At 40.8% G+C, this 144,179-nt stretch overlaps 1 protein-coding gene across 8 annotated transcripts; it reads left to right on the top strand.

Moving 5' to 3' along the window:
* The first annotated feature begins 41,546 nt into the window (after positions 1-41,546).
* On the top strand, positions 41,547-141,511 carry LOC126272060 (transmembrane protein 268). 8 transcript variants are annotated; one of them, XR_007549166.1, is made up of 8 exons: positions 41,547-42,429; positions 65,412-65,527; positions 66,493-66,726; positions 67,276-67,422; positions 67,533-67,703; positions 94,024-94,210; positions 138,968-139,226; positions 140,305-140,390. XR_007549166.1 is itself a non-coding variant. In XM_049974587.1 (8 exons), exons 1-7 carry the CDS (start codon positions 41,898-41,900, stop codon positions 102,501-102,503), a joined length of 1,431 nt encoding a protein of 476 aa, XP_049830544.1. In that variant the 5' UTR covers positions 41,596-41,897; the 3' UTR covers positions 102,504-102,509; positions 140,305-140,391. The 8 variants fall into 8 exon arrangements, 6 of the variants coding, with proteins under 6 accessions (XP_049830542.1, XP_049830547.1, XP_049830544.1 ...); XM_049974587.1 differs by lacking the exon at positions 138,968-139,226 and adding an exon at positions 102,460-102,509 and having other exon boundaries at positions 41,596-42,429; positions 140,305-140,391; XM_049974588.1 differs by lacking the exon at positions 140,305-140,390 and adding an exon at positions 102,460-102,509 and having other exon boundaries at positions 41,596-42,429; positions 138,968-138,985.
* Positions 141,512-144,179: the final 2,668 nt, after the last annotated feature.

Here is a 144,179-nt window from a genome sequence, read left to right as displayed (position 1 = left end):
TGAACACAATTTTAAAGAACAGAACATCCAATATAATTATTCTTCAGCTGTCGATCTCAAGGTGAAGGTGACGCCCACGTAACGTCAGCGAGGGAGTCAGAGGATATGGAAGTTATGTATGCAGGGTGGTGGACAATGTAGCCTTCCTATGTCCTTGTCCAGGATTATGCGATCGGGGATGCAGCCAGGACGGTCAGGAAGGTGGAAGGAAGGTCTCGGCGAGCGCTTTCCGGGAATCGATGGTAAGAGGATAGTAGCATTCGCACAACAAGCATAAGTAATGAATTTAAACAAAAAACAGCACATGGAGAACCTCAATACTCGGATATAGTAGCAGAGATAGAAAACTACACTCCTGGAAATGGAAAAAAGAACACATTGACACCGGTGTGTCAGACCCACCATACTTGCTTCGGAAACTGTGAGAGGGCTGTACAAGCAATGATCACACGCACGGCACAGCGGACACACCAGGAACTGCAGTGTTGGCCGTCGAATGGCGCTAGCTGCGCAGCATTTGTGCACCGCCGCCGTCAGTGTCAGCCAGTTTGCCGTGGCATACGGAGGTCCATCGCAGTCTTTAACACTCGTAGCATGCCGCGACAGCGTGGACGTGAACCGTATGTGCAGTTGACGGACTTTGAGCGAGGGTGTATAGTGGGCATGCGGGAGGCCGGGTAGACGTACCGCCGAATTGCTCAACACGTGGGGCGTGAGGTCTCCACAGTACATCGATGTTGTCGCCAGTGGTCGGCGGAAGGTGCACGTGCCCGTCGACCTGGGACCGGACCGCAGCGACGCACGGATGCACGCCAAGACCCTAGGATCCTACGCAGTGCCGTACGGGGCCGCACCGCCACTTCCCAGCAAATTATGGACACTGTTGCTCCTGGGGTATCGGCGAGGACCATTCGCAACCGTCTCCATGAAGCTGGGCTACGGTCCCGCACACCGTTAGGCCGTCTTCCGCTCACGCCCCAACATCGTGCAGCCCGCCTCCAGTGGTGTCGCGACAGGCATGAATGGAGGGACGAATGGAGACGTGTCGTCTTCAGCGATGAGAGTCGCTTCTGCCTTGGTGCCAATGATGGTCGTATGCGTGTTTGGCGCCGTGCAGGTGAGCGCCACAATCAGGACTGCATACGACCGAGGCACACAGGGCCAACACCCGGCATTATGGTGTGGGGAGCGATCTCCTACACTGGCCGTACACCTCTGGTGATCGTCGAGGGGACACTGAATAGTGCACGGTACATCCAAACCGTCATCGAACCCATCGTTCTACCATTCCTAGACCGGCAAGGGAACTTGCTGTTCCAACAGGACAATGCACGTCCGCATATATCCCGTGCCACCAAACGTGCTCTAGAAGGTGTAAGTCAACTACCCTGGCCAGCAAGATCTCCGGATCTGTCCCCCATTGAGCATGTTTGGGACTGGATGAAGCGTCGTCTCACGCGGTCTGCACGTCCAGCACGAACGCTGGTCCAACTGAGGCGCCAGGTGGAAATGGCATGGCAAGCCGTTCCACACTACTACATCCAGCATCTCTACGATCGTCTCCATGGGAGAATAGCAGCCTGCATTGCTGCGAAAGGTGGATATACACTTTAATAGTGCCGACATTGTGCATGCTCTGTTGCCTGTGTCTATGTGCCTGTTGTTCTGTCAGTGTGATCATGTTATGTATCTGACCCCAGGAATGTGTCAATAAAGTTTCCCCTTCCTGGGACAATGAATTCACGGTGTTCTTATTTCAATTTCCAGGAGTGTAATTCCACTGAAATCGTAAATGATCTGGGGGTATATATCTGATTCTAAGCATCCGATGGTGACATGACGGCTTTCTATGAACCCTCCACCTTAATCGAGATAACATCAGAATGCAATCACAGTCTCTCCAAGTTTCGCAACAAAACCTGTTCAGAGGCTCGCAAGTACAGTTCCAGAGCGCTGGGCAGAGCGGACGATGTCCCCTACGGCCATTTCATTCAACAGAAATATAACGAGGCCAGAATGCGTAATTGTTAGGCCTGGCTTATTTTTAACTTTGACAATAACAGGCCTACCTTCAACAATTCTCTTTAATATACCTGCATAAGGCTTCCACCTAATCCACTCGAATTCCTTAAAAAAAAATAACAGACTGAATAGATGAATTGTATCCACCAAATCCAAACTCAGAACAAAATGGCATATACACCTCTTGTTTATGGCCTAATATCTTCTCAATCAAAGTAGATTTTCCTATATTTGTGTCACCTAACAAATACAAATGCGGGTTCCTTACATTCGAAGACTAAAAGGACGCATTGTACCAGGCTACGACTTCTTTAGCCCACCTGGCATACAACAAATCACAATGCGACTTTCCTTGCGATTCTGTTGAAACGCTTCCCAATATATTTCAATAAACTTTGCACGCGACATGAGCTGCAACAATACACCTTTATTTAAAATGTTATATTACCCTTCCTCTTACAAAATGTTAATGTTACAAGATTTTAAACATCATAGAAACATATTTAACTTCTGATTGAACATTATCATCAGCTTTTGGTTCGCTACCACTTACAGGAACACCAATCTAAGATGGATTAGTCTGAAAAGCAGTATTTCGTGTACCACATTCCTTCTCAATACTTGTCCAATCACTCAAAGTGCTATCAGGAACGGATTTCTGTGGACGGCTATATGTCACAAAACGATATGAATTGTTGCCGGTATACCTTCTCCAACGTACACTTGTGGAATCAAAGCCTTGTATACTAAACTTTCCTAACTTGTTACTAACACATAACTAGACCTTCTCCATATTACCCTGTTCTTCAAAGAACTTCTGATTAGCTCTATTATCCAATGTTAATCGATCAACCCTGACATTAATGCGATATATGTACGTTTTCAACGTGTTAATAATTGCGTTCTGATACTTGTTAACAAAATATTTATTTCAACCTTAATATTATAATGTCTAAAAGCAGGAAATTGAACAGCATACGAATCGAATTTCCCATCTACGCTGGTGGTTTTACCGCCGTAATTCTATTCAACATTAACAGTTTCCACAAATTGCGTTCATCAACGACACATCTTCCGAAGTGTAATAGAAGATGTTACACGCGGCCTCCTACGATTCCGTCGTCTCTTCCTGCGGATAATACAACGCTTAGTAACAAGCTAGGGAAGTTTAGTATACAAGGCATTGATTCCACAGGTGTACCTTGGAGAAGGTATACTGGGAACAATTCATATCGTTTTGTGACATATAGCCGTCCACAGAAATCCGTTCCTGATAGCACTTTGAGTGATTGGACAAGTATTGAGAAGGAATGTGATGCACTAAATACTGTTTTTCAGGCTAATCCATTTTATATTAGTGTTCTTGTAAGTGGTAGCGAACCAAAAGCTGATGACAATGTTCAGTCAGAATTTAAATATGTTTCTATGCTGGTTAAAAATATTGTAACATTAACATTTTCTTAGAGGAAGGGTAATATAACATTTTAAATAAAGGCCTATTTTTGCATCTCATGTCGGGGTTATTATTTTTTTACGAAAATTGGGACCATATCAGACACTATCCTGACAATCTCCGGCTGGCTTTCTTGGTGCCTGATACTCATTCTGCAATTGCATCAACATGCTGTCCAGAATGTAAAAGTGATCGAGCAAGAATTCACCAACGGTAGAAGCTAACGCGTCCGCAATACGCGCCCATTGAACTGTTTACCTTCTCGTGACACATACTCAAACGAGTATTCTTGAATCACTTCCTACAACTCAAAGTGAAGTGTCACAGACGCGTACAAATAACTCAAGAATTATCAACAGTTGTAGTATTATTTGCAATGAATCATAATATTCTCCACTTTAGTTCATAGGACTTGGAGCATCTGGATCAGCACTTCAAACAATGATAACAGAGGTGATGATAATTACTGAAATACAAGGTGCCGTTACTAACAATTATACAGGGTGGTCCACTGATCGTTACCGGACCAAATATCTCACGAAAGAAGCGTCAAACGAAAAAACTACAAAGAACGAACTTGTCTAGCTTGAAAGGGGAAACCAGATGACGCTATGGTCGGCCCGCTAGATGGCGCTGCCATAGGTCAAACGGATATCAACTGCGTTTTTCTAAAATAGGAATCCCCATTTTTTTGTTACATATTGGTGTAGTACGTAAAGAAATATGAATGTTTTAGTTGGACCACTCTTTTCGCTTTTTGATAGATGCCGTTGTAATACTCACAAACATATGGCTCACAATTTTAGAGTATCAGTTGCTAACAGGTAGGTTTTTTAAATTAAAATACAGAACGTAGTTACGTTTGAACACTTTATTTCGGTTGTTCCACTGTGATACATGTACATTTGTGAACTTATCATTTCTGAGAACGCATCCTGTTACAGCGTGATTACCTGTAAATACCACATTAATGCAATAAATGCTCAAAATGATGTCCGTCAACCTCAATGCATTTGGCAATACATGTAACGACGTTACTCTCAATAGTGAGTAGTTCGCCTGCCGTAATGTTCGCACATGCATTCACAATGCGCTGACGCATGTTGTCAGTGGACCACGATAGCAAATATCCTTCAATTTTACCCACAGAATTCAATACCGCTTCAACCGCACGCGAGCGATGTGCCGGACATCCATCATGTTGGAAGTACATCGCCAGTCTGTCGTGCAGTGAAAAATCTTGTAGTAACATCGGCAAAAAATTAAGTAGGAAATCAACAAACATTGCACCATTTAGATTGCCATCGATAAAATGGGGGCCAATTATTCTTCCTCCTGTAATGCTGCACCACATATTAACCCTCCAAGGAAGCTGATTTTCCACTTGTCGCAGCCATCGTGGATTTTCCGTTGCCCAATAGTGCATATTATGCCGGTTTACGTTACCGCTGTTGGTGAATGACGCTTCGTCGCTAAATAGAACGTGTGCAAAAAATCTGCCATCGTCCCATAATTTCTCTTGTGCCCAGTAGCAGAACTGTACACGCCGTTCAAAGTCGTCGCCATGCAATTCTTGGTGCATAGAAATATGATACGGGTGCAACCGATGTTGAAGTAGCATTCTCAACACCGACTTTTTTGAGATTCTCGATTCTCGCGCAATTTGTCTGCTACTGATGTGCGGATTAGCCGCGACAGCAGCTAAAACACCTACTTGGGCATCATCATTTGTTGCAGGTCGTGGTTGACGTGGGTGAACACTTCCTGTCTCCTTAAATAACGTAACTATCCGGCGAACGGTCCGGACACTTGGATGATGTCGTCCAGGATACCGAGCAGCATACATAGCACACGCCCGTGGGCATTTTGATCACAATAGCCATACATCAACACGATATCGACCTTTTCCGCAATTGGTAAATTGTCCATTTTAACACGGGTAATGTATCACGAAGCAAATGCCGTCCGCACTGGCGGAATGTTACGTGATACCACGTACTTATACGTTTGTGACTATTACAGCGTCATCTATCACAAAGCGAAAAAAGTGGTCGAACTAAAACATTCATATTTGTTTACGTACTACATGAATATGTAATAAAAAAAATGGGGGCCCTATTTAATAAAAACGCATTTGGTACCCGTTTGACCTATGGCAGCGCCATCTAGAGAGGCCACCCATAGCGCCATCTGGCTCCCCCTTCAAGCTAGACGAGTTTCGTTCTTTGTAGTTTTTTCGTTGGATGCTTATTTCGTGAGATATTTGACCCGGTCACTATCAATGGACCACCCTGTATACATCAACACAAGTTCCCAAAATATCGCATTAATTGGGAAAACAAATCCACAAATCAAATTCAATGTAACACACATATGTCAATATTCTGATTTCACCAAATATTTTCAGCATACCTGAATTTTATTATTATTGCTTCCACTAGAATTATTGTTGGTCTTTCTTTATTAGACTTGAAATGCGTCACAAATGTATGCACAGTTTTTCATTTTTTTAAATTTAAAACTACCTTTTGAGTCCCTTACAGGGCATTAAATCGAGAGGTTATGCAAATTTGTTGTGTTACTACTATAAGTGTTCAATGATTGTGCATACGTTTTCTCCTTCTTACTCTCTTCTATCCTTTAACTCAATAACCTTCTGTTTTCTTCTTATGGCAATTGTTGTTCAGTTTTTAACTGCAATGAGATGGCTCGTGGCAGAGTAGACTGTGCTAGATCTGAGAGGGAAGGTGGGTTTCAGATGAGAGGGCCACCAGCGGCAAGCCCTCCTTCAACACCGGCCAGGGCTTTATATTATATTGTTCGTGCAGATGGGAGCTGTAGGTTAGCCTCTGTAGTAACGTTATTTTCGGTTCGTTAGGCAAAGTTGATATTCTGTAAGCTTTTGAGACCTGTGACCGATCGGCCCACCCGTCGATTTTCCGACAGCTATACCGTGAGTGGTTAGGATTCGGTATGGCCAGTCATTTGGTTCGGTGAGATTTCTTTGCAGTTTGAATTTGTTTTTGTTATTTTAGAAATATTGAGTGGTCTTAGTTTCGGATTTAGGGATTATGTTTTACTGAACAATCACCAGGACGCATCCGAGTGGAGAGCGAGCTACAAATAAGGCTTGCGTTATTGTTACTGTGAATGATTATAATATCGAAAAAACATTTTCGGTCAATACCTGTCATTTTTATATAATTAAGAGTTTAAGAAATCACTAAATTTCAAGATTTTGGCTTAGCTGAAATTACTATACACTTTGCAAACCTTTTACCGGAAATGGTTTAGTTATTAACTATCGAAATGCGTTTACAACTCGTAAGTAACAATGGGAAGGAATGTTGTGAAGCCTGATAGTGGAAACCTTCCAAAATTTCATGTATTGACGGCTTATTCCAGTATAGTTTGGCGACGAAGTCAGACTGCATCCCTCTACTTTAAAATCAGCAGGAACCGAGATTTGACTATACCAGTTGTTGTAGCCATGTGGTTCACAGTCGCCTCTTAGCTGTGTTGCGAAGCTCTGTGGGCGGCGCTCCGCTAGCGGGCCGTTGTTTACTCGCGCGCGTCGTGGCATTGCAGTGTAAACAGACCACCTCGAACAACGATGGCGCTTTCGTGTAGAAAGGCCACGATAAAATTAACGTTCCACGACCAGTACGCACGACCTAACGCATACGAAGTGGAGCGTTTCCTGCGTGTAGTAATGCACATCGATCCGCAGGAACATCACGGTATACAGCTTTCGATCGTCTTAAGCACAGTTTACCCGAAATTTGTCGATGATGCAGCGTGCGAACGGCTTATCCGACGTTCCACTGATGGACATCGCTTTTACCACTCGGACGGCAACAAGGGTGTTGTGACTGTCGACGAGGCAGCACTCAGCGTTCGGAATATAAATACACTCCTGGAAATTGAAATAAGAACACCGTGAATTCATTGTCCCAGGAAGGGGAAACTTTATTGACACATTCCTGGGGTCAGATACATCACATTATCACACTGACAGAACCACAGGCACATAGACACGGGCAACAGAGCATGCACAATGTCGGCACTAGTACAGTGTATATCCACCTTTCGCAGCAATGCAGGCTGCTATTCTCCCATGGAGACGATCGTAGAGATGCTGGATGTAGTCCTGTGGAACGGCTTGCCATGCCATTTCCACCTGGCGCCTCAGTTGGACCAGCGTTCGTGCTGGACGTGCAGACCGCGTGAGACGACGCTTCATCCAGTCCCAAACATGCTCAATGGGGGACAGATCCGGAGAGCTTACTGGCCAGGGTAGTTGACTTACACCTTTTAGAGCACGTTGGGTGGCACGGGATACATGTGGACGTGCATTGTCCTGTTGGAACAGCAAGTTTCCTTGCCGGTCTAGGAATGGTAGCACGATGGGTTCGATGACGGTTTGGATGTACCGTGCACTATTCAGTGTCCCCTCGACGATCACTAGATGTGTACGGCCAGTGTAGGAGATCGCTCCCCACACCATGATACCGGGTGTTGGCCCTGTGTGCCTCGGTCGTATGCTGTCCTGATTGTGGCGCTCACCTGCACGGCGCCAAACACGCATACGACCATCATTGGCACCAAGGCAGAAGCGACTCTCATCGCTGAAGACGACACGTCTCCATTCGTCCCTCCATTCACGCCTGTCGCGACACCACTAGAGGCGGGCTGCACGATGTTGGGGCGTGAACGGAAGACGGCCTAACGGTGTGCGGGACCGTAGCCCAGCTTCATGGAGACGGTTGCGAATGGTCCTCGCCGATACCCCAGGAGCAACAGTGTCCCAAATTGCTGGGAAGTGGCGGTGCGGTCCCCTACGGCACTGCGTAGGATCCTACGGTCTTGGCGTGCATCCGTGCGTCGCTGCGTCCGGTCCCAGGTCGACGGGCACGTGCACCTTCCGCCGACCACTGGCGACAACATCGATGTACTGTGGAGACCTCACGCCCCACGTGTTGAGCAATTCGGCGGTACGTTCACCCGGCCTCCCCCCTGCCCACTATACGCCCTCGCTCAAAGTCCGTCAACTGCACATACGGTTCACGTCCACACAGTCGTTGCATGCTACCAGTGTTAAAGACTGCGATGGAGCTCCGTATGCCAGGGCAAACTGGCTGACACTGACGGCGGCGGTGCACAAATGCTGTGCAGCTAGCGCCATTCGACGGCCAACACCGCGGTTCCTGGTGTGTCCGCTGTGCCGTGTGTGTGATCATTGCTTGTACAGCCCTCTCGCAGTGTCCGGAGCAAGTATGGTGGGTCTGACACACCGGTGTCAATGTGTTCTTTTTTCCATTTCCAGGAGTGTATCTTCGAGCTGCCGTTTGAAGTTCCAGCCACGCTTCTCGTGAACGCGCTGTGGCCTTACAGGGAAGTACTAAGTCATGTGGAAGAAAAGTGGCATACGTTCGATACGTATCCTGTTCTGAATGGAGTGCGAACTGCTCAAACACATCCCGTCGTACGTGACCGTTGGTGGCTGTCGAGCGATCGGCATTTATGACGACCAGCCGCGGACATGTTAGGGATGGGGGCAGGAAGTGCATGTGCGTTCTAAATGCCTGCAGAGACGTCTCTTCCAAATACCACTTGCAGACACGACGCCTACATCGCAACCGACGGCCCTGCCTATTACATACGTTGAGGCAGCGAGGAACAGACGGATGCAGACGTTGTTCTGTTCCAGTTACCGACCCCCGCGGGCCCGGTTTCTGAGCCCGTGACGACGGGACCTGTATCTGAATCGTCGACGTGCTAGACAGCAGCGACCACCTCTGAACTTCAGACTTGTGAGGAAGGAGAGCACCAGAAGATCGGTTCGAGTTCGAATACAGAGATGCAGGAGGTGCCTACTGTTTGTAGTGGTCCACAGGACGCGGACTCGCGTTCCTGCAAGCAGAAGTCGCCCAAACGATGGAAGAAGACAAGGCTGCCCGCAGAAAATGCTGCGCAAGATGGTGACACATTACAGGAGGATGAGGAAAATTCCTATGCAGTCCGTTCTGTGGACCTCGCTCCAACTCCAATGATTCTTGATTTGCTGCTGGCAAGCCGGCCGGGGTGGCCGAGCGCTTCGAGGCGCTACGGTCGCAGGTTCGAATCCTTCCTTGGGCATCGATGTGTGTGATGTCCTTAGGTTAGTTAGGTTTAAGTAGTTCTAAGTTCTAGGGGACTGATGACGTCAGAATTTAAGTTCCATAGTGCTCAAGCCATATGAACTTTTTTTTTTTTTTTTTCAACGTCTGCCCAAGGGCAGAGACAAGTTGACAATGCTCAACCACCGTCGAGTCCCCTGGCGATTTTGCGGCGAAGACGCCAGATGAATAACATCTGTCGCCTAATGTACCACACCTCCAGCTTGGAGACTAGGCTTCCGAGATAGAGTTGGAAAGAATGATGTCAAACTCGAGCGACAACCTGCTGACCGCGGCCGCCGGATCGTCCATCGGGCGGATACCTTGTCTCTGCCGATCAGTAATATATATGGTGCGGGTGACAGGAACGGCCAGACGGGCGACGTCGCGCTTACTGGCTTAAACAAATGTACGAGGGTCACTCCAAAAGAAATGCACACTATTTTTTTTAAATCCATCTTTTATTCTACATGTTTGAAAATTTTACAGTGTGTAGATACATCATTTAGGAACAATATTTTCATTTCTCCACATAATTTCCATCCCTCTCAACTGCCTTACGCCATCTTCGAACCAGCGTCGGTATACCCACACGGTAAAATTCTGGACCAACCTGTTGGAGCCACTGTTTGGCAGCGTGCATAAGAGAGTCATCATCTTCAAACCTTGTTCCACGGAGACAGGCCAGAACTGTAAGGCGGGTGTTTCAGTGTTGTCCATCCGAGATTTGTGATCGCTTCCATGGGTTTTTGAGTGACATGTGGCCGTGTATTGTCGTGCAACAGTAAAACATCCTGCTTTTGCTGATGTGGTCGAACACGACTCTGTCGAGCTTGTTCTTCAGTGTCGTCACATATGCATCAGAATTTATGGTGGTTCCACTTGGCATGATGTCCACAAGCAAGAGTCCTTCGGAATCGAAAAACACTGTAGCCATAACTTTTCCAGCAGATGGTGTGGTTTTGAATTTCTTTTTCTTGGATGAATTATCATGATGCCACTCCATTGATTGCCTCTTCGTCACTGGTGAAAAATGATAGAGCCATGTTTCATCACCTGCAACAATTCTTCCAAGAAATTCATCTCCGCTATTCTCGTACTGTTCCAAACGTTCGCTGCATACAGTTTTTCTTGTTTCTTTGTGATCCACTGTCAAGATCCTGAGAACACACCTGGCACAAACCTTTTTTAACGAAAACACTTTCAGTATTCTGCAGGCACTTCCTTCTCCTATACCAACGTAGCGTGACAATTCGTTCACTGTGATGCGTCTGTCAGCAGTCACCAATTCGTTAACTCTCTGCACATTGTCTGGAGTGTGTGCAGTACAAGGCCTGCCACTCCGAGGACAATTCTCAATATTGCCGTGCCTGCTTTCATCACGTAAACTGCTTGCCCACCGAGTAACCCTACTGCGATCGACAGCAGCATCTCCATACACCTTTTTTCAACCTCTTGTGGATGTCTCTCATTGTCTCGTTTTCACAGCACAGGAATTTTATGACAGCACGTTGTTTCTGACGAACGTCAAGTGTAGCAGCCATCTTGAAGACATGCTGTGATGACGCCACTCACGGGAACAGATTGAACTAAGTTTGAAAACAAGCGGGAAGGACGTATCTACACACTGTAAAACGCATGCTGAATGAAAACTGTATTTTTACAAAAATAGTGTACATTTCTTTTGGAGTGACCCTCGGAGGATACGTCATCATACTATCCAATAACCCAGGTGTATCGGATAGGTAGGGTCAATATCAATGGCATTAGTCGCACCATCAAAACCCAGCTGTTAACAGATACGATACGGACGGCGGACATTGATATCGCGTTTCTTCAAGGGGTATGGCCTGCTCTGCACCTGGTTGTTCATGTATACGAGTCTTACAACAACCCAACTTCCGACAGTGGTGGTGGTATAGCCATACTACTACACAATGGCATAGAACTAATGGATATTCAATATTTGCCATCAACGGGGCCGGCCGCGGTGGTCTCGCGGTTCTAGGCGCTCATTCCAGAGCCGCGCGACTGCTACGGTCGCAGGTTCGAATCCTGCCTCAGGCATGGATGTGTGTGATGTCCTTAGGTTAGTTAGGTTTAAGTAGTTCTAAGTTCTAGGGGACTGATGACCACAGATGTTAAGCCACATAGTGCTCAGAGCCATTTGAACCACTTGAACCATCAACGGGAGGCGTTGTGTTCACCATTGGTGCAGTCTGCCTTGTGTATCTGTGTGCCCTGTCTGGTACTGCGAAGCATCTTGAGCGAATGCTCTATCTCTCTACCGAAGTAGCTCATTATTTCGAGGCGCTACAGAGCATTTTGTGGTGGGTGGGGACTTTAAAAGCGCCTTACGTCCTGAGGATCAGGTCCCTCACCACGTCCCATGCCCAGCCCTTCATGCTATGGTCAGAGATCTCGCTTTGCATGATACACAGACACTAATTCACAGTGACCGATGCGGATATACATAAAACCAGCCACTCGGCCAGTAGGTTGGACAGGATTTATGTTTCCTGAGGTTTCGGTCAGCAACTGCCGGTGCCGAGCTGTGGGCCACTGCATTCACCGGCCATCAGTTTTTCATCTGCGCCGTTACTCTGCCATGAGAACAGACGAGCCATAGTAGAGGACCTTGGACTCTTAACGTCAACATTCTCCGGGAAGAGGCTTGCCATGTAGACATCACTAATACATGGCACAAATATGAGCGACAGCGTCATATCTGTAATTCCGCGCACTATCCTGGATACACTGCGCCAAACAGGCTATTCGCTGCATGCGCACGGCATATGGACGAGACAGGACTCTTCTGCTCTGATCGACCTCTGTGTTTTACAGCCCGGTCTTGTGAGAAATAGCATCACTAAAGCCTTCGTCAGAGCAGCAAACAGCCGTCCACCGGACACAGGCATAACTTCTGCAGATTACAGCTGGCAGACTGGACGACATGCAGGTTCGAGCGAGACTGCAAGATTCCATCCCAAAGGAACTGGCTCCTCTTTATCACATCGTCAGAGAACGGAGACATCATAAGAGACGACTCATCACGGTCGTTATTTCGGAGGATGGCCAACGTGCAGAGACACATACCACCATATCCCGTGTCATCACAAATCATTACCATACTTTCTATCTAGCAAGTCAACGGCCAGACAATGACGTTGACGATGTCCTACACGATCCGCCACTTTCGGGTAGGGCGCAAGGCGACGCCGTATCCTTGGAGGCCATCACGCGGGAACAAATGCGCATGGCCCTGCCGCAGACCACGAAAAACAAATTCCCTGGACCTAATGGTCCTCCGCTTGAATTTTTTAGCACCTTTGCTGACCTGATATGGGAAGTTTGGCAGTAGATGTCTTGCGAGCTCCTGGATCCAGACTTTCACGTCCTCCCGAATGTTTGGAGTACACGGTTATCCATGTGCCAAAACCAAACTGGGAGAGCAGGCCACAAGACTTCCGGCCGTTGATATTAGTCAACATAGATTACAAACTGTTCGCCCACATACTTCGTACTCGCCTCCTCACTACTGTCAAAGAAGCCATTCTTGACGATCAAACATGTGTGGGAAGTGGCTGTGATATACACACTGCGTTAACTTCCTATAGAGATGTGGTGGCACTCAAGTTGGCATGCCACTTAGAACCTACACCACGCATTTGGCTGAGTTCAGCACCATTTCTTGCAGGTTGTCTTAAAGAAGATGAGACTGTCCCCAATATCGGCACGTGTGGTTCTCAGTCTCATCCACGGAACCTCTTCCACAGTCCTACTCGATAGCTACCGCTCGCCACTGTTCACTACTGAGCGCTGACTGCGACAAGGACGCCCTCTGTCAGCCTTTCTCTTTGCTATCGCCCTCGAGCCTGCACTTCATGGTCTACGACAGCGTTTGGAGGGCATTTGCCTCTGCAACATTCATTTTAAATGTTGTGCTTACGTGGACAATGTAGTTTTCTTGGTAAGGTTGGCAACGATGTATGTACGGCTATCGTGTGCCTTCAGCGATACGGCGACGCCAGAGCCCATTACCAAGGTCCCGGCAGTGAAATGTTACGGAGTGATCTTCTGTGGGAACGTGCAGCGTACAGCAGCAGATACACATCACAGACTTCTTAATGTGATCCGCGCACAAGTTCTGCAGATGATGCATCGCCTACATACTTCAGACAAGGACACCCTCTCTGCTACACGGACTGAGGAGGTGCGTCTCAATCCCTCCAGCCAACGATTCCTGTTGAACATATCGCGCCAGCATTGTGTCACATTCGCACCTATCTGGTCGACATGAGTTATCTGTTGGATGTCTTACCAAACACGTGAGCTCCTAGAACCAGGGACATCTACCGCTACTTTCAATGTACAGTGCCTACTAAAGTGATTGAACGCCAACATCCGGTGGTTGGCTGAAGGCGGGTGTGGAGTAACATACACTCGCCTTTGCTTCCCACCACGGTCAAGGCACTGTGGTATGCGATAACGACTGACGAATCCCCTACACGACAACGTTTATACACTATACATGTTGCCGAGAACCCTTTCCGCCCCAGAGGCGCCGCTGTCGACACCAACATGCATCATAAGTTTTTGAAACGGGTGCTGACTGCTGGCACCTCACAAGGTGCATGTTAGCATTGTTGCTGCTACGGACGCCTCAGTCCGTAGAGCCCGCCGAACTGATCCGTTCCGACGTCACTTACTACCCTGCTACTCGTAGTAACGCCACAGTATGGGTTAAGGCTGTGGTACTGTCATACTTTTTTAGTGAGGGCGTTACAGGGTTGTCAGATTTTTGGGTACTATACACTGAGCAACTACACAGTTTTAGGGCGCAAGGCGTCTTATGCTTCGCTCTTGGCGAATTACTTGGAGTCGTTTACGCGTCCTCCAAACCACTGGGGTGTACCGGGTGTGAGAAGAGACTGACGATTTAGAACATGATGGACTGATGAGAGACATCAACGGTAATTACAGGGTGTTTCACCCTTGTCGAACGAGAAGACCAGGACATCCCACTGTCTGGCTGCTGTGGACACACCCGGAAACAGATTAAAAAAAACAACAACAAAATTACAAATAATAACATAACGACAAAAAGTGAAACAGTTAAAATAGAAAAAAGTATTGTATCCTTTCCCTTATACTTTTCTTTTTTTAACAACACGATCAGAGGTGTATTTAATTTTTGTTCATGGGCACAGCCTGAAGTGGTGACAAACAACTGTCCCGTTAGCTTTTAGGGTGAAATTGGCGGTGGCACTAGCTTGTTTTTGTTTATAGTTAGATACGTTTCTGAGGTAGTATGGGTGACAGGGGCCAACGACTTAAGTGGAAAGAGGGCAATGGAAAAAAAAATGATTTAAAAAAGTTAAGCAGAAGGGAAAAAAAACAAAAACAAAAAAATTCGTTAAGGCCAGATACTGTGCTGAAGGTCATAGGTTCGCATCCTGCTGGGTACAATTTTTTTTCCTCTTCCTGTTTGTGACATTCTGAGACTTCGTTATTCATGAAATTTAAGTAATTTTCCTGCAATATTCGTTATTATTTATTTGCAAGAGCGCGCTTTCTCAGTAATGAGTGTCTTTGTTTTCATGGCTTCCGCATGTTCAAAGAATGAAACTGCTGTGCATGAAACAACTGACATGAACATTTATATTTTTTCTTGTCACAAATAATTCACCATTTTTTTCAATACACAACGATGTCCGAGTATGTGGTTAGACAGAAATCTTAGAACACAATTTAAATTAGTGTGAATGAAACAAGCAACAATCATCTTCACATTCTTGCTTGTCGCCAATATTTATCTGCGCTCAAATCCTTAACAACAGTAGACAGAGTCGAAAGATGTCCGCCATAATATTTTCAGACTATACCACCATATATGAAACCTTTTTGATTCATAATATGCATGTTATAAACTACGACGAACTTCAGTATCTTCTCTCACAACATGCTCTTGAAAAAGCGTTTTTTTTAAAATTTTGTTTTTTAAGACCCAAATCGTTGATGTATTATATCGGAAAGTAGGCTACTTCATCATTTGGACCCCTAAGAGGAAGTTAAAACTACATTTATGCATCTGCTTATTCTTCAACGATCTCTTAAATAAGTTTTTGGGCGTTTTTATAGATATATTCCTAATTCAAATTCCGAATCGTAAATTCCAAAACAAGATGTCAATGTGAATGAGAATAAAGTGACATAGTATGGCAGTTATTACAATTTCTGGAACACAGTCAAATACACTGTCGTTATTATGTATGCATGGAAACATGTGGTCAGCGAGATTTGAGCAGTGCTACATACTCTAAACACAGTTTTTGGTACTGCGAAGAACAGCGTGCCTGTGTCGGCTGCTAGCCACTTCGGGTTTGCAGCGATGTACTCACTGTGGTGCATTTATGTGGAACTATGGCCACTTGCTTTTGATTAGTGGCCCAAGAACTGACAACAGCGTTTCGGTTCGCTAGAACCATGTGGCATCACTTCCGAAATTCTTGCAGAATAGCGCGAGGGCTCTCCTACGAAAACAAGAGCGCTCGGTGCACTCAGCTGCCGAACCGATCGGCAGAGCAGCCGAAAGATATAGAATAGAGCCCCAGGCGAAGGCACTGTGAGGGTGGGATCACCTGCACACTCAGCGGATAGTTTTTGCTCCTGGAGCATACAACAGCCTTCAGTTTCAGTGAAAACACTGAATGAGCTTTCTTGTCAGGGTTTCACTGCACTGCGGGGGGAAAGTGCATTGCGTAACCCATGCTGGAGAGGTGTCAAAATCGTAAGAATTTTGACAGAGTGATGGTGCCATTCCTCCCTCGATCACTGCTGTTAAATTGTGTTCTTTTTTCTTCTCTTTCTATTTTCTGAGTCAGGCGGACAGCTTTGTGAGATTTACCGGCATCTCCGTGTCCGGCTGCCCTGGTAAAGGACAGGAGATACTTCTGCATTGTTATTAGCAAGTGCAGACTGGCCATCTGGCCAAGTAGACAGCTTTTCTGTTGAACTGTCAGTTCTGGCAGACTAAACTCTGTTCATAACTGCTGATTTCACGCTCTGTTGGTTATGATTATGGAAAGTGGAAAGGACTTAGAAAATTTTTCGTTTGGTGATCCAAGTCAGTGGAGCTTTATCTCTAAGTGCTTTTTTATACAAGAGCTTCAGTGAGGGTCACACATTTTAATATACTGTTAGGTTTGCTTCATTTTGTGTTGATCTTTGCACAAGTTTAAAAATAGATTTTGCTTTTGATCTGGATGGATACCATCGTCGCCCGCATCTCGTGGTCGTGCGGTAGCGTTCTCGCTTCCCACGCCCGGGTTCCCGGGTTCGATTCCCGGCGGGGTCAGGGATTTCCTCTGCCTCGTGATGGCTGGGTGTTGTGTGATGTCCTTAGGTTAGTTAGGTTTAAGTAGTTCTAAGTTCTAGGGGACTGATGACCATAGATGTTAAGTCCCATAGTGCTCAGAGCCATTTGAACCATACCATCGTCCTCTTTAACTTAGGTTTTTTTTTCGGAACATTATCTCAGCATATGGCAGGTTTGGTCGTGATTCAGCCACTGCCGGACGAGCCTGTAAGCACAGAGCCGACATGCAGAACTCAGGCTGACCAGCGACTGTTGTCGTGACCTTGATGCCGCAGTGTAGTCACTCGCTGTGGTAAGTTACCGCACAGCTCTATCAAGGTAGGGAAGTCAAGTGGCAAGACTCTGGGTAATTTCTTTCGGTTCAGTAGTTTTTCTTTTCTCTTCGAGGCCTGCACAATTTCGTTAAAATCTGTAATGCACATTTATTGTTATTCGTGAAGAACAATTTGTCTCGTGAACGTGGAGGTAGGAAATATATAGGTTTCTATTTCCTCCTTTTCCATATCCAAACACATGTCAACTAAATCAATTAAATTCATTCTCGTTTTTCTAATGGAGCTGTTCAATGTGATCAGCTGTTGCTAAAGTCATGTTGAGAGTCCATTTTCCTATGGTGAGAATAAATGGTATTCATTGAGTTAACGTCTCTTTTCAAGTAGTAGCACCATTCGTCCCTGAAATTTGTGTGTTAAGAATGCAGTTGAAGGAAGAAACAATTTCAAGTCACATAAGTCAGATGTGTTATTACAGATAGGTAGGAGCACGAGTAATTTGCAGTAAATGCCGGACCTTAAATATGTCACAGGATCAAATTCATTCCTTTAAATGCGTTTTTTTCAGGTCCTGGCGCGGGTTTATCAGATCTTCTAATTGAGAATAGTGTAGCGTTTGACATACACACACACGAGTCAGACTAATGTTAATAAAATAGTCCAAATGGCATTTCGCAGACTCATCCATTCACTTGTCACTTCAGGACCCCATACATAATTTATCGATTTAAATGTTAAACGTGGGTTAGCAATAATCCAAAAATCGTATTCGAAAATTAAATCACCGACCTTAATTTTTGTATACACTCTTTTACTCGCTGTTCTTTCATGAAATACGCCATTCAGAAAGCTCTCTACCAGTATGTTTGTTCATTATGGAATTGCTGTTCAATAACATCGTCTGAGCCAAGCTCCTCTATTGCAATTTGGCTCACAGAGCGATGAATCTTTTCGTAAACATTTTTAATTAATTGAGCATCCTTAGTAGCAAAGTCAGTAGCAAACTGAGTCTCTTGTAGCACCAACTGCTCACTAATTTTCCTGCCTTGTTCAACAGAAAGATGTGTCACACATTCAAATAGCTGGCTAACTCAGTTCGACAGTGGCTTTTGGGTCTGCTTACTACCACACACTTCCTCAGTTAACGTAGTGAAAGACTCAGGTAAACCCAACTGCGCCATCCGAAACTAGGAAATTTCATTTTCTAAAGTCACATGTGACTCCGCTATCCGCCTTGTCAAATCTTGTTTAATAGCAAGATCGACTAAATCTTGCTTAGTGAATATATCCACTAGATCCTGTTGGTGGACATATCCACCACAGGGTTTAGTACAGCAGACTATGCACCGCTCAACATATCCAAACTCGAAACATTTACGCTGGTTGATCTCTACTCTGTGAAGCTGAGATAGCTGGTTCAATTTCTTCCTCCACCAGTTGAACATTACTATCAGTTGCTCTATCCATTGTGACTTGTTTCCTGTCTTTACCATACCGTGGAAAACCTTAAAATAATCCATAAAACGTCTGACAGAAAATTAAAACAATAATAACAACCCTATTTTTGACTAACAATGACAATGAAATCCTACTAGATATAATAACTGAGAATAGACAAAATTCTTAACATGGTTCACTGATTATGACGCGCTGTGTAGTTACACTCACATAAAACTTTAGTATCACTTATCTTCTTATTTAGAAAATTGAATGGACAGCTTGGTACAGGCAGAGAAGAAGTAACCATAAGTACTAAATAATATCATCTTGCTTGAGCTGCGACACCAATTTTTCACGTGGTGCTTTGTCGCTGCATTAATCTATCACGATTCCTCTGCTCAGCCATTTAGAGACATAAAGCACACAATAATAAAACATTAGTAATACACTCGAGTCCTATCACAGTCACGATATACACTACCTCTTACAAATTCAGCTGCTTCTGTGGTTGGAGAAGAATCGCCACACTGCGCAGTGCTACATAATTTGTACTCTAAAGCCAGCAATATGTGTATTATATTCTGCTTTTAAAATATGCAAATGCTCTCAACGATTTTCGAAGACTGCTGGCTATGAGCATAAGAACAGTTTCATACCACAGAACTGGAGTAAAAAACGTAAATAAGTTATCTATTCACTTAAAAAGAAAAATAGATAACTAAAGGTAACAGACCCATCAGACTAATAATTTTGGTCTTGTTGAGTTACTTGACTATATCAGTACTTCTTGAGAAACGTTTCTACAAATAACGTGGTCTCAGAGTAATTCTGTGTCCACTTTGTCGTAAGCTAACCACAAAAAAATCTCTACCAATATTTTTTTCCTTCTCTCTGCATCCAAATTGACAAAATAATTAAATGGTAGCAGTTTTTTAGATAGAATATGCGCCCTTTGCTTGAGCTCACCAGATAAACATGTACTCTTAACTAACGCCAAACAGGTTATAAACACAAAAAGATAGAATGCAAATCAAGTTGCTTTCCAAGCATAAAGTGAGTAAGTGCTCCAACCGCTTGTTGATAAGGAAAGTCACATTTTTCTTCGTTCTTTGCTTTCCGTTCTGATGTATTTAGTTCCTTTACAATAACAGATTTGAGCTCTTGGGAACTCAAAAACATTAGAATCTTCCTTCCAGAAGCTTGTTGACACATCTTCATTGGACCATGATCAAAACATTCAACCTCAAGTCTTAGGAAACACAATACTGCCATCACGATAATCTTGAATTGAGTTTTCAACCCTTCAATTAAGTTCCTGGCATCCTGTTCATCATTCACCATAACTAATCAATGAACTACATAACGAGTGACTCACTTATTCATCAGATTCTTCTCAGATATATAAGCATAGATGTGCATCATTTGTCTTAATACCTGCTGATGAGAGAGATGTTCCAAAAAATATACTCCAACAACATAATGCTTTCTTAAGCCCATATAAATTCGCCAGTTTTTCAAACTCTCTTTGTACCATCATTATAGCTTTCTGGCTGCTGCATATAGATTACTTCTTCTAGCCTCTGTCCAAAAAAAACTGTAGACAAATGAAACCCTATAAGAGCCATTTTCTCAGCTACAACAACACTTAACAACATTTAACACTCAATGAATTGTAGTCAGCTTAGATTCTGGATTGAAAATTTCCCTTTGGTTTACACAATAATGCTGATTACACCACTTGATGACAAGTCTTGCTTTATATTTCTCAACACTTCCATCTGGGTTAGTCTTTACAAGAAAAGCTGAATACATGGTGAGTAGTACGGCAAACTATGTTTCAGCGCATTTGGTTAGTGCGGGTTACCTACATCAGGGGCAGGTATGCAGTCAGGAGCAAACCTATTCACCTTTGATTGACAGATCATTAACCTATTTTTCTCCTTTGATTGACAGGTCCTTAAGCTATTGTTCTGCTAAGAGGATCCTTCCTTTTGATTGACAGGCACATAACCTGTTGTTCCTCCACCCCCTCCCACTCCCGTCGCCCCCTTACTGCCTCAGGTATACTTTCAGGTCTCAGCTGTTGGCATAGCCCCTCTCACTCTCATCAATTTGATTGACTACTTAATTAAATTGATCAGTCTCCCCGTCTGGTAAACCCCCTCCCATCACCCCACTCTTCCTGCCAGAAAATGGTGGGAAGTTCAAATTTTCATGGAGAAAAAAGGTCACTTGGGCTACCTCCACTAACCTAAAAAAAATGGGGGGAAAATAGCTTACTTGGGCTACCTCCATTAGCCTAAGTCGTCTGACCGCCACCTCTTTCTAGGAATGGGCGGGAAAAGGAACCAGCCTATACTGGGTTTCTCGATAGGATGGACGTCTTTATTTTGCATGCAGTGTTTATTATTTAAACAATTTGAGGCAGTAGCTCCATCCAGTATGTTCACCATGAGCTCTGGAGTTCAACTGACCTAGTGCACAGTACCGCCACCAGAGGGCACTGTCATCCCTTCTGTGACGGTCTGTGGGGAGGGGGGGGGGATGGTGGGAAAAGGACTCAGCCTGTGCTGGACTGCAGGAGAGAGGAAGTATTGTATTTTATTTATTTTGTAACAATTTAATTAGGGACGGATTTCACGTAGTTAATTTATTACTCTAATACAAAACACTCACTCTGATGTGCTTGAGGTCGCAATACACAGCCTACAGACCAGCAAGCTATTCGTAAATCATCGAAATAATGCAGTACACTGATGTGCAGAGACGCAAGCAACTCGTAAATTGTCAAAACAATGCATGTAAAAGGCTCTGCAAACACGCTTACTAATCATACTCTGTCAGAAATGGTTCAAATGGCTCTGAGCACTATGGGACTAAACATCTGAGGTCATCAGTCCCCTAGAACTTAGAACTACTTAAACCTAACTAACCTAAGGACACCACACATATCCAAGCCCGAGGCAGGATTCGAACCTGCGACCGTAGCAATCACGCGGTTCCGGACTGAGCGCCTTAACCACGAGACCACCGCGGCCGGCCATACTCTGTCTAAATCGTGCATTGCACAGCCGGCACACCTGTTCACAAAATAATGTAACAGAAACGAAAACAACTTGTAAATTGTCAAAAGATAATGCATGAGTAATGCTATGCAAACATGCTCAAAATGCTTAAACAACCGAAAACAATGCAATGCACAAACACTCACTGCACGGGAAAAAAAGCTTTCAAACTATCGTCAACCACGACGTACCAGTGAACTGCCCACCTACAGAACTTGTTGTTGTTGGTTGGTTGTTTTGGGGAAGAAGACCAGACAGCGAGGTCATCGGTCTCATCGGATTAGGGAAGAACGGGGAAGGAAGTCGGCCGTGCCCTTTGAAAAGAACAATCCTGGCATTTGCCTGGAGCGATTTAGGAAAATCACGGAAAACCTAAATCAGGATGGCCGGACGCGGGATTGAACCGTCGTCCTCCCGAATGCGAGTCCAGTGTCTAACCACTGCGCCACCTCTCTCGGTCCCTACAGAACTCCAAGGCGTTCACGTCGCATAGTGCATTCACGCCGGTCCCATACACATGACTTTTCCAGGCTGCCTGCATGTGTTTACTGTTGCTAGCGCTACACCTCTGTCTGTGGATACTGATATCACAGGTCATGCTATAGAAATCTGTTCCAATGATTCCCAGTATAGCACAGGGTGCATTCTTGCTAGTGATCATAAAGGGGACATGGGAGCTGCATATAGCCATTCGTGTGTGTTTACCTGCCCAGCGTGGCTGACGCATCGCTGCGAAATGTCAGCATAGCAACTCACCATCACAGGCGCATCTAAAGGTTCTCAGTGCTATACAGATGTTACATGGCCAAGTCGACCTCTCGGAAATTGTAAAGTGTCACAGAAATAGTTAACGGTCGCTTTTGTAGGAGCTTTCGTGATGTCTCAGGTTATTCTCATAAAAATTCTTGTCCTAACAGAACCTGTTTACGAAAATCGCCGAAAAAACGCCGAATTCATTCCCCCTGACAGCCAAATGTAGTACCCTAACCATCACATGTTACCCTTCCTATAAATCGTTAAGTCCTGCTTTCAACAAACATTTCAGAAACGAAACATTCTCACCGCTATGTAGAGGCTCCAACGTCCCAGCACAAAGGATGTCTTGTGAATGAATGCAGCATTATGATTGGCTCTTACTGAATTTACCCGCCAAACTACTGATGCTGCCGATGTGGAAGCACTGTCCACCTTTTTTTCTTTCTGCCAAGGGGACTGTCAGTGGCAAAACTATTTTGCACAAATCGCCATATTGCACTAACAATTAAACTCTGAAAAGTGGCCTATAGATCGTCAAATATGGAAAGACTCTTACTCAATTGCACTGCTCTACCACTGAGGACGGAAGCGTGAACATTAGAGCGTCAACCCAATCTCCAACCCAACAATGTATCACCATGTACCGTGTCGATGTAATAAACATACAATTTGTATCCTGCACCATATAAAATTGCCCCTTTTGCATCATTCATATAGCTGTCGACCACAGACACTCGTACATATACTGCGAAAACAGACAGCATAAGCACATACACCATGGGTATACTCCTCGCCGCACTAGGTATTTCCTGCAAGGTTGGGCGGTCATCCACTCTCGACATGTGACCAGACCGCCCTCAGTGGACCATAGTCACTCTCAGAACTGTTGTACAAAGGCTGGGTCGGTTCCCCTTGGTACAATGGCGTCACCGTTTCTAGTCCCAACCTATTTGCTTGTTTCTACACCAATCTCCAGACTCTTGGATTACAAGAACACGTGTATTTTTCACGTGGTTTGCCAGAATATTACACCATTTACGCGATACTTCTCGATATCAAGTACTAAGCCATATTTTCAGCATAGCAATATCGTTCACACAGCTTAATTCCGAAGATACTGACTGGAAATTACCTCTCTAGGAACCCGAAACTTTAGGGAGGTGGAGCATGCTGTAAACCACTGAGTAACTAGAATCTTATCCCGTTTGTGAAGACCTTTACGTGAAAACTCGAAAGAAATACAGGAAACTGATATTTTCACTTGCTAATACCGATGACGGTATGCTTTGTTTATGTATATGTTCGAGAATTAACAATGAAAGGACGTACTACACAGTCATCTATCTACATTCGCAATGATACTCGCAAAGTAGAGTAGCCGGCCGGAATGGCCAAGCGGTTCTAGGCGCTACAGTCTGGAACCGCGGGACTGCTACGGTCACAGGTTCGAATCCTGCCTCGGGTATGGATGTGTGTGATGTCCTTATGTTAGTTAGGTTTAAGTAGTTCTAGGTTCTAGGGGGCTGATGACCTCAGAAGTTAAGTCCCATAGAGCTCAGAGCCATTTGAACCAAAGTAGAGTAGGGGCGGTTTAGCGACGATGCTGAAATTGGGAAACATGCTGTCGCATCATTGGCTGGTGTTGAAATCACTGTAAATTTCTAAAATTGTTCGTGCTATCAACTGTGATGCCTATTATTACACTACATCAACGGTGTCTTCTCCACCCCATCTGTCCACTGGTACACTGTTGGTTACCACATAATGATTGACTTACTTCGTTTGTTTGAGGTGGAGAAAGAGTTTTGGTGGAGAGGCAACACCTTCTGTCTATGGCTAGCACCGAAACAGTGATTATGTACATGACAGCAGTATGAGGAATCAGTCGAAACAGAACGCAGATCCATCAGCTATTCCGGCACTGTGACAGATGAGTTTAAATGTAGAGGTCATCAATCAACTTCGGACAGTAGTTTCGAAATGCTCCACAACGCCACCAAACTTTTCCAGTTTCCTTATGTTGTAACTCTCTTTTATTTAAAATCATAGAGTTTGTGTGGTGTGTTATGCTAGGAGCACTGACAACATCATTTACACTGTGTGACGTCTAGTTTTCTGTGAGAAGCAATGAAACAGAACGTGTTAATGTCAGTTTAGAACCTGACACAGACCTCAAAGTTGTGGGGAAAAAAAAGTGTGCCAGTGTAGGAAGCAGAAAAAAGAACAAAGTTTCAAACCGCGACAGAGGGTCACAGGGGAGCGTCTCTTGCGATTTACGGTATAGTTTGTGGGATATGGTCATTCTCTTACAGTACAGGCGATGCAACTTTACACTGGTCTGTGCGATGTGTCAATACCTGTATATTTAATAGGATCATCACATGTCCTCGATGCCGTCATGCAGACAGTACTTGATTTCGATATATGGGAGAAGAGAGAGGCAGTAAATTTCTTATCGAGTTCTCTATCGTATGAAGTCAGTGGAGCATTTATAGTTCGTAATTTTTCTCTTTTGGATGGTACAGAATAAAGACGATAGCATGTTGGGGCGATAGATGTGAATGGGACCAGAGGGACGCAGATCTGCTTCGGACTGCAGTACCTGTATGTAGTTTGGGGATGCATTGCAATGCTGTAGCAAAATCCCTTCTCCCAGGTCCCGTACTGTCTTTTCTACTACCTCGTGTTGCAGGAGCAGGCTTCGTTCGGCGCTGACCTTATACATCGTACACTGTTGTCGGAGCTACGACAACTTGTTCTCATTTCCACTGAATGGACAAAACATGGTCCTGTCACACTAACTCAGGCAATTTTGTTTCTACATGGGTTGCAGAAGGTGGAACATACAGCTCCCTAAGACTTCTGCTCAATTCCGTCTGAAATTGGAACGATCACATGCACAAAGCTGCACAAATGACAGCAGTTGCAAGAGGCATAGGGACTATCTGAAGTTTTACTGTAGCAGATAGGCTCGAAAAAGATGACTCGTTTCAGGATATGAGACTGCCAGAAATATGATTTACTAGTGGCTGTAATCATTAAAAGACTTCTTCATCGGATACAACGCAGGTATGTGGCTGAGTGGAAAGACTGGGTCTCATATCGTAGACATCATTTCTACCATAAAGCATAGCACTAGTGATATGAAAAGCTAGTGTACATTTCTTACGACCTCAATGAGCACACCATCTACTGCTTGTGAACCTTCTCAATCAACCATCGCCTATAACTCAGTCAATATATCACCGAACCTCTGACGTGGCATCGAGACAGAAATACTGCAGAAATCTGGAGAAATATCTAGCGGATGCGTGAGGTAGTTGCAAATACCGGTTCCATACCATGTTCCTTAGCTGAATCACTTTCTAAATTCGGTAATTTTATTACGAGGTTGCATCATTGGCTATGTGTAAGCGCACTGTTGGCCTGATAAAATAAACTCCGGGGATCACTGTCTACATTCAGTATTTCAGAATTGGCCTGGAAAAACCACTTCATTCAGAGGTACTGCCATACCTCGATTTATAAAACCAGTATAGTTTTTAAAATGGATACTTGAGTATTGCTATTTGGGGAGCAAAATAACCGATGATGGTCGAAGTAGAGAGGATATCAAATGTAGACTGGCAATGGCAAGGAAAACATTACTGAAGAAGACAAATTTGTTAACATCGAGTATAGATTTAAGTGTCAGGAAGTCGTTTCTGAAAGTATTTGTATGGAGTGTAGCCATGTATGGAAGTGAAACATGGACGATAAATAGTTCGGACAAGAAGAGAATAGAAGCTTTCGAAATGTGATGCTACAGAAGAATGCTGAAGATTAGATGGGTAGATCATATGACTAATGAGGAGGTACTGAATAGAATTGGGGAGAAGAGGAGTTTGTGGCACAACTTGACTAGAAGAAGGGATCGGTTGGTAGGGCTTATTCTGAGGCATCAAGGGATCACCAATTTAGTACTGGAGGGCAGCATGGAGGGAAAAAATCGCAGAGGGTGACCAAGAGGTGAATACACTAAACAGAGTCAGAAGGATGGAGGTTGGAGTAGGTACTGGGAGATGAAGAACCTTGCACAAGATGGAGTAGCATGGAGAGCTGCATCAAACCCGTCTCTAGACTGAAGACCACAACAACAACTCGTGTGCACCTGTAGAAACAAGACCGCTTGTGATAGTAATATGTTCGTGTTCTGTAACGTCTTGCCAGACGTTAAAAACTTGTTCTTTCGTAAGACGATTACATCTCTAACACACAGTATTTTCGGTCAGTACTATGTCGTTTCGCCAGCAATCAGTTATTCGCCTTGAGCATCAGGATTATAAAGTATGTGTGTGTGTGTGTGTGTTCCAGCATGCGCAAAGGAAATGTCTATGTCCAGTCATTAAGAAAGTCTGGATTTGATGTGGAATACTGTGACAGCAAAGGGAAGACTATTTCAAGTCATAATAATGGTACAGATATTTCTATTTCCAGAGCCACAGCCGTCAGCAGGGTGTATTTCCGATAATTCGTTCATTGTCGAATGTCGTCCAACTGAGACCTCAATTGTAATATTTAATTGTAATTATAGTGATAAAATATATATGTGGACAGTTACCTCGGTGGATTCTGATTCTGTCCACGCGTGCGTGCCACGCAGCGCTGGTGGCCACTGGCGGGAATGATTCATGTTTCCCGCTAATGGTAGGAGCTGTCGGAATGGAGAGGCCTGTTGGGATGCAGGAATGTAGCTGACTTAACCATGTTGTCCTCTAGACGGCCTAATAGTGAACTAATACCTAGTATGTGCTGGACAGCTTTCGTGATCGTGTGGAAATTTGAGAAGATTCAATACGGACGTGTGTTTGCGTTGGACCATTATTCCCTCCCATGTAAATTGTCCAGTTGACTACTTCTGCACATTTCGCGCATTTATTTAGTTGACGACACATCGACTGTGGTATGTGCATCTAGCAGATGAATGACAGGTGGAAGACACTTTTGCTGGTTCTCTAGACACGTGAAACACCTTAGTTGACTTTCTAAATTGTAGGGATGATTAGGAATCTTTTACATCACCGACATTGGTATTCGCAGGTGGAAATATCAGTTTCCTCTATTTTTTTTCGAGTGTTCACGTAAAGGTCTTCACAGACGGGATAAGTTTCTATTTACTCAGTGGTTTACAGCAATTTCCACCTCGCTAAAGTTTCGGGTTTCTAGGGAAATAACTTATAGTCTGTATCTTCGGAATTAAGCTGCGCAAGCTATATTGCTATACCAGCGATATTGCTATGTGCTTGATATCGAGAAGTATCACGTAAATGGTATAATATTCTGGCAAACCATGTGAAAATACATGTGTTCATGTAATCCCAGAGTCAGGAGATTATTGTAGAAAGCAAGGAAGCAGGTCGGGACCAGAATCGGTGGCGCCATTGTGCCAAGAGGAACCGACCCAGTCTTTGTACAACTGTCTTCGTGGTGTATGTACGAGTGTCACGCGAAAATTCCATGGTATTCTGGCAGCCACGTGAAATTACATATGTTATTGTAATCCCAGAGTCTGGAGATGCATGTGAAAAGCACGCAAGCAAGCAGGTCGGAGCCAGAAATAGTAGCGCCTTTGAGCCAAGTGCAGCCGACAACGACTTTGCACAACAGTTCTGAGAGTGACTATGATCCACTGAGGGCACTCTGGTCACACATCGGGAGTGGATGTCCACCCGACTTTGAGGGAAATATCTAGTTCACCGAGGAGTATACCTACGGTGTATGTGCTTATGTTGGCTGTCTTCGCGGTATATGCACGAGTGTCTGCGGTCGATAGCTATATGAATGATGCAAAAGGGGCGATTTTGTATGGTGCAGGATACAAATAGTATGTTTACTACATCCACAGAGTACGTGGTGATATATTGTCAGGTTGGAGATTGGTTACACGCTCTAATATTCAAGATTCCGTCCTCAGTGGTAGAGCAGTGTAACTGAGTAAGAGTCTTTCCATACTTCACGATCTGTAGGCCACTTTGCAGGGTTTAATTATCAGTGCAATATGGCGATCTGACAAAACAGTTTGGCACTGAAAGTCCCCTCTGCAGAGAAAAAGCAATGGCGGACAGTTCTTCCACATCGGCAGCATCAGTAATTTGGCGGGTAAATTCAGTAAGAGTCAATCATAATGCTGCATTCATTCACAAGACATCCTTTGTGCTGGGACGTTGGGGCCTCTACATAGCAGTGAGAACATTTGCATTTCTGAGATGATTGTTTAAAGCAGGACTTAACGATTTCCAGGAAGGGTAACACGTGATGGATGAGATGTTACGTTAGGACCATCAGGAGGAATGAATTCGGCGTTATTCTGGGCTATTTTCGTAAATACATTCTTTTAGGACAACAATTTCCATGCGGACAAGCTGAGACATCATGAAGGCTCCTACAAAAGCGACCGTTAACTATTTCTGTGACACTTTAGAATTTCCGAGAGGTCGACTTGGCTCTTATTTACATAGCCATGTAACATCTGTATAGCACTGAGAACCTTTTAAATGCGCCTGCGATGGTGAGTCACTATGCTGACATTTCACGTGATGCATCAGCCACGCTGGGCAGGTAAACACACATGCATGGCTAGATGCAGCTCCCACGTCCCATTATGATCCCTTGGAACAATGGAACCTGTGCTGTACTGGGAAGCATTAGCACATGTTTCTATAGCGCCACCTGTGACGCCAGTATCCACAGGTAGAGAGGTATCGCGCTAGCAACAATAAACGTGCGCATGTGGCTGAAAGGGGTCTCGTGTAGGGGACCAACGTGAGCACATTACCCGGCATGCGTGCTGGAGTTCTGTAGCGGCACAATTAATTGATATGTCGTGGTTGACGACAGTTCGAAACCAGTCTTTATGAGCAATGAGTGTTTATACAACACATAATTTTCGGTTGTTTAAGCGTTTTGAGCATGTTTTGCATAGCGTTACTCGTGCATTATCTTTTGACAATTTACAAGTTGTTTTCGTTTCTGTTACATTATTTTGTGAACAGGAGTGCCGGCTGTGCAATGCACGATTTCGACAGAGTATGATTAGTAAACGTGTTTGCAGAGCCTTTTACATGCATTATTTTGACAATTTACGAGTCTCTGCACATCAGTGTACTGCATTATTTCGGTGATTACAAGTAGTTTACAGGTCTGTAGACTAATTACTGTGACCTCAAGCACGCTAGGGTGTGTGTTTTGTATCAGTGGAATAAATAAACTATGTGAAATCTGTCCCTAAATAAATTGTATCCATTATTTCGTCAGTTTACAATTAGTGAGCGTGTCTGCACATCAGTGTACTGCATTATTTCAGTGATTTACGAGTAGCTTGCAGGTCAGTAGGCTGTGTATTGCGACCCCAAGCACACCAGAGTGATTGTTTGTATCAGAGTAATAAATTAACTACATGAAATCCGTCCCTAATTAAATTGTTAAAAAATAAATAAAGTACGATACTTCCTGTCTCCAGCAGTCCAGCACAGACTAAGTCCTCCCCCCCCCCCCCCCCCCCCCCACATACCGTCATCTTCGATTACGTCACGGAAGGGATGACAGTGCCCTCTGGTGGCGGTACTGTGTAGGTCAGTTGGACTCCAGAGCTCATGGTGAACACACTGGATAGAGCTACTGCCTCAAATTGTTTAAATAATAAACACTGCATGCAAAATAAAGACGTCCATCCTATCGAGAAACCCAGTACAGGCTGGTTCCTTTTCCCGCCCATTCCTAGAAAGAGGTGGCGGTCAGACGACTTAGGCTAATGGAGGTAGCCCAAGTGAGCTATTTTCCCGCCATTTTCTTAGGTTAGTGGAGGTAGCCCAAGCGACCTTTTTTCCTCATCAAAATTTGAACTTCCCGCCATTTTCGAGAAGGGAGAGTGGGGTGATGGGAGTGGGTTTACCGGATAAGGAGACTGATTAATTTAATTAAGTAGTCAATCAAATTGATGAGAGTGATAGGGGCTATTCCAATAGCCGAGACCTGAAAGTGTACCTGTGGCATTAAGGGGGGACGGGGTGGGAGGGGGTGGAGGAACAATAGGTTAAGTTCCTGTCAATCAAAAGGAAGGATCCTCTTAGCAGAACAATAGGTTAAGGACCTGTCAATCAAAGGAGAACAATAGGTTAATAATCTGTCAATCAAAGGAGTACAATAGGTTGGCCCCTGAGTGCATACCTGCCCCTGACCTAGGCAACCCACATTAGCAAAATGCGCTGAAACATAGTTGGCCCTTCTGTTATGGTGTAGGAAATCGATAGAATTAGGTGTACAGAATAGCACTTACAGATGAGAGAATGAAACTATGATACTTTATTACATTTAGTGCTGACAATCATAGATCATTAGTTTTACGCCTCACCTGGCTCCATCAGCACTGACATTGGATTGTTAATAAATGGAAACGTGTTGCCTGGTCGAATGAGTCTTGTTCAAATAGTATCAAGTGGATGGACATGTACAAGTATGGAAACAACCTCATGAATCCATGGACCTTGACATGTCAGCAGGGTGGAGGCTCTGTAATGGTGTGGAGCATGTGCAGCAGAGTGATATGGGACCCCTAATACGTCTAGATATGACTCTGACAGGTGACACTTACGTAAGTGTCCTGTCTGATCACCTGTATCCATTCACGTCCATTGTGCATTCCCACGGACTTGGGACATTCCAGCAGGACAATGCGACACTCCATACGTCCAGAATTGCTACAGAGTGGCTACAAGAACACTCTTCTGAGTTTAAACACTTCCGCTGGCCACCAGACTCCCCAGACATGAACATTATTGAGCATATCTGGGATGCCTTGCAACGTGCTATTCAGAGGAGATCTCCACCCCTTCGTACTCTCGCGGATTTATGGATAGTCCTGTAGAATTCATGGTGTCAATTCCCTCCAGCACTACTTCCGACATTAGTCGAATCCATGTCATGTCGAGTTGCGGTACTTCTTGCAGGGGCCCTATGCAGTGCTAGGCAGGTGTACCAGTTTCATTGGCATTTCAGTGAATATCACTCTTTCATAGCAAAGACGAAATGTCACACAGAAAACTAGCCTCTTTAATATCGATGCGTATACAGTAGATAATGACTGGTACTAATTCCCCACAGAGCGCCATCCCCCTGCCCCTCCAGTGCAGAGCACCTGTGTGTGGCAGCAGCAGCGATATCCACAATCCGTTGTTGTGTCATGACCAACTGCCAAGTGTAACATGATTGAACCATTTCCATGTTGCAGATACTCATTCAGATAAAGCAGTCTGTAAGAATCCAGATGTAGAAGAGCAAGGAGCATAGTCAACAGTAAGTAGGCTGTTCTGTCACCAGCTGCCTTGTTGCCAGATTTTCTCTCCCACTTCCCCATTTGCTGTTGCCAGGTTCTGCCTCACCTAACTGCACCCCCGTTTGATATAAACAAATTGCCCTGTGCATAAAATGGCTCGCATTCGGGAGGACGACAGTCCAATCCCGCGTTCGTCCATCCTGATTTAGGTTTTCCATGATTTCCCTAAATCACTCCAGGCCAATGCCGGGATGGTTCCTCTGAAAGGGCACAGCCGACTTCCTTCCCTAATCCTATGAGACCGATGACCTCGCTGTCTGGTCTCCTTCCCCAAACAACCCCAACCCCATAAAATGGCGAGAAATTCAAAATCTTGCAGGAAATTCAAACTAGCCCAATTCTGATACAGCAATTTCCCCCACTCCTATGATCTCATTGTGAAAGCAGGGCTTTCGCCGTAAGTATAAATTGATGGAAAATTTAAATGGTGCATTATCCTCCTACAATTCAAAATGGCCGACCTGTTATATTGGCACAGTTTTACCAAATTTTCTAGATTTTCCCTTGATGTCAATCACGTGAGACAACACATGTTTGCTTTCCCTGCAGGTCAAAGATTATCTGTTAGGCGAAAGATGTTTTTCTCCTGCTGCTCTGAGCTTGTGGTCCTGGGACAAAAGACATTGTCTCCTAAGATCTCCTGTCCCCTTTCCCCTGCACCATTTCTTGGACAAAGGACACACTCTCACCTGAGGTGCATGGTGCCATGATTGTTTCAAGTACACTATGGAAGTCTCACTGGAAGGTCTTGCACATCCTCCATATAGTCCCAATATCTCCCCATCTGATTTCCATATTTTTGAGGTTCTGAAGAAAGGCATTTGTGGCAGTCGATTTGCTTCAGACGAATGGGTGCACACATGGGTACAATCATGTTTCTGTAGGTAACCTTAAAAATTTTTCCATGAGGGTATTGACCATTTTGTCTCAAGAGTGGGATAAAAGCATTAACAGTTCTACTCATTATTTTCAAAATAAGTTCATTTACTTTTTAGGGTTCTGTACATCAGTCAGTAAAAACGGAGCCCTTGTAGAATCACTTTGTTGTCTGTGTGCCGTCAGTCTGCCCGACTGTTCCAAACGTTTTTCCTCAGGAACGGGAAGACGTATTGGAAGTTACGTCATTGATGAAGGTCTACAGTACCTTGACGATGTAAAAAAGTGAAGTCTCTAAGTCAATGGAATCAAAAGATACAGCCATTTATGTCACACATTTTAATACTCGCTCACTCACCCATTAGAATCTACAGTGTTCTTCCCGTTGACCTATAATTATGAAATTTACCAGGAAGCAACGTTTCGCACTACAACTGAAGGAAAAAATCCGAATTTACAATTACATCACACGAAAAAACTCTGTTATAAAACTGTCTCTCTGTCTGTCTGTTAAGACATCTTTTTCTTAGGAGCAGGAAGAGGTATAAAGTTGAAATTTATGCCACATACTAAGGTCTGTAGTCACTTGGCGTTCTATGTCAATGACCCAATATGCGAGGCCATTATACATCTACACCTACATGGATACTCTGCAAATCACATTTAAGTGCCTGGCAGAGGGTTCATCGAACCACCTTCACAAGTCTCTATTATTCCAATCTCGTATAGCGCACGGAAAGAATGAACACCTATATCTCTCCGTAGGGGCTCTGATTTCCCTTTTTTATCGTGGTGATCGTTTCTCCCTACGTAGGTCAGTGTCAACAAAATATTTTCGCATTCGGAGGAGAAAGTTGGTGATTGGAATTGCACGAGAAGATTCCGTCGCAACGAAAAACGGCTTTCTTTTATTGATTTGCAGAGCAACAGGGATTTTCACCTGCCTCGAGATGACTGGGCGTTTGTGTTGACCTTGTCATTTGGAGAGTTTGGGCTGAGCAAAGGTTGGGAATCTGTATGGGCGCTGATAACTGCGCAGTTGAGCACCCCACAAACCAAACATCATCACCATTTCCAGCCCAAATCCTGCATCATTTCTGTGACACTCTCTACCAAATTTCGCGATAATAAAAAACGTGCTGCCTTTCTTTGAACTTTTTCGATGTACTACGCCAGTCACATATTTTGATGCTTGCAAACTCACCCATCGAAATCTACAGTGTATTTCCCGTTGACCTAGAATCATGAACTTTGCCTTATAGAACAGGAGTGTAGGGCATGTGTTAATTCATCCTGCAATCACCGCGATGGTACTAGAAGCAGCCGCAGAGGTTAAAAACTGTAGAAGACAGGTGTTGGAATCTGTCCGAGAAAAACTAAAGCGAGGACGTCGGACGTAATAAGTGGTGAAGAACTTGCCAGAGGAAATAAAATCTAGGAGGGCCGCATGAAACAGTCAGCAGATTGGTTGTTAAGAAAAAAATATTCAGTTTATTAGACTATTTAGAAATGAAGAGACGTTCCAGGCAACATAGACAAAAGCTAGACAGTTTCGAGAACGTACGCGAGTTTCCGAAGTGCGCCAATCAGTTCAGCGTCGCATGTCAACGCTCTCATCGGAGAACAGCCTTGCTGCGGCATTGTTCTCCAGAGCCATTACTGTGGTAGCGGCGATAAGTCGGCCCGCGGCTTTCCATCGCCACACTTATCGGCAGTGCGGCGTCTGGATGCATTCCTTAGCAGAGTGTCATTCGCGCTCAACAGTCAGCTACCCTCGGCGTTGCCTCTTCTATACCTCTAGGCCTGACGGCTTCACGAATCCTGGAATGCGAGTCAGTCCGCTTCGTTCCACGACTCGTAGCAACAGCCATAAGCACACACAGCGGTTTGACAATCTCGGTAGACGTGAGCCATAGTTGGTTACGTGGAATTTAACGACGTACAACTCCCTTACTACTACCACTGCTTTGGCCTGCCTTAGCAACGGGATGCCACACAGCGAGATGGTTTCGGCTGAAAATACCCAAACTGCATTAAACATATTAAATAAAAGGCCACCAGGGATGTTAATAGTCCCTTAAAAAACACTAGATGAATTAAATGTGCCCTTTATTACTTTCACTGCCATCAATATGTTAGGTCGCCGCTGCTTCAGTGATGTAGTTGTATTCCTATCATTTTTATTACTTTACTGATGATGATACCAATGCTTACGTAGCTACTGCTTGAGCCAGCTATTGAAGGTGAGACAAGCCACCCAAAACTTTACACATTGCGAATGAATATATAGAGATGCGGTTTTGCTAAGTTATTACCGAAACGATGCGAATTTTCTGACGTAGGCAATAATTTTTACCGTTTAAAGCTGATGAATTATGATACCAACATTTTTAATGGACCTATATATTGTTTTCCGTGGCATTCGCAAAAGCTTTCGAAGGGAACTTCAGTGATGTAATATGTGTGGAACTTTATCACAGAAGATAATAGAGTCGCAAATCACTATCCCGCCGTCAGCAGAAAAGGTCTCCCAAATGTCTCTCTGAAATGGTTCATGTGTTTGTTATTGTGAGTTTCGTTTCGAGCTCTCAAATTGTTGACCTTGGGCATTGATACGTGCTACACAGCGATTCAGTACGGACAATGTTGCTGTTTACCGCAGCACATGCCCCTGTTATGTCTTACGCTGTCGTCGGTGTTTCCTTGCAGAGTTCTTGTTTCATTTTATCCCACAGGGGAAAGTCCAGAGGTGTTAAATCTGGTGAAAGTGTAGGCTGAGCAACGATTTACAAATATTCTGGCCGTCCTCATCAGACATTAAATGAAACGTCTTTTTGATGGGATCATCCTTCTTTGTCCCTCGCCATCTGCACCTTTTGGTAGTAGTTGTTGCAGTTCATTCCATTGATGACACTTAACTGACATGGATGTTCTGGAGCTGCCGCTCGATCTTTTTCCACCAAGGAGTTTTCCTTCCAACATGTTTTGTGTCGAATTAGGTGTCTAGGGATACTGCAAAATATTGAAGCAATTAATCCAGAAATCGAAGCAGCTGTATTATGAGAAAAAGATAATTACACCAGTAACAAAATAAAAATGTATGGGATATTGTGAAGACAAGAGACAGGTGGGACCAAAAAGGAAGAGGAACAGATAGCTCTAAAAATAAATGAAACTTTGGTAACAAGTACAGTTAGTGTTGCAAACCTCTTAAATTACAGCTTGGGGTTATCAGGTTCGGTGAACAGTGCAATGGAGTATCTGAGACTAGTCTTTAAAAATAACTTAAGTAAAATGGAAATGACACTCACATCTCACAAAGAAGTAGCACCCATCATAAAATGCTTAAAATCAAAGTATTCCAGTGGATATGATAACATATCAACAAAGTTAATCAGAGAGTGCTCATGTAACTTAAGTTCTATCTTAAGTTATTTGTGCAATCAATCACTTATTAGCAGAACATTTTCAGACTGGCTAAAATATGCTGAAGTTAAGCCTCTTTACAAGAAGTGGGATAGAGAGACACCATCAAACTATCGACCAATTTCACTTTTGCTGGCTTTCTCAAAAATATTTGAAAATGTTGTGTTCGAGTGTCTCCTTAAGCATCTGACTGCAAATGATATATTGCCCAAGTCACAGTTTGGATTTCTGAAGGGTTCTGACATAGAGAAAGCTATTTACACTTACAGTGAGAATGTACTTCATTCGTTAGATAATAAATTACAGGCTACTGGTATATTCTGTGACCTGTCAAAAGCCTTTGACTGTGTGAACCACAGCATTCTCCTAAGTAAATTAGAGTATTATGGTGTCACCAGCAAAGCTATGAAATGGTTTGAGTCTTATCTGAATAAAATAAAGGGTGTCGTTGCGAAGTACCTGTGCAATAAGCAGTCAGTCTTCATCTGACTAGGAATTAATTATATGTGGTGTTCCTCAAGGTTCCATTTTGGGTCCACTACTTTTTCTTGTGTATATTAATGCCCTCTCATCTGTTACATTGCCATATGCTAAGTTTGTTTTGTTTTCAGATGATACAAACATTGCAATAAGTAGCAAGTCAAGTTCAGATTTAGAAATGGCTGCTAATCAAATTTTCGCTGATATTAATAAGTGGTTTAAATCTAATTCTTTGAGAAGACCCGCTATATGTAGTTCATAACCTGTAAGAGATTTCTTTCCAGCATGAGTATACCGTGTGAAGACATACAGATCGAAGAGGTTGATAGTGTTAAATTTCTGCCATTACAACTCGATAATAAATTCACTTGGGAGGCATACCACAGAATTGCTTAACTGCCGAAATAAGTCTGTATTTGCCGTGAGCATGATGTCAGATGTAGGAGATATAAACATAAAGGAACTTGAATGCTTTGCTTACTTTCATTCTATTATGTCGTATGGGATCATATTCTGGGGCAACTCATCGAACTGAGAAAACGTTTTTAGGGTGCAAAAGCGTGTGATAAGAATCATTTGTGGTGTAAATTCAAGAACATCTTGTAGAAACCTTTTCAAGGGTCTTTGTATTCTAACCACTGCTTCTCAGTATATTTATTCCTTAATGAAATTTGTTGCAAGTAGTACATCTCTATTTCCAACCAATAGCTCAGTACACAGTATCAATACTAGGAATAAGAAGAATCTACATGAAGGCCTAAAATTACTTACCTTGGTCCAAAAAGGCGTCCAATATTCAGGAACACACATTTTTAATAAATTGCCAGCAGCCATTAAAAACTTGGTTTCTGATAAAGCACGGTTTAAACAGAGTCTGAAAGACCTTTAATAGGCAACTCCTGCTACTCCATAGATGAATATTTTAACAGAGACTGTTAAGTCAGCTTAAGTAAAAATATCTGTTAGATTTCAGTTCTGACAACACTTGGTCACAACAGTCAAGATTAGGTATTTCGCATATGATAAATTTATTAATAGTGGATAACAGTGTTTCATTCTGAGAGTGTGTTAATTCTGTAAGTATTAGCTGACCCAGTTTACTACACTGTATTAATTTATTTTTGACTATCTCCTGACAAATGATCAGGGTAGTCAGTATCATATTCAAATGTTTCATGTTTAAATGTGTTACTCTTTGACATGTTCCACACCCATGAGAATCATCTCATTTTTTGGGTCTATAGAACGAAAACTGAATCTAATCTACTAAGTGCTCATTGGCTGTCAGGGAATATGTGACGTAGGTACGCAGAACAAGCCTACACTTGACCGCCATCGTTCGTGACTCCAACTATAGTGGCTGTGGATCGTAAGCTCTATAACACCAACTTCCTAAATACAAACTCAAAAAGTTATACACAACTAATTCGTTAATCTTTATTTATTAATTTGCCTCAAACTCTTGTACTTAAATTAATGAGATATTAATTTAATTATTTAGGGTACATTTATTTTTAGTCTTGACAAGTTCTGCAACTCGATTTCAATTTGTTTGTAGGGAAGTCGAGTTGGTGTTGCAACCGCTCATTCATCACGCCTTTATGGTGTGCAGATATAATGTACTTCATTGAACAAAATGGACTATGAATAATGTATGTTGACTTGAAAAAAAAATGTTCTAAGAGCAAAGTCTGTGAGTTTTCTGTACTGGTCTAGTAGCATAATTCAAAAATTTCAGCGTCTGTTTCTATTCTGGATAGTATTAATGTATCAGTTTGCAACCTACAAACTTCTTGAAGGAGACAATTTTCATTAGATTATGAAACAAAACGATTCCTTGCTCTATAAAACAAAAAACAACTAGGAAACTCATTGGATACTTCACCAATAATGGAAATCAATCTTGAAAATTTTACTTTTGTGTTTCTTTTTTCACTTCACAGGAGCTTAGGAAATAACACGAATTTTCCTTGTTTAGTTGTAATTTAAATAACGCAGATTTACGCCAGAATCCATTAATATCCATAAACCTACCACAAATAATGTGTTCCTTTCCTTGCAAACGTAAATTCAGATTATGTAAATATTTTGTAAAATCTGTTAGAAATACTGATTTTGATTTTAAAAAACGAATCATCAGTCCACTGTCAGATTTCTTACTATCTGATTTTACTTCTGCACTCAAAATCTTCAGAACATATATTCCGAAGGCAAAAAACAAGTTAAACATTTTCCTACTCTAAATTGTTTAAATTTTCGATGAGATAGAGATTGAGTAACTCAGCATATTACACACGTCAAAAAAAAATTGCATTACCCCGGTTCCCTGAACTCTTGAAGACAGATGTTGACTGTGAATATTGTACCACAGACACAGCCCCTTTGATTATTCAGAGATATCACTAAACCTTCTCAAAGATGTAAACAACCATGCATGAGCAGCACCTATTAGACGGAGGAGGCCCAAAAGCCAATCAGTTCCAGGAGGTATATGGCTCATGTTGTCTGTAGTTCAACCATGTTGAGACGGTCAATGCCGTGGTTCAATCGCGTCCGGATTGTTACTTTGTGCGAGGAAGAGTTCTCAAGAAGGGAAGTGTCCAGGCGTCTTGGAGTGAACCAAAGCGATGTTGTTTGGACGTGGAGGAGATACAGAGAGACAGGAAATGTGGATGACACGTTTCGCTCAGGTCACCAAAGGCTACTATTGCAGTGGATGACCTCTACCTACGGATTATGGCTCGGACGAACCCTAAGAGCAACGCCACCTTCTTGAATAAGGCTTTTTGTGCAGCCACAGTACATCGTGTTATGACTCAAACTGTGTGCAATGGGCTGCATGATGCCCAACTTCACTCCCAACATCCATGGCGAGGTCCATCTTTGCAACCACATCACCATGCAGTGTGGTACAGATGGGCCTAACAACATGCCAAATGGACGACTCAGGACTGGCATCACGTTCTCTTCACCAATGAGGGTCGCATATGCCTTCAACCAGACAATCGTCGGAGATGTGTCTGGAGGCAACCCGGTCAGGCTGAACACCTTAGACACACTGTCCAACGACTGCAGGAAGGTGGAGGTTCCCTGATGTTTATGGGGTGGTATTATGTGGAACGGACGTATGCCATTGGTGGTCATGGAAGGCGCTGTAACGGCTGAAAAATACGCGAATGCCATCCTCCGACCGATAGTGTAACCATATCGACAGCATATGAGGGAGGCATTCGTCTTCATGGAAGACAATTGGCACCCCCATCGTGCAAATCTTGTGAATCAGTTCTTTCAGGTTAATGAAATCGCTCGACTAGATTGACCATCATGTTTTACAAACATGAACCATATTGAACATGCATGGGATAATTGCTTTTGAGTACGTTATGGGAGTGACAGTGATCAATGTGTTACAAATATTTACTATTAAAAAAATCTTGATCACAATTTATTTATTACGGTTACCGGTTTCATCTTCACACCTACAAGTCGCATACAAAGCTTTAATTAGAGGGCTACATACATTAAAGAAAATACATCAAGTTATATAGCCATGATGATGATGATGATGATGAGTCCCATACTCCGTTTACCGAGCGTAGGGGAGCGACGCGGGAGACCCGCGCCGCCATACTAGGCAAGGTCCTAGTGGAGGTGGTTTGCCATTGCCTTCCTCCGACCGTAATGGGGATGATTGATGATGATGATGAAGACGACACAAACACCCAGTCATCACGAGGCAGCTATAAAACGATGAATTACCAATGAGTAAGAACCTCCTTCTGCTGGAGAACTACTATTGGAGAAACCGGTGCACGGCTTACTATATATAATAGAGGCTCTGCCCACTACTGACAGTATGATGTCAATACTAACCAATGAGTTATAAGTCGACTAACAATAAACACACACTAAACTTAGTTTATTTAAGAACTATTGTCAATTAAGAAGCGTTAAACATATTTAAACATGTAGGGCAAATGAACTTCCTTTTGACAGTACATTCCAAATAAGACACCTCAACTGACGATGAAGAGGAAACTCCCACGAAGATTCGACAATCCAGCTAAAGCTTTAAAACAGTCCTATGACACAGAAGCAGCCAGTCCAACTCTCCATGTATCAGTGCCAGATATGTGTGAATCATCAACACAGACCTTCTTTGACGATGAAGTGATTAGATTAAGTACAGTTATTCGTGCATTACAAAAGCGTAATGTTTGGTATGTATTTCATTCACTTCTGTTGTTAGTCACTTAATTTTTCTTGCTTCCTTCGTGTGATGACATTACTTTGTTAGCACCTTGTTGACTGACAGTGTTTGAAAGTTATTCAAATATTTGGTTTTGCGTGAAATGTAATGTAATCAGCTCATTATAATGTTTCAACATATTTCACCCATGATTTGGTAGTTGCTTGTTCCACTTAGTATAGTATAAAGCTGAAGGTCTACTGTGGCAACAGGCGACAATGACAAACACAGTAGGCCAACAGAACGGTAAATGAGCTGTCGATCGTTTTTTCTTGTAGAGGTACATGTCTATGCTTCTTACGTGTGAATCCGTATGTTTATATTCGTTTGATATCAACGTGGTAAGTTTCAATTCTATCCAACGTCACAAGTGTTTCTTCACGAATGTGTTGTAGCTTGCCTCTCGATTTATGGTTTTAGTCCATACTTGCGCTTATTTTAGAATCCTTCTTAGAAACATATTTGCCTTCTGATACTATATAAACCCCTAGCGGCAAGAAAATAAGTCAAATATTTCGTAAATTACGTAGGAAATGGGTGCAAAGCAAACATTGTGCTTATGACACTTCTGACGTTCACCTTACTCTCCGCTTGGAGCGCTAGTGTCGCTCCATCCTTCAAACGTTAACAACTTTTACAGGAGTGAGTGTCGCGACTGTTATGTTAGACTATGGTATTTACGATTCGGAGTAATAGGATCTTTGGTTCGTACCTGTAGATTGTTGAGGAAATCTTTGGCGTAGTCGTATGCGCTACTTGTATGTAGTGTGTGGGAGTGGTGTTAAAAGTGGAAATTTGACAACAGAGTCAGTTACTAGTATGTGATGGAACTTTGTGAGCGTTCTTTGTCAGTAAAAGAAGCCGCGTACATAATTTTTCAGTAGTCCCCAAAGAAATAGTGTTAGCGCTGTGTGCTAATTTCGTCAACCTGTCAGATGCCGAAGAGTTGAGAATGAGTACAGATGACGCCTCACAATTCCCTAAGGTTTCCGAGGGAAATGCCAAAAAATGGGTGTCGTTCGAAGAGGAAGAACAAGAAAAAATGGACAAAGAAATGAGCAAAGTGGCCCCAAAATTACCTTTACCCGTCACCAATGAAGACGCAGACGACGAGTACCATGGCGCTATTATCAATCCAGAAACAGTGCATGTGAATCTCGACCGAAGCTTGAGTAGATCCGTTTCGCCGGAAAAACTTCCAGAACCACCAAAAAGAAAAGTTATAAAACCTTCGCCGAGCGAGGCATCGGAATATAGCGGTACAGTTATGGGCTCTGAATCTGTCCACCTCAACATAGATAAAACATCATACAGTCGAGCTACAGCAGAAGAATCTGATAAAAGGAGCAGTGTGCCACCGACGAAAGCGAACAGTACAGAAGTGACACTTCGTACAGTAGACCTGAGGGATGTCAGTAATGGCACTCATGCAGCTAGTAACAGAGGACCGTCGATCAATAGTGCAATTATTAGACAAGGATTTGGTGAGTTTGTTATGCTTACATTGAGTTAAGTAACTTAGTTTCTGATAATAGAAGTCTTGTTGCAAACAAACTTTTGTGGTTACCGCATACTGGGTTAGTGACAGTTGACGAAGTTATAGCATTCTCCTCATGTGCAAATACATACTTGCGCTGAATGTTTTAGACACAATAACTCCCTATGTAAGTAGAATCCAAAAACATTGTTGAAGCTGATACTCTAAGGTACACATGTTTTAAATATCACTTGTAACCCCCACTTCCTCCAACCTCTCCCAGTTATCTTGACTGAATTTGGAGGAGACTATAAAAGAAAGTATTTTCAATTTCTTCTGCTACTTAATATTTTAAATAGTAATGATACAGTAATTTCATACTTTTCTGCTCAGTTGTATGTATTTTTTCTTGTTATGGAACTTGCTTTCATAGTTACAAGCAAATGGTAGTACATGTTGTTTGTATACAAACTAGGTGATTCTGGAAACTAGGTGATTGTGTTACGCTGTTTTGATTTCATCGTCATATGCATAACTACTACATCCATGTGAACTTGCTTGCAGTTTTCAAGCCTTCATTTCCCCCCTTTCCACTTCTGTTTGCTGCAAATTGATGATGGCTTGATACTGAAATATGTGTCCTATCAGCTGACCCCTTATTTTACTAAATTAGTGCCACAAATTTCTGTTTTTCTCAGTTTGGTTTAGTACCTCCTTGATAGTGGTTCGATCTACCCACATAATCTTTAATGGTGTTCTCTAGTAACACATTATAATCACTTCTGTTTTGGCATTAGGGAAGTGACAGATTCCATCCCATCCGCATTGACCCATGATGTCATCAGTATGGCGGAAACACCTATGACCAGCATATACAAAATGAGACCAATGTCGTCACTACATACACATGCCAATAAGCACAAACAAAACTAAACAGACACAAGAACACTCAATCTAGCACTAAAATGAAACTAATGAGGTAAGCATGAGACAAAGGGGGCTTAGAACAATCTAAATATATAACAATACAAAACATTGCACCATCTCAAAACAAATGTTAATCTCAACTTATGACGTTACAGCTGCAAACTAGTAGGAAGCCCATGTTAAAAAATAATTGCAGCTCCAAAAAGTGGAATCGGACATTTCCCTTGACCTATATAGCCCACACAGAGCTCTCAACACCCACTTGAGGGGGGGGGGGGGGGAGGCTACAGACTTCACATACCTACATAACTCACAAAACCCAGCCGAAACCAAAACACCAACTACTCAGAAACCTATATCAATTTAAACACAAATGAAATACCAGAAATGTAAAACACATGAAACATCACAATTGCTATCAAATGAAATCAAAACAAAAATTACTTACCAATAAAAGCCTCTACAAAAACAAAAAAAAACCACCAAACTAAGCAGATCTAGCAAAAACACCACACACACATAAAAAAACACACAATGCACTGAAAACAAAGCAAACACTTCCAAACCCATGTTACAGCACTGAATACTGAGACTCAAACTAACGTGTGTTACCACAGTAGTAGCAAAGACTCAAATGAGACAAGTACCACACATGAAACTCGACACATAAACAACCACCACTGGAGAGTACAATCAAATACAACAGAAGATCTACAGTCATATACAAATTCAAAACCGCCATGCCACAGTCGTGTCATAAACACTACCACCATTACATCATGGGTCAAAGCAGATGGGTGGAATCAGATGTTTCCAATGACACTTGTTTTTCCATGTCTCGACTGTTCATCGTCCACGTTTCATGTTCCATACCTCCAGGAGAGACCTCCCCAACATTTAAATTGATATTAAATGTTTAAAAAATTCTCTTTCATAGAGATACTTCTCTTGTCAATGCCAGTCTCCATTTTGTGTCCGTTTTACTTGATCAATGATCCACTATTTTGCTACCTGAATAGCAGTGCTGTTTCCTTATCTAAGACTCCTCAGCATTGCCTGATTAAATTTGACTTCGAAGCTGTATAATGGCTAAAATTTTATATATTTTTTTTATAAGATGCTGTTTGTTCCTTTCAGCTGCTTGTCAAAGTCATGAAGTCATAGTTGCCCATGAATTACAACTTTTTGCAAACCTCATAAGTTTTTATTTCTTTTCCCCGTGCTTTAATCCTCGTTCCTACTTTTTTGTTTATTCTCTTTACTGAATGCTTGGTGTACAGACTGAATGACTTCAGGGAGAGACTACAGCCCTGTCTCACTCCATTCTCCGCCACTGCTTCCTTTGATGCTCAAGCTCTCCTTCTGTCTGATTTCTGTACGTGTCATAATAAGTAAACTTTCACTCCCTGTAATTTTTCTCAGCTACTTCGAGAACTGCTAAGAATGTCTTGAAGTATTTACAAAAGCTTTATCTAAATCAACCTGCCTTATAACTGCAGTTTTCCCTTTCTTCAGCCTGTCTTCTAAGATAACTCATTGGGTCAGTATTGTATTTCATGTTCCTAAGTTCCTCTAGGACCCAAACTGATATTCTGTGAGCCATTTGTGGCATTTGGATTGCTACATCTTCTTGAAGTCTGGAGATATTTCGACTTTACATGGAACAATTTTTTCATGGTGAAAAAATTCACAGTTGAATTAGCCTACTAGATGTCAGTGCCCAAAGGGCACAATATTTCGGCAAATGCCCACATTGCCATAATTGCATACACTGATGAGCTAATTGGCAAGGAACAAAAACAGAGCTTATTTGCTCCCCCTCCTCTCAGAACCAGAGGCCTTGGCATTATGTATGTGGTCTGTGCCCAGGCTCAGGTGGCATACTTTCAGCATCTCTTCCTCCCATCACCAAATTGCTCTGTCAGAGGTTCACTCCCATGAACTGATGGCACACCTCTGTTTGCTCTTCCTGCCTCTGAAGTCAGTTTGTTGTTTAATATCTCCTTCAGGTGATGTGGAGGGAATTAGATTAGGAAATGAGACTCTTAAAGTAGTAAAGGAGTTTTGCTATTTGGAGAGCAAAATAACTAATGCTCAAAGTACAGAGTATATAAAGTGTAGCCTGGCTCTAGTAAGGAAAGCATTTCTGAAGAGGAGAAATTTAATATGAGGTATAGATTTAAGTATCAGGAAGTTTTTTCTGAAAGTATTTGTATGGAGTGTAGCCACGTATGGAGGTGAAACATGGACAATAAATAGTTTAGACAAGAAGAGAATCGGAGCTACAGAAGAATGCTGAAGATTAGATGGGTAACTAATGAGGAGGTACTAAATAAAATTGGGGAAAAGAGGAGTTTGTGGCACAAATTGACTAAAAGAAGGGATTGGTTGGTAGGACATGTTCTGAGGCATCAAGGGATCACAAATTTAGTATTGGAGGGCAGCGTGGAGGGTAAAACTCGTAGAGGGAGACCAAGAGATGAGTACACTGAGCAGATTCAGAAGGATGTAGGTTGCAGTAGGTACTGGGATATGAAGAAGCTTGCACAGGATAGAGTAGCATGGAGAGCTGCATCAAACCAGTCTCAGGACTGAAGACGACGACGACAACAACAATAACAACAACAGCAACAACAACAACATCATCTCCTTCCTCTTCTTTATCAGACTCAGTGCAATATCCCAGGCCTTAATAAGGATGTTGCTATTATCATGATTGATCAGCGTTTCCATTATTCGAATCTCAATACATTCTTTAATGATACAGCCCCAGATGTTAGACGCTGTGTCAGAACCTTAGTATGGCCATAATACATTCCGTGTAATTCCATTGCGCAATGTTGCATGACTGCTGACTTGTTAGGGTCCTGCAGTCTGGTGTGCCATTTGTGTTCTGGGCAACAGTCTCTGCCATTGCACACTGTTCAACCTATGCAAATCATGCCAAATTGGTAGGGAATGTTATAGACCCAGGATTTCTGTAATGCGAGGTCATCTCTGGCACTACAAAGTAGTGCAGGTGTTTTAGCTCATTGGCGGAAGACACTATTCACTTAGCTGTTTCCAAAGAATTAGAACTATCTTTCTGGATAATGCACCACAAAAGTAAATGAACCCAATGCCCACAACAATCTGAGGTTCCTCTTATGTTTCTGCTGGTTCTACACTTGGTGTAGGGGATAGAGCTCTCTGAATTTGTCACTTTGTGTAGCTGTTTTTCTGGAAAACCATCTTCAGAGGTTCAGGTTCTTCAGTCACACTCTTGTTGGAGAGGGTGCGAGCCCTATGTACCAATGTTGTGAGCGTGTCATTCCTCTGCACCAGATGGTGGCAGCTGTCCACATCCACATGTAAGTATAGATTGGTGTTCATCTTTTTCAGAATATGCTGTGGCCCAACATGTCATCTGCTGTTCTTTCTACCAGGACATCCAAAACAAGGGGAGCACTCCATCCACTTAGACTTCAATGGTAACATTGTTGGTCTTATGTATGGGGCTGAGATCTATGAGAAAACCATTCAGCTTGTCTTTTTCATGTAACCACATACTGAAGAAAGGGGGGGGGGGAGGTAGATTTCCACTGGACTGATTCCGGGGTTCCTCCTGAAAATGTTCTGTATACATGCTGTCGACAACTGGTGAAAGTGAACCCGCTTTTTTGCTTGTTCCATCTGCTTGTAGTAACCACTGTGGAAAAGAAAGTATATTGACTTCAAGATCTGCTTAAAAGGACTGGTCATTTCTGTCCAATTTCTGACAAAATAGTCCCAGAAATTCTTTTAAAGGTACTGTGGTGAAGAGAGAGACAACATTTAAGCTCACAAGGATGTGAGAGTCACTAAATGTAGAATTCTTAAGGCACCCAACGAAACCAATGGAATTGCGAATATGGTGTGGAGAATTTCCTACGTAAGGCCTTAGCATAGCCTTTAGATATTTAGTTGGTACATTGGTGCCCAATGTTGCTAACAATCAGGCGTAAAGGTGCTCCATCTTTGTGAATCTTTGGAAGTCTATAAAATCACTGTGGGGCAGGTGCTCTGTCTTAACTTCATAATAACTTTCCTTGGCAAGCTGGAATATTTGAGAAATGTCATGGTCTTCCTCTCCATGCTCATGGTAGGATCAGTGTTGGTCTTCCAATATGCACTGTTTCCTAGCATGCTTCCATCTTCTCGGTGCAATGCCGGTGAGGTAGGGTCACAGTTACATTGCCTCTGTCAGCTGATAAGGCCACAATATCTGGATTTTTTTCATAATTCCTCAAGTAAAGCTTATAATCTCTAATGACATGATTAGGCTGGCACCCTTCTTCATTCTCCTGGCTGCTGCCAAGCCAGTGTCATCTGTTACCTTGGCAAATTTCATTGCCACACATTCTTCACGGCATATCACAAGGAAAACAAAGGCTCTCGGCTAACGGCTCCTCTGGTGGCATACCTTGTCAAATCTTTTCATGTTGCAAATATCTCCTCCTGGTAGTTGTGTGCTAGGTAATTCTTCAACTACTCCCAATGTAATTTTTGATGAAATGGTTGGGGGAGGGGTGGGGTGCTCACACATCAGTGTCGAATAGACACAGTATTTCAGCAGTTGAACACCTTGCCATCGTCAGGTGTAAGATGAACTGATTGTCTAGCAGATGGAGCAGGGTTTATCATGCCTCCCTCCAACCTGGCATTCTGTATGCTGTCTGCATGCAGGTGTGCATCTGGCATCTCCTCTTCTCCCCTTTTCTTGCTGCCAAGTCTCTGCATCTAACAAGGGGAGGCCGCCAATTGTGAAATTCAGATTCGATTCCTACTGTGCATAATAAAAGGTCATGGCCAAAGGTGTAGTGTGGCAAAGCACCAAGATGCGCTTCTCAGCCGTTGTCGACAAAATCGACAGTTAAAAGAAACCGTTGTGGTGAAATACTCTCTACGATTAATAATTTTCTACAGCGTCATGGCGTAGTAGTAAGTGCTCGGGTTTGTAATCCGAAGGTCGCCGGATCGAATCTCGCACCATGCAACATTTTTTTTTTATTATTAGTTTTTTGTAATTCAAATATATATATAAACTATTGATGAATTTCTTATGCATGTTGGTGAAGGTGGATCGCTCTCCAATTGTACCGCCTCCATTTTTTCGTTTGTTTCACAGGGTGTACCAGAGCTCTCACGTCCACACTGATTTTCGACAATGTTATAAGTTGCACTAGGGACTGCATCTGCCTTCTTTCGAAGTTAGCAGGCAACTACGCTGTTATGCGACGGCTCGTTTCGGCCCATTCAACATCTGTCCTTCAAGTGTAACGAGCGAGTAACGGTCTTCATATTTCATACCTGCCACAGCAAATTTGTGTTCGTGGGGTTTCCATTCTAATTCGAACTTTTGACTTACGCTATATGTATTTGTTTCGGAATATCGTTTCTACATTTTCCTTTAACTATACGTGGTTAACATTATGAAGACAATTAATAACATTTGTGAAATACAACTTCGTTTGTGGAAAACATAATGATGTTCGAAGTCTCCAGTTTTTCCATGACAAACGACTTTCAACAACTTAGTATAAGCATAATTGTTGCAGCTGATATATAATCTGTGTGTGTGTGTGTGTGTGTGTGTGTGTGTGTGTGTGTGTGTGTGTGTGTACATTTGAATTGCAAAAAAAAGGTTGCATGGCGCGAGATTCGATCCGGCGACCTTCGGATTACGAACCCAAGTGCTTACCGCTGCGCCATGACGCTGTAGAAATTTTTTAATCATAGAGAGTATTTCACCTCAATGGTTTCTTTTAACTGTAGATTTTCTCGACAACGGCTGAGAAGTGCATCTTGGCGCTTTGCCACATTACCCCTCTGGCCATGAGCTTTTATTATGCGCAGTATGAATCGAATCTGAATTTCACAATTGGCAGCCTCCCCTTGTAAGGTTCACATCCAGGGACACATGCTGGCATTGTCTCTGTTGTCGCTGTGCCTGTCCCTGAAGTCAGTTCATTGTGGAACTAACAAGTTGACAGTCACTGAACATTTCCTATCGGAATTACGTGGAATGTATTATGGCCATACTAATCTTCTGATGCAGACGTCCCTCTTCAGGGACATTGTCATTAAAAAATTTATTGAGATTCAAGTAAGAGAACCCCCCAATGAATCATAGTAGTTGATACAGCCTTAGTAAGGCCTGGGAACCCGCACTGAGTCTGGTTAAGAAGAGCGACAGGTAGAGCAACTGGGGACATGCCACCAGGTCCGACGGAACAAATTTGTGGCAAGAGAAAGGGGACGACACGTTGGGCACACACCCTTGCCTGAGCACGGTTGGCGTACAGTACACAAGGTCAGAGGGAGGGGGGGGGGGGGGGAGGGGAGATGATATAAGCCCTGCTCCAGTTACTAGACAAGTAATTTGTCAGTGAACTTGATGATGGCAACATAGTCACTTGCTGAAATTTAGTGCCTGTTGGATACTCATATCTGGCTGTTCACCAGTGAAGTATTTTGTTATGAATTGCGCCAGATTAAGTTCAAGAATCACAATTTCTATGTGGCTTGTTCTGCCAAGGATCGTAATCTGTAGGGATGTCATCTACTACATGTTCCAGGTTTCAGCATAGGTCATCCAGTGCTGTGTCAAATTCTTCTTAGAACATCATACGTCCCATTTTGTCTTCTTCTATTATAGTTTAAATTATATCTCTAGGAGGAACTGCTGCATGTGTAGTTATTCTGTAACATTTTCTTGTAAAATGGTCAGCCTAACAACTGTTGATCACATCACATCCACAGCATTGTTTCCATAGGTAGTTCAAAAGAATTCCATGTGGTTTGCTGTCCCGAGTACTCGTAATGATAAGTGAACTGTACCATTTCTAAATTATGATACTGCTCACCTTGATCAGTATACTGACAATTGTCAGTTTTTATATAATATATCAGTGGTGTTTTCACAACCACATTTTTCTTTACTGAGTAAAACAATATGCCTATAACATGTGAGACTGAGTATGTACGTGCTTTCAGTTTGTAGTTTATAACCTGACAAGATGGGTTCTTCAGTGGGGTTACTTCCTCTCTTCTCAATGTTTATGTAATTTGCAGCATAATCAACATTACACCAGCATACTTAGTTGCAAAGTTATTGCCATTGTGGATACTGTTTATTATGATATGTGTAAGATGAAAGACTCCTTAAATTCATTTTGGGATTATTGAGTAACACAGTAACATACTGATAGACCATCATTGTCATAAAAATCAGAGAAATACAAACTTTAAGAAATGACCTATGACTGCAGTCATTAACAATGCGAAAAAATTAGTAAAATGGAATCCAAAACACTAATGGGACTCCATGGGAATAGGGGTCCTCCTTCATACATATTATAAACATGAAATTATCAGACTATGTTGGAATAATAATGATTCTTATAAGATACATAACTGTAACAACAGAATATGTAAAAGGAAAGAAAAATAATTCATGACACATTTATTGGTTTTACCAAGTCACAACTATATTGTCACCTTCCAGCCTTACCCAGGCTTTGGGCTATGCTACAGTTCAGCCTTTTAGCATGACCTCATTTAAAAAATCTTGTTTTTCTGTTGTTTCTCCAGTTTTATTCTGCTGTTCATGACCAATAAATTGTGATCACAATTCACAACTTCCTATGAAACATTTTTTCCCATTAAAATTTGATTTCAAAATCTTTCTTACCATTACATAATCCACCTGAAACCTTCCAGTGTCCTCAGATATCTTCTATGTATACAACCTTTCATAATTCTTAAACAAATGTTAGTGATGAGACAATTGTGCTCTGTTCAAAAGTCTATGAGACAGCTTCCCATTTCATTCCTTGTTCTTTTTCTCTGTTTTCCTAGTCCTGAATTCCTGTCCCATTCCTCCACCAGTGCGGTCAACTGCCAGATGCTCGTTTGTGCCTATTAACATGCTGCAATACACCTCCCCCACGGCCCTACACATGCTTGATGCATTTTAAGTGGGGTGAACACATAGGCCAGTTCATATGCAAGTCCTCCCATTTCAAGAGCTCCTCCATTTGTGCCGTTCTAGGCAGTCGCTTGTAGCCTTCCATAAAAGTGAAGTCAGGGCGAAATGCTTCCCCAGAAAGGATACACTTGATGAAGGAGTACAGTGTCATAGTAACATTGACTGGTGAGTGTACCATGTTTAGAGATTTGGGGCTTAGTATGTCCATGTGACGTTACACCTCCCCACTCTATACAGGGCTGTTGCTAGGTTTTTTGGTGCCCTAGGTGAGAATTGAAAAATGACACTTCATTTTTACTACTATTGACCTCCCCAATTTCCCCCGCTCCCTTCCTCCGCCCTAGGCAGCTGTCTAATCGTGTGAATGGCAGAAACAGCCTTAACTCCAAAACACCTGATCCACCAAATGATCCTGGTCATCAGTGTTCCTGGATCCATTACATGCTCCTTCCTCTTGCCATATAATGGTATGTCCAGTATCACTAGTAAAATCAAATCAAATTGAATCTGCTCTCATCTGAGAACAACATGTGAACCCCTCCTCATTGGTCCAGTCCCTATGCAAATGGTGCTGCCAGTCTGCAAGTGTCAATGGTGCATGACATACTGGTCATCAGGTAGAGTGACCACCCTCATGTAGTTTCTTTCCACAGTGGAGCATAAAAGTCCTGTTGAATGAGGTGGCAGTTGCACATGCGGTTTAACGCTGGCCCCTTCTTACCTGTTGCGTAATGTAGCAGTCATCTGCTGCAGTTGTTGACTGTGGTCTCTCTTCTCCTCTGGACAGCGGTGCCTGCGGTCTTGAATTCTGCACGCAAAACAGTGCTGTGAGAAATACCAAACTCCTGAGTTACACTCACCCATACTTTGTTCTTCCAGTTTACCATTGAGCCTTCACTTATGTGAATTCATCCAAATGTTGTTTCCATGACATGTTGTAATGAAGAACACCATCACAGTGTAGCGTAACTGCTTGCTGATTAACAAACATTGTCTTTTTGCCATTCCTTTGGCTATTTTGTGCTGCAGGACCAGCCCCATTTGTGGTATAGTCAGGCTGATCTCACACTGTGTGATGTCCAACTTCTGACAACATGCTTCCACATTCATTCATTCATTTCCACTTAGTAGTTAATAAGTATGTTACTTCAGCTAACTTGCCATTAAGTTTTGCCAGTCAGTGTATATCAATGTGTTGGTCTGCCATCCTGCATTGCAGGCACTCTTCCTCCTTCAGACCCACCCCCCTCACCCCCTCCTCTTTTCTCTTGGTAATCAAGTTGCCAAACAATGCAAAATCCAGGATGGAATGTAAATTGCTACCCACCATACAGCAGAGGTGCTGAGTTGCACGTAGGCGTAACAAGAAAGACTGTCACAAATAAACCTTTCGGCCAGTAAGGCCTTGGTTATTTGAAAATACCCCCCCCCCCCCCCCCCCCCCCAAACACACAAACACACACACTCGCCCGCGCGCAGTCTCGGGCAACTATAACCTGACTTTATTTGTGGCACTATCTGTGTTGTGCCTATCTGCAACTTGGCATCTCCACTATTTGGCGATTAGCAACTTCCCTTTTCAGAATATTGTTGTAATCGTGTGGCTAGTCATCTGTGTGCTTCTGACTTATTGTACTAAGGTTTTTCAAGCATAAACTGGATTTATTTACAAGTTTTTTGAATGTGGCATCAATTTATAAAAAAAAAGGTGTATTATTTTTCTACAGTTTACTTAAACAGAAATTAATTTTTGTGCTCTGTGTAGGCTTCGTCTTGATCTCTTTAGTGAAAAGTAGTAGATGATGTTTCTACTGATAACTGTGCATGTACTGCTCAAACACTGCATTGTTGCTGTACTTTTAATGTCCTAATTCCTCCTACAGTTGACCAAACATTTGGAAGTTGGTTGGTAATAAATCAAATGTAAGGATGGTGTTAAAGAGATGAATGAATTTCATGACGGTTATGACTGATTAAAACTGCTGTATGCTTCTAAATTTTGTTATGCAGTAGCAGAAAGTCTACATTGAGCTGCAGCTTGCAGTAGTACGATATTGCATTCACTGCTCTATTTAGATGCCCGTCAATGAAGAATGTGCCTTTCGAATCCCACCCGCTGCTGGTAGTTGAGATCTGAACATCACTGGTTAGTTCAGTTCTGAACATGGCTGGGTCCTCCTGTCTTTATCTACATCCTATTTTCCCGTGCATAGTAATGGAACCATGTCTCATCACAGGTAAAAAAACCTTGCTAAATACCTCTCATTCTTCAAGTTCATTCAAAAGCCACCACAAGATATCCAAAAATATTCTTCTGTGTCTCATTGAGAAGATATGGTCCCATGTTCTGATAATGTATGATAGGGAAAGCTTTTGCTGATTATGTCCTAAGTGTATCCATCAATTTAGCCTACCCCAGAGATTTTGACAGCAGTCAAGTGGAGCTCATATTCCACAAGGCTTAAAGTAGCACCATTGTTATTAGTGGGTGTTGCCCAACAGAGGGATGTAGGTCCTGCTGACTTGTGATTATAACTGATAAGGGAATAGTCTCTGTATAATGATGGATGATTGTGTTCACCCATATATCACTACATACCTACCTCTAATGCCCCACCCTGCTTCCATTTTTTCCTGCATCAGTTGACATTTTGTAATTTTCCGTATTATACCCTAAGCTACAGAGTTTTACCATTTACTGACTTACATGTACTAGAGAACAAAAAAATCATAAAAGTCTGTATGTACCACTGCAGTGTGCATAGAGTTGTCTAGAGTGAGGAATAAGACCTTAATTTTTATAATGACAAGAATGTCTTTATGTCTTTCTCAGCATTATCAGAATAAGAAAGGGATCTGCAAGTTTTTTGTTTCAATGACACTATTGCCTTAAAGCAAATATGTTGCCAGTTATTTAAGAAGAAAGTCTCCATTAACTTCAGGTCAGATGTTTTGCTGTACTTTACAGGAATCACCTTGGCTGTTTCAAACAATATTCTTAACAATTCATATTTTTGGAAGGGTTCATGAAAAACTCTGTTAAAGTATGTAAGTTGTCAGCAGAAGGGGTAGATAACATTCCATCAGAATTTCTAAAATCATTAGTTGAGGTATCAAAAAATGACTGTTCTCATTGGTGTGTAGAAATGTATGTGTCTGGCAACACACCATCTGACTTTCGGAAAATATCATGCACATAATTCCAAAGACTGCAAGAGCTGACAAGTGCGAGAATTATCGATAATCAGCTTAACAGCTTGTGCTTCAAAGTTACTTACAAGAATAATATACAGAAGATTGGAAAAGAAAATCAAGGATGTGTTAGATGATGACCAATTTGGTTTTAGGATAGGTAAAGACACCATAGAGCCAATTCTGATGTTGTGATTGATAAGACTAAAAGAGAATAAAGGCATGTTCATAAGATTTGTCAACCTGGAAAAAGCTTTTGACAATGTAAAATGGTGCAATGTGTTAAAAATTCTGAGAAAAATAGGGGTAAGCTATAGGGAGAGACGGGTAATATACAATATGTACAAGAGTGAAGAAGGAATAATAAGAGTAGACAACCAAGAACAAAGTGCTGGATTAAAAAAGGTGTAAGACAGGAATGTAGTCTTTTGCCCCTACTTTTCGATATGTTCATCGAAAAAGCAATGATGTTGGGGGGAAAAAAAAGGTTCAGGAGTGGAATTGAATTCATGATGAAAAGATATCAATATGATTTGCTGATGACTTTGCTATCCTGAGTGGAAGTGAAGAGGAATTACAGGATTTCCTGAATGGAATGAACAGTCTAATGAGTACAGAGTATGGATTGAGAGTAAATTGAAGAAAGACAAAAGTAATGAAGAGTAGTGTAAATGAGAACAGTGAGCAAGTATTTATGATCACAAAGTAGATGGAGTTAAGGAATTTCTACTACCTAAGCAACAAAATAGCCAATGAGGGCCGGAGTGAGCAGGACATTAAAAGCAAACTAGCACTGGTAAAAAGGGCATTCCTGGCTAAGAGAAGTCTACTACTATCAAACATAGACCTTAATTTGAGGAAGATGTTTCTGAGAATGTGGATTTGGAGCACAGCATTGTATGGCAGTGAAACATGTATTGTGGGGAAACCAGAACAGAAGAGAACTGAACCATTTGAGATGTGGTGCTGCAGATGAATGGTGAAAATTAGGTAGACTGATAAGGTAAGGAATGAGGAGGTTCTGCACAGAATTGGAGAGGAAAGGAATATGTGGAAAACAGTAAGGGACAGGATGATAGGACACCGCTAAGACATCAGGGAATGACTTCCATTGTACTAGAGGGTAACTGTAGAGGTCAAAAACTGTAGAGGAAGACGGAGACTGGAATACTTCGAGCAAATAATAGAGGACGTAGATTGTAAGTGCTACTCTAAGATGAAGAGGTTGGCACAGGAGAGGAATTCGTGGCAAGCGTCATCAGACCAGTCAGAAGACCAATGACTCAAGGGGAGGAGGGGGGGGGGGGGGAGAAATAAAAATCTGTCACTTTACAGTTTTTATTGAACTATTATGCTTAGAGATTACAGAATGTTAAGAATTTACAAGAATATCCTGTCCATGGCAAGGAAATGGCTTTGTGTTCAAAATAAAAAAAGAAGAAACCTATTTGATTTTACAAATGACAAAGGATGGGACATTTATCGAAAGGTCCAGAGAGGAAGGCAAGCAATAAAGCTACAGTACTTGCTGAATATTGTTCTTATGGTAAAACTGAAAGTAAGAGTACGTGTTGGTTTTTGGATTCTGGAGCATCTGTGCATATTACCAAAGACCAACCAGTTTTACACGATGTTTCTCTGAAAACAAACATTTGTGTTTCAACAGTGGATGGTTCTCAGTACAGTATGAACTGGTAGGAAGATCAACTCAAATTTAAACTTTGAAAGAGAATTAAAAGTCCCGTAATGCACACTATGTGAAGAATGTTGCTACAAATTTGCTTTCCATGAGTGAACTGGTGAACAAGGGCAAAAAGGTAATTTTTGATTTAAATTGTAGGGAAAAAGTGGTAGACTGCCGGTGTGATAGCCACGGCAAGTAAAGAAAGGGGAATTTATAAATTAGATGGTTTTCAAGTTGGGAATAGCTATTCAGAATATTCAACAATATGTTTATGGCATCAAAGACTTGAGACATTTTAATAGGCAAAGTATGGCCTTGTTAAAAGGTATGCCATATGGGGATAAAGAAAAATAATAGTTGTAACTTATATTGTGAAATTTGCATGCAAGGAAAGCAAACCAAATTACCATTTAAAACAAATAAAAATAAATCTACTAAGCTTTTATAGTTGTTACACACAGACCTTTGTGGACGCATGGAAAAAGTCTATAGGAGACAGCTGGTATTTCCTTACATTGGTTGATGATTTTTAAAGATATACCCATGTCTATTTCCTTAGGATCAAGGACAAAGTGAGCGAAATATTTGACATTTTTCATGCCATTTCTAAAAGTCAGGCAGGTAAGAAGGTAAAAGTTCTCAGATCAAACAGTGGTGCCAAATATACCAATAAACAGTTTGGGCAACAATTGAGTGAATGTGAATTTGGACATCAAACTATAATCCGCAATAGTTCTACTCAAAATGGAGTAACAGAATGGGCTAACTGAACAATTGCAGAGAAAGGAAGGAGCATGTTAAAGGGTGCAAGATTACCAAAATGTTACTGGGCAAAAGCAGTATCAACTATAGTGTAATTAAACAAGCTGCAGAAAGTTGTGGGGAGTGAGTACCAGGTTACCAGCATCATGAAGCCTAATGCAGGATTGGCTCAAGTGACTGTTAACATAGGGGGGTTATGTAGGGATTTTACTAAAGAGGATCAGGTAGTGATTGTGGGTGGGGCTGGTAATAGTATTGATAGGGATGGGGAGTATGACATAGATGGTGACCTGGAAAAAGATAGCCACTCAGACTGGCAACACGAATGTGCATTTCGTGGAACCGTTTCAGCGTCACGATCAGCCTCCTCTTAATACAGCCGTCAGGCGTAATAACATGAGACTTTGGGGTGCGCTGATGACAGAAGGCATGAGTCACATTTCAGTGGTGTCGGTGGAGTCTATCAGCAGGACGGGTCTCACTAGACATGGCGTGCACCTCAACAGGTATGGAAAGGGGAGGTTGGCAAAGCTTATAGGTGACAGCACAGGTGGGGGTGGTGGGATCACTCATGGGAAAATTCCGGTAGTTGTTGGTGTTAGAGCTGCACCTTTTTTGGATTGAAGTCAGCTGATAGGTATTCCTGCTTAAGGGAAGTCTCTCTAACAAAGAAACCACTTTCGACAAAGCTTAGGTATCCGATTAACGAGGGAATTAGTATATTTCATAAAAATATACAGGGAATGAGAGATAAAGTCAGTGAACTGCTTATAGATGTTGACTCTGAAATTATTGGTATATCTGAACACTTCTTAAATAAGGAGATAATTCAGAGGCTTCCTTTACCAGGATACAGGTTGGCTGGCAGCTTTTCTAGGAGCTCTTTGCGGTGTGGGGGAGTAGCCATGTATGTGAAAAACGGTATCCCATTTGAGTCAATTGATGTTTCAAAGTACTGCACTGAAAAGGTGTTTGAATGTTGTGCAGGTGTGGTTAAATTTAGTGGAGCTAAACTTCTTACTGTTGTTATTTATAGATCCCCAGACTCTGAATTCACAACATTTTTGCTAAAGCTAGAGGAGGTTCTTGGTTCATATTTTAGGAAATACAAAAAGTTAGTTATATGTGGTGACTTCAGTATTAATTGTATAAGTGATTGTGCAAGGAAAAGGATGCTGGTAGAACTCCTTAAGTCATATAATATTATGCAAACCGTATTCTTTCCAACGAGAGTGAAAGGGAACAGTAGAACAACCATAGACAATATTTTTGTTCATTCCTCATTACTAGAAGGGCATTCTATTAGCAAAAAGGTGAATGGCCTTTCAGATCATGATGCACAAATTTTAACTCTAAAAGATTTTTGTGCTGCATCACGTGTTAAATATAGTCATCAGCTGTTTAGGAAAGCAGATTCAGTTGCTGTAGAGACATTTGTAAACCTCATCAAGGAACAAGAGTGGCAGGATGTTTATAGCACTGATACAGTAGACGATAAATATAATGCTTTTCTCATGCTCTTTGAAAGTTGCTTTCCGTTAGAACGTTCAAAACAGGGTACTAGCACAAACAGGCAGCCTGGGTGGCTGACTAGAGGGATAAGAATATCTTGTAGAACAAAGTGGCAATTATATCAAAATGTTAGAAACAGTCACAATCAAAATGCAGCAGCCCATTACAAACAGTAAGTTATTAGGAAGGCAAAAAGTATGTGGTATGCAGATAGAATAGCTAAGTCTCAGGATAAAATTAAAACCATATGGTCAGTCATAAGGGAAGTGGCTGGTATGCAGAGACAGGTAGTGGATATAGAATCAGTACGTAGTGGGAATGTCCGTGTTACTGATAAGTCGCATATATGTACAGTATTTAATAATCACTTTCTGAATATAGCAGGTGAACTAAATAGAAACCTAGTCCCAACAGGGAATCATATAGCGCTCGTAGAAAAAAGTGTTTCGAGACTGTTACCTGAAATGCTACTCCATGATACTGTCAAGAGGAAGATTGAGTTAATAATTAAATCACTAAAGACCAAGAACTCTCATGGATATGACAGGGTATCTAGCAGAATACTGAAGTATTGTTCCATGTATGTTAGCCCAGTACTTAGCCATATCTGTAACTTTTCCTTTAGGAGTGGTCGGTTTCCTAACTGATTAAAGTACTTGGTAGTGAAGCCACTTTATAAAAAGGGAGCCAGGGATAATATTGACAATTATAGACCTATTTCTATGCCATCGGTGTTTTGCTAAAGTTATCGAGAAGGTTGTATATACAAGGTTACTGGAGCATTTAGATTCACATAATTTGCTGTCAAATGTACAGTTTGATTTTAGAAATGGCTTAACAACTGAAAATGCTATATTCTCTTTTCTCTGTGAGGTTTTGGACGGATTAAATAAAAGGTTGCGAATTTTAGGTGTTTTCTTTGATCTAACGAAGGCTTTTGACTGTGTTGACCACAAAATATTACTGCAGAAGTTGGACCATTATGGAGTAAGGGGAGTAGCTTACAATTGGTTCGCCTCTTTCCTTAAGAACAGAAAGCGGAAGGTAATTCTCCGCAATATTGAGAGTGGTAGTGATGTTCAGTCCCAAAGGGGCACTGTTAAGTGGGGCGTTCCCCAAGAATCGGTGCTGGGGCCACCGATGTTTGTTATTTATATAAATGATATGCCTTCCAGTATTACAGGTGATTCAAAAATATTTCTGTTTGCTGATGACACCAGCTTGGTAGTGAAGGATCTTGTGTGTAATATTGAATCATTATCAAATAATGTAGTTCATGAAATAAGTTCGTGGTTTGTGGAAAAGAATTTGATGCTAAATCACAGTAAGACTCAGTTTTTACGGTTTCTAACTCACAATTCAACAAGAACTGATATTTTAATCAGACAGATTGGGCATATTATAAGCGAGACGGAACAGTTCAAGTTCCTAGGCGTTCGAATAGATAGTAAGCTGTTGTGGAAAGCCCATGTTCAGGATCTTGTTCAGAAACTAAATGTCACTTTATTTACCATTAGAACAGTATCTGAAATAAGTGACATTTCAACACGAAAAGTAGTCTACTTCGCATATTTTCATACGCTTATGTCATATGGTATTATTTTTTGGGGTAATTCTTCTGATTCAAAAAGGGTGTTTTTGGCTCAAAAACGGGCTGTTCGAGCTATGTGTGGTGTAAGTTCGAAAACCTCTTGTCGACCCCTATTCAATAGTCTGGAAATTTTGACATTGCCCTCACAGTATATATTTTCTTTAATGTCGTTTGTTGTTAGCAATATTAGCTTATGCCCAAGAGTTTGCAGCTTTCACTCAGTTAATACTAGGCAGAAATCAAATCTGCATGTGGAATGCACTCCCTTGACTCTTGTGCAGAAAGGAGTGCAGTATTCTGCTGCATCCATTTTCAATAAGCTACCACAAGAACTCAAAAATCTTAGCAGTAGCCCAAACACTTTTAAGTCTAAACTGATGAGTTTCCTCATGGCTCACTCCTTCTATTCTGTCGAGGAGCTCCTGGAAGTGCTAAAAAATTAAGCAAATTCCAGTGTTACATTCTTGATTTTCTTTATTTAAACTAACGACTTGTCGCCTGAATATGTTTCTTATATTTCATTTTATCTGTTTCTACAGTCGTGTTATAATTCCATGTATTGACTCGTTCCATGACCATGGAGACTTCTCCTTAATGTGGCCCCACGGAACAATAAATAAAAACAATAGTAGTACCATACAAGCTCCACCATTGTTCGAGCCTCCAAACAACTTGGAAGAAAATGGAACACTTAATCTCAAAAATAAATTTTTATGGGGAGGCATAAATTGTAAAAATGATAGGGTAATAACTAATAGTGACATAATATTTTTAAAATCTGGCGAAAATGAAACAAAAGATGAAAAGTATTGTAGATATTAATCCTGAAGAATATGTACAAGAACATGCACAGGCACCACTAAATTTAGAGTTAAAAGGCCTGAAGTAGTTTTTCAGGAACACTCGGATATGTTTATTAAAGATAAAATGGATAATGAGGTTCAGGAAACTCTGGCAGCAGAGGATGTAAATTTGCTGTGTCCATCACACACAATAAAACCTAAGTTCTATCCAGATATGAGATTATATGGCTGCTACAATTGAAGACACATTGGCCAGCCCAGAGGCAGATAATTGGAAGAAAGCTATTAATCTTTTCCAAGAATGGGTTGATGCACCATAAGGAAAGAAACCATTACAAGTGAGGTGGGTCTTTAGTATTAAAAACCCTGAAGATGCAGTGCCAAATTTTAAAGCCCATTGTTAGTTAAAGGCTACACTCAGATACAGGGTGTAGATTATAAAGAAACAGTCTCACCAGTATGCTTCTTTAAGATATCTTATGTCCCTGCTGTAAAAGAAAATTTATTAATCTGCCACATGGACTGCATATCTGAATGGAGAATTGAAGGAAGAAATTTTTGTTATTCTGCCAGAGGAAGCCAAGAAAACTCCTCAAGAAAAGTATAAAATTTGGCATCTAAAATGCACATGTAAGGTCCTAAACAAAGTGGATACTATTGGAATCAGTGCTTACATAAGGCATTAACAACATGAGTCACTTGACAGCTGATTCTGCTATATATCACATGAGAAATGAAGAAGATATGGTGATTTTTGGCTGTATAGGTTGATGCTTTTTTTTATTTTGACAAAAGGTGAAAGTTCAATGAGTAGTCTCAAGAAACAACGTCAATCTGAATTTGAGATGCATGATTTAGGCGAAGTGCTTTAATACATTAGTATGAAGACCATAAGAAGAGACAGTAGTGAGGAATTGTCAATTAACCAATGAATATACATGAAGAGACTTCTAGAAATATATGGCAAGAAGAATTGAGCCACTTTCCACCCCTAAGGAACAGAGTGAGAAATTGTTAAGTAGTAGAAGATGAAATGTGCAAAAAAGAAGTACTTTATTTGCAGCCAGTGGGAAGTCTTTTATATTTAGCTCAAATTTCCAGGCCATATATTACCTTTTCTACTAATACTGTGAGCAGATTTGCAAAGACCCTAGAATTGCACATCGGGTTGCAGTTTAAAGAATATTTAGATATTTAATAGGACCTGTTGATTACGGATGAAGGTACTGCAAGACAGGAATCTGGAATTCTACAGTGATTCAGACTGGAAAAATGAACTGTATAACAGGCATTCTATTACATGTAGCTGTCTCAAGTTGATGAGAGGATCAATATCCTGGTCTTACAAGAAACAAAGAACAGTGCCTTTGATTGCTGTTGAGGCTCAGTATATGGTATTGTCTTTCACCACACAAGAAGTGTTATTGTTAAGAACTTTAAAGGTGAAACTGAGCCATATGATTATTGAGCTAACCAAAGTGTTTTGCAACAACATGGGAGCTATCAAGTTGGCTCAGAACCAAATAACAAGTGTGCAGTTCAAGCACATTGATATTAACACCATTTCATTAGGTAACACCAAATTAGAAGTATATTATTATAAACAGTATAAGGGGAATGTAGATTGCTACTCCCCATAAAGATGACACATTGAGTTGCAGACAGGCATAACGAAAAGACAGTTATACATTAGTGTTGGCTTCTAAGTAAAGACTAATTCCAGAAATTAGTAAAATTGTATGGTTTAATGACATACAGTTTCAGTGGTGTAGTATTCCAGATTATTGCGAGCACATAAAAATATTTGTTCAAGGGGAGATTTTTGGGGTTTGGTGATCAAAATGTTTGTTGTGTGTGTCAGCAGTTAGTTAATGTGTGTAGACTTCTCTGCCTATTACTTATATTCTTAGGTATCTATGCTCCATGTTCTGTCATACACCTTTGTGTAGTATGTCTCCATAAATCGCCAGGAACACATGTATATAATAGAATATATGTTCCTAAATAACGTTTCTCCATCAGTATTATTTGACTGTGCAGGTATTAAACCCAACACAGTTTCATTGCTTGACAGGTTGTATTTACAACTGACATTGGTTTCACAATAGTTATATCTCCACTTTACATCTCTTCAACATGTTTTAAAGGCATTAATCATTTGTTCATTTATTGGTCTGTATACTTCTCATTGGGGTTCAGTTTTATTCTGGCAAATATTCATTTTATTAATAGTAAGCCTTGAAAGGGACATTATTTTCTGCTATTTGAAAAATTTTCAAACTGGGAACCATTTGGTTAATATGAAAATCCCTTACTGGCATGTTACATAAATGAACAAGCATACATAGTTGTGTGTTTTGGTAAAGTTTGGTAGAAAAGTAATTTCAAGAGTTAGAACTGTCTTTATTATGTAAGATGATTTACTATAGAGTGCGTTCTTTCATGGTTGTTCTATTTGTTTGCCTGGGGCATTTCTTATGGGCTGTGTGCTTGATGTTATCACAAGTGCAGCAAACAGACTGCTGTGCTGTGCACAGCAACGAGAAATATCAGCAGCTTGAATATAATATATAGCAATAATGTCAACATTTATTGAATTTTTTGTAATAGCATTTTGTTCCATTGGTTGAATATCATTATCTAAACTGGATGTCAGTCTAACATAACGACCCGTACCAACCACTTGTCTGCTGTATAGTCAGTGTATAATAATGTCTGGAAGTTGTAATATCCAAGTTCTCAGAATACCGATTTAGTAGATATTTTCATCAAATCAAGATTTGAAATGGTTTCATCTAGTTGGGAATTTGACAGTTGATACAGGGCAGAAGTGCAGTTTATGATTAACATACATCAACCAAACTCTTGCAGTTCTAGCATTTGTACTCAGACATCATTCAGTATTTTAGTAATAATGATATTGCTGTTAAATTGTCCAAGTCCATTTTCCCATTAATGTGTATTAGGAAATATACATGGAAATTTCAGGGTCCTATGAAATCCCTTCTACATCAAAACAGGTGCAACAGAAGTGAGTCAAGCTACTTCAAAAAGAGAGAGAAATTCCCTGAAGGTGTCCTATAAATTGCTTCAGTCAATGAGGAAGAATCATTTACAAGCAGTTAATAGTACATGTTTCAAAATGTTGCTCTAAACAAAAATCATGTGTATTCCACTTGCATAATGCTTGACATATTTTTCAATTAAAACCTTAACACAAGCTCTTACCATTTGTTTCCTGCAGTATGACATCAGGTTGTACTCGTGTATTACAAATCTTTTCACTTCAGAACAGATTCAGTGCTCAGTGAAGCACAGTACAAGATTGGTGCTTTATGCTATCGAAGTTATTCAGTTAACTTTTTATACAGATTCTGATTCAAGAACATCATGTAGAAACCTCTTTAGGAACTGGGTGTTCTAACCACTGCTTCTTGGTATATTTATCCCTTAATAAAATTTGTTGCAAATAATAGCTCAATTCATAGTATCAATACTAGGAATTTGAACAAGCTATATAAAGACCTAAAATCATGTACCTTGAGCCAAAAAAGGGTCCAATATTCAGGAATACACATTTTCAGTAAATTGCCAGCAATCTTTAAACACTTGGTTTCATGTGAAGTTCAGTTTAAACAGTGTTTGAAAGCCTTTTTGGTAGGCAACTTCTTGTGCTCTATAGATGAATATCTTAACGGGGGCTATTAGACCAGCTTAAGTAAAAATGTTTGTTAGATTTTAGTTTTGACAATGCATGGTCACAACAGTCAATATTAGGTATTTTGTGTATGATAAATTTATTAAAAGTGCACAATTATGTTTCATTGTGACAGTATATTAATTCTGTAAATTTTAGCAGGTCCAGTTTACTATAATTTATTCACATATCTTGGCAATCTCCCAATAAGTAATCAGGGAAGTGAGTATTGTATTCAGATAATCTATGTTTTTGTGTTATACTTTCTGACATATTTCGCTCACACCCACGAGGATTGTCATTCTTTGGTTTACGGAACAAGAACTGAATGTAATCTGCAGTCTTACCTATTCCCTCTTTGCCCTAACTCTATTTTCTTATGGTGCTCACACATGGAAAGCATTCACTTCTCCCACTCACCACCCTCCCTTCACTCCTCTCCCAACCTTTCTCACACCCTTCTCCCCACCGGCTCTCCTCATACATCTATCCCAGCCCTCCCCCCTCATCATCTTTTCTCCCGCTGTCTAAGAAAAATCTGATGATTGTAATTATACTTTTAGTTCATTAATTATTTCAAAGATGCTTCCATGAATGACACTGTTGCTGAGAAAGAACACCATTAGACAAAGGCAAGGTAGTGATTTGATTGGTGGGAGGCCGTTCTAGTACATTCTCGTGTGTTCGTGCAAGTGCTTGTGCACTTTTTCATAAGCAAAACATTCTTTTATGTGTTAACAGGCATTTATATAGAGTAAATTTATTTTAGATGTTTCTCATCCAACATAATTTTGTGTTTTATTTATCTTTCAGCTAATGGGGACATAATTGTAACACTGCTTCCAGTCAATACAAAATGGCCATGGATTACACCAGCTAAATTTCGACCAGAATTAGTACCTGAGGAACTCATGGCTCAAGGTTTAACAGTAAGTCCTGGATAAATTTGCTCTTACACTTTCAGAAAAATGTGTCATTTGTATAATAGAGAAGAAATTGTAATGACATATACTTTAATCGGTTGGTACTGTTGTGCCTTCATGGCCTGTTCAGGGGGAGGGGGAGGGGGGGGGAGTTTAGTTTTAGTACTTAAAATGTTTTTGGTGGAATTGAGTCCTATTCATGCAATACTTTTGTAAAGACTATACCACCATTTACTGTGTTTTATTGTATTCATTCTTTGTACTATCCACATTTTGGCTTTTGTGCCATTATCAGGTACTTATTAAATCATATCTGCTAAGGCAGTCCAAAGCAAGTAAACAAGGCTAACACAATTTTAAAGAGATATGTTAAAGAAATGTGTTAGCCTTGTTTACCTGCTTTTGGACTGCCTTAATGGATATGACTTAAAGATGATCTAACAACTTTTAGCATTGTACTTGATAATGGCATAAAAGCTAAAATCTGGATAGCACAAAAGATTGGTGTGAGGCTTAAGACAATAGCATTTTATGAGCATGTTGGTTTCAATAATTCACTAATGTATTTTTGTTTATTCAATATTTAAAAATGAAAAATCTTACAAAAATTTCTTTGACATCAACTTTCACTAGATTAAATGATATTTTTTAAACTGCTATTTCTGATATATTTTTCATTTTTGTATTCCTGTCTTGTTTAATAGATGTTCACCCAAATCATTCAGTTTTGAGATTTGTATGGCATCAGACTTCTACTCCAAGATACTGGATGTTTGTCAGATAATATTTCTTTTTTGCTTGATATTTAATATGGTACAGTTGTGGCTTTTGTATTCAGTCTGCTGAAATTATAGGAAAATTTTGCATCATACATGTTAGCAAATTTGCATATCATATTAGATCTACATTCTGTCACTTTTGAGTAAATTTTTGTGGCTAATTATCTGATTAATGCTTTTGTTTACTTTCAGCTAACAGTAGAAGATTATGTTCATGTGATGGAAATACTGACAAATGATTTTAGGTTCAACATTTACAATATATGCTACAAACGCATTCTTGTAGCCTGGATATTTACAGCATTTGTTGTCCTACTTGGTCTTCTGTTTTCTGGGGTGACTGGTTTGACACTATTTGGACTTGGTGTTATGTGGCTCATCCTGAATGCTTTAGCAATTTTTTTCTGTATGTGGGTGAAAATTAGGGTAAGTTGAGTAATTTAGTTAATTACTGGTAAACTTCATTGTCTTGTAGCATGTGCATTGATTTCAGCAGATTCTTTCCTACTGTTTGTGCAGCTATTTTAGTTTTATGAGAACAAAAGGTGCCACACTAATCTGGTGTGGCTGCTGGCAAAGTGCCAGATTATAGATCCAAAGGTCACGGGGTTGATCCCCAGTCATATTTCTGACATTGTTTGTTGAGATGAAAAATGGGGAATTAAACCATGGTTCAAAGTCCATGTTAACTGTAGGTACTCCTCCAACAGAATATGACTAGTAAAGCACTGTGGAGTTCACAGCAATCTTCAGATTGATGACAGTTTTACTTGCACCAATCTAAATTTAACTTCACCTTAATTGTTACCATCCCTTTTACTTGTCCTAAATGAAGTCTTACATTCTATTCCCAGAAGAAACAATGCAACATTTTCATTGTGGCCCTAGGCATTTTGGAGTAGTAAACTTTGACAAATAAATGTTACCACAATTATTTAATGTAGTTTAAGAGCACTTCTTTGTTTTGTTTTTCAGTTAAACCATAACTTGGAGCGCTGTATGGCACAAGTAAACAAGCACTTACTGAAGCACAGAATCATTCTGGGACTTGATGATAGAGGAAAATTGTCTTGCCATAAAGTGAATTTATGCTTCATTTACTTTGATGCTGTTGATTGCATTGTAAGGGAACATGAGTGTACATTCTTAATGTAATCATACTATTGTACTTAACTATACTGCAGAGAAATGGTTAATTAGTGCATTCATAATATTTGTCTATATTCACACAGAAAAAACTTCAAGAAGTAATAGAAAGGGAGGAACGTGAAGGCCGTCCTGTAAACAGAGAGGAAACTGTTGAAGAGCGTAGACAGAGACAACAATTTCAGCTGAGAATGGACATAGAAGATCATGACATTATTATTCAGGGAAGCAACACAACAAGAGTGTCTCGGAAACAGGTTAATTTGTCTGCTTGTAATTTATTTAAATCAGATTTTATATATACAGGGTGTAAAAAAAACTTCATGTACAAAATTTTGGTGTGTTTAAAGGAGACACACAGCAACGCTTTGTGACAACCATGTCACTGGTGTATTGTTTCACCATTAGGGGTCCATGAAGTTTTGAGACAATTGATGTTCAGAAACAGTGATCGTACTGCCACGTGATGAATATTGTTGCTGAAAAGTCATTCATTTACATTAATGCTCAACTGTGATTTGCTTGTTAATGATTGTCCATGCATAAAGCAACCAGATGTTTCACAAATAATAGCTGCAGCTTAAGACAAAACAAGCAACAACGTCTGGAGTGTCTTAGCGTATAGTACACCAAATTCCAGTTGTGAATTCATGTAAATGGACAACATTTTCAGCAACATCTCTCACCATCCTAGTGTGTTTAGGGTGGAGGTTTTATTGTGTTGCAGAGTGGCTGGCGTCGCCTTTTTATTCTCATGGTCAGCCAGCCATGGTAATCTGCTCTCTTTTTTTGATCTCTTCTGCACGTTTCTTGCATCTCTCTGTGGTTTTCTTGTCCGATTTTGTCCACTGTAGTGTTTGTTGCCCTGCTGTCATTCTTGTGGTTTTCTCCTTTATTCCAGTTGTGATTTGTATGTCTCAATTATTTTACTCCCACCCTTGTGGAATTATTTTAATCAGAATGAGGGACCAATGATGTAGCAGTTTGGTCCCCCCCCCCCCCCCCCCCCCTCTTTAAACCAACCAACCAGCATCTCTTAAACAGTATTCATCACGTTGCAGTTTCAACACAGTCTCTATCTCTTGCGCCAAAACTCACATGGACTCCTAGGGGGTGTAGGGGGGAGGGAAACTGTGTGTGTGTGTGTGTGTGTGTGTGTGTGTGTGTGTGTGTGTGTGTGTGTGTCAAAATATTGATTTGCAGATCAGTTGGTGCCTGCAGAACTGCATGGAATAGTGCCTGTGTTTGTTTCTTTTTATTGCATAGGTAACCTTATAACAGTGAGTTGCAAAAGTGAAATATTAATAGTATAATACCAAATTTTGCAACATTAAGACCTTTTTTAGCTGTGGCACATGCATTAACCAACTGGTAATGTGTGAAAGAACTTGTATAGGGACATACAAAAGCACAGAGCATGAAAAATTATAGCATATTGGCCAAGCATTTTAAGTGGAATTCCACTGACTATAGCATGGTTTTGAAAGAACCACAGATTTTGATCATCTTAAGTGGAAAAATTACTGCCTTAAAATACCTAATTTGGTAATGATTCAGGTTTTTCTTTGGTGAAAATGCAGAACTAAGGGTACCACATGTGGGATAATACACGATCTCATAACTTCTCACTTCTTGACAAACTGTCTCAATAAGTTATAATTAAAAGTTTGCTTTTTTGAGATGATGTTCAGAATATCACACCCAGAAATACTCTTAATTATGTGTTAAGAGTACAAGAAACAACAGCATGTTAAATACATAACACTGCTTAAATCCAATACATTGGACATCTACACTTCTACCATCAGTCAACTGGAATGCAGGAAAGTTATATTACATGAGAGCCTAACCTCTAGCATTCAAAATATATATCTGGTATGTGTTGTAGAAAAATAAAAAAAATGCTGAAATTGCAATTTTTTATCACACTTCTTAAACAAATGTCATTCATTGTGTTTATTAGTGAATTGCTGCCGGTAATTGAATAGCAGTTGTCATTGCAACCAAGTACCAGTATATTGTACATCTTGTTAGCTTAACTACACTAAGACACAGTGTGTAGTCCTGTCTTCATCAAAGTTTGAATAACATATCAATAGTTGACTTTCTTTTGTCCTAATTTTATTGTTGTGTTGTCTATGTTAATTAATGTGTTCACCACTTCTTCATCAACTTCAAAACTCAAAACACAACGTTTATATGTGTGTATTGCTTCAGTAGCTTTTAACATTGTAGGAATTGGCAGAGGTGGTGGTTCATCCTCATCCTCACTTTCTCTTTGTTTCACTGCCATCTATTCCTGCGAGACATCTTGAAGCAGCTTGAAATTGTGATTTCTTGCACAGAATCCCAGGCACTTCTTACAAAATGCATTGTAATATCAACACAGGCCAACCTCTTCTATATGAGAATCTTTCTGTATTTTTGTTTCAAGCATTTTATAATGCCTTGCTCAAGTGGCTGAAGGTGGCTATTACAATTGAGAGGAAAAACACCATATTTATATTATGTAGATGTGACATATCTTTGGGGGGGGGGGGGGGGGGGTGCACTGCACTCTGGTCAATAAATAGTAGTAGTTTCCTATTTCTGACACCCAACCTTGCATCCGAGGCATGCAATAATTGTTTGAACATTGTAGTTGTTATTAGCCATATGTTTGCATTAGACCTATATTTACATGGAAGTGTCTACTCATCTTTAAGCAGTGTGGACTCTGTGCCTTTCCTGACATCAACTTCTTTGTTCAACCATCATTACAACATAAACAATTAGCTACTCTTAACTAAATTTCCCGCTGTGAAATTTTTCCTCTCTGAACTCAAGTTTTGTTAGGCAGAAGGTGGAAAAAAATAAGCCCATTTCACCTGCATAAAAAATGTCAGTGAGATTGTATTTTTTTATTATTGACGAAAGTGTATTTGTCCATGACCGAACATTCAGTGTTTATGCTTCCAGCCTCACCTCGAACGTGTTTATCCACTAAATTTAGTCTTTTGATCCAACCATTTGATGCTTTAACATCTACATGTCACAACTTCTGTACAAAATATATTGCTGTAGCACAAACTGCAGTACCATCAGCTAAAATATTTGAAGCACAACTTCCATTGGTCTACTTCATTAAAACATTTTACCGTCTGGAAACTGACCATCCATGCGCTCATTTTTGCTTGCCGTTTCCTTTCCCAACATGCTGCTTCAATTGTTTTTTGTGTGTTCACTATCACATTTAATGTTGATGAAGGAATGTTAAATTCTCATACAATATCAATACACATGGTATGTGAATTTTTATCCGCTACCTAAGTAATGTTCCGTTCTTCTTTGTTTGTTAACTGTCTTAGTCTTTTTATTCGTGATTTACCGGTACACCATTTAACACAAAAAAAATCGTGGTCTGAGTCAATCAAATGCTAAATATGAACAAAGAACACCAGTGACCTAAATATGAACAAAGAACACCAGTGACTGAATTATGTGCTATTTGGATTATTATTTGGCAGCTACAGAAATTTGAAGTTGGAGTTACTGCCAACATAGATGAACTACTTCAGTGCATCAGTTCTACCATAGCAATGATATATGACTTGCAAAATTACTAGCACTTAGTGCCTCTCTGCACATTTCTGCACTCTACAGCCACAAATGTCTTACTCCCACCACTCTCAGCAGCCAAACAGTACCGATATTGTCAAATTTTAACACACTATACAGGGAGGGAGACTCTACAAATGAGTCATTTTAACATATATTTAATGTACTTGGGACTGGAACTTCCCAAAATGGATGTACTACATGAGAAAATGCGGTAATGAGGAGCTTACTAATAAAATTCCACTGTATATCGTTTCTGTGACTTACTCTCTAGGACAAATTACCTGCTGGCAACCTAGTTTTATCATAGGATAATGATTCCTGCTTCTCTTGCAGTCTTCCCTTACTTTACAACATGTATTTCAGTTAACTTATGTTCTGTTCCTAAATCTGTGATTGACCTCCACATTTTCAATGCACAAGTTGTCACCTCTCCTCCCATGTGGAGGGGCAGGTGAAATTTGCTCTGGTTCACTGAACTATTTCATGACAGAGGGACTTGTGACCTTGCTGTTTAGTCCCGTAACACTCAAATAATCTTTGTAGCTTACCACTAACTGCAGTTTCTTCACTGTTAGTCTGCACCTAATAACCATTAAATTACACACACATCAAAAGAAGCTTTGCATCACCTCGCTTCCGAGAGTTCCGGAACCTGCACAGAAAATTGGAATAGAAATTAATGTAAACATCATTTACGCCCTTTTTATTGCTCATGAAAACCATTCATTGCATGTTGTACCACCATACAGCGAGATCTTCAGAGGTGGTGGTCCAGATTGCTGTACACACTGGTACCTCTATCACCCATTAGCATGCCCTCTTGCATTGATGCATGCCTGTATTCATCGAGGCATACTGTCCACAAGTCTACCAAGGCAGTATTAGTCAGATTGTCCCACTCCTCAACGGTGATTTAGCGTAGATACCTCAGAGTGGTTTCTGGGTCACGTTGTTCATAAACAGCCCTTTTCAGTCTATCCCAGGCGTGTTCAATAGGGTTCATGTCTGGAGAACATGCTGGCCACTATAATCAAGCGATGTTGTTATCCTGAATGAAGTCATTCACAAGATATACACAATGGGGGCGCGAATTATCCATGAAGACGAATGCCTCGCCAATATGGTTGCACTATCGGTTGGAGGATGGCATTCATGTATCATACAGCTGCTATGGCGCCTTCCATGACCACCAGCGGCGTACGACGGCCCCACATAATGCCACCCCAAAACATGAAGGAACCTCCATCTTGCTGCACTCGCTGGTTAGTGTGTCTAAGGCGTTCAGCCTCACTAGGTTGCCTCCAAACATGTCTCCGACAATTGTCTGGATGAAGGCATATGCAACACCCATCGCTGAAGAGGACGTGATGCCAATCTGGAGCAGTCCATTTGGCATGTTTTTGGGGCCACCTGTACTGCGCTGCATGGTGTCATGGTTGCAAAGATGGACCTCGCAATGGATGTCGGGAGTGAAGTTGCACATCATGCAGCCTATTCTACATAGTTTGAGTCATAACATGACGTTCTGTGGCTGCATGAAAAGTATTATTCAACAAGGTGGCATTGCTGTAAGGGTTCCTCCGAGCCATAATCCATAGGTAGCAGTCATCCACTGCAATGGTAGCCCTTGGGCGGCCTGAGCGAGGCATGACATCGACAGTTCCTGTCTCTCTGTATCTCCTCCATGTCCGAACAACATCGCTTTGGTTCACTCCAAGATGCCTGGACACTCCCCTTGTTAAGAGCCCTTCCTAACACAAAGTAACGATGTGGAATGAGAGAACTGCAGTATTGACCACCTAGGCATGGTTGAATTACAGACAACATGAGCCGTGTGCCTCCTTCCTGGTGGAATGACTGGAACTGATTGCCTGTCGGATCCTCTCCGTCTAATAGTCGCTGCTCATGCATGGTTGTTCACATCTTTGGGTGGGTTTAGTGACATCTCTGAACACTCAAAGGGACTGTGTCTGTGAACCAATATTCACATTCAAAGTCTATCTTGTGAATTCTGGGAACTGGGGTGATGCAAAACTTTTTATTAATCTGTATAGTAAGGGTCCACATCTATCCCTGGAAGTGATTAAAAAAAGAAGTTGTCTCTTGGTTTCTATCATGTATGATACTTCATTCTATAAATCTTAAAACAAATGTCAGCGATGATTAAATTATGATCTGCTCTGTGTGAAATTCTACTACGTGACTTTCCTTTCAACCAGGTAGTCTCTGTTCTACTACTTTTCTTCTCTTCCTTTTCCTGCTATCAAAGTCCAGTCTTCCTTCATAATTATCTTTTCATCTCCCTTGACAAACTGGGTAATTTGTTTTCTCTCTTCATACATTCTTTCAGTATGTTCATTTGCAGAGCTAGGTGACAAATATACTTCTGTTGCTATGGTGGCTGTTGACTCTCCCCTATTTAGATTTGGACTGATGAACTTGTACCCTAATGGAATACTATGTCGAAAACATAAATGTGTTGAAGATCTAAAACAAAAAAACAAAAACAAAAGAAAAGTCTTTTCGTGTAAAGCTGAAAACATTTTGTCTTGTTCGATAACATGCTCAGCTGAAAAGTCTTGAAGGAGCAGACATAATGTGACTGCTCTGTTGTTTGTAAATATTTGTGTAATAGCCTCTGGATTATGAGTGCTAAATGCATGTATTAACAAGGCATTCACGTATGAAAATCATTGACACTATTGAAGAGTTAAGTTTCCTACAGCTCCATACATGAATATTCCTATGCTCTGCCTCTGTATTAAGGATAATGAAGCAACCAACCAGTATTCCATTTGTTCTAAAGTCCGCACTGTATATAGCTGTAGACTGCAATGTATGAAAAAGTCTAGGGAAGGCTAGCTGTGGATGCCAAATGGCTGTGATAATGAAATGGCCACCTATGAAAATGATTTTTACAGATTAGTCATGTGCCATGAAACCAATCAAGATATGCAGAAAGCAAAATCTTATAGCCCTTGGAGTGGAGATAACTACATGTTTTGAATAAAATAGTCTTGGTTTTTGCGTAGCGTCAATTAGAATAAAATTCTGGAGCTTTCGATGGCCATTGTCATCTACATCTACGTCTACATCCATACTCCGCAAGCCACCTGAAGGTGTGTGGCGGAGGGTACTTTGAGTACATCTATCGGTTCTCCCCTCTATTCCAGTCTCGTAGTGTTTGTGGAAAGGAGGATTGTCGGTATGCCTCTGTGTGGGCTCTAATCTCTCTGATTTTATCCTCATGGTCTCTTCGTGAGATATACGTAGGAGGGAGCAATATACTACTTGACTCTTCGGTGAGAGTATGTTCTTGAAACTTCAACAAAAGCCCGTACCGCACTACTGAGCGTCTCTCCTGCATAGTCTTCCACTGGAGTTAACCTATCAACTCTGTAATGCTTTCACGATTACTAAATGATTCTGTAACGAAGCGCACTGCTCTCCATTGGATCTTCTCTATCTCTTCTATCAACCCTATCTGGTACAGATCCCACACTGCTGAGCAGTATTCAAGCAGCGGGCGAAGAAGCGTACTGTAACCTAATTCCTTTGTTTTCTGATTGCATTTGCTTAGGATTCTTCCAATGAATCTCTGTCTGGCATCTGCTTTACCGACGATCAACTTTATATGATCATTCCATTTTAAATCACTCCTAATGCGTACTCCCAGATAATTTACGGAATTAACTGCTTACAGTTACTGACCTGCTATATTGTAGCTAAATGATAAGGGACCTTTCTTTCTATGTATTCGCAGCACATTACACTTGTCTACATTGAGATTCAACTGCCATTCCCTGCACCATGCGTCAATATATTGCAGATCCTCCTGCATTTCAGTACAATTTTCCATTGTTACAACCTCTCAATATACCACAGCATCATCCGCAAAAAGCCTCAGTGAACATCCAATGTCATCCACAAGGTCATTTATGTATATTGTGAATAGCAACGGTCCTACGACACTCCTCTGCGGCACACCTGAAATAACTCTTACTTTGGAAGACTTCTCTCCATTGAGAATGTCGTGCTGTGTTCTGTTATCTAGGAACTCTTCAATCCAATCACACTTGGTCTGATAGTCCATATGCTCTTACTTTGTTCAGTAAACGACTGTGGGGAACTGTATCGAACGCCTTGCTGAAGTCAAGAAACACGGCATCTACCTGTGAACCGTGTCTATGGCCCTCTGAGTCTCGTGGACGAATAGCGCGAGCTGGGTTTCACACGACCGTCTTTTTCTAAACTCATGCTGATTACTACAGTGTAGATTTCTAGTCTCCAGAAAAGTCATTATTCTCTAACATAATACGTGTTCAAAAATTCTACAACTGATTGACATTAGAGATATAGGTCTGTAGTTCTGCACATCTGTTCGACGTCCCTTCTTGAAAACGAGGATGACCTGTGACCTTTTCCAATCCTTTGGAACGCTACGCTCTTCTAGAGACCTACGGTACACCGCTGCAAGAAGAGGGGCAAGTTCCTTCGCGTACTCTGTGTAAAATTGAACTGGTATCCTATCAGGTCCAGCGGCCTCTCCTCTTTTGAGCGATTTTAGTTGTTTCTCTATCCCTCTGTCTTCTATTTCGATATCTACCATTTTTTCATATGTGCGACAATCTAGAGAAGGAACTGCAGTGCAGTCTTCCTCTGTGAAGCAGCTTTGGAAAAAGACAATTAGTATTTCGGCCTTTTGTGTGTCATCCTCTGTTTCAGTACCATTTTGGTCCCGAGTGTCTGGACATATTGTTTTGAGCCACCTACCGCTTTGACGTAAGACCAAAATTTCTTATGATTTTCTGCCAAGTCAGTACATAGAACTTTACTTTCGAATTCATTGAACGCCTCTCGTGTAGCCCTCCTCACACTATATTTCGCTTCGCGTGATTTTTGTTTGTTTTGCAAGGCTTTGGCTATGTTTGTTTGCTGTGAAGTTCCCTTTGCTTCCGCAGCAGTTTTCTAACTCAGTTGTTGTACCACGGTGGCTCTTTTCCATCTCTTACGATCTTGCTTCTCACATATTCATCTAACGCATATTGTACGATGGTTTTGAACTTTGTCTACTGATCCTCAACACTATCTGTACTTGAGACAAAACTTTTGTATTGAGCTGTCAGGTATTCTGAAATCTGCTTTTTGTCACTTTTCCTAAAAAGAAAAATCTTCCTACCTTTTTTAATATTTCTATTTCCGGCTGAAGTCATCGCTTTATGATCGCTGATTCCCTGTTCTGCATTAACTGTTTCAAATAGTTCTGGTCTGTTTTTCACCAGAAGGTCTAATATGTCATTGCCACGAATCAGTTCTCTGTTTAACTGCTCAAGGTAGTTTTCAGATAAAGCACTTAAAAAAATATAAATGGATTCTTTGTCCCTGGCACCTGTTATGAACGTTTGAGTCTCCCAGTCTATATCCGGAAAATTAAAATCTCCACCGAGAACTATAACATGGTGGGGAAATCTATTCGAAATATTTTCCAAATTATCCTTCAGGTGCTCAGCCACAACAGCTGCTGAGCCCGGGGGCCTATAGAGACATCCAGTTACCATGTCTGAGCCTGCTTTAACCGTGACCTTCACCCAAATTATTTCACATTTCAGATCTCCGTCAATTTCCTTCGATACTATAGCACTTCTTATCGCTATAAACACGCCTGGAGTAAAACCACTGACTGCCGGGGGGGGGGGGGGGGGGGGGGGCTGGTGTTGTTTTCTGCTTATTGTAACCATAATTGTGGCCTCTGGCACCAGTCAGAGATGGCTGATATGATGCACGCGTGAGAGATGAGGTGGGCAGCTTGTAGCAGCTCCAGCCCGCCATGGGACCGAGTGGCGTCGGGGGGTGTGAGGGGCTTTCACCACATTTGAAACTGCCACTCCCATAATGCATCTATCATTGCTTTCCTTTGGCATCCAAAGCCCACCAACACAAGTCTTGATTCATGTGTCAACATACTGGGATTCCATTATAAAAGAGGCGGCTGAGGTTAGAATGAACAGCAACAATTTTAAGAGACGAGGGGATACACATTCAATAGGGCATGGAGGCTGGCTTCGGATGTCGAAAGGAAGCAACGACAGAATGCGTGATGTGTGTAGGAAGGCAGGAGCAGCAGTTTCAAATGTGACACCGGCTCCTCGCACCTCCTAACGTTACTCAGTCCCACAGTGGGCCGGAGCTGCTGTGAGCTGCCAACTCACCTTCCCTGCACGCGTTGTTTCAGCTCTCTCTGATTGGTACCAGAGGCTGCAATTGCAACTATGTGAGTGGAAAACTGTGCCAGTCCCCGCAGTCATGGTTTTACTCCTGACGATGATGGGGGAGATCATCAAAAGCTCGTGAAATTTATTCAAATTGGTGCAGCTTGGAAACAAAGAAGACATGCTGCCACGAAAGACAGAAAGGAAGATGCCTTCTCTACTAGCCTCTTCCATTTCTTTGTGTTATGTATGAAGTGTTCTGTTCTTTAGAATTTTGATGAAACTAAAATGTATTTTCTTCATTGTTGATAAAGACTCCCTAAGTACTTGAAGCAGTCAACAGTCTTGAAAGTGGGTCCATCTACAGCCAGAGGTTCATCACTTTTGATTTTCTTACTTATGGGCGGGTATTCTTCTGTCATTTCTTGATTTAACACACAATCCTGTTTTGATTCTGTAATAATTTACATAATTTTGATTAATTCTGTTTTGAACTACTTATGAATGCTACATAATCTTCCTAGGAAAGTATTGTAATGTTCACCACCTACACATATATCTACATAGGCCACCTTATAATGTTTGACAGGTGGTACCATTTACCACTATTAGTCATTTCCTTTCCTATTACACTCACAATTGCAGCAGGGAGATATGCCTCTATATGAACCCCAATTTTTTTGATCTTGTCACCGTGGTCCTTAGGCAAAACGTACATTGGTGGCAGCATAATTATTCTGCAGTCAGAACGCAAATGCCTTAACTTTCCCAACAGTGTTTTGCAAAAAGAACGCTCTTTTCCTTCAGGGATTTCCATTTGAGTTCAGGGAGTATCTCTGTAACACTTGCATATTGATTGAAGCTACCGGTAACAAACCTAGAAGCATCCTTCTGAATTGCTTTGATGTCTTTCTTTAACCCAATCTGGTTGGGATCCCAAACATTCGAGCAACACTCAAGAATGGGTCGCACAAGTGTTTTATGCGTGGTCATCTTTGTAGATAAGTGACACTTTACTAGAACTTTCCCAATAAACCAAAGGTGTGGAGTTTTTCGAAGTTCTGATGAAACTTCATGTATTAATGCAGTCACTTACTGTCCAAAATCTATCACTTCAGAAGTTTTATATCATCCTGACAGCTCTACAACATACACATTAGCCCTATTAGTTCCTGACGCAGAATGAACCAGAGTGACTATTCACAAATCCTTATATCTGCTCACTAAGTGTGCCAAAATTTACAGCGATCACAAGGTATACAAAATTAATCACCATTTAAAATACATAAAATTCACAAATACAATATGTAGGATCAATGAAACATCTCCCTCTGCTGGTCCCCCTCAGTCAGTACATAATGCTCAAAGTCTAATAGTTTATGCTCATTTAATCTACATATGAAGTGTGTGAGCTCATGCTGGAAATAAAGAACTCCTGTTCAATAGAAGAGCTTCTTTGTACTCTATTCACTGGCAGTGCCAGATTTTACTTGTGTTTCATATTACATGTGTCTTTATTATGATTGCTTACTATAAAGAAAAGTTAAGTACCGGAGCGGAACAATTAAGACACTCAAACAAAGCTATCAGCCACAGGCTTCTTCAGCAAATGAGAAACAGAGACACACACATTCTCACCTGAGCTGCTGGAGTTGGTGATTATGAGTGCATGAGATGTGCTTGCTTGTGCGAATGAATGGTGAGTGTTTCTCTATTTCTCTTCTGTTGATGAAGGCTGTGGCCAAAAGCTTGATGTAAGTGTCTTTTAATTGTGCCTGTCTGCAACTTAATGTGTCTTCTTTCCAATAAGTAGTAATTTAATTTTTTAATACTCCTATGTGGAGTTTCCATTGTTTATCTTTCAATTAGTTAGAGAAAAGATCATTTAAAAAACTTAGAATACGAAAAAAAAAAAAAAAAAAAAAAAGAAATGCATAGCTGAAACAAGACCTCTCATTCACTTTCAGACTGGATACACAAATTGCTACTCTGAAGAGAGGAAGAGTGTGTGTAGAGTTTGTGGTAAACTATTGGTCCTCTGCCACATTTTGGAGGCATGCTCTCCCTCCCCCCCCCCCCCCCCCCCCCCATATTTGTTAATGGGAACATAGACCATAATTTGAGTCTTAATTTTTTCCCTATTTCAAGTGATGAGACATAAAGTACCATACACTTACAGAATTTTTGTTCGTTCTTAACTTCTATACTTTGTGTTCGTAAAAACACTTTCCTCGATCAGAAGGTGCATTTTGACCAGCCAGCCTTTCTATTTTAGAGACCTTCAAAATTCCTCTACTGTCGATTCCTTGTTAGAATTCTGTAGCTTTTAACATATCTATGTCTTAAGAATTCTGGAATGAATGATTCTAGAATTAATATTTTTAATTCTATTTATATTGCATTAATTTATTAATTTATGGCAGTAATGACTGTCTTGCCTTGCATTCAACTCAATTAATGTAACAATAGGAACATGTTGCTAATGCAAAAAGGTTTATCAACACAAGAAAGTGTTTGTAATATCTGTAGATGACACGTGATTTTCAGAACATCGTGTGGAAGTAACAGAAATTGAGCATATAAAACTTCAGGGTTAGAAGGAGGTGTGATCTTATTGTACAACTAGTAAAATGAAAGGAGGAAGGGGGCTACACATACGAAAATACAATGACTGCCCACAGAGACTTTAATCTTAATTTTATGATGGAAAATATTGACTGTGTTAATCTGGAGTTGGCTGTAGCTGCATCCTCATGAAGTGACAGGTTTCAGCTAGCTTGATTTGTAGAAGTGGGCAATCAGTTTGCGTAGTCATGTTCCTGTGCTTGCCAGAGAAGTCATGTACAAGGTCTGACATATTAAACGAGACTGATGTTCATAGTGTTTTGGGATATTTGTAAACATTCCAATACACCGTTGGAAAGCTGTCAACAAGTGATGCTCGTGAGTAAGTTGAATAAGGATAAATGTAGTGGGAAAGGGAAACTATGTTTTCCTTTCTTGTATGCAGTGAACATGGAGCAGTGGTGGAGCCGGCGAGAAGGGGACCAGTAAAAATATTACAACCACTGGTTGTCTGGGAGTCACTTGTGCCATGGTGTAGCAATTGCCTGAGTCAGAGAGGCATGGAGTAAATGATGTACCAACAAGGGTATAATGAACAATTGAACAACAGTAGTTGTTTATTGGTGTTTGCTCTCTCAGGTCCTAAATTACACATGTATGGGCGTTTTGAATGTACTCAAGAGAGTGGTATTACAGTAGCAATTGTTTTTTGTGTTGTTAAAAGAAATAGTGAAAATGTTGGGCAAAATATACCCCTGTTTGTGATAAGTGCAGCTAGTTACCTGTGTTTAGTAGCACAGTAGAGAGAACTTGTGGAAGCATTCCAGGAATCTTCACATTAGTTGGATCAACGGGGTGGTGGCACGGAAATATCCGGACCACCAAACAACTACTCTGAGAAGAGAGGATAAAGGTAATACTACTTTGATCTGGAGGTGTATTAGGGTTGGCAAAATATTGCCCAGTTATATCGGCCAGGGACGCAACTTCCCGCCAGTGCTGGTATAAGACCCACCACAAACCCTACAAAATATATATCAGCAGGAGAAGAGGGAAAAATACATTCCACGTTGCAAATTGGTTAGCTGACCTGACATGTTCAGTTAGTGGTGGTCACCTTCAAAGCAGAATCCCTGTGTATTTTTCCTTGAGACTGTAGAAGAGTGCCAACATGTTTGGTTTCCAGTTGAGCGAAAGTTGATGCCTATAGTAAACTGTTGATCAGTGCCATGGAACTGTTTGAGCTAGTTGTAAATTGTCGCAGTGTAAAGACAAATTTGCAGATAAAAATACAAATTGTATACTAATATGCCGTGACAAATATTTCTTTAATAGTGCAATCAGTTTTGTTTGTTTGTCACAACTCATATTTTAAACCAATTATAAATGGTTTTCCTGACACTGGTAATAGATTAACGATAATAAAATCTCATTTTAGCTTCTGTTTAGCTTATTGAAAGAAGGTTGTCCATCCTCTGAATTTAGCCAAGATAAGATCTTGGCATTACAAAGCCAGTAGGTCCTGGTAAAGCAATTACACTGGAAGATACGCTGATGGGCCAAAATATATGATTGCTGGCCACCTCAGTATTGTGCTGAATGCTGCCTAGTTGTGTTGCAGGAACATGACGCTGTAAGAAAACTAAAAGTTGAGCAGATATAAATGAAGGATCATCCAAGCAACACTACAGAAATAGATGTGGAAATCTAGTGGGATAAACAACTTTGACAGGGTGGAGATAATTACAGCCCAGCACCTGTGAATGAGCATCTTGGAAACAGAGAACCACTTAGCATGTCAGTTTGGTGTGCATCTGTGGAGAGTGATTGAAGAAAAGTGAAGCCGTGAGTAGGTTACAACGTGTTGGGAGTCCTAACCTCATGAAAGAGTTTGGAAGTTGTAAGCTCATCCACTTTGCCACACACTTCGGTGATCCGTGGCAAATCTGATGGCAGAGTACAATGCTTGTGCAGCTGCAAGTGTTTTGGAATATACCATTCAGTGCACTTTGTTGAACATGAAGAACTCCTCAGCAGGTGATTCCTGCGTGTTCCGATGTTGACATGAGGATGTCACCTGGTCAAATGAATTACATATCTGGATACAACATATCAGTGGTCATGTTCTGGTACGCCATAATTCAGGCAAGTGGCTGCTCCCAACATGAGCTGTACAACAGACACATGTGACACAGGCTGGCGTGGACAGTATTGTGCTATAAATGGCATTCACCTGTGCTTTCTTGCGACCTGTGATAGTAATCAAAGATACCACGACAGCAGTGGACTACGTGAATATTATTGCAGACCACCTGCATGCCTTCATGCTTGATGTCTACTCCAATGGCTGTGGCATCATCCAGCAGGTTAACTATCCATTTTACAAGAACAAAATTGTGCTACTATGGTTATAGGAACACAGTAACAAACTTAATGTTGTTATCTTGGCCACAAAATTTGCCTGGTCTGATCCATCTGGGAAGCTGTTGTACACTGGTTTTGTGCCCACAAACCACCAGCCGGTATTTTGCAGGAATTATGTGACTTGTGCATACACATTTGCTTCCACATACCTCTGGAAATCTGCCAAGGACTTGTCAAAACTCTGTCACACTAAAATCACTATTGTGTATTGCATTCCAGATATGAAACAACATGCTATTAAGCAGGTTATCATGATGTTTCTGCTCATCAGTGTAAGAACAGAGCAAGACTTTTTATGAACTCTGGCCTTCAAAAACATACCTAGAATACCCACAAATTAATTTATTGCAGTTAGTTTGTTGAAGAATGTATAATCAAATGCTGAAGCTTTCAATAGATGCCGTGACCACAGTGATAAATTTAGAATTAAAGTCTGTCTCACCACAGTTGTTTTCAGCAGTTGTAGAGGAAGTATTTGGATTGTTAAACCGGAAAATGAAAGAAAACATCTTAATATATCATAACTGGACTAATTTTATTGTACATATGATGCTGTTCTGTTTGCCTCTAGTGCTGATGAACTTCAACAACAGAAAAAAGAACTTAATTGAGCACATTTGAAAGTTGACCTAAAATCAAAAGACAGTCATATGTAACAAAATGAAAAAGGTACAAATTGTGTTGTTATGTAACGTGTTGACCTGTGTTTGTTAAGACAGTTGAAGATGACTGAGTGCACAGCAAAATATGTAAACAGAAAGTTGAAAATGCCTTTGAGTACTTTTGGCAAACTAAACAGGGTTTCCAAAAACAAAGATTCTGATGTGTCTGAGAAGGATACCTTGTAATCATTGTGTGTTACCTGTTTTGACTTGTGGCAGTAAAACATGGTCTTTTTGATGCAGAAATCATCAAAGAGCTGCAGGTTGCTCAGTGAGCTACAAAGAGATCCATCTTGACAATTATTAGAGAGACAAGAAACAATTTTTAGAAACTGATAAGAGAATAAATAGGTTGTCTTCTAAGATGTAACTCAGCTGTAATGAAAATGAAATGGAGTGGATTGCCAGATGAATAAATAGTAGTTGCATGAAGGACGTCATTTGCTGATTTCCAGGAAATAAGATCAAGGTGTCAACCTAATGCATTGTGTGTAGACAACACTACAAAAGGTGGAAGAACAGAATGGATGCCTGCATCTGAAACATGGAAAAATCTTGGAGATTTGCTTATGAAGTAACAGGTGTCAAGTGGTTGATCATAGTTGCCAAATATTATTGTGTTAGTTCTGATGCTTTAAAGAAGAAGCCTTTATGTCCTGTTCTAGCAGAAATTATTCTCTCTCTAAACTGTCATTTAGTCTGGCACAGATGAAATCATTCCCAGTAGTAAGCATTAGACAGTGGATTTACAGTTTTGCTAGTGCATACGGTCAAGTTACTTCATTTTTTGATTGGTACATTTATTAGAACTAAATAAAATTTTACAAAAGTATGTGTTTAATGAATTTTTGTTTTGCAAAATGTGCTTTTATCAACATTCTTTAATAGAAGCATGTACTAAAAATTGATGAAAACACATGTACAGTATGACTCAAAATGAATGGAACGAAAAGATAGCATCCATGTGACTTAAGCAGTGATGTTATTTTAGAAATACACACACAGACTGAAAGGTTTACTCTCACAGTTCCTACAGGCATTCAAAGATGTTCATTGTGGTCTCCATTTGTTAGATGCCACATGTCTCTCCTGTATTCCATTTCCTGCCAGACCCATTGCAGCACAGCCCCATCAGTGGAGTTACCATGCCAACTGTCCAGTGCCTTAGCTGCTTTAAGTCCTGCAGAAATGGGGGTACATAAACTGTCCTTCACACATCTGCAAAAGAAAAAATTCACCTGTGTAAGGCCAGGTGACGTGGGGCCACAACATGAATGGCACATCATTCAACCCAGGTGACTATATGAGGATACGCCAATGTGGTGGGGTTCTGTCCTGCCGCAAAATGGAGTTGGTACTACTTCTGTCAACTGAGGCAACAACCAGAGAGGAAGCATGTCAAAGTAGGTTTTGTCTGTAATGGTAGATTCTGCAAAGAAGAAAGGGCCAAAGACGGTGCACTTGGTTATGGTGCAGAAAACATTAAGTTCTGCAGAATCACATTCACGTTCGAGAGAGGTATGTGTGTTTTGTGTACCTCACACTCTCTAAATGTGCTTGTTCACTTTGTCTCTTAAGTGAAAAGCTTGGTCAGAGACGCAAATCTATTTGTAGAACCATCCTCCTCCATCTGTGCTTGAAAATCAGTACATAATATTGTCCACACTTTGGTTTATTGGCTGGTTTTGGTGCCTACAACATTTGAATCCTAAACCTTGAACTGCAGATGATTGTGCAACATATGATACACTGTCAGTTGCAGTACATTCATTTCTCCGCTGGTTTCATGCATGGATTTTTTGGGGGTTCATGTGTAGCTTGTACAAATGTAGTCCACCCTATTATTCTCGATGGCTGGCAATCCTGTAGTTTTTACTTGCATATGCATTCTTCTCCTTGAATTGTCCATCTAACAGTGTTGTGATGGTGTGGTGCCACTTTACCAAAATTCGTCTGAAAATGTCTTTGAACAATGATTAGCGGTGCTATTTTTGCATATTATATTGCACAATGTGCCTTTTATATCGTGGGTACCACCATTTTGAATACTAATGCCAATGATAAACAGTGTTTACTTTCCTTTGATTCATTGTTACCAGCCTAAATTATGACCGTTAACATTTCAGTCTACACATATATTTCTCAAATAAAGTCATTACTGTAGCCACAAGAATGTTTTCTTTTTGTCCCAGTAATTTTGAATCATATCATATTATTGCAGTATTATCCATTTCGTGCATAATAAATTTTATTTAGCATATAACACTAGCATGAAATACAGCAAAAAATTAAAGAAAACAAGATATAATTAATAAAGATGATACTTTGTTATCAATTTTGTTAAATGTTAATGTCGAGTCTCCTTATCCAGTCAAGGCTTGATGTCATGGTATGAAAAAGTTGTTTGGGTCACTCAAGTAGGTACTCAATTTACACACCTTGACAATGTGCGAGATAGTCTGGTTTGGTGCTCCACAACCATAGCTTGGACTAGGCTAGTTACCCCATATCTGTACCTTGTATGCACTCGCAGTGTCCTTTTCAGGTTTGATCTATATTATTCTACTCATGTTTTGAGAATTAAAACCCCCCTTTCTTTTAATCTCATTTTGTTTGTTATTGTTTGTTGCATTTTTTCAAGGTGTACATCCCATGACGTTCCTTCAAGTTCATTACTGATCTGTTCATTCAGTATTATTATTATTATTATTATTATTATTATTATTATTGCAGAGGGGGCTAACCACTATATTTGGGCTCTATAGTGGGTCAATAAGATGTTGCAATTCAAATGGAGCATTTGTGGTCTAGGTTTCACACCATTTGTTGTTCATGATGCAGTTGCTATCAGCAAGCCGTTTGGACAGTTGCAGGGATGGATTTCTGTAAATAAGTCAGTTTGTTGTCAACTTTGGAATAGCTACATGGATGGGAAGTTGAAGATTGTTCATTATTTGGGAATATTGTTTCAGTAGATCTTTTTGTCTTCTCAACTGAGTTTAGTGTAGTAGTTCTTAAGCACCCAGAGATGATTAGCATGGTTGTACCATGCTGAGTGACTATCTTATTTACATGAGGTTGGCTGAACCACACTGGAACACAACAATCAGCTGTAGAAAGCACTAAACTGAGTGCAAAAATTTGAAGTGTATGTGCTAGTGATACCCTGTTAGTACTGCAGAGTTTTTGCATACTTTTTTTTTAGTTGCTTTCTGAAAGATAGTTTCCTATCAAGAGTCGTTCCAAGATAATTTGGGCGACGCTGGTAGGGAAACATTATGTCATTCATACTGGCCTCTAGTTTATAGTCTGCTGCTCTTTTGTTTAAGTGGAAACTGTTGAGTTTGGTTTAGAAAGATTTGGTATAGCTCTCCATATGGTGGAATATTATATAATTCATTGAGATCATTAGTTAGTGTTCTCGGCATTTTTTAACTTCTTGTGTTGAACTGCAAGTGCTAGAACATCAGAAGATACAAAGTATTTTGGCTGGTTTTGGGTGTGTCAGAAACATAAAGGTTGAAAAGTAAAGGCGATTGTACTGACCACTGAGGTAGTCCATTATTTAGTTTCCTTTCTTTACTTTTCTTTCTTTACTTTCAAATTGACCCTAGACTACTCACTGTCTTATGTGTTACAGATTAGTCTCAATGTGATTTGGTAGGGGATGTCTCTGACTGTCTTTTATAAGAATCCTTCTGTTCATACTAATATAACAATGAAAACAATCAATTATTGATAAAATTATTTAATTGGATGGATAAAAAATCTACTCGCCAAGCGGCGGCAGAACACAAATCACAACAGTCTTCTGTCCATACCATATCGTAAGTGGTAGTCTTTAGTTGTTTCTGAACTCCAGCTGTGGAGTTGTGTAGTCAGGCTTAGAACCAGCTCTGTGCAGCTTGTTTGGTCTGAAACCTGCTTATGCAGAAGGGTTTTATCCAGGATTTCTGTACCTTTCCTAAAAGTCTCTCCAGGAGTTTGTAGTGACAGCTGAGAACAGCTATTGGATGATAACTTTCTGCTTTATCTAATGGTTTCTTCAGTTTCGGGACCGCAATAACTTCAATAATTTTGAAAACTTTTGGTGCATATCCTGATATTTTAATGTATAGGGAGATTTTGATATTTTCTAGTAACTAAACATTTTCCCATTACTTTTGTAAAAACTTCAGACATATTGTTTTTAATTGTTTTCAAGTATGTTAAAACCATAGTTCAGTAAGACCTGGTATAATGAATTTTGATCCCTACTTCTATTACATGGCTGAACATCTGTTCTTTTCTTAGACATTCCTATGCAGATGCCAGAACACTTCATAGTAAAATAATGCTTGGATTCCTCCATCGCTTTCAAAATCCTGTTCAAACTGTGCATTTCTAAGGAGTTTGTGAGAAAAGTTCAAGTAAAAATGCATTCACCTGAGTATGATATTATAGGTATATGCTTTATCTACGAGTTAATTTGATATAACACTTTTAATTGTTTATTCACCCCAGTAACAGTAAACTGATCCCTAATCATAACTGCGCTCTCAGCATTCTGATCTCTTGCTCCAGTAATTTTTACTCTGATTAAGACTTCATTGCTTCAAATTTCCAGCCTTCCACAGCACGAGACACCTTGGAATCTTATGAGTGAATCAGCATGTTCCAGTAATAAGTGCTAAAACCAAAGATTGATAACCATTACATGTTATGTAAGACATACATATTGACAAAATAAGCACAATGAGCTCGACCTAGTCAAGAAGATACAGCATACAGCTGCAGGTGAAGACAATAGCCATCTACAGATCTGTGATAACTCTGAGGCATTGTCATAGAGACATTCCCAAAATCACATTTTGTGATTTGTTGAGATAAGCACGTGGATGTGCCTCACTGTGCCCATGGCAACTGTCGGGCGTTTTCTTATGTCATCTCAACTGTGTTCTTAGTAATATCAATATTGGCTCTCTGCAGGTCCTGGTCAACCTATTTGGTGATTTTGACACGAATGGAAATGCATATATTCACTTCCACACGTGTGATTTTCAATGGTCAGTGTCCTCTCTCAGTATTTATAACCACTCTATATCCCATGCAGGCCAAATTTAACAAAAACCATTTGGACAGTCCTTGTCGAAAAAGAAAAAGGAAGCGGCTACACAGACACAAGCAGTATGTACGTGTACAGGCCTATAGGCTGAGAGTAGATCGCCAAAAATCGTTTTTTAGTTAGTAAAGGAACTGATGTAAATTTATAGAAAAAATTGAAGTGACATTGCGTAGGAAGACTTGAATGTCGATTTTATAGCAGACAATACTGAGTGTGTGAACCTGAAGTTAGTTTTAACAGTTTCATTACATTTCGACAGGTTTTAATTTGTTCAGTATTCTAGAAGTGGGCTATCAGCTTACAACAGTGATATCCCTACATTCTGCCACAATACAGAGGTGATGCAGTGGTTAGCACAGTGGATGACTATTTATATTTAGGTTTTCTGTGATTTCCCTAAATTCCTTCAGGCAAATGTATTCATTGAAATGGTTCCGTTGAAAGGGCATGGCTGATTTCCTTTCCTGTCCTTTGCTAATTCAAGCTTGTGCTGCGTTTCTAATGACGTTGTTGTCGACAGGATATTAAACACTAATCTCCTCCTAATTCATGTACAGGATCTGATGCCTGCCTGCCAGAGAGAGAGAGAGAGAGAGAGAGAGAGAGAGAGAGAGAGAGAGAGAGTGAGAGAGTGAGAGAGTGAGAGAGTGTGTCAGTCGTTCGATTTTCATACTACCATTTGTTTTGATGCCATCTCATTTTTATTTATTAATTAATTATAGGTTGATATCATCGAGATTAACAATCCTTCCTAAATATAATTTTCCGGCTACATTTTTTGCCTTATGCCTTCTTGCAAGTAAAAACATGTTCAAATTTTATTTTGTCCTCAGATTAAAACTTTTCATAGATGTTGTCAGTTGACATTTGTTAGCGTATGTAACAGTCATATGAAAATAGTTGACAGTGGGATCATTAACAAAGAAATGATTACTTATTAGGAAAAATGAGAAGAAGGAATTTCTAGTGAAAACTTACACAGTTTTATTAGTCATTTTGTAGAGGCCCCTTTCAACAAATGTCAGTGTGTGCAATATCTCTAAGAATTGTGTGTTAATTCACAGGTTTATTATGTGCATATTCTCTTCCAGAAAAGACTAGCAGGAGTTATTCACTGTTCATGCTCCTAACCATGATCCAGAAAAAGATTGTTTACAATTATAAACCATATTATAATTTATATTCCAATAATTAAAGTAGCTGCATAAAATAATTTTTAAGTAACTTTTTGTACTATATCATCTTGTTCACTTTAACTTCAGGAAAGAGGGGAGCAGTTACTGAATCGCTACTTACAACGTTGGTCAAAGGATTATCTCCGTCGTCGTTTGGACTGGACTGTGGATGAGGCTGGTGGAAATCCTGTTGATCCTCGCCATCTCTCCTCTGCATTATGCCCTTGCCAATATATTGAAGAATACTTAAAAAATAAACCTCGCTCTGATCACCGAAGTTTTTGTCCCTGTATTACAACATGGCTTGCAAAACGAGGCATTGATTGATTTCTTAAGTGAGGGAAGAATTTGTGTCACCATTCTGTGGGGGTTTTCTGTCAATATAGGTGGTCATTATATATATATATATATATATATATATATATATATATATATATATATATATATATTTGTTTTCAATTGAGGCAGTTATAACATTGCAAGAATTTCTAGTGTACTGTATAAATAACTTAGAATTATGTTTTAGACTTGATACCAAAGGCTTGTTTTCTGTTTTAATATCTTCACATAATAGAAAATAATCCACTAAGGTATCCTGTGTCAGGTGAGTGTGTGTGGGGCGGGTGGGGGTGCAGATTTTGATGAAATTGTGCACTAGATCACTGTTAAGTGAATGATTGCAGCTTGTGAACATCTATAGTATAGTGTTGCACACTTAACCGCCCGACCCTCAGTCCTCGCTGTAACAGATATACATATTAACTTCTTATAATTTTTCCATCTTGTGGCTTCTTCGTATGGCTTTCTAGTAGCACTTTACTAACAGTGATACCTTCATTAAACATCTGGCTTCTACAATTTGTTGCTTTTAAAAATATGTTATTTTGTTTTTAGATTTAATTGTTCTGTTCTATGCATCTTATCTGCCCTGCACATTACTTGCCTCTGTGTTTTATTGCAAGCATTGTTTTGCACGTTCATTAGGTTGGAGTATGGTGTGTCACGAATTTTCCTTTGTATGCGCCTTACGTTATGAAAGCATGTAATGGTGATTGATGTGTCTGGAGTAGTAATAGGTTATTATACAGATAGGATTTCAAATTCTGAAATTATGTTTTGAAGAGTCTGTTCACCTTTTTTACAGAAGCCTTCCAGATCAGCTCCTGTCACTCTGTAATTCAGTTCATGCAATTTCAACAGCTGCCAGATGAACTACTTTAAAAGCCCAATTAATAGACTTTTCTCCAGTGAGTGACTATACACTGCATCAATTCTCCATCTGTTTTACCATACTGTCAAGTCCCAGACTATAGTGTGAGACATCTTTCTTTTTTCACAAGGCACAGGTTCCCTTTCACAAATCTCTCCTTTACTCCTGGTATACCACACTGTGGTTAGATTACTCGTGACAATATTTTAGATGTTCTTTTAGCAGATCTTGAGTATTTTTTAAATATTTGTCAGTTCTATGTGTAATACTGTAGGACCTTTGAATCTCCTCCCCCCCTTCAAGAGTTTTATTTATTGTTACTGCAAATGGTCATAACATTGGTGATATTTTTCTTGACTTGAGTGTAGGGATGGTTTTTGGAGGCTTTATATTTAAAATTTAACAATGCAAATGTGGGCATCTCATTTATGTTCTGGGCACTAAAAGTTCTATCTAGTTCTGTCCTCATTGGAAATTGTTCTTTGTTTTGTTAGATTACAATTTGTTGTTCAGTGATTCAGTTACAATTAACTGCACTAAAAATAAATGGCATTCACTTTGCATGTGCATCTTTGTTTTCTCACTTTCGTCCTTTTCCTAACCCCTAACTTTCTTGTAAATACACTGTTCACTGGCCTCACTGTCAGATTCACCCAAAAAACTATTTAATATCTACTTCACAAAATTATTTTCACTTTTGCTTTAATGTTCTGTCTTCAGATACACTAGTAGCCATGAAATTCTCTTGAAATTGTTACTCTTGAATATTTCTTTTCTGTGCTGAAATTGCTTTCTCTAAGAATTCTGTGTCCATTTGCCAAACGGTACAATGTGACATATTTTCTAATGGGCTGATTGCCTAATTATATAAATGTCACTCCAGCAGCCTTTAAATAATTAGGTTTAACAGTATGAATGTGGGGATCAGTAGTAGGGAATGTCACTGATATATTTAAATTTCTTTTGGTTTTATTGGAAAGGCAGAGTATTTGTTAAGCAATCAGCATACAAGATTAGTGTGGTCTATTCTAGATTACTGGTCCAGTGAGCTTATTGTCATCAAGTCTGCATGAGAAAAAATGTCGAAGATGGTCATAAATGTGGTGCTGTGATTATGACAGCTTCGTATAGCCCCACACAAGAGTAACAGATATGATAATGGTATATAAATGGGAATTGTTTAGAAGAAAAAATATTGCAGACATACTTCGCAAGTTTTCTGCCATCCCCATTGTACATTTTGGTATAAGCTGAGAAAGAGTAGGGTGTGAATGGAGGCATTCTGACACTAATTTCCACCTTTTTCTATACACAGATAGAACAGTTCAGAGGTCAGGGAGTAGTTAAAATTGATAATTGATACGACCGAGTGTTATGCAGTGGCTTATGAATAACTCTTTAAAACGCCTGGAACTATCGTTGAGGTAGTTTTACTAGATTTATTCTGATGAATTACGTGCTAGTCACTGCACCTGAGAATGGTTCTTTGTTGTACCTTTTGAATTTTATAGTATTTTTACATTGTATGCATTAAGTCTTGTTAATTTAAAGCACATTCTTAATCTCAAATGATCTCACTGCTTCTATTTTTTATGTAATAAAATAATTTTCACGTCTTTCATTTACACCTCCATATTTTATGACAGTGCTATATCAAGTAGTCTGTATAAATAGTAGGGAAAGTGCTTCTCTTTCACCTCTTATTTTCTGACATTATCTCTGGTTTTCTTATTTTATGAGAGCTGCATATTGGTATTAAATGGTATGGCACCTGCAAGTATTACGATGTTCTTCACAGTTGAACATTTTTATTTGCTGTCACTTATAATATAACTATGATTTGTGGAACCTTTATCTGTAATTTTTTTTCCTTCACTTTCCAGTGTTAATACTAATTCTGGAGAAAATGCTGATTATGATTAATCATCTGAAAGGGGTAGAATTTTGTATGCAAGTGATATATAGCACCACAATATTTTGTGACTTTGGTTGTCTTTAAAATATATATGTATTTTTCTATATTTTGTGCATCTTAATACATGAATGAATCCCTTTAAATTTTGTTGGCTAGAAATTTACACTTTTTTCTCCTTTTATCTTTAAGTACATTTTGTATGCCACAATAGTTTCTGAAACTAGATCTTCCAAAGGACAAGTATCTGCCCGTCTGTTTAGTTTATTAATGTTGTACTTATCTGTTTTGTTGCACATTTCTGTCACAGCACTTAACTGCATGCTCTATCCATTCACAAAGCTGACCAAGGAATGGAAGGTTGAAGAAATATGTGGTGCTTGTTTTTCTTTCAAACATTTGAAAATTTTTCATGTGGTATTGGTAAGTGTAGGCTTCCTGCTAACTTTTAATTTTAGCATACTAACAATACATTCTGCTTTGGTCAGTTCCCACATCTTCATTAATGTAACACAGATCTCTGAATGGTGTGATTTGTGCATGCGTTGTAAATATAATATTCTTTTATGATTATGATGATTATATATAACCACTTTTAATTTTTTTTCTTTTTTCCACCTAATTAAAATACCACAAGCCTGAGTCATGTGTATTAGCTAGTGAATCTAGTTTCTAACACAGTGAATGTAGATGTTCTGTTAATGTGAATGTAGTAACAGCTTAGGTAGGTCACTTGAGTTTCATAAGGGCATCCCTTTGTATATGAGTGTGGTTTAATAGGAGTATGGAATATATGTAATTTGGATGGTTATGTTATGATAGATAATTTTTATATCTTCAAGATAAATATTTTACTCTGAATGAGAGTAGATGCTGTTTCAAAACTTTTTGGGAGCTTAAAACTGTGTGCTGGACCAGGATTTGAACCCAGAATCTTGCACTGCATAAGTAGTGCTCGTACCAGTTAAGCTATTTGGGCATAGCTTGAGATGTTCACACCTTTAATTTGCCAGTACCTTCCTTTTCAAAAGCCAATTAAGTGATTCCAATCTCCACTGATTTTCTCCGAGCTATCTGAGAAACCTGTAACTTAGAATTATAATCAGCAGCTAGTTCACTGTTCATCACTTTTGCTTTTCATTTTACAATAATTCATTAATTTTGCAGATGATATGATATATCATGCAACAATTTTTTCATAATTAGTTATTAATTATGGAGCACAAATGAATTGCAGTGATAATGTATTATTAACACAGTTGCATATTTTTCCTATGTTATTTTCATAAAGGTATTAATCCATTTGCTTATCAGTAAAAAAGACCACATGTGTTAGTGTAAAAATCTGTAGTTTAATAGGCCGATAAAATTTCTTCCCCTGATGGTAATGAGTGCACAGCAAACATTTCAGTTATCGTCAAAGATTAGTTTTAGTTTCCTAAACTACATTTTTTGTGAATTGCGTGTGGGAAGGAAAGAAGAAAAGGCTACAAACTTTAATATGAGAAGCTGTTAGATATCCACATAATCACAAAAGATTTTAAAACCTAATAACTTGTCATACTGTGATTACTACCGCACATGCTTTGTCACTTGTATTTTTATGTGTCAGTAACACACATTTTCAGTCTCTTTTTACTTACAAAATACTAACAATAATACCTGTTAGAGCATTTTTTAGTAGCTGAGGTGGTGGGTTTTATCTGTTTTGCACAGGAACGTGCTGAGATGGTTTTCCTTCGCTACTCACACCGATGGGCTAAAGAATTTGTCCGCAAACATCTTGAGCTGTCAGTGGATGGAGCAGGGCATGGGGGCTTCCCCTCTGCACCTCCTCGACATTGCATTACCTCTCGGTGCCCTTGTCAATTCATAGAGGAGCACCTCAAATATAAACCACGAGGCAAGTGTTCGATTAGAGACTTATGTTTCATGCCTAACTTTGGTTTTGAAAAGTAAGGTGATTGTTCTGGTTACTGATTCTGTGTAGGATATATGCTTGCATGTTACTCTGGTGTTGTGAGATTGATGGTACATGATAAATTAACAATTGCAGAGCATTTTTATTTCTGTGTATTTGCTTTGTATGTAGGGAGTATTTCGGTCCATGTGATGAACAGCAACAAGGGCTTTCTTCTGGTTTGTGTTTCTTCCTGCAGGAATTCTTGTTTTTCAGTATTGGGACTTTCCTTTCATTCAGTATTAATTACCACTACTTGAAACTTTGTGGTTTCCATTATAATCTAACTCCATAACAGGCAATGTCTAATATGAAAGTTATTGAAAGCTGTAATTGTTAGATGTTGTGCTACTGTGTTTAGTATCAATATGTACTTAATAGTCCTCTCTTTTTTAAGCAGTTTTATGTTTAATAGTTATTTGAAAAAGTAGTTTTTCATGTTGAGAGGTTTCAGTATCATGAAAAAGTTGTGTAGTAGTGAGACAAGTGTTTCTTTGAGAATAATGGATAACTATTCACCTTAAACAAAATTGTGAATTTCAAATATAGTTCAGTGTACATAACATAAGCTTACTTCAACACTGAGATTGCACAGGAGTGACTTGATGTGGTTGTGCCATAATAATGGGGTAGAGTACATCTTATTTTTCTCATTTGTTTACAAAGTAAGAGGTAATGTTATCTGCAGGACAAAATTTGTAAAGATGCCCTCTAAGCATTCCCTGTATACAGTCCAATATGTACTTCACTAATACAACAGACGGTAATCGCTTGTTCTTGTTTACTGAGTTTTAATAACATTTCAGTCATAAATATATTTAATATACGTGTGTAGATGCGTTAGGTAGAAAGCAATCACACTTTGAGTATCAGAGCTCAGAAGTATTATTTTATTTTTGTTGTTTTTAATGCCTGTCAATTGTCTGTAGCATCTCTGTGTGTATTGTAGAAGGGAGACAAGACAAATGCTTCCACATCATGTAATTTTTATATGTATCTGAAGCAATGTGATTGATAATTCTATTATTTCAAATGTCACTTGTCTTAAGATACATCATATCAACTTTTTTTTTACTTATACATACAGATGATGAGTGTAGCTTGTACACACCAAACATTGTAAAGACAAGACAAGAGTGTTTCTTCAAATTGACAGTAAGTTGGTTTATTGTGTTAACCAGCGACTTTACAAAATAAGATTTCTGGATTAATTCTTTGAGTGGTTAATGGATTTCTGCACTTCATTTACTATCACAGGTTTGGGGGGGGGGGGGGTGTATTTGAAAAGAGGATAAGATATTAAGAAGGATCCTTCTGCATCATAATTCCTTAACTATTATCTTTCCTCACTGATACAGCATTGCTTGCTTTTCTCAACTCCGACCTGTTTTGAAATTTAGAATTACACACACACACACACACACACACACACACACACACACACACACATTAAAAGCACAGTTTTAAAAGATGGTGCAGAAAGATGCAATAATGCAAAGCACATTGCAGTCTGAATTATTATGGATAAATTGATCTAGTTTGTATTGAAAAAGACTTCATTTGCCTGTGGAGGTTCTACAGTGTGCATGTACAGCAATATAAGAGTAAAACATAGAGTAGAGCGATAAAAGACTGGGATTTGAGGAGGACAGCTATTCCCATGCGAGAATATTTTGAATGTGTATTACTGATTACCGGATGAAGAACCTAATAAGAGTATAAGTGCCAACATCAATTTGTGTGTGTCATAACAAGAGAAATACGGGTGAGCAAGCAAGTACCTGACATTAGTATGATATTGTTCAGTTTGTATTTCTCACAAATTGCTGTTTACTTCTAAGAGGTAGTTCAATGTATTATCTTTGTTGCATAGTATCAGCTTCATTGCAGGCTGCTGTAAGTGTAACTTAGTTCTGCTTCATCTTTGACACTTCCACAGTATTACTAATGCTACCTTTGAAAATTGCAGTGCCACAATTGGTAGCTCATACACCATTGTATATTTTAAAATAGATCACTTGTTTTATAGTTACTGTTGTTGAAAATATAAGGCCATTGCATGGCTCGTTTTTTTTTTTTTTTTTTTTTCTAAAACCTGTGTATACTGTTAAATTTCATGTTAATTTTTTCTGAGACTCATGTATTTATTGTACAATTTGATATTTTTAACTAATGCAAACTTCCAGACCAAATTCAGAAATGCAAATGCACGACATTATTTTCTTTTCCTCCACATCTTTTTTGGTATATGGGTATTGCAGAAAAAGCTAAAGGCTGATTTACATAATGGGCTTTCTTCCAAACTTTTCCTTGCTGTGTTTAAAGAAGAAAGATGATATAACACCTATATTCCTGTATAGTGTTCCATGTGGTATCATTCACATAATTTTTTGATTACATTTCTGCAGTATTCAAGTTTGATAACATGGAAAATAATACTAGTTTATATTTTATTCACTTTCTGTGCAACTACATTCATGTTGCTATTAGCAAATCTCTAAAACTCATTTGAATGCATTAGAATCATAAAAACAACCCATCCCCTCCATCTTTAACAACTCTCAGGAATTTGTTACTTACACACGTGTTATAGAAAAAAGTTCAGGAATATCTGTTTACCTCTGTTTACTGGATTAATATTTACTTTTAATACAAGTGCAGAAAAAGCCTAATAGTTTACTTTTTATTGTACAAACATTGTACTTAACCTGCCTTGTTATTACTTTTAGTTTTTGTACCTAATCTTTTTTATTACATACATTCCGTCCAGAAATAATTTACATATTGTATATCTTTAACATTAAATTTTTGTGTAAATAAGATTTATTTTCTGTAAGATAGTTAAATTCATAGATTTTCTTGAAAGAAAGGAAGAAAAACATTTGTTTTTTATTGTTTGTGTAAGAATGTCTAGCTGAACACTCTTTGTCACTTATGAAATGCCAGTGAAAAAGTTACATTGTGTAATAAATTATGTATGAATTGCAGAAATATATGTTACTGTTCCATAAATTTGTCTTTTCAATGCTATTTGAAAATTAAAACAAATGAGTCAAATATTGTTGCAATTTTGGCGTAGGTAATGATACAGATATAAGGTTTTATATTCACTTCTATCCAAGATAATTTATTTACAATTTGTAAGATGTCTGGACTTACACTGTAAGATTTCTGGATTAATTCTTCAAATGACTCACAGATATCTGAAGTTAATGAAAGTAAAACAACAGATTTTATCTATTTATAAATTGTCAATGTAAAGCTCAAGATCTTCAAGAAATTGCACTTGTAAAGAGAATTTAATCACAAAAAAACAGCAAGTAATACGAATGTATAGTTGTGTGATCCTGAATTTTAAATGTCTTAGGCTATGAAATTTTTGCTACACAGACATGTCATATTATTGTAAAAACCGAGTAATGCCCTAAAAGTTTCCCTCTGGACAAGATATCTACATCTATACTCTGCAATCTACCATGAAGTGCATGGCAGAGGGTATGTCCCATTGTACCAATTATTAGGATTTCTTCCCATTCCACTCATGTATGGAGCACAGGGAGAATGATTGATTGAGTGCTTCTGTGTGTGCTGTAACATTGTCCTCACACTCCCTATGTGAGCGATAAGTAGGGGGGCTGTAGTATATTCTTAGTCATCAATTAAAGGCAGTTCTTGAAACATTGTTAGTAGACTATTGTTAGAGAACTTTCTTATGGTTGCTTACATCTGTCCAACAGTTTGCAGTTCAGTTCCTCTAGCATCTCTGTGGCACTCTCCCACTGGTCAAACAAACCTTTGAAAATCCGTGCTACCATTCTTTGTGTACCAATCATAAGAATGACTGACAAATAACTACAGATAATGTTTCCCATACATTACAATCTTAAACGATATACAAAGATATCCGTGTTGCTAATTCACATTTTCTAATGTCATCTACGCACCAAGAACATCTGTGGCCTCTCTCTCTCTCTCTCTCTCTCTCTCTCTCTCTCTCTGGAATACAGAACACTGAACTTCCTTGATCAGTTTGCCATTATTTAACCCAGCTACATGTCACACAGACCGTTTCTTTCATTACAATCTTGATCACACCTTCCATTCCATTAGTTTGTTTTCCATTCTCTCCTAATAATTCCATTCTCTTCTAGTAATTCCCTATTAATTCCCAACATGCATCTCTCCAGTGCTCACTCAGCAACTGTCAGTGTTCCATTAAAAGTCCATGGGTGATTTTCATAATTAATTTCATTTGACATTATGGTGCACACTGTATAGCAAGTACATCACTGGCCTCAGATACTAATGTGTCATAAAACTAATTTTATGCTCCCTGCCATGCACGTTTTCGCCCCTTGGTGACTTGGCCACAGACCTTGAAGCTGACGATTATCCTTCTCTCATTTTATATCTTTTCCTGTGAATTAAATGACTGAGAATCAAGTAGTTTAGTCACTTTAAACCGTTAAACACCATCACTGCCATCACAATCTCACCCACATCATTCACAGTGCAGGAGGAGCTAGCGCTCCCCCCCCCCTGCCCAGACACTGACTTTCACAAACAGTTAAAAACATGTATGTAGAAAATGATTAAAATCTCTCATTTTACAATAAATTAGAGTGTATGACACCCAATGAAAAAAATTGTGATAAGTAAAATGTGGGCCTGGAAAGTAAGCTACCCATACGAAACAGTGCTATTCTAACATGTTACTATCTTCATTAGTATAGACAGTGGTATAATATGTTTCTGAAGTCACATGGGACACGATACAAGACACCGTATTCTAGCATTGTGGCCATCCATGCAGAACACAGATAAAAATAATTTGCAGTCGGTCTTGTATTTATATTGTCCTTTATCTTTGTTGGAAAATTGGACTCTCATGTTTGTAATTAACCTTCCATCACACCAAAACCAGTGTAGTGTATTTATCAAACTAATTCTATTCTGCAGCCATCCTCATATTTTTACTATTGTAGATTCATTATATGTTATACCTTTGTTAATAATTCTCTTGATACTGATACATCTAAAAATATTCTAATTTCGTAATGGAAAGCCTTTAATGTAATATCAATAATGGAAGAAGTAGAGGTGACAACAGGCTGTATTGTTGGGGTATTGGATGATACATAGGCACACAAACCAGACTGAAAATGTTGTTAAGCTTTACAATGTTATCCTTAAGGGAAACAGAGTAGTATAGAAAATATTCACACCTGCATTGTTACATTCCCCCAGGCAAGAGTTGAAGGAAAGAAAGCTGACAGTTGGGTGTGAGAGGTAGCAAACACAAAGGGTAAGAATGTGGTACTGTTGAGTTAACACTGATGGTCAGTGACATGGTGGAGTGGGCTGGGAGATGGTGGTAAAACTAAGGGGTGGGGTGGGGGGGGGGGGGGAGGGAGAGAGAGAGAGAGAGAGGAGGGTGTAAGTATAGGATGAGTGAAGTGCGGGAAGGGCAGGACAACAGGGGTGGAAGTGGATATGGGACAGGGGCTACCAGAGATTGAGGTCAAGAGGAGTGCAGGACCCGAGAATTTATTGTAAGTACAATTCCATCACAAAGTACAATGTTAAGAGAGGCTGATATTGAGAGGAGGCAGGAGGGATCCAGATGCTTCAGATGGAGAAGTACTCATCAATCCTGCTCTTGGCTACAGTTTAGCAGTGGCCTTTCATATGGATGGACAACTGAGTAGGGGGGTCATGCTTACATAAAAATCTGTATGCATGTTACTGAAAAACTGGTGTACGATATGACTGCTTAGACTGGTGGTTCTACATTTGATCTGATTGGCAGTATGTTCCAAAGCTGCCCCATGCAGTAAGGGCACCCTTTCCCATCCATCAGCATGCCCACGGCAGGGGCAGTTAGTGAGGGGTAACCACCAGATGGCCCGATTGTACACATTTTGCTCATGCCTGGATTGTTGGCTACTTATGCTTGGCCACTGGAGCAAGATCACATATGCTACAGTCAGCTGCAAAATGACCCACTTGTCAACCACTTGCCCACCCGTCTGGGCAAATGTGCTGGAATGGCCTTTGATGGGATATGCCTAACACAAGACTGGAAATTGATGTGCGTGGGAGTGCACAAGACAGGTCTTTCATCTGTGTCATTTCACAAGTAAATGACCCATGTAGCATAATGATGGTTTAGGACATTTTGTAGACTGGATTGGTAGTGAAACACCAACTTGGGAAGGGTGATAAAGACTATGGGTGGGGTTCTATCTCTGAAATCCAATATAACCTCCAACCCTTCCTCAAAACCATAGTTCCAACCCAGAAACTCCCCCATGGATACTTTTACATACTCATCCCAGCTATAACCACACAGCCGTCCTCTGCATGCTTCCCATAATCCTTAAATATAACCATCCTGGACATGCTGCATGCTTCCCATAATCCTTAAATATAACCTGCTCTGGTAGCCACACATGTTAACACAGTTGCTTCTGGGATTGTGAGGTGCACCAGCCCCAGGTCAAATCTGCCTAGCAGATTAACGATGAGGGTTTGATTAGCTAGCTAGCCTGAATGTGGTTTTAGGTAGTTTCTCAGATTGAACTAGGTGAACACCAGGCTGGTTCCTATGTTCCAACTCAGACACACTGCACAAACATTTAAAATACTCTTTCACACTTGCACACAGAATTTATTCTATATGCAGACATATCAGGTATGATGCTTCTGTCCTGGGCAGTGCATTGGTCCTCCAAACCATAGCCTCCAGCCTAAATTCCCATATGAAAGATGAAAAAATCACTTCCTTCATTATCAGTCAGCCATCCCCTTGCCATTACCGTAGATGCCACCTACCTATAAACCTACATCTCCCATATCCATGACCTTGTTGCTGCTGGATAATAGTACCTTCTGCTCCATCCACTCCACATGCTCTATCTGAGCCCAGCATTTCATATTCCTGGATGGTGACCTCCACTTCACTGATTGATCCACACAATCTACATCTAGCCCACTACCGAGCAACAGTACCTATATTTTGGTAGCTGCCATGTCTTCCACACCAAAAACTATCTCCTGTACTTTGTGGACACACATGGACAAACAATCGCTTGTCCAGTATGCTGAAGTTCCTACTGAGATCGTACATATAGGAATTATCCCCACCTAGTCCACAAAAACATGTACTGTGCCATATTCACAAATGCCACTAATTTTCTGACCCTCCTGGGAATCGGTTGCAAAGGAAGACCCCTTCCTATCTTCCCAGACAGGAACAACTGAACAGTTTCCTTCACGAGCTTTTCACCTACCTACCATTGTGCTCAGAAATGAGGAACATACTACCCGCCATACTTCTCATCCCAGTCTACACTACATCTTAGTCTGTACTCGATCAACATATACTAAAAGTACTTGGTGTGTGCTTCGTACCCCTGTAAAGACCCAGATGGAAGAACTGTCCTATACACATCAAATTCCATTTCCATCACAGGCATGTTATTCTGTTTTAGTTAGCTCTGAAACATGATATCATTCAAAAGCTTAACAATATTCCAAATCTTGTTCGTGTGCTTGTTGATCAGCTTTAATTTCGACATTTCAGTTCTTAAATACATCTCCCATTAGTGCAATTTTGTTTATCCTTTATGTCTTTTAAATTTTTACTGAATGTGTACATATTGATGTTAGAAAGTGCTGTAAAAAAGGTAGGTGGCTGCATATGTCTTTAGCAGATAAGTTGTGATGTTTTGCAGTGAATACTTAAACATTATTAGTTTTTTATTCCATGTGTTTCTCAGCAAGTACATTTAATAGATGTGTAAGAAGCACTCTCTCTCTCTCTCTCTCTCTCTCTCTCTCTCTCTCTCTGTGTGTGTGTGTGTGTGTGTGTGTGTGTGTGTGTGTGTGTGCGCGCGCGCACTGGTCCAGTTCACGCCATATTCCATCGAATCAAATGTAGTATTGCATCTGTTTCCCAACTTATTTGTGAAGAAACGCTCCATTAAATCTTGAAGTATTTTGTTGTCCTATTGTGTTTATTCAGAAAACTTAATAGCTTCACTCTCTCTCATTCACTTTGAATATGGGGTGGACTATGTTCACTTTGTTTCATGCAATGTTTCTCATGTTTTCACTTTCCATTAATAATGAGCTTCAGTTTCCAAGTGTTAGTGACTGTGTTTAAAATTATATTGTTTCTTTTCATGCAGCTGTTTATCAAAAGCCACGGGTGGCTTTAGTGGAAACATTTTGATCAGTTGTGAGTATGAATGAATATGTTTGTACCGATGATAAAACCTTGAAGTAGTGAATTATTTGTAGGCAGTATTCATGCATAGCGTTACGTTTTATAGTAATGCACGTTGTAGTACTTAGTTTCACAATGTTTATTTTGAAATTGTTACAGTTACATATACTTCATTGAATTATTGCTATCGGTGTCAAATTTTCTAAGATATACCCTCTAGTATATTTAAGCTGATATGCAAAACTTGAGGATAAAAGTAACTTCCATATGACGATACGTCACTGTCAAGTAGCATTGCACAGTGAATCGTTGACCATACACTATAGCACAGCATAGTACTAAAAGAAATACAAAAGGAGACAAGACAGACATTTCACATTAATTCAAAGGCCGTAGTTACTGTGAACTCGCCGCAATTCACGAGCCTCTGGTCTTTACAAATGTTGGGACATAGTTCTCAGTAGGGTATGTGATCACCACAGATGGCAGTGCATGCTCTGTACATGGGTTCCCATGCTGCCCACAAGGTTGTTAAGGAATTCTTGCAGCAGGATATTCAATTCCTGGTTGACTATTGCTCGATTGTTGTTGGTGTACGTGTATGTGGTGCAATTCATCTCCCCAACAGATCCCACATATACTTGATGGTATTTAAATCAGGGTAATGGGGAGGCCAGTCCATTTGCTGAATACCTTCTCATCTCACGAGCTCCTCTACCTGCACTGTTAGATGCTGTCACACATTCTCGTACATAAAAATTAAGTCTGGGCCAAACGCATCCCTGAAAAGATGCACATGGGGAAGGAGTATAGGGTCATAACAACTTTGACCGATGCACCATGTTCAAAGATTTGTAGGTCAGTACAGCCATGCAACATTATACCTCCCCACACCTTAACGCCTGATACCAAAATGATCACATTTGAGAATGCGGAACATACCTTCATGTGGCAAGAGGTGGGGATGTGTAATACACCCAGGAACATTGTCAAACATGATCATTCTTGTGGTCTAGGTATTATGCTGTTGGAAGGCATAATGTTGCCAGGGAGTGCTGACCTCTAAATCTTTGAACGTGGTACAATCACTGGTCATTGTTATTTTGGCAATGTACTCCTTCCCTATATGCATCTGTTTGGGAGTTGCATTCAGCTCTGACTCCATTTTTATGGATGACATTGTGGACTGCATTGAACTGCGCAGGTGAATAGAATGAGAGGACGGGACGGGTGTGCCCTTTCCTCTGACATGAATCACATTGAAGTTCTTTGGGGTGAGGTTCGGAGATGTATTGCGACACATCCACATCCACATGCACCAATGAACATCGAGCAGTAGTCAACCTCACCAGTGGAGGAATGGAATGCCCTACTACAAGAACTCTTTACCAACCTAGTGGCCAGCATGGGAGCATGCTGCAGAGTTTGCAGTGTCATCCATGGTGATCAAGCACCCTATTAAGAACCTGACCCACCATTTGTAGTGCCCAGGGAATCATCATAGATTACGATGACTTAGTTGTATTTATTGTCTTTGAATAAAAGTGTCATTTCTTTTTATCTCATTGTGTATTTCTTTTAGTTACCTTCCGTATTATGCTGTAGCAGTTTGTTCTTTCTACGTATGGTCGAAGTTTCATCGAGATATCTTACTTTTCAGTGACACATCGTGCGAAGGCTACTTCTGTTCTTAAGTTGTGCACACCAGTATGTTATAGAGCAGTGTTACCTCTTATGAATGCTGCCAGAACAATTTTACTTGGGTCTGATTAATTATGGAGAAACTGTCTTAATTGGATTCTATTATAATTAATTTGGAGTTTACAAGTAAGGAGAAAAATATAACAACTAAACTATAGTCATTATAACAAAAAAGATGAATAGTTGTAGAGATTTGATACACCTGCATCTTTGAGTATACTGAAAGCATGTGCCAAATTTGGAATGTGATTATATCATAAATGCAGTAGAAGGCTCTGGATTAAAGAATTTGAAATTTCTGATTGAAACTCGGGAGACAGGAAAAGAAAACATAAAATCAAGCAAAATGAACAAAATTCTGGCAGTGCTATGCAGCCTTCTTGGAAATTTATGCCTCTTCATCCCAGGTGCAGGCTGAGGTCCATTGTCTTCTGGGCTGCCAAAGATCAATAACTGTTCGGGGTGTCTTCCTCTGTGGTGGTCAGGCCACCAGTGGATCACTTCTTGCTGAACTGTTAGTGATGTTATGTTTTTTTGCATCGACAATGGTGTCTTGTTACCCCCACCCCCTCCCTCGCTACATTTTGAATTTGTAAGAGACATTTTCCTATCTTTAACCCATGTCATGCTGAATTATGTAATGAACCTTTCACTGATTTGAAACTGCTTCAAGCTCTTGACTTTTCACAAGATATGGCCCCAGACGACCCTGACCCAATTTATAATTAATTGATCCATTGTCTCAGTGTTACTTAAATACTCCGTTTACTAAGTGTCTTCAACTGTATTTGGCTGGAAGATGTTCTTCACTATGTTGAGATACTATGATTGTTCCAATCCTTAAAACAGACAAAAACCCAGTTTCCATTAACATCTGCTGACCGATTAGCTCCACCAACATGTTGTCTGAAAATTGCCTGAAAGTTTTCTAGCCCAATGATATGATAGCTTCTTGAATTGCAGGGCCTTTTGTCTGCCTATCAGTGTAGTTCCTGGGAGGGACAATCCACAGTCTGATTATGTTGGAAACAATAATCCGACAGGCATTTTCTAAACCCCAATACCTTGTTGGAGTCTTTTTTAACCTACATAAGACATATGAGACCATTTGGCGCAATCTCAATTTACTTACCTTCCATGACTGGGACAATCAAGATTCTATACAATTTTTTTTTTTATTCACCACTTTTTATTTCGGTGATCGTTTCAGCTTAGAGTTGGTGCATTACTCAGCTCCCCATGTGTCTTTTTACAACTCAGTGCTCAGCAAGTTGTTACTTTAAACCCTTAAATTATTTTTTTAAATGTGGCTCCATTTTAGTGATCATCAAATTGTAGAAAAAGCGGACAGGCCAACAGTTTATCTCATGTATATTCTTTACATGGCCTTAACAGTGCTTGCCACCAACAACAGTTATGAATTCACGTGAGCAATCGTGGTCATTCCTTATAGCCTTGAATGAGGAAAATATGTACCATATATATGCTTCCATGAATCCCTTACATTAGAATTTGGGAAGAGTAATTCAGATTTTATTAACTTTGGGAGCCATTGGAACCAGGAATATTGCCTACTTAAGAAGACTGTTGAGATATTCTAAATACTTCAAGCTACAATTTTCCAAAGAAGATCATGACATTACAGGTTACACTCATGGTGACTGGGCTGGCGACTTATGAGATAAAAAACTGGTGGCTGATTTTCTATCTCCTATGTCCCCAGCTCAGTCACCATCAGTTTAACCTGTGATGTCATGATCTTCTTTGGAAAATTGTTCCATTTTTATACCTTAGGATTCACTTTACAGCTTGCCAGTGGGATATTCCAGGGTTATTATTAAACCAACTCAAAACTCCAAATATGTATGCTAGATCTGGTCTAGTACCTAGTTGTGCATACATTCAGCTACCAATGGCTTCTTTACATGGGCTTTCTTCATGTCATCTCTTGCTCTCTCTGTTTTTGGGCTCATTTCATGAGTTAATACTTGGTTATTGTCAAGTGGTGTTCATACTGGATTACAGTCTTCTATGTTATGCTTTTGTAAAATCTAATTTATGTAATGAGTCTGATCCAGCCATAAAAGTCCAAGCTTACGATCTCGTCACTCAGATCCCTAGACAATTGTATACTTCTCCCAGGTCCTTTAGTTTAAGTTGATCCTTTAGTTGTTCTTTAAATGCAATTTTCTGTTGCATATTGCCACAAAATATCATCAAGTCATCTACGTAAACAGCTACAATTGATATATCACGTCCTTGGTTGAAATGCTGTTATCTGAACTGTTGTCCTTGTGTCATCTTGAATCGTAATGTTCTCCTTATTTGTGAACAGAATAGATATTTGATTTGGTTCCAGCAAATGATCACATGTTCCTGGCTTGTTATTATTCTCGTGAATTATTTCTTCTCTAAATATTACATCTCTGGGTTTAATGATTTTTTGTTGAACTGGATGGAACAACCAGTATGCCTTGCTGTCTCCACAGTATCTGACAAGTATGCACTGAACACATTTCTTGTCCAATTTGTGCCTAATGGTTTTTGGTAAGTGGACAAATGCCTTATTACCAAATAATCTTAGACGTCGGAGGTTAGGTTTCTTTCCTGAGAAAGCTTCCTCTGGCATCATGTTGTTCAAAGCTTTTGTTGGTGATCTGTTAATGAGGTAAACTGCGGTGGAGACTGCTTCCCCCCAAAAATTTGTAGGTAATTTCGCTTCAAATAACATACATCTACTGTATTGTGCTCTTGGTTGTATTACTGACATAAAATGGTCTGCAGTGATTGCAAGGAAGGAAGATTGTGTTTAACCTTCCTTTGACATAGAGGTCATTAGAGACTGAACACAAGCTTGGATTGTGTCAAGGATAGGGAAGAAAATCAGCCATGCCATCACAAAGGAACCATCGCAGCATTTGCCTGCAGAGATTTAGGGAACTCTCACAAAATCTAAAACTAGATGGCTACACACAGATTTGAACCATTGTGCTTCTGAATGCGATGCTACTGGCTGACCACTGCACCACCTTGCTCAGTGCAGTGATTGCACTGTTGTTGGTATATGACATGGCTGCTTTCACTGTTGGTCCTATCACTGTTGGGATAGAATAAGCCTGTGACAGGAATGCAGTAGGTTGTACTGTGGTGGATTGAGCAGGTCTTCCACATAGATACGGCCCCTCTGGAAAGGGTTGGGATTGGGTGTGCCATAAGGATGGATCAGTTTGTTGTATCAATTGGGTGGGCAATGGAATACCGTTTTGGGGGAATTGGGAAGGATCTTAGGTTTGATGTCCCTCAATTCTGGGTATGATGACAGTCAAGCCTTAGCAAAGTATATGGTTCAGTTGCTGCAGCCCAGGGTGATACTGAGTGACTAGGGAGCAATCATTTCTTGCTGATTCTTGGAAGTGGTGGGAGGATTAGGGGTGTATGATGATATGGCTTGGGAAATCTGTGTGCAGACTATGCTTGGAAGGTAGTATCCAACTGTGAAGGCCTCTGAGTGACCACATCATACTGGGCAAGAGAATTCTCTTTACTGCAGGTATGCTGTCCACAGATGTCCGGGCTGTATATTAGTGATTTTTTGATATGCAGTGAAGGACAGATGCTAAAACACAGATATCGTTGGCAGTTATACGTTTTGATGTGGACAGAGCTGTGGATGAGACCTTCAGAGAAGTGGTTAGGGTGTTTTGGCCCTGAGTTCATATCATGAAGATATGATCAATGAGCCTGACTGCCCATAAGAAAGGTTCCATGCAGGTGCTCATGACTGTGCCATGGATTTGTTTATATACCTTCCCTCAAAAGGAATTAGTTGTTTGTGTGGGTTGCGGAAGACTCAAGTGCGAGGCTGACCCAGTCCACCAACCCAGCACTTCCTGCTCTAGTCTTGTCACTGGCTTATCCTACCCTGTCGGAGGCAGGGCCACCTGTGAAAGCATCCGAGTGATATAGCAACTCTGCTGCAACCACTGCATACCTTTTATTGATGACAACCAATCAGCTGTCCACCAGAATGAATGGCACCACCAAACTGTAGCCAAGAACAAGGTTGATCCGCCAGTGACACAACATGTAGCTGTGCACAATGTGCATGTGGTCAGTGGCTACTAAGCAACTCTTGCGGTGTGGGTCCTTATCTCCTGAACTACGCAGATGGAAGCTACCCTTGCAACACATTCTTCGCTCCCATAACCCTCCTGGTCTTAATCTCCACTAACCCACTGTACCCACATCCTGTATCCAACAGTTTCCCATTCCTGTCTCCTGTCACCCCCAATCAGTCCATTTTCATCCTGCGCCTCACCTCACCAGCTCCCGTAACTGTGTATTGCATTCATACTCCCTACCACATTCCAAACCAGCAAACCTTCTGCATCTCTCTGAGCCATTAGCTACCCATCTCTAACCTCTCTTTCTGCCTCCAACCACGCTCTCCTTCTACCCCCCCCCCCCTGCCCCCCTCCCCACATCTGAAAAATAACCCCCTCCCAAGACCACCCTAGTCCACCTGTCAAAATGTAAAATTCGGCAGTGTGTGTCCAGCCATCACAATGCAGGTGCACAAATGCGCATGCTTGCACTTGCTCATGTTTTGTGTGTGTGTGTGTGTGTGTGTGTGTGTGTCTAGCTCATCAAAGGATTTATTCAGAAACCTAGCAAGTTTCCTTTCTCTCTTATGCATGTCTGTCAACAACTCAGCACTTCTGCTATTTGGTAAGTGGTCTTCTTTACTCCTACATTATTTATATTCTGCCAGAACATTATTTACTAAATTTATACTTTCTCCCCAAGTATGAAATAGCTCAAAAGTAACTTTTGCCTAAACCCCTTTTGCTGACACATCTTTTGAATTTTGAGCACTTTATATTGTTTCAGTATTACAGGAATTCTTATATAGTCAGGAAAAATAACATTTTTCAACCTTGCATTCAATATTTCCATATTTTTCTCGCATATTAAGTGATAATTTATGACTGGCAATTTTGTGTGTGTGTTTGCTTCATGTTAGTTACTTGTAACTTGTACTGCTGGCAGTTAGCAACTACAGGTGTCCCTGCTGTGCCTTTGATAAACATTTACCCTGATGTATTTAATTTATGGAAATTTATAACAAAAGACAGACTTGCAAGTTACATAAAGAAGGATATTTTCTTTCTGGTCACTTGGAGGAAGGCAAGTAAATCCAAAGGGTAGAAAGGCCTTGAGGATTCATACCGAGAATACACTTCATCAGGAGTAAAGAACAAGCCGAAGACAGGGGAAAAAAACCTGATTTTGGACATAGAAAGGTGGTGGTAAAACACAAAATGATGTTGCAAATGAGAAATACATTGGGTCTGGAAGGCATTGCAGCTATTCAGATTCTGAAGTGCCCATCATGTGTTGCAGGGACATTAAACCTTGTATATATGAGCTAAAAAGCCGTGTTGTTGGGATCACAATGACAGATCTGCTAATTGCCTCACTGCATATTTACACAGGGTTGCTTTCACAGAGATAAAAGTCAACAGTTCGCTTACTAATATGTATCTGCTCTCATGTCCTATTAACAAAGATTATCTAAAGTTATTGTTGCTCATGCTTTTCAAAATAAAAGGCTCCATTCAAATTGCCTACTGCAGGTAGTAAAAAGTAAGATTCTTACAAAGTAGCTGAATAGTTTAATGTTGTGAAATATGTGTGTCGCCCATTTTTGCGTACTTATTATATTTAATTATGCTGATGATTTCATTAGTTTTCACCATGATGTGCTTTCTTTCTCAAAGGTGGTATCATTCCCCCTTCTAAAAGTAGTGGCTCCATATGCCTTTTTAAATAAAAATGATAGAATCTATGTGATATGTCACACAATTTTAGTGGTGGCATCCATCACAGATAAAGTTTTGAAGCCTCTTATTCAATTCACTTAAAATTTCCGGGCTGATAGGCCGTGGTCTAAGTATAAAACTCTCTCCTGACGTTTCGTCTCCGACTGCGGGGCACATCCTCGGAGGTAAAGCGGCGAACTGCGAAGAGAACTCGAGGAAGCGCTGATTATATAGGCAGTACAGAGGGCGCCACTGTTGATCACATGGCGTCGGCTATGAGATTGTCTCTGGTAACGCCAACATTCTCGATTGAAAGTAATCGATCGTCACTCTTGCAGTGCAATGCTGACATCCAAATTTTATCCAGTTTAACACCTTTGTCTTTCCTGTTAAACATCGTAATAATTTTATCAATCTCGATAGCCTCTCTATACAAGCGTGCATAATAATGCGAGGTTTTTGATATGACGCTCGTCTCGCTGAATTTTATTTCGTGATCACCTTCCTAGTAAACATGTTCCGCTACGGCCGATTTATCCGTGTGACCCAGGCGGCAATTCCTCTTATGTTCAACAAGACGGGTGTTCACACTTCTCTTTGTGCTACCGATGTAAACCTGTCCACAACTACAAGGAATTTTATATACTCCCGGTGTAGCCAAAGGGTGTCGTGCATCTTTTGATGACCTTAAAAATTCTTTTATTTTCCTCGTGGGTCTGAAAATAGTTTCCACCCCATACTTGCCTAAAACTTTCCCAATGCGGTCTGTGACCTTACTAATGAACGGAAGAAAAACTTTGCCCTTGGACCACTGTTGTTCGTCGTTACTCCTTATTCTCTGCCTAGAGCGCAGTACTCGATCTATATCCTTGTTAGAATAGCCATTCGTCACGGAAGTTGAGCGTAGATGTTCAATCTCATCTTTTAAATAAACAGGTTCACAAAGTTTGTACGCCCTGTCTACCAAAGTTTTCATTACACCTCTTTTTTGTCTGGGTGGTGGTTTGATTCTTTGTGTAGATAACGATCAGTATGTGTGGACTTTCTATGCACCTTATGGCCCAACGTTCCGTCCCGTCGTTTAACCACAGACACATGCAGGAAGTTCAATTGCCCATTCTTTTCCGTCTCCATGGTGAATTGGATTTTCGGATTAATGCTGTTTAAATGTGTCAGCAAGGCATCCAACTCCTCTGCTCCGTGTGTCCATACTACGAACGTATCATCGACATAGCGATACCATCTGGCTGGTCTCTTACTGGCAGTCTGCAACGCCCGTTGTTCAAAAGTCTCCATTAATAAGTTAGCCACAGCAGGACTGAGAGGACTGCCCATAGCCACCCCGTCAATCTGTTCATAAAAGTTATTATGAAAGGTGATCATGAAATAAAATTCAGCGAGACGAGCGTCATATCAAAAACCTCGCATTATTATGCACGCTTGTATAGGGAGGCTATCGAGATTGATAAACATCACAATAATTTTAACAGGAAAGACGAAGGTGTTAAACTGGATAAAATTTGGATGTCAGCATTGCACCGCAAGAGTGACGATCGATTACTTCCAATCGAGAATGTTGGCATTACCAGAGACAATCTCATAGCCGACGCCACGTGATCAACTGTGGCGCCCTCTGTACTGCCTATATAATCAGCGCTTCCTCGAGTTCTCTTCGCAGTTCGCCGCTTTACCTCCGAGGATGTGTCCCGCAGTCGGAGAGAAACGTCAGGAGAGAGTTTTATACTTAGACCACGGCCTATCAGCCCGGAAGTTTTAAGTGAAGACAATACCGGCCGTGAAAGTTTACATTGTATGAACCTCTTATTCAAATTTGGTAACTTTTTTGTATTTCTTATCCAAGTGAACATTAAGACAGTGTCCCATTTGCAGGGGCCACAGTCAACTGTGGATTACTTTGTTAGTTTGAAGTAAATCTCCTTTATTGCAGCATTTAATAACACTGCATCCAAAAGCGAAAAATGGTCTGAGAATGCAATTCAATACAGGTAATAATTGTAAAAGCAAAGAATAAAGGAACATTAGCAATAATGTCGCATTGCATAAACACTTCGTGTCTTGGACATATTTCACACAGTTATGCATGATCACTACACCACTGCCCCCCAAGTGCTAATGATATCTTCGACTAAGGTGGACGTGATGTCCAGATCCTGTGACAACAGATTTTGCTGCTGCCTAGCCACCAGGGTTGGTGTTCAGTGTCCAGTACGGCATGTCTGTGACAGGCAGTGGAGTGTCAGGTGATTCTGACTTGTCTGTGGTTGGTGTGTCAAGCAGTTTGCTCATACCAATGTACACAGTGTTGAATGCAGGTTTAAGGTCATCAACAGAGATTGTCGTTGGGGTTCCTGTGGCTTCAGTCTTAAACATTTTTCCATTTGTGCTGGGAACTGGATACGGTCCATCATCTGCACAGACTTGTGGACAGAAAAGTGGTGAACAAAAACTTGGTACCATTTGCACCATTCAGCAAAGATGAAAGGGCAGCATGTTTGTTGATCTCTTCATGCGACAGGATGGAGGTGCCGGATCTGTGTGCATAGTTTGTTGAAATCTGTTGCCTCGATTAGTGTGTCGAGCCTGGTGCTAATGTATTCACCAGGCAGTTGGATCAGTGGGCCATAGACAAGACCTGCTTTAGCAAATTTCAGTTCATCCTTGATAGACACACAGAAGCCCAACGGGATGATCAGCAGTGTTTGTCCAACATTGCGAGCCATGTCACTGAAGGGATGCATTTAACTGTTGATGAAGACATGGAACTAAACCATTCACTACTGGGTGATAAGCCATTGTTTGGATGTGCTTCATTCCTAACGGGGCAGCAAATGTGTTAAACAGGTAGGGTTCAAACTGCATGCCATGGTCATTGGTAATGCAAAGGAGAACTCTGAAAGCCATCCATGAAAGAAAATGGTTGTCACTGTTTCAACGGTAATGTCAACTATAGAAAGACCTCAGACCAAGAGTAAAGTGGTAAATGGCAGGTAGGCTGTGAGTAACCTTCATATGGTTGGAAAGGTCTGAAGATGTCTATATGTTCATGGTGAGATTGCTGGTTAGGGTTGCACTGACATGGTGAGTGATCTTATTCCACTCACAGGCCATACTCTGTTGCACAAATATCTTGCAGTCTTTGTTGATGTTTTGTGACACAAAAGTTAGTTGAACCAAATTTGTGGGACAGAAGTTAGTAGTCACTAATGGTCGTGGCTACACTGTGGAGACGTCACAGTACAATATCTCATTTGACAGTGGTACTTGGACATAGCAGAGCTGCTGACTAGATGATTGTGCCAGTAAATCTTGAAGGTTGTTGTTGGATCACTGTACCAAACTGAGTGTTTCTTAATTAGCTTCACCTGTAATTGCTTCTACACAAGAGAGGGCATTCAGTTTTCCGTCGACACGGACTATGAGTCTTGAGTTGTCGTATATAGTTTAAGGGGTGGTGCTCTGTTCAGTTTCTGATGGAAAGCATAAGTCAGTGGCTTGCAGTGAGTGACAACTGTAAAATGTTGACCTTTGAGCCTGGGCTGAATGAAGTTTATGCCACATACGACTCGTGATCATACATTGACCAGCTCTGCTGTGATGGGGATAGCATCTGGCTGAAGAATGCTGATGGCTGCCAGTGCTGGTCTACTTGTTGCTGACATGCAGCACCTATCGCAGTCACAGATGCATCAACTATTAGGATAAGGGGCACTTGCGGACTAGGATGTGCTAACAGCACAGCCTTAGGAACAGCAGTATTCACATTACTGAAGGCTGTCTCAGCTTTGCTTGTCCCTGGTAGTCTGTTACTTGGTTTCGGTGAGCTTCATTAGTTAGTTCAGAGGGGTGGCCAAGAGTGCACAGACAGCTGTGATGCTGAGAAACTTGCAACTCACGGACAGTTCACAGATTGCAGGAAGTTTGTTATTACTCCTGCCTACTCGTGCGGTGGCTATAGTGATTATGTAACCCAGGAAGTGGACTCCTGATGCCCCAAAGGTGCACTTCTGCTGCAAACCTAGGTTTAGACTATCTCTTACCTCCTCTGACTTTCTGCCGGGTGGTCCTATTGGTACAGACTTGGTTCAAAATTTTGATAATGATTCCTAGTTTCACTCCCAGCACTATCTTCACCTTGGAGTAATGATTACACGGTCCCCATTATCGGGTTTGACCTGCTCTCTTCTTCAAATAATACAGTAGTGCATGTCGTGCATGGAAGGTTGCCGACTGTGGTGTATGCTTCATCTCTGTGCCATTCCACCATGGCACCCTTCCTTTCTGTTGTCATAGTGCACCCAAAACCCAGTCACCATCCCATTGGGAGAGGGGGGGGGGGGGGGGAGGGGGGTTGAGGAGGTCGTCAGGTGCTTTCATGATGGTAGGCCCCTGACCAATAAGGGGATTAGCACTGTTGGTGCCTGCACTGCACACTCCCTATGCTGCCATGGCGTATGTGCCCATCATGACTGGGGCATGGGGGCTCCCAGCAATGGATAATGGATTGCTGTGGCTGGGTGGCACCTATGGGGAGAGGCCCCCAATCAGAGTGGGTGGCATCATGGCAGATAGTTCGCACAGAAAGCAACTTAAACTTTCTCCCGCTGGTTGTCACAAGGTCCCAGCAGTCACTACAAATGGAAAGGATCATGTGATGCAACAAGATATGATCCCAGTCTTCACGTTGCACTGTTACCCCTGTCTACAGGGATTGTGGATGTCTGCTACATGTGAATGTATCTTGTGCCCCTCCCCCCATCTATGTAAACTGCTACAAGCTCCACTCTCCCTGCATACCAGGTTGCTCCATTCTTAAGCTATAGAAGAAAATCCAAGACTATAAGACTCTGGACAAGCTCTCATATCAAGCGGCCAGGAAAAGGTATGAGTGTCTAAATCCCAGACAAATGATGCAATCTTATGTTGCAGTTGCAATGTCATTGCCTTCTCTGTTGATGGTGCCTACCTCTGTTACACATTGTACAGTGGGCCAGAGCTGCCTGCCAGTACCTGTCCCCCAGGTGGTTGGGGGCCTTTCTGGTGCTTCCACAGCACCCACTTTGGAAGCATTGGATCCCCATCTGCTGGGGCATTGGTCCGCTTCCGCCAACCAGAGGCACTGCATCCTCCTCTGCCTTCTCTAGTTACGATGAGGTCCCTTGGGACTCTTCCTTCCATGGTTCCCATTGATCCACAGCCAGATACCAGCTGGCTGCTGGCCATTGGACTTCTTGTTCCTCCTCAATACCTGAAACCAATTCAAGGAAACCTGGTCAGCTCAAGTCTTCTAAGGAGAAGGAGACAAGAAGGACAAAAAGTAGTCCTCGAAGACAAAGGAAACTCTGGTGGCCCTCATGCCAAAGGACTCTGCATGTACTCCCTCTGTCCCCAAGGTAGAGATCCCAGTGGCCTCTGAGACACCAGGTCTCCCCAGGCAATGTGCCACACAACCTATGTCAATGAATCACCTGACCTCTCAACTAGTGAACTCTTGGCAGTACATGCCCCCTCCCCTCCCTCTGTGGTTGCATCATCCTCCCACAGTCCCACAGTATTCAGAGTCTTATCCTCAAGTGGAATTGTAACCAATTTTTCCAGCACGTCTGAGCTACTGGCAACTTTTAAGCACATACCCTGCATTCTGTATTGCCATCCAGGAAACATGGTTTTCAGCAACTAGGATCCTTGCCCTTCATGGCTGCCAAGGTTATCTTAAGAATTGTACCGACTATGAGATGGTATCAGGTGGAGTTTGCATGTACATGCTGTACATATACAGTGACCTTGTGCCTCTTGATACTCCATTGGAGGCTATGGCTGTTCGTGTACGGGTACATCAGGATGTTACCATCTGCAGTGTTTATCTCCCTCCTGATGATGTTGTGTCCCTTGATGTACTGTCTGCATTACTCTCTCAGCTCCCCCACCACTCCTGGTCTTGGGCGACTTCAACACCCATAACACTTTGTGAGATGGAATACTGATCAATGGCTATGGTAAAGACACAGAAACTTTACTGGCATAACTTGATCTTTGCCTCTTGAACTGTGGTGCCCCCACTCACTTCAGTGTGGCACATGGGACTTATTTGGCCATGTATCTCTCCTTTTTAGTCCTTGTCTTCTACCATCTGTCCACTGGAGGGGTCACAATGACCTGCATGGTAGTGACCACTTCCCAGTCTTCCTGCCACACCCCGAGCGTTGCTCCCCTGGACGCCCACCCGGATGGGTTCTGTGTAATGTTGACTGGGATGGATTCTCTTCTGCTGTCGTTCCTAGCTCCCCATCACGAGGCACTATCGATGCGGCTGTTCAGTATACAATGGCAGCCATTCTTTGGCCAGCCAACTAAGCCATTCCCTCATCCTCAGGATCCCCACCATCGGAAGACAGTACCCTGGTGGACCCCAGAGATCTCTGCGGCTATTAGAGATCACAGGCAAGTTTTTCAACGCCATAAGCAGCACCCTTCACTGGAACACCTCATTGCCTTTAATTGGCTCCATGCCCATTTTTGCTACTTGAAATGACAAAAACAAGAAGAATCCTGGGAACAGTACATTTCCACCATTGGATCACATACCTTTCCATCATAGGTGTCGTCAAGTATCAGACGACCATAAGGCTTAGAGTCCCTTGCAGGTGTACCGAATATATTCTTAGATGGTGCCATTTATATTGGTCAGCAGCTGTCGCCAAGCATTTTGCTGAGCATCATGCTCACGCATCTGCATCTGAGAACTACCACCCCACCTTTTGGCTCACGAAACTGCAGCAGACCGAATGTACTTATCTCTTACTACCTGCCACCTAGAGCCATATAATGCTCTACACAGATAATGGGAACCCTCCAGTGCCCCAGCTCATTGCTCCAGAGGCAGACCGCATTTACAACCAAATGCTGAAACATCTCTTAGTGGGTTGTCAACCTCCCATCTTTGCCCTCTGTAATCAGATCTGGAATGAGGGTGAATTCCCATCTCATTGGCGAGAAAATGCAGTGCTTCTGGTACTGAGACTGTGTAAGAACCCTTTTGAGATGGGACAGTTATCCCCCAATCAGCCTTACCAATGTTCTCTGTAAGATTCTTGAACACATTGTGAGCAACTGGCTGTGTTGGCTCCTTATGTCTCAGGGACTTGGCTGCATCTCAGGGTGGTTTTTGCAAGGGCTGTTCTGCTGCTGATAATTTGGTTCACCTGAAGTCCACCATCCGAACTGCCTTCGCATGTCATCAGTACGCCGTTCTTGCCTTTTTTTTACCTACAGAATGCTTACTTCATGACATGGTATCACCACATCCTTACTACATTCCGCAAGTGTGGTCTCCGGGGTCCACTCCCAATATTTGTCAAGAACTTCCTGTCGCACTGTATGTTCCAGGGTCAAGTGGGTGCTTCGGTCAGTGCTCCCCACATCCAAGAGAATGAGATTCCACAAGGCTCTGTATTGAGCATCCCTCTCTTTCTGGTGGCCATCAATGCTCTGGCGGCAGTTGTGGGGTCTTTGGTATCGCCCTCCTTATATGCTGACAATTTTTGCTTTTAATATTTCTCCTCTAGTATGGTTGTTGCTGAGTGTCACCTACAGGGCACTATACGAAAGGCCCAGTCGTGGGCTCTCATCCTTGGCTTTTGGTTGTCATCTGCCAAGTCTTGAGTAATGCACTTCTGTCACTTTCGCACTGCCCACCCACACCCAGAGCTTTATGTAGCTGATCAATTACGTCTTGTAGTTGAGACACACCACTTTGTGGGACTAGTCTTCAATTCCCAACTGATGTGGCTTAGCTACCATCACCAACTTAAGCAAAAGTACTGGCGACACCACTCAGTAACACTAGCTGGGCTGCAGATCGCTCTACCCTTAGCTGCCCTACAAAGTCCTGATTCTGTCCCATCTTGATTATGGTGGCCTTGCATATGGTTCAGCATCACCCTCAGCATTGCAGATACCAGACACCATCCATCATTGTGGGATGCAACTTGTGACGGGAGCCTTCCGAACTAGCCCTGTGAATAGCCTACTAATCAAGGCTGGAGTCCCTCCACTACGTATCATGTGCCAACAACAGCTACTGAATTATACTGTGTACATTTGTAACTTCCTTGAGCATCACAACTTCTGTGCCCTTTTCCCTGCAAGGGGGCTCCACCTTCCATAATGGTGACCCAGAACTGGGTTTACAATTGCCGAACATCTCCAATGTCTCTGTTTGGAACTGCAGCAGCCTTCACTGTCATCACTGATCAGGGCGACATTGCATCTGCCACCATAGCTTGTGCCCTGACCTCAGATATACCTCAAAGTCTCCTTTGGTCCAAAAGATTCCATTGGCCCCACAATTTTTCACTACATGTTCTTGACTGTCCTTGAGAAGTAGTCAGGTTTGGAAACAGTTTTCACCGATGGCTCAACAGTTGAGGGACGAACAGGCCTTGCATACACGCATGCAGAGTGTAGTGAACTCCATACTCTGCCAAACGTCTGTGGTACCATTAAGTTAACCTGCAGCCATGTTTGTTCTTGCACTGGCAAGAGTATTCTACTCTGTGGTAACTCCCTTATCAGCCTTCATACTATAGACCAGTGTTATTCTCCGTATCTACTGGTTACGGTTATCCAGGTTTTTTCTTGGACCTCTATCAGCCTTAGTGGCCAGTCGTTTTCATTTGGACCCCCAGTCAGTTTGGGATTTCGGAAAGTGAACAAGCTGACAAGGTGGTCAAGCTGGCCACCAGGATGTTGATTCTGGAAAAGTAGGTCCCAGTACCAGACCTGCAGTCATTTATGTGCCATCGATTGCTGGAAGTCTGGAACTCGGAATAGTCTGGCCTGATCTCCCCAAAGAAACTGAGAACAATTAAGGATACCATGACAATGAGCCAGTCTTCCCTGCAAACTTCTCACAGAGAATCCATCTTTCTCTGTAGTCTCCAGATTGGTCTCACTTGGCTGATCCATGGCCACATACACAGATGTGAGGACCCCTCACTGCCAATGCGGAGCCCACCTGACTGTGTCCTGTTTACTCATAGACTGCTCTAACTAGGCTGCTTTGAGATGACAACTTAATCTTGGTGACACATTCCATCTGGTGTTAGCAGACAATGCCAACTAGGCTGACCTGGTGTTATTTTTACCTGCAGAGGTGGTTTCTATTCATTTCTGCCAGATAGGGCTTTTTGGCATCATTGAGTGCCTATGAGGTTGGTGGGGCAGCCCCTCCTCCTTCCCCCCCGCCTCCTCCTTCCCCCCCCCGCCTCCTCCTTCCCCCCCCCGCCTCCTCCTTCCCCCCCGCCTCCTCCTTCCCCCCCGCCTCCTCCTTCCCCCCCGCCTCCTCCTTCCCCCCCGCCTCCTCCTTCCCCCCCGCCTCCTCCTTCCCCCCCGCCTCCTCCTTCCCCCCCGCCTCCTCCTTCCCCCCCGCCTCCTCCTTCCCCCCCGCCTCCTCCTTCCCCCCCGCCTCCTCCTTCCCCCCGGCCTCCTCCTTCCCCCCGGCCTCCTCCTTCCCCCCGGCCTCCTCCTTCCCCCCCGCCTCCTCCTCCCCCCCCCGCCTCCTCCTCCCCCCCGCCTCCTCCTCCCCCCCCCCCCGCCTCCTCCTTCCCCCCCGCCTCCTCCTTCCCCCCCGCCTCCTCCTTCCCCCCGCCTCCTCCTTCCGCCCTTCCACTACCCCTTTCCCCTGCCGCCACCCACACACCTTCCCCCCTGCAGGACGAGCGGTTAGAATAGGCCCGATGTATTCCTGCCTATCGTAAGAGTCACATATTTGAGCCTTGTGTGATGGTCCCTATAGGATTTGACTTTTCTGAAGAGTGAGCCAATTGGGCAAGGGCACCTTACATGGTGCATAGTGTCCATCATGCGCTGAGACCTCTTGGATCCTTCGTCATCATGGAGCTGCATTTTCACTCATTCTCCAGCTGCTGGGCAAGAGCACCATCCTGGGTGCATTTTTCTCCATCCTCTGTGCAGTATCACTTTCTGTGCGGTTGATGATAATGGACTACTTAGCTCGTTTGCACCTGATATCCAGCATGGTAGCCAGTTCGTTGTGGTGGGGCCGTCATGCACCCTGTTGATTGTAGCCCCATGACCACACAGGGATCGCTCTGCTGATCCTGCGCTGTTAACTCCCCACATATGCCAAGGAGTAGATGCCTGTCATCCTGGGGCATCAGGACTCCCATAAATTGTCATCCTGCCAGGTGGCCTTTGCTGCAGCTGGGTGGCACCTGTGGGGAGGCCCCCTGGTTGGAGTGGGTGGCATCAGGGTGAATGACACACCATAAAGCATAGTATGTCATCTTTTGCTGATGGTCAAACACCAGCAGTCTCTAACCGGTCAAGGTCTAACTTCAGTGCTAAGAAATATGACCTCAAATGGTTCCCTTTCCTGGCCACACCGTGGGAGGAACACCAGACTAAGGATGGCAGCGAAGCTTATTCACCGCGGTACCTCGTATGTACTTGAGTTGATGGGGAATCTTACTTGTCAATGAAACCTCAGTTTTTTGTGGAACATCTAGAGGAGAAGTTTGGGGAGGTGGAGTGCTTGTTCAAAATGCGGTCAGGGTCAGTCTTGACCAAAACAGCATCCTCTGCCCAGTCACGGGCACTACTCGCCTGTGACAAGCTGGGGGATGGTTTTGTCTCCATCACGCCCCGTAAGAGCTTAAATACAGGCCAGGGTATCATATTTCACAGGGACCTTCTTTTTCAGTCTGACGATGAGCTGCGTGCCAATTTAGAGTGGTGAGGTGTCCATTTTGTCTGGCATGTCCACCAGGGTCCGAGGGATAATCGGGTTGCCACCGTGCCTTCATCTTGGCCTTCAAGGGTGACACATTACCTGAGAAGGTCAAGGTGATGGTCTACCGCTGTGACATAAGGCTGTATATCCCTCCCCCAATGTCGTGCTGTAAGTGCTAGAAGTTCGGCCATTTGCCTTCCCACTGTACTTCCAGCGTCACCTGTTGTGATCTTTCACATCCCAATACTTGGTGCCCCACCTCCCATCTGTGTCAACTGCGGAGAGCACCATTCACCTTGTGCACCATACTGTAGGATTCTCCAGAAAGAAAGAAAATTAATGGAATACAAGACCCTGGACTGACTGATCTACACTGAGGCTAAGTGAAAATATGAGAGGCTACATCCTATGCATATAATGCCAACCTACACCACCACTATGACAACGATTCTACCATCTTCTGTTCCGCCGCATACAGTTGGCTCTCAGAGCCGTCAGACTCCACCTGTCCCCTTGATGGTGGGGGCACTTAGGTCACTGTTGCTCCTGCACAACCTACTTCATGAGCACCCCCCCCCCCCCCCCCCCACTTCTCAGCTGGAGAAGCATAAGTCTTTGGCTCCTCTCGCCAGCAAGGGATCCCTTCCCAGGTTCCTGCCAGTTGCAAAGCTGATACCTGCCAGTGGCTGAAGCAACCACAGGTAGATGGTGGTAGGGCTTCACAGTCCTCCTCAGTCCATGAGACTGAATCAGTGAAGCCCTCCCAGCCGGACAAACCTGAGGAGCAGTGAGAGAAACCTAAAAAGAAAAAGACCACCAAGAACCAAGGCACTGTAGTGGTGCACCCACACCACCACTACCTACAAGCTGTGTGTCTGAGGATGAGGTGGAGATTGTGGCGTCCGCTGAAGCTGTGTGTCTGAGGATGAGGTGGAGATTGTGGCGTCCGCTGAGGACCTAGATCTTGCTGGGCCATCAGACGCCATCATTGTCGATCACACAGGTACTCATCTGGTGGTAGCAGGTGACCCTGAGGTGTAGACTGCCTCATTGAGTGTTTCATGCCTTCCCAGTCTCACGATCACTTAATCCTCCAGTGGAACTGCGGCAGTTTTTTCCACCACCTGGCTGAGCTACAGCAACTGTTAAGCTTTACACCTGCTTCTGCATTGCCCTCCAGGAAACATGGTTCCCAGAAATGTGGATCCCTGCCCTCCACAGCTATGAAGGATATCACAGGAACCGTAGTGACTGTAATAATGTGTCAGATGGAGTTTGAGTCTATGTCCTGAACTCAGTATACTGTGAACCTGTGCCCCTTCAAACCCTTCTTGAAGCTGTGGCTATCAGGAAATAACTGTCTGCAATGTATTTCTTCCTCTAGATGGCGTAGTACCCCTGAACATATTGGCTGCACTGATTGATCAACTCTCTAAACCTTTCCTACTTTTGGGAGATTTTAATGTGCATAACCCCTTGTGGGGTGGCACCATGCTTACTGGCAAAGGTAGCGAGGTTGAAAATTTACTGTCACAACTCCTCTGCCTCTTAAATACAGGTGCTCCCACACATTGCAGTGTGGCACACGTCACATATTCGGTCATTGATCTCTTGATTTGCAGTCCTGACCTCCTCCCATCCATCCACTGGAGAGCACATGATGACCTGTGTGGTAGTGACCACTTCCCCATCTTCCTGTCACTCCCCTGGCATCATGCCTACGGGCATCTATCCAGATGGGCTTTAAACAAGGCAGACTTGGAAGCCTTCACCTCTGCTGTCACCACTGAATCTCCTCCACATGGTGCCATCGATGTCATCATTGAGTAGGTCACTACAGTGATCGTTTCTGCAGTGCAAAACTCGATCTCTCGTTCTTTAGGGTGCCCCTGGCGAAACACAGTCCCTTGGTGGTCGCCGGAAGTCGCCGAGGCAATTAAAGAGTGTCGGCAAGCTCTACAGCGATATAAGTGACACCCTTCCCTAGAGCACCTAGTGGCCTTTGAGCGGCTCCATGCCTGTGTTTGCCAACTTGTGAAAGCGATGGAAGCAGGAGTGTTGGGAGAGGTATGTGTCAACCATTGGGTGCCACACATCACCTTCCCAAGTCTGGACGAAGATCAGATGTGTTTGTGGGTACCAGACCCCAACAGGTGTCCCTGGCATTAACATCAATGGTGTTTTATCTTCACATGTAAGCGTGATTGCCAAGCTGAGCACTATGCTTGAGCCTCTGCATTGGAGAACTACCCCCCAGCCTTACGCACCCTCATATGGCGGATGGAAAGTAAAGTTCTCTTGTTCATTAAACACCACAGTGAACCTTATAATGCCCCATTCACAGAGTGGGAGCTCCTCAGTGCCCTTGCACATTGCCCCGACGCAACTCTGAGGCCATATCAGAGCCACAGTCAGATGATTAAACATCTCCCATCTGATTACAAGCAACATCTCATCATCTTCAACCAGATCTGGTACAATGGCATCTTTCCATCACAATGGCAGGAGAGCACCATCATTTCGGTGCTCAGACCCAGTCAATACCTGCTTGATGTGGATAGCTACCAACCCATCAGACTTACCAACTTTCTTTGTAAGCTGCTGGAACGTATGGTGTGTTGGCGGATGGGTTGAGTCCTGGAGTCACGTGGTCTGCTGGCTCCATGTCAGGGCGGCTTCCGCTAGGGTCGCTCTACCACTGATAATCTTGTGTCCCTTGAGTCTGCCATCCGAACAGCCTTTTCCAGATGCGAACATATGATTAGTCTTTTTTGACTTACATAAAGCATATGACATGACCTGGTGACATCATATCCTTGTCACATTGTATGAGTGGGGTCTCCACGTCCCGCTCCTGATTTTTATCCAAAACCTCCTGTCGCTTCATACGTTCCATGTCCAAGTGGGTGCCTCTCGTAGTTTCCCTCATATGGAGGAGAATGGCATTCTACTGGGCTCGGTATTGAGCGTCTCTATTTTTCGTGGCTATTAATGGTCTAGCAGCAGCTGTAGGGCTGTAAGTCTCACCTTCTCCATATGCAGATGACTTCTGTATTTTGTACTGCTCCTCCAGCACTGGTGTTGCTGAGAGGTGCCTACAGGGCACCATTCACAAGGCACAGTCGTGGGCTCTAGCCCACGGCTTCCAGTTTTCAGCCACAAAGTCATGTGTCATGCATTTCTGTCAGCGCCACACCGTTCATCCAGAAACGGAAGTTTACCTTAATGACAATCCATTCACTGTAGTGTAGACATAACAATTCTTAGGACTGGCTTACGATGGCCGATTGACTTGGCTACCTCACATTCGTCAGCTTAAGTAGAACTGCTGGCAGTAGCTCAATGCCCTCAGCTGCCTGAGCAACACCAGCTGGGGTGCACATCGCTCTACGCTTCTGCAGCTCTACAGAGCCCTTGTTCAATCCAGCCTTAACTATGGGAGTGTGTTTTACGGTTTGGCAGTGCCCTCAGTGCTGCGTTTAATTGACCCAGTGCACCACTGTGGTGTTCGCCTAGTGACGGGAGCTTTTAGAATGAGTCCGGTGACCAGTGTCCTGGTGGAGGCTAGAGCCCTTCCATTGAAGGTTAGGCATGCACAACTGCTCACCAGTTACGGTGCACAAGTTCGTAGTTCCCATGTGCATCCAAATTACCGTCTCTTTTTCACAACCTCGGCAGTTCATCTCCCTCATCAGCAGCCAGTTTGCGTCTGGTCCCTTCTGTCTGAACTGGAGTCCTTCCCATTACCACCTCTCCTTGAGATCCATTCACATATACCTCCATGGTGTACACCTAGGCTGCAGATTCTCTTGGACCTTTTGCATGCCACTAAGGACTCTGTTAACCCTGCGGCTCTCTGCCATCACTTTCTCTAGGTTCTCGACATGTACCGGAGCTGTGAAGTGATTTACACCAATGGTTCGATGGCTGATGATCACATAGGCTTTGTGTATGTTCATGGAGGACGTATTGAACAGCACTCCTTGCCAGGTGGTTGCAGTGTTTTCACTGCAGAGCTGGCGGCCAATCTCATGCTCTTGAGCACATCCGCTCATGCCCTGGCAAGTCATTTCTCCTGTATACTGACCCCTTGAGCACCCTACAAGCTATTGACAAATGCTACCCTGGCCAACCTTTGGTAGCTTCCATTCAGGAGTCCATCTATGCCCTGGGATGGTCCTGTCGTTCAGTGGTGTTTGTGTAGACCCCAGGACACATCAGAATCCCAGGCAACAAACTTGCCAGCAGGCTGGCCAAACAGGCTATGCGGAAACCGCTTCTGGAGATGGGTATCTACAAAATTGACCTGCACTCTATCTTACACCACAGGGTTTTTCGGCTTTGGGATATGGAATGGCATAACAGTACGCACAACAAACTGCGTGTCATCAAGGAGACTATGAATGTGTGGAAGTCTTCCATGCAGTCCTCTCACAGGGAATCAGTTGCCCTCTGCCGGCTCCACATTGGCCATACGTGACTAACACATGGTTACCTCCTCCGTTGCGAGTACCCACCTCGGTGCCGCTGTGGCTCACAAATGATGATCGTCCAACTCATGCTGGACTGCCCACTTTTAGCTGCTGTGCGGCAGACTTTTAAGTTTTCCAGCACCCTACCTTCGGTCTTGGACGACAATGCCTCAACAGCACATTTAGTTTTACGTTTTATTCATGAAGGTGGGTTTTATCATTTCATCTACATTTTAGTGCATGTCTTTTGCCCCTCTGTGTCCTCCACACTAGTGCTTTTAGGCTGGAGGTTTTAATGTGTTGCAGGGTGGCTGGCTTCTCCCTTTTATTTTCATGGTCATACAGAATCTGCTCTCTTGTTGTTATCTCTTCTACATGTTTTTTGCATCTCTCTGTGGTTTTCTTGTCCAATTTTGTCCATTTTAGTGTTTGTTGCCCTTCTGTCATTTTTGTGGTTTTCTCCTTTCTCCCAGCTGTGTTTTGTATGTCTTGATTATTTTACTCCCACCCGTGTGGAATTATTTTAATCAGAACAAGGGACCAATGACCTAGCAGTTTGCTCCCTCCCACCCTCTTTTAAACCAACAAACCTTTCCCCCTTCCACTCCCCCCACTTCCTCTCCCCCCATCCCTCCCCCCTCCTCACCGCTTCCTCTCCCCCTTTCCCCGCGTGACAGATGTTGAGATCTTGTGTAATTTAATCCATAAAACACTCGAAGTTCTACACAGCTTTGCTTATACTGAAAGGCATTCTCATAAAATCAAAGAGACCAAAAGAGGTACATATGGCGGTTTTATCTATGTCTTCTGGAACAACCAGTACTTGGGGTACCACATGTACCAAATTTGATGTGAAAAAGATGTGCCTGCTGTGGTTGTTGAACACAAAATCTTTAATGTGCGTGACCAGATATCGATCAGGAATTGTTCTAGCATTGGTTTTCTTGAGAACTGTGTGTAGTGGCGAGGCTAGGCAACTGCTTGATGGGCAGTAGATTCCTTGTGTGAGCATAAGGGTAAGCTCTTGTTTTGTTACTTTCAACTTTTCTGGTGTTAGGCAATGATGTCAAGCGTGAATTGTTGGTCCTGGTGTTGTCAGTATTTCATGTACTGTTGAATGCCGTAGTGATGTTACTGTCTGTAGTTGCCTAGTTATCTCCGGTAACTGCTTGAGAAGTTCTACGTCCAGATAATCACTTGAGATCATTTGCACAACAATATCATTCACACAGTGTACACATCCATCACTGGCCAAATTAGTGATTGTGTCGAGTAGATGCTGATAATGAAGGTCTTGTGGCAGACTGTAAAATGATAGAAAGTCTGCTACAAGGATAGGATGCATCACATCAGCCACAATAAATTGTCATTCAGACTTACAATGTTGACCTAGGTTTAGCAACACTACCATACGACTGTATGTTTGGATGGTAGAATCACTGGCAGCAAAGAGACAATAGTAATCACTACTGATGCGAGGCAGGCAGGAACATGATTGTCTTAATACATCAGCTCCTGTGTCCACTGAGAATTGCAGTTTTGACAGAACTCGGTGACAGACAACTGATGGCTGCCATTTGGAATGTCAGCCACCATCATTGCTGACCATCCGGTGCCTTTCCCATCTCATATGGAAGTCTACTTTTCCACACTTCAGTGCCAAACTGGCTGTGGTATCAACAAATCTTTGCAGCTGAGGCTGGTTGGCTGCATTTCCTCTGTGAGCAGTGGTACTGTGGCTGGCAACTGGTATGCTGCTTTTGAAGAGCAATGACTTCTATAGCAAGCCAGTAAGATGTGATAGTACTATCTGATGGTGAGCCAATAACTGCTGCACCTATGGATGGTTAAATTTCTGCAATGTGGTCTACAGCTTTAGACTGTGACAAACGAGTGATCGGGCATTCTTGATCGTAGAATACCAGTCAATGCTTGTCCACAAAGGCAGAATGACCTGCACTTCCATGGCCGTGTCTTTAATGCAGATACAATGCAACTGTATATGGTTTCATCAGCGGTGATGTTAGCTGGCACAAACTGACTCTCCAGTTTTGCAAACCACAAGATTAGGTTTTGCCGACAGAATGGTGGTGGTTAAGTGTGACCCTTTTAATTGGCAAACTCCAAGGCACATCAACAGTCAGTGGTAGATTCAACATTGCAAAACTATAGTTCAGTATGTGGACGGTATGTGGCTGGCGTAGTTGATCTGCACTTGATGTTTGTGACAGTACTATGGTTCAATGTGCAGACAGCTAACACAATTGGATCATGCTTGACATTTGAAGCAAAACTATATGAAATGTCAATCAACTCCAGGGATCATGGTGGAGTCACCAAACATATGGTTTGGAGTAAATCTGCTTTATTACAACATTTAATAACACAATGTGCAAAAGCATAAAACAGTCTGAGAATACAAAGGGAGAATGAACATGGCAAATCACTATAAAAACCAAAGAATAAACAAAGATCAGCAATAATGTCTCTTAGAATAAACACTTTTCGTCATGGACATATTTGCACAATTGTTACAATTTCATTGCCTTTATGTACACCACACATCATTGAGAGTTGGACTTCGTGGTTTTCAGCCACTATTAGCTTGATTTGAGACTTAAAAAAACAAAATCCTCCAACCAAACCACTCTTCATTGTGCACTCCTTCCTTGAATTTCACTTTCAGTTCAGATGCTTTTGTGCAGCCACCTCAGATTTGTAAAGTTCATGCCAGGGATTCTAAGTGCACAACTGAAAGACACACACAGTTAACCCTTGATCTCTGTTTCCATCATACAATCTGATAACAAAGATATTCACAGAAAATCTCAGTTCTTACAATAAATATTATCAAATACAATTAGTTAGTAGCATAGTCACTCACAAAAAATGACAAAATTCCTCATGAAATGCTAATCAAGTGTACCTTCCAACAAATTATATCCATTCTAAAAGTTACAGAGGCCAGATGTATTTTTCTTTTAATGAGCAGAATCAATATCAGGTGGAGTAGATCAAAAGTTATTTTCAATAAGCAGTTTCTGAAATAAGCCAGAGTAGCAGTAACACTCGCTTGCAGAGTAAAAAACCCATGAGATGCATCCTAAATTTGAAAAATCCAGTCTATTCAAATTGACAATAGAGTAATGGTCCCAAATACACAAATCAAGTTCTTGTATTGCATGTGCCCAGCATTTCTAGTCCAATATGCTCTCGGACTGCAGTTGTGAGAACTAAAAAATAAACGATGTGGCATAACTAATATGCAGTATGCCCTAGGCTGCACCAGTACACTTTATATTCCACCTATAATTTCTCTTGGTACACTGAGTACCAGCTCCTTGTAGCTGCAGTGAACTGGACTGCTTTTTCAGCTTATAACTTCAATCACAATCCACTTGAGATTCCTGCAGACGTTCAGTTAGTGCATGAATAGTCAGAGATCATCCAGTTTGACACCATAAATAATATTTATTTACATGTCGCAAGCAATGGCATCCTTAAAACAAGAGTTACTCTACAGTAAAGAGACTACCTGTTTTATTGTACTTGCAAAGTGTACCTCGCCATTAGAAATTACTATCACATGATTTCCTCAAACACTGAATGTAATGGATCATGCTTTATTACTGCCTGTTAAAAAGATCAAGGCTTTTCTGTTTCTTTAAGTATAGTAGAAATGCATGGATCATGGATTCATACTTGTTTCAAATACTGTCATTACTTTGTAGGTTGTAACTAGTTCCATCAGACTGCTCTACCTTAAATGGTCACACAGAAATGTATCAATGTAGCAGTATTAACTTGTTACAAATTTGCATGTTTTTTCATTATTTTCTTTTTGTGTATTTGATATGAGCAAATTTCACTTTCTTAGCTTTTCACATTGAGAGTTTTTAATATTTAAAAAAAGATTAGAGACAATTGAATTGACATAATCAATGGAAAATTCAGGGTGTAATAAGGACAATATTGTGAAAAGGGTAGATTGCAACTCACAATACAGCAGATAGAACAACAAAAGGACTATCAAATAAATAAGCTTTCACTGCTGGAGACAGACAGACAGACAGAGTTTGTGTTTGTGTTTGTTTGTGTGTGTGTATGTGTGTGTGTGTGTGTGTGTGTTTTGTCTAATCCTGATAAAGGCCTTTCTGGCCAAAAACTTTCTTGTTTGACAGTCTTTTCGTTTTACATATCTGCGACTCAGCATCAGTGGTCTATGGTGAGTAGCAATCTATTCTTTTCATAATATTTACTTTTTTAAATTTTTTGTTGAATAACTCGAATAATGGACCTATTCATTTGCATTCCAGGGATAATGGTTTGCACAGTGCAGGAGTCTGAAAAATTGTAAATTATTACTAATATCATTTTAATGTCGTTAAATCGACATTCATTGTTAAATGAAGTGAATTAAGAGCAAATATTAACTGTTTTTACTGCAGCTAAGTGCATGGTATGGTATAAGGGATAAATTATGTTCTGGGGGTATGACAGAATGGACATGGGGGGGGGGGGGGGGGGCGGGAATTAGGGGTAGAAGTGTGAGGGAATGCAGATCGCTGAATTGTATTCATTCACTTCCCACCTTCATAGGTCTACAAGTTGAGGAGTGAGCAGGTAATTCCCCACTTGGTCTCGACCCCACTATGTCACAAGAAGCATCTACCAGGTTTTTCACAGTTTCTTCTACTACAAGGGTTCAACCACATCCTTCCACAGTGTGCCTTATGAATCAGTGGTGATGCAATGCACAGACGTTTCTGTGGGTTATTTTGTGCCACATGTGTTAACACTGCATGGAATGCAGATAGTAGTTACTAGTAAAAGTAATGCAAGAAACGCTATGGACATAACCACATGCATATCTGCACATTGGTCTACACTGTAAGATGGGAAACATTATTAGGCAGCCTGTATGACAGTTGCAGTCTAGAAAAGATCAGTTTCTTCACCATGAGCACTGCTTATTCTTCAGTTTGCTGACAGGTTATGCCTCCCCAAGTTTCCCATCCATTTCTCTTATGTGAGAAGACAAAATAATGTCAGTGAGTCCATTTTTTGTACCGTGGAGTTGTGACGTTTGTCTGCTTTATTTCTTTGTTGATAGTCCTTTCGACTGATGTACTGCATTGTTATACTGGCTCAAAAATGGAGGGTGGAAGTTCAACGCCGTCCAATGTAAATGATGTAGCCGACAGTTGCACAGTTGTGTTTCACAGTTCTTCACTTTCAATGTTCACAACCTCCCATTATTACACAGTTAATATGGCCAGTTCACTGTTGGTTAACTTTCGATAAACCTCATTAATAGCTTGCGAGCAAACGTCAACTGCTACAATAGTAAACCGTTGAACATCTATGAGCAGTACAAACCTAACCACACAGTTCTTGCAGAATAATATGGTACGTGTGGCACTATTGAACAGACAAGCCATTATTTAAACAGATGGCCTATTTGTGTTACCCTTATTTCACAATTAAGTTGATGCATTGTTGTGGGCCTAAATAATACAGGTTTCTTGTCTGAAAATTGGTCGTGGACTGACTGTCTTGCTAACAAAATTTGGGCCTATATATTTCCTCACAATAATAGGCCCTGAAACTATACATTGTTCAATGTTAAAGTTACAGAGTGTACAATTGAAACATAACTCATTCAATTAACTGAATGTATAGAAAAATTCCTTCTTTTTCACAGTTTCTTCTACTACAAGGGTTCAACCAAATCACTTGTTTAAATAATGAAATTAATAGATTTAGTTATACGAACAATACTTTTGACAAACCTGGCAATTACTTTGGAATTAATTAAGGGCTGGCTTTGCTAATATGTTTTCGAATGGAGCCAAATGAATACTTTAAGAATCCAAGTATTTCTTCTTCTAAATGTTTATAATTAGTATAGAATTTATATTTGTTTAAAAGTCAACACTAGAATCTAAGTCACGAAACAATTACTAATTTCACCCTATATAAAATGTATTAACTAGGAATGGTCAAAATAAATTAGGAAATTGATTACATACACAAAACTAAGCACAAAATTAGACCTGGTGTTATATTTCTTAAGACTGAGGACCAACCTTTCTCTTTCATGAAAATACAGATTATACTCATGTATGTTAATGCTAATTAGTCAGACATGAAAAAATGAATTTTAAGGAAGCAGATGGCAAAACAAGAGAGGAAGTAAAGAGATCCCAGTGTGCTATGTCACAGAGTTACTTTCATTTTATGAAGTAAGTACTTATATGCAAATATTGATTTCTTATGTAAAATATAACCCTTTAAACAATGGCTGAGAATTGTTTAATTTGTAAGTGTGATGTTGCCAGTGACCTATGTAATGTTGGTGGGAAAGGGATTTGATAGGTAAACACAAGTTATTTGAGGGAAGATGGGAAGGAGCTAAAAACGAGTTGGTGTTCATGAATCTTGCAAAAAAAAAAAAAAAAAAAGGGGGGGGGGAGGAAATATGCTAGAGCTGACTCAGATAGAATTTCTGAAAGAAATTCTTTCAGAGGAATAGCCTTCATCATGGGGAGCCTCACATTTGTGTTCAGCTGAATTGAAATTTGGTTAGAAAGCTGTCTGTCTCATGTGGAAGTTGTTGACAGTAAATTTCTTGGAAAACAGAAGACAAAAACAGTTGTACTTGGAAGGCTTGCAGTGTTCAAACCCTCATTTAGGACAATATAATTACAGTTAATACTGTGAGAGTAAGGATGCCCAAAGACATATGCACTCCAGAGGCAAAGTATCACGAACACTTCAATAAAAAGTTCAGAAAAGGAGGATGCCCTGGGGACGAAGAAATTTCTGCATCAGTAGAGGAGATAATCAGCTATGTAGATGGAAATGCCAATTCACTCTAGATGAGCTGTTGGAGCAGGTTTCATGAGTAATATCTCATGTAGAAACAGTCGTTCAAAAATATAGGGAATACATTGTTTTCAGCACAATTTACACCAGAAAAATTGTTTTAATCTTCCAAGTTCAGGTGAAAGGTTTTAACTGTGTGTGCTGTCCCTGAAAGTATAAAAATGAACAAAGAGAATGGTAAAAGCAGCTGCTTCAGTAATCTTGGTTTAAATTGAGTCAATGGTGTATGAAAGTTGTTTTCCACACTGTGACAAATTCTGTAGTGTGACTGAGAACACGGTACCTTATATACTCTGTGACTCCAGGAGAAAAAGGCAAAACAGAAATTTGAAAAAAAAAACGTGACATCTAAACAGCATGACTTCATTGCTGTCATTTGGTCTCGATCATCCATTTCTCCTATCCCACATGCTACAGCTCTCTGCATTCACAGGAACTTTGGATGAAATAATCTGATCACCGTACCTGCTGGTTAGAGGTTTAATAGACCTTATCATGAAGTCCAACAGCTAGAGCCACCAACATCCAATCACACTGAAGATTCTGTACCCAAGCGTAACATTCTGCCAGTATGTATTTGACAGTGTCAGTTTCATTGTCTCCTCTATCAATTGCTAGAATACTTATCACAGCATGGGAGTCATCGAATAGGTCACACCATCCTCATTTCTCACAACATCTGAAGAGACCCAGAGGCTTTAATCAGCTCCATCTACAACAGAAGTAGACCATTACAGAATTTCAGATATTTGAACATTGGGCAAACAATGCATTATGGCAGATTACTGTTGTAGACTTGAACATGATTAGTTCCATTCCCTCTGATATAGTAATAGCAACCTTGCAAGATACATTGTGAATGTGTGGTCACTGCCGCCAATCAGTGCAGACCACTCTCCAAGTGTCAGCAATTCCTAGATGGAAGAGTTTATGCACTATACCAGTAACACAATTAATGGTGAAAGAAAAGCAGATGCTTTGCTGCCATTCATTAATTCACCACCAAGTGAGTGTGAGAGGCATTCAATAAGTAATGCAACAATGTTTTTTCTCGCCAGTTTTGCTTGAAAATAGGCAGAATTTGTTGTGAGCTATCATGAAATATCCCATATTAACCCGTATAGTTTCCTAAAGTTCCTATAGGTGGCAGTGCTATACGTAGCCTTCAAAATGGCCTCTGTAATGGAGGTGTGTTCCAAGCAGATAGCAATCACTGGGTTTCCTTTCGTGCAAAAACCAGAGCATTGCAGATATTTATAGGTGCTTGTAGAATACGTTAGAGACCTGGCAGTGAGCAAAAGCGTGGTGAATCACTGGGCGAGATGTCTGTCATCACCACAACAAGGTCATGCAGACATATTCTATCTCCCACATGCCAGTTGGCTGCACACAGTTCTGGGTCCTGTAATGTTGAAACATGCACACACACTCATTCAAGGTGATCAATGGATCACAATCAAACAATTTGCTGTGCAGCTGAGCACCTCTGTTGTGCTGACACATTCTTCCACCAGTTGGGGAACGAAAAGGTTGAGTTCCTCACTGCCTAACAGAAAACCATAAAGAGCAATGAAGGAATTGCTTGGGCATTATGATGCTGATTGTGATAATTTTTTTGTCAAACATTGTTACAGGCAATGAAACATGGGTACATCACTTCAAACCAGAAACAAAATGGCAATCCATGGAGTGTCGCCACACCACTTCTTCTCTGAATAAAATGTTCAAAGCTGCACTCTGTGTGGGTAAAGTCATGGTGATAGTCATCTGGGACTCTGAAGGGGTTATTCTGTTTGATATTCTTCCTCACGGTGCAACAATCAACTCTAAAGTGGACTATGCTACCCTCAGGAAATTTAAGAAATGACTTCAATATGTTTTTTGACACCACAAAAATGCAAATTACTTTCTTCTTCTCCATGACTGTGCAAGGCGTCACACAAGTCCGCACGCACAAAAGGAGCTCAAAAAATTTCATTGGACTGTTCTTCCTCACCCACCCTACAGCCCATATCTTGCACCTTCCAACTCCCAACTGTTTGGCCCAATGAGGGGTGCACTCTGCAGGAAGCAGTATGTGGATGTTAAGGAGGTTATTGATGCAGTAAGATCTTGGTTTTGGCATGAACCAGTACAGTGTTACGATGTAGCCATACAGGCCCTGCCAGTAAGGTGGTTTAAGGCTGTCCCATTAAACAGAAATTATATTGAAAAATAAGATTTTGTAGCCAAAAGAGTGGGCAATAATATTGTGTACTGGAATCCTGAATGAAACCAATCTGCCTTCAGAAAAACATGTGTTGCATTACTTATTAAATGCGCGTTATAGAACACAGTGTACACATCTTTATAATATACTGTCAATGATAAACAGCAATAAAGTGCTGCATTTTCCAACTCAATCACTTTACTACCAATATTACATACATCACGGACGACATCACACTTGTAAATGAAACCCTTCTCAGCCAGTGTTTACAGGAGTATGGTTTATGTAAAAACTCACACTTAATAGTGTAAGATCGAAAAAATAACTTCATGTAATGTACAGTTAAAATCCTAGTGATCAACTGCTGAAGCAAACTCAAAATAGTGGCAAAAGCAATTCTAAAAACAATGGAGCTCACATAATACTATGTACAGAAATGCACCTAAGACCTACAGTACTGAGAATTTTTGGGCAAATGTGGGTATTAAAAGGATAGGCAAATGGAAACTGGAGATTGTGTATTTGTCATAGTACACAAGAAACTTGATTCTATCGAGATAGGAATTGAAAATGTATGTGAATGTGACTGAGTAAGATCTAGTACCAAGGATTTGTGTGAACTTACAATTGATTTCTTGTGTTGGTCACCAGACTCATCCTCAGAATTAAATGAAGACTTTAGAGAAAACATCACCTCACTAACACATATTGAGTTAACTAGATAAAGTAGCAGTAATCATGCCTTACGAGGAAATTCCAAATGTTTGGCTCTGGGCAGGATCATACAGAAGAACTGTGGTTGAGTTTAGCAGATTGGCACCGGAGAACATTGGATGTTGGGAAGGATTCTCCATCACCAACAGGCTCAGAAAGAAGCTTCTAAAGAAACAACAGCTACTGCACAGTATATAGAGCTTCAAGATTTCAACAGTTACCCCAGCAGAATCTTATCAACAGCCCCTTTCTAAATTTAAAAAAATTCTGGTTGTATGTACAGGAAGTCAGTGGTAACAAAGTTAGTATCCAAATGCTCTTGGATGACAAAGATTCGAAATTTAGGATAAGAAAGCAAAAGCTTAAATGCCGAATTCTGTTTTCAAATATTCCTTTACAGTGGTGTTGAGTAACATCCTAAAAATCATGGACCAAAACAATTGGGTAGTTGCAACATTTTTAATTTTATTTCTGAAAATCATTTGACTCGGTACCACGTATGCTCATCATACGATCATATGGGAGTATCAAAGAAATGTGTGACTAGTTAAGGCTTTCTTGGTAGGGTAGACATAGAATGTGATTGTGAAAGGACTGTCACTGTCAGAAGTAGAAGCAACTTCAGGTATACTCCATGGAGGTATGTTCTGACCTTTGTGATTCTTGTTGTTTATTAATTATTTGGCAAGTCATATTAATAGTACCCTTGTAGTTTTGCAGAAGATGCAATAAAGTACTATTTGTAAAACATTGCACAGATATCCAGTCAAACCATGGTAAGATTTCTAAGTGGTGCTAAGATTGACAACTTATTTAAATGTTCAGAAATGTAAACATGTGCACTTCAGATATCGCAAAAACATAGTATCTTGTCACTACAATCAGTAGTCGTAATTGGTATGGGTCAACTCAACAAATACCTTAGTGTAACAATTTGGATGTATTAATTGAAATGTGCACACAGACTCAATTGTAAGTAAACCAAATGGAAGACTTTGGTTCATTCGTACAATACTGGAAAAATGCAGTCTACAAAGGAGATTGCTTAAATACACAATGTGTGGCACCTTACTGAAGATGACTAACAGGAGATATTGAATTTATACAGAGAAAGGCAGACCTAAGACTTGTTTGACCTAAGGAGAAAGTCACTGGCAGGAATAGGAAGAAACCTAATACAAGGTGCAACGGGAAATCCCCTCTACCATGCACTTTTCTGTTGTCTGTGTAGTATGATTGTAGTTGTAAAGACATATCCTTTCCTTGTTGTGTGTGTATGAGAAAACATGCTGTAAAACAGAGCAATTTTTATAGTGATGGTCATTTAGTTGAGTGCTGTCTGTAGAGTGAACACATCAAGCACTTGGAGAATCAACCATTAATTCACCTTGGTTAGAAGGTACACTGTCAATAGCAATGGACATGAAATGATCCAACTACGTGTAGACTTTGTTAGTGTGTAGTTGTTCAAAATCATACAGTCCATCTTCTCCAGTTTTAGTACCATCCAGTGATGCTAGTTGAAGAAAGGTCACCAAAGAGTGTGTGTGTGTGTGTGTGTGTGTGTGTGTGTGTGTGTGTGTGTGTGTTGCAATTGCATTCACAAATACAAGGAAGAGCTATACTTTTGATTCATCTATCACTCTAGGAATCATATCAGAATGCAGTCTTTTTGGTCTGTTGCATGCACATGTCTTCTACTATTCTGTATTTCCAGATCACAAGTAATGTTAACTGCTTATCAATTATGAATGTGTGTTGCAGCTTTTTACGAGCCCCAGAATCATTTGCAGTATGATGTTAGGAGTAACTGTGAGAACCTAGTGTATCAGATGTCTTGGAAAAGTGCTGGAACAAGTAATTTTGTTGTATGTGTGAGACCCAATGTAATGAATGTCAGCGTAAAGCCAAGCCAGCTATATTTTCCAAAATCTTGCTTTTTTTTACTACAACTGTGTCTACTTTAGTGCCGAATCCAAGAACTGGTTTCTAACAGACTGCTTGCCAGCAGATCTCCAGTATTCTACATCTACATCCATATCTATACTCTGCAAACCACTGTTAAGTGTGTGGCAGTGGGTACGTCCCATTGTATCAGTTATTATGGTTTCTACCCATTCCATTCATGTATAGAGCACAGAAATGATAATTGTTTAAATGCATCTGTGCATCTTGCAATTAATCTCATCTTGTTCTCATTAGCTCTGTTTGAGCAATAAATTGGGGGGGGGGGGGGGGGGGGGGTTATAGTATAAAGCTATAGCTTGAAACTTTCAAGTAGGCTTTCTCAGGATACTTTACATCTATCTTCAGGAATCTGTAATTTCAGTTTCTTCAGCATCTCTGTGATACTCTCCCAGAGGTCAGACAAACCTGTGACCATTCATGCTGCCCTTCTCTGTGTACATTCAATATCCCTTGTTACTGTCAACTGGAATGGGTCTCATGCACTTGAGCAATATTCTAGAAGCTTGCAGAAGTGATTTGTAAGTAATATGCTTTGTAGATTGATTGTATTTCCCCAGTATTTCTCGTGTTTTTCTGCCCCCTCCTTCATCCCTGTGTAGGATTAACCGCAGCAGACATCAATCCTAAAAATGTCGCTGTTATTTAAAATGATGGATGTGATCTGTGACGTTGTGTGGTTGTTTACCCTGCATATACTTGTTGGATCTACCTACCAAGTGAATTATCTTGAAGGCACTAGAGCAAAAGAAATTTCATTGTAGTTGAGTTTCTTCATGTGCTAAAATTTCTGTAGTTTGTTGAAAGGACTTAAATAGAATTACTCAGGGAGTAATGTGTAAATACCAGTCATGGCTCAAATTTTCCTTCAGCAAAACTGGCATTTGGAGGTGCTATAGTGCTAGGTACCAGGATAAAGAGAGCTGTCTGAAGGGACATATGAAGGCAGCTTGTCAAGAAGATAACACGGTATATTAAATCAACTCCCTTCAAACTCTACATAATTTTTTGAGAAGATGTGTGAGAAGCATAATCTCAGAGTGCCTGACAAAATCCATACAATGGAAATATCTCATTTGCAAACTCACACTCTGTTCAAGTAGAGTAAGTATAAAACTATTGAACTGAGCACTGTAGCCAGATTAAGGAGCAAATGTATGAGAGTCAAAGCTTGTTCTGAATACTGGGTGTGATGCACTTTCTGAATACTAATTACAGTCCAGTCAGGTAAAGTAATAATTATGGACACTAAATGTCCATTGTGAATGTATCAAGATTTCATTTTTCCAAAGGTCTTGTAGGCATCCTATTATGCTGTCCCTTTAGGGTTATGAATGAACAGCAATCACTAGTGTAATAATGAAGGAACATTCAGTATTTCAACATAGTCTCATAATGATCACTTCGTATACAAATTAAATTCTGAAAGTAAGTTAATTCCCCATTCAGATATTCAGGTGAGAACTGCTCAGTAACATTTTGTTAGGGGCTTGACGAGAAATACTGCTGATACAGTAGTAGAAGTGTGGAATGTGAGAAGTGAATGTTGTAGGTGAACTGGAAAAGCTATGAGAAAAATGAGCAAGTTAAGTTAGGCTTAGTTGATATCAGTAAAGTGAACTTAGAAGATGATTTTGAGATGGATGATTGTGGGGTAATAACAACTACATAAGTTTTAACAGATAGTCTCATAGTTATGAACTGAATGATGGGTAAAGGTAAGTTGTTAAAAGGAAAGCAGTAACAGATCCGTTCTGTTAAGCTTTGAATGCAAGAAAAAGCCAACCTCTATTACACATGCTTACGTGTCCACATCACAGGCTAATACAGAAGAGCTGAACAGATAACATTGATAAAATAACTGAAGGACGATGGAAATTTTATAGTTCTATTTGATTTTAACAATATAGTGTGACTCATCTTTACAGGAGAATATAGACTGGAGGCAAATAAATGGAGAAAAAGTTGTTATAGGCTTCACTTCATTATACAAACATTATCTTCCAAAATTGCAAGAGAAGTAGTTGTGTTTTGGAAATATCAGAAGAGATAAGATGTGTGGTGGTCTAAACTCCATGCTTGTGAGGCTCACACATCTTTGTATTATCCACAACTTTCTGGAATCAAGCATACCCCAGTGAGAAAGCCTACTGGAATGCAGTATCTATGGGGCACTACATTTATTATGTAAGGACTCTGTTTTTGTAAGAAAATTTTGCATGCTCATGTACGGTTTGCATGTTTTACATTTATTGTGAGCTATCAGTCACCTGTAACTTCATCATCACTTTAAACATTTATCTAGCTTTTTCATCTTAAAGTTTTTTTAAAAATCAAAACCTTAATGACATCAATCTAGTGAGCACTAGAATTAATGCATGCAAGCTAGAGCGAAGTGTTGTAGTGATAATGGTTTTAATACTGTAACTTCTTTTTAACATGTAGACTCATTCACAAGTTTACATAAATGACAGACAACTGTCCAGCTCTGTAATTGTCTACTCTGAAACAACCATGTCTGTGTTCTTTATGTGATAATGTGGTTGGAAATGAAAGGGAGAAAAAGCCAAATGAGGTCATTACAATGTTACTCAATATGATCAAAATCATAGTTTTAAAACTCTCATTATGCCAAAGGTAATGCCAGTTGTGGGTAACAATTGAAATGCTTTGGTTCAAGAGTTGGTTATCAATGTTCTGTTCACTTACATTGACAGTGAGTTGGAGTGAGGAGACAGGGAAATCATACCAATATGAAATGCATTTTACCTTGTCATTTTTTGCCATTGCCTTTAATTTTGTTTGGACTGTACTCACCGAGATGACACTTGTACAAGCCTATAACCATTCTGTATTTATAACAAAGAAGTTTAATGACTTCCTAACTTGCATGAAAATAAAATAGCACCAAAATTTGAGTTTAAAATTAGTAACAGTAGTCCAGTGCCAATTATTTACCATCTCTAATGAGCCTATAGTCCTACTGTATTTAGAACAAAGAATTTTAATGACTTCCTAATTTGCTTGTAATTAAAATAGTACAGAAAATTTGGGTTTGAAATTAGTAACATTAGTTTAGTACTAATTAAGTACTATCTCTACTATGAATCACTCAAGACATCGAATTAACTTCTTGTATGTGTACTGCATTCATTCGCACCTGTTAACCAAGCAGACACACATCAGAGACTGTTTTAGGACCAATAATGCTCTCATATTTGTCACTTTTCTTAGAGTTATACTTTAATTGTATGTTTGTTTTCAGATTATCCTTGCAGCATCTGCGCTCTGATGGTTGATCGACAATTTGAGTTCAATTATTAGATAGTCCTCTTGCAGTTCAGCAGTCACACCATAAAATAATTTTCCAGTCTGTTATCTTTCATGGGGAATATAGTAAGAAGATAATGCCCCACATTTTGTGAGTAATGTAATGGGTGAACGAAAGTTATATATATTTTGGAAACCGGTGCTTGAACCTCCCAAGGGACTACATCAGTAAACAGGTTTCTCTTTTGTTATCGTGCTCTGTTCAGAAACATACTGGATGTGTTGTAATTTCATGATGGGCAGAACAGTTACAAAGGGACATTCTGTGACAGGCTTCCATTAACTGTTAATAAAACCATTTTCTTTAATGTTAGATTTCAGATTTTTATGTCTCTTTTTTTATAGTTGTGAACAGTGTTACTAATCAATGCGTGATGTGTTTGATTCTGGTATGAACATTATGGTAAACTGTCTGGGGTGCTTGTTTATATTAAAAATAGAAAGTAAAACAAATGAGGGAAAGAGCTAGAGAATAATACTCGAACAATTTTATTTTGAGCACAACTCAATTCCGTCCTAAATGCATTTACTGCTCATTCATTTTCTTGTAACCATTAATTAATATTACCACATTGTATGTGATCCTGTATGTACTATGTCTTATGATGTAAAATATTAAATATTTTTATTTTTAATACACTTTTTCACTCATAATGTGCCTTGTGTAGACATAATATTACTGAATACAGCATTGTAAATTAGTGTTTTAAATATAAAATCTACTCATCCAAATTATGCAAAAATGAATTAAGTAAATAAATGAACTTTAATTAGTGTTCATGTAGCACACGCATCTGAAATTTGTTGATCAGGTTTAGAGTTTTCTAAGATTAATTCCAGTTTTGGCATTTTAATTCTGGTGTGAAATATTTTGTTCCATTTTTTTGTTATTTAATAAAACTAGTTGTGAAAAAATTTAATAAATGCATCTTAGAAATTATTGTGGGAAGGGTCCTTCATGGTATTCACTAGAAACTTTCTTTTTGATGTTACCATTAGAAATTTATTAATAAAAGACTGACATTGGGGAATCATTTCATATTTGAAAGTAAACAAAACTGTATTATGTTGTGCAAGACAGTAAGAAATGAATGTCAACAAGATGTAGTAGAGTGTACCTGCATATAACCCACTGAAAAAAATCCAATAATAAATAAATAAATTAATTCATTAAACAAGATTCTTGAAGCTGTAGATTAAAGAAATTTTAAAATAGTTCCTTCACAAAGACAGGAAACAAGAAGAAAGTTAAGAGGTATTTTATTTATGTATTTTAAATTACTAGGCATATGGTGTCTCTAATTCATAGCACCACTGAACTGATAACTAATAATACAAAGCAATCACACAAGCAATTCACAGATTGTTAAAAATTTCATGCAATATTGTATACAAGCCACTAATAGGTCCAAGCATGTTAAAAATACTGATAAAAAGTCTGCATACAAAAGTTATCTGATGATAGTGATGCTCTTGAAGTTTTAGCAGCTCTTGAAACAGTGGCTTTTTGAAATCACAGTTATTAACACAAGTAAAGTGAATGTGTTTGACATCCTTGTCTTGGCCATATGAACTCGGTGGCCAAGTGTTAGACCACTGTAGAGCACGTTTCTTGAAGTTGTTGTGATTGAAGTTCAGGCAGTGGTATATCTGAAACTCTCTGAACAGAAGCAGTTGTTACATCAATGATGATGCATAGGTAGCAAACATTGCCCATGTGTATAAACTCTTCTGCTATTTCTGGAGTATTCTTACAGTTTTTAATTCCAGAATTTCCTGTCATTCCTTAGTAGGAATTTCTCTATTGGAACTGCTAATGTGTGTTTACCCATCAGAAGATAATCTCTTAACATTTGTGGAATAATTTCAGCAGATTCAGCATGCCTCAACACAGTGAGGTTATGACTACTTCCACTGTTTTATTTATTTAGTGGATGGCTAGACTGCATCACACAAGAAAACAGTTTTTCTTTAACAAAAATGGAAACTCTAGGTATGAATATCAACGATATGGTAAAAGACAGATTGCTACTTACCACAAAGAAGACACATCAAGTTGCAGACAGGCACAATTAAGACAAGTGTTTTTTAATTGTGTCTTTTAATTCTGCCTGTCTGCATCTTGACGTGTCTTCTTTACAGTAAGCAGCACTCTGTCTTTTCCTACATTGTTGATGTTTTTTAACAATACATATACTTTTATTTAACAAATAGAAAAAATAGAAGTTAAATTTACAGTATTTACAAAGCTCAGAAGGTCAAAGACATATATCTAACATACACAATTGATGTCTTTGTTGCCTACAGGAACTCCTCTAGGTAAGGATTGTTTTGGGCACATACGTATGATTTGCTCAACAGTTTGTCATTCTGCACCACAGTCACAGCTGAGCGAATGTATTCCTTTCCATTTTTTGATTGTGTTAGCACATCTTTTGCTAGTTGTCCTGTTTCTTTCAAAATATATTACACTTCAGCAGTGTAGGCATTGAACTGAGATAATATGGTGATTAGTTCTGCTTCCTGTTAAAAAGCTTGTTGGAGATCTTGTATGATTGCTATCAACTCTGCTTTTAAGTGGCCCCTAGATGATCAATAATATTGTGGAATATTGCTGAGACGGTCCCCTAGGCTGCTGCTGCGATAATTACTCTACTTTGTTGCAAGCTGAAAAAAAATGTGAATGAAAAAGATTCATCCACAAAAACTTGGTGAGAAAATTGAGGTTGAACGAAAAGAAAGATTTTCATAACTTGACATGTTGATGGTCCAACATTTGCTACATTACTAGAAATGGTTGTCCCCATGATCAAAAAAACAAAACACTGCGATGAAAATCACAATTTCACCAAGCCAGTGCTTATTTATTTCACTAAATTACCTTGCTTCTGGTTATTCTTTTGAAGATTTGAAATTTACAAGCACAATTTTCTCCTCGTAGCATTGGACAGATACTTCTGAAACATGTCGTGCAATAATATAAGCACTGAAGAATTATATTTGGGTAAGTAATGTATTCACTAAGTAAATATACATATAGACTTTTATACAGTGTTGCAATTACAAAGAAGTAAGTCATTTCACTCAAATCGAGCAAAGAATTGTGCCATATCTGGTTTATTATTTATTTATTTATTTTATTTATTTGTTTCGTGTTCTGGTGATCCATGTTGTGAATTCATCACAGGATATGGAACGTGTCAGTTTTACAAACTTTTTATGGTATTTTGTAAGTATTGCTATTATTCATATTACAATTACATGGCTTAGATTAACATTACAAATTAAAATCACAAAAAAATAAATGTTTCAAAGTTAAGTATTACAGACTCTATACACGTACATACAGAAAATATACTACTGAAAACTTAAGATGTTTACGAGTAATAAATATACAGGATCACAAATGAAGAGTGGGAAATGTATCTGAGACTTATCCGTACAGGTACTAGGGTACTATTCATCATGGTTCAGGAACTCTTCTATAGTATAAAATGACCCTTGCAATAGGAACTGCCTTAAGCTTTTCTTAAACGAGAACTCATCATCTACTAAACACTTAATTTGTGAAGGGAGGGCATTAAAAATCTTACAACCACTGAAGTGGACCCCCTTCTGTACTTTACTCAGGTTTGCATGCTCATAGTGGATATCATCTTTTCTTCTAGTATCATGATTATGATAAACACTATTAGGTTTGAAGAGGGGCTTTTTTTCCTTATGAAACACATCAAGGAGAATATATATTGTGCAATGGATGTGAATATTTGAAGTTCTTTAAAAAGATTTCTGCATGTGGCTCTAGGGTGG

Source organism: Schistocerca gregaria, chromosome 5, assembly GCF_023897955.1.
Source record: "Schistocerca gregaria isolate iqSchGreg1 chromosome 5, iqSchGreg1.2, whole genome shotgun sequence".
NCBI lineage: Eukaryota > Metazoa > Arthropoda > Insecta > Orthoptera > Acrididae > Schistocerca > Schistocerca gregaria.
The sequence above is the reverse complement of the archived record's forward strand: the minus strand, read 5'-3'. Positions and strand labels throughout refer to the sequence as shown.

Coding starts and splice junctions, on each gene's coding strand:
- LOC126272060 (XM_049974585.1), top strand. CDS start 41,898: ATGAGTACAGATGACGCCTCACAATTCCCTAAGGTTTCCGAGGGAAAT. Junction 66,727..67,275: donor GTATGTGGGTGAAAATTAGG/GTAAGTTGAGTA, acceptor TTTGTTTTTCAG/TTAAACCATAACTTGGAGCG. Junction 94,211..140,304: donor CCTCAAATATAAACCACGAG/GCAAGTGTTCGA, acceptor GTTTGTTTTCAG/ATTATCCTTGCAGCATCTGC.